Consider the following 125,131-nt stretch of genomic DNA (forward strand, 5'->3'; position numbering starts at 1 on the left):
GTATAGATAAAGATTGTAACTACTAACATACGAGATTGTTAACTGCTTCCAGGTATGCTGACAACAGTGTTAGAATGACAGTAAGACCCTACAATTGCATGAGTGTTTGCATGAAATGATGTACCTATTAAATAGCTATTCGTAGCACCTGTTCGTTTTTTATATAAATTAACAGTTTTATAAATAAATATTTCTTACACCTTGTTATTACAACAAAAAAGCAACTAGAATAAATTAAACTGATTTTCATTTTAAAAAGGCATCAAAGTAACACATTTGCTAGAAGTCAGTAGCAAAGAAACTCAGGTCGTTTGAGTGACTTGAAAACATTCCATTTTCAACCTTTTTTTTTTTTTTTTTGTGCAACAAAAAGGACCACACTGCAGCCTGTTTCCACTACAACAACCAGTACTCAGCGCTGTAGTCTTTCTTTACTAAATAAAAAAGACAAATGGAACACAAAATATACTTAAACGGAATATATGATCATATTAATAATAATTAAACAAAAAAAAATTAACAAAAATATATATATATTTCAATTCCTTTACATATCTTACCCCAACACGAACATACATTATGTGCAGGGCTTCGGTTTTTCAGGTTTTATTAATTGTAATTTTCGGTGCTTATTTTTAGCTATTTTTGTGTTTTATGTAAATCATTTTTTTCGGGGCTTTCGTTTTTGATATACTGTATGAAATTAGTGTTTTTGGTTACTTTCCAAAATGCTTGAGCATTTTTTTTTCTATCAAAATATGTACAGTAGTAGCTCAACAGTACTTGCACACGTAAGTTGTACCTTTTTTTCTTTTGCTGTCTTCCACAACGAAATCCCTATGGTCACGGGAACATTCTTCTGGGGTTTTTGTGTGGAGGCATTTTTGTACATTTTGCCACCATTCTGTTTTAAATCATCTGTATTTGAACTGTAATAGAGCTTTAAATCCTGCTGACAAGCCTCCATTCCTAATTGTAATCTCGTTTTAAATCTTGCAAGTGGAGTCTCCAATAGAAATGCAGGAATGTGCTTTCGACTCAATGACAGGTGCAAGTCAGGAAGACGGGACATAGTTTATTGAATATCCACTGATTTCATTTTTTTTATACCAGGGGTGTTTTATTGGGTTTTATCGGTTAAAACCCGAAAATCAAAAGCCCTAATTATGTGGTATTTTGGTTTGCATTAAATGATACTCAAATCCCACACAGAAATAAAGCAGAGATCTTTGTTTGTTATTCTGTTTTGTAGAGAAGTAACTGACTTTAAATAAAAAAAAAAAAAATACATGTTTGTGGAAGATATTCAATCTATAGATTAACCTGTTGTACATAAACCATGTAGGAGAGGCAGAATTACAAACAAAGTAACCCTGTCTAACTCCTGCTGCACTTTTCAATTTCCCTGCTGAGTTACACCTGATCCATAAATATAAAATACTCAACAAAATAGGTCAATTTAGAAATGCTAAAAGAAACCTAAAAAATTCAATGACAAACTTTTCTTTATTAAACAAGTCTACCAGACTGAATTCGCAAAGTGTCCATAGTTCTCACATTGTTCTGCTATGAAACTGGGACGTTTACAATTCAAACTGCAACCAGAGTTTAAATGAAGGTCAAAGATTGCTTGTATGTCAAAAAACCTTTTAGTTAATCATAACAGCTAATGCACAGCAGGGTCGGGTTGGAAGTGGCTATCGAGTAATTACAAACGTCGCCCCGTTTATTTGAGAGATCGAAAATCTAATTCAGGTGGAGATTGTTTTGTTCCCTTTGAACAACTAAATGAACAATCGAGGGAGAGACAAGCATGTGGATTGCGGGTTTTAAACCTTATCCTATCTGATAATATAAGATCCTATCCAGGTTTGTTGTTGAATTGATATCTAATTCATGGACTAACAACTCATTGAACTTGTTTTAAGTACAAATCGTTATTTCACCGTAGGTTTTCATTTTTGGTTCCTGTGACAGTTTATTTACACGGAACCCTGCTGTGTGCAAGGTTTTAAAGGCAGTAACAACATGGGTCTACATCAAATCAAAGTTTATGGCGCTGCCATAGCAATACTTTATAATGGCAATGGCGCTGCCTTAATTTTGATTTAATCTGAGCCTTATTTCTGGTGACAGATGGAAACACCCTTGTTGCGTAGTTGGACCCATAAGCTTCATAATCACCTCTTTCACCTGGCAAGTAAGGAAGGTCTGGTCTGAGTTTCTCTATGCATTTCTATTGAAGGTCAGAAATAATTAGATAAATAATAAATAGATAAATAAAAGTTCTTTAAAATAAAGTCTTCCTGGATAAGCCCTGTGCCGCCCCTGTGCATGTGTCCTTTCAGCTTCTCATATGGCTTCAGTCTTTAGGTTGGCAGGTAGTCTGAGCCTGGCGTCATTATGCAATAGAGCATGGAAGCCCTTCTGGCTGGTCAGTGGCACAGCCCTCCTCACTGGGCTCCTGGGCGCTGTTCTCTGGCTGAGCTGTGCACAGGGCTTAGGGGTGGGGAGGAGGCTTAGACAGGCAGTTGAGGGGTACACACGGGGAGCTGGGATGCATCTGTTCTTCCTGAAGAGCTACTGGTACACTAGGACTGCAAGTTTCAAGAAGAAAAACAAAACAAATAAGAAATATAGGCTCTGCGCACGGCATGATGTCAGGAAATTAGAACGTGTTAAACAGTAAAACTTTGTTATTGCATATATTGTGGGATAGTCACAATGCCATAACATGTTTAATTACTTATTAACTACTTGTAAAAACATATGTGGTTGTGTATTTACAATGTAGTTACTATGTAACTACACATGTAATTACAGTGTAATTACCATGTAGTGAGAGACACTTATTGTAAAGGACTGTCTGTTAGACTAAAAGATATCAAGGATTTGTCAGCAATAGCTTTTTAATTAAGATTAGAACAGGACAAGTGTTTCTGTAACAATATGATTAATTCGTCTGTGAAGGTAATGTCTCTTTTTTAAAAAGCTTGTTTCATGGTTTACACTAGCCTGTTCGCTTACTATACTTTTACAAATCCTTTATAATAATATAAGGAAAGAGACTTATTTTGATAATAAGCAGGATTTTTTAGGCAAGCATACAATATAGACAAGTGTGAGAGGTATAGGAGTTTTCAATTATTCTCCTAAATGAAAGATGTGACATGGGAATGATTCAATGACCAATCATACAGTGATTGTGAATTATGTACAACCCTATTCTAAGGGCTAAATGGCACAATTAAATAAAACCGTACAGCCCCTGAGCTCACTACAACAAATATTTACAGGAGACCAGAGACACAGCAAGCTAAAAGCATTCCTGAGTGCGTGAGATCGAACTGGGAGACCAGCATGTCGTTACCAGTGAGGTGGCCATTGAGCTTGCTCAGTTTTTTCTATATGATCAGAGACATCCATCTCCTTATGATATTATCGTACTTTTTATGCAAATTGTTTTGAGATGTTGACTGGTAACACTTTTAATAGGATACAACTGCATCTTTAAATAGGTATTATAAAGTCCATGCAAATGTTTCTGGTCATTCAGCAAATAATAAATATGGAAAGTGTTCAGCATTTTTCAACTGCGTAACTTATGTGAATAATAACATCAACTGCGATAATGTTGAAAAATAAATACGGCACAAAAGGGCAAAAAATTAGGTTGTTGTAAACATTGTATTTATTTCAGTGTACATTATAATAGTGGAAATGGGTATTAGGGCTAGAGAGAATACAGGAGGTGAATATTAGTGGAATAGATGTGTGCTATGGATCTTTGGAGTTCTGTATGTTGTTTTTCCATGCAACACTGAACCGGCGTGCTAGGAGTGAATGCAGGCTGGTTGATACTTGTTCTAAGAACACCACATGCGGCTGAGTGGGTAGTTATGACTAGTCGGCTAAAAGATTACCTGGCGGTTTGAGATTTCGGCCCTCGCCTTAGCTGTGGGGAGAGTAGCGATACTGAGGTAGCAGGCTGCTGACAATCTACAAGAAACTGATACATTAGACAGATATACAGAGAGGTGACAATATAGGGTTAGTAGAGAAATGTTCTGAACATCATGAGATTAAATGAGGAATGGCCTGGGAGTGTGTCTCTGCTGGATTTCTTCACAAGAGGTTTCCACTTGGAAAAAAAACAAAAACAAAACAAAAAAACCTTTATTGTAAAAATGAGAGACCGTGCTGCCTTATAACCAGATCTGTGTGTGACATTGTAAAATGGCTTGGGTGAACAGAGCACTCTGATTAGTTGAGCAAGATTCCAAACAGAGAAAGAGGTTAGACTGGTGCTTAGCAACGCACTTAGTAGTGCGGTAACTTCACAGCAATGCAAACATTGCCGTATATAATTGCTTAAGTGTACTGTTATACAAAAACAATGCATTAAGTTTAGGACTCAGGAGTCTGCCTTAGTAAGTGAAGAGTCAAAAACAAAGTACATTTGTGTCTTTACTTATGATGATAGAAGAGGCATCAATGACGTTAAAAGCGACATAATTGCAAAGGTATGGGTGAGTGCCACTTTGTTTTGTAAAATACACTCCTTGATGTCCTTTTTAAGACCACAGACCTACAGGGAAAAAAAGGAAGTGTCATAAAGCAATACAACTGGACAGGTAGCAATGTAGGGAAGAGAGTGGTACTGCTGTCACTTTAAGGTCTTTAACATGTAAGAAATTAAATGGTAGATGCTACTGTATAAGGTTAAGAGCAGAACGGCTTTCTTTGGAATTTACGTTTTACGTTTCTGGTCTGGCAATTAGAAATATTGTGAGTGAGTTATGTTGGTGTAACAATCGACCAACTTGCATAGGGCACAGCTGACGGGATGAAGAATAATTTGCAAACAATTGTCTGCAGCACCCAGCTCTCAATCTGTAGAGGAATTCTCTGGAATTGTCGCTCAGTTTCCAATAAAGCTGACTTTATCTTTGCTGTTGCCTCTCACTTCTCTCTTTACTTCCTAGCTCTAACTGAAACCTGGATCTCTCCTGATAATGCTGATGATGGCCAGATCTTCCTCTCATTTTCCCCCTCTGAACCTGACGTTTCCTCCCGTATTTTCAACCTGCCTCTCATCCATCTCCTCTCCAAGTCAGACCTCCTTTTCTTCCCGGCCCTCTTCCTCTCCCACCGCTGCTCTCTCTACCTCTATTCCTCTTGAATCTACAACCCTCTCCCTCCTTATCCACTAAGAACCTTGGTGTCACCCTCTACCCCTCCCTTTCTTACTCTCATCTCTACTCTCACACTCCTGTCGCTTCTTCCTCAGCAACATACGCAGAATTTGTCCATTCCTCACCGACTACTCCACGCAGCTCCTAGTTCAGGCCCTGGTACTGTCCTGCCTTGACTACTGCAACTCCCTCCTGGCCGGCTTCCTTGCCTCTGCCATCTGTCCGCTCCAGCTCCTCCAAAACTCTGCTGCTCGCCTTGTCTTTCCCCTTCCTCGTTTCTCCCACGCTACACCACTGCTCCGCTCTTTGCATTGGCTCCCTATTGCTACTCTCATCCAATTCAAAACTCTTATACTCACCTATCACTGTCTTGACCTTTCTGCTCCCTGCTATCTCCAGACATCATTTCTCCCTCCTCCCCCTCTAGCCCGCTCCACTCCACCACCAGCAGATTAGCTGTACTCCCCTCTGCTCCCCCACCTCCAGAGCCCACTTCTTCTCCACCCTTGCTGCTCAGTGGTAGAACAACCTACCCATGGATATCAGGACTGCTCAGTCCCTGACCACCTTTCAGCGCATGCTCAAGACACACCTGTTCAGACGGTATCTGTAAACCTCACAACTATTAACTATACTGGACTATATGGCACCCAAATGTACTAATACATGCATCAGCTTGTACTTGCACTGAACTGCTCCGTACCTTGCCGTATTCTCTTACTGCTCTTAATTATAACTACTTCATGTAGCTTGTATTTGACTTTTCTCTTATAGTTATCTGTATTTGCATTTTTTGTAATTTTGCAATGTATATAAACCCACTTAAAATGAAACTAAAGTGTTTCTGATTTGCCAGGGTCTTTACAACAAAGTGACATTTGGAAATTAAATAAAACAAGTGTTTGAGGTTTTAAATTTCTGAATTGTTACTGGTTTTGTAAAATGAACAGGTATCACTTCAAATGTGTTTTACAGCACTCAAGGATAAAAAATTCAAAACGTAATTCCTATTTGGTTAAAGTAATTCCAGGTTTTTCATATAATTAGTAATGCTTTTGTAGCATTTCTATTTTGACATTGTTGCACAGTCTCGTGGATTAGCTGCACGTCCGGTATATGGAGTCTATTGCAAATCTGAGTCTCTAATGTCTGCTGAAGCTCCTTGTACAGCCATGTACCAGGATTCAGGAATCTTCTGCATGTTTTCACTTGTTTTGATGGAAAATACCCATCCTCAGCTGCTATATATTATCCATATATCTACATCATAGTTCTCATCCTTCGCATGTCTTGTCTCAGTCCAAGGATAGCATTCTGTGATAAGTCTTCCCCTCGTTATTCGGGATTCAAATGAAAGTCCTCCTAGTTACCAACACTGACTTCCCTTTCTAAAAAAATATTTGTCCTATAAATGGCCATACTGTAAAGGGTGCTCCTGCATTGTGTCTGGGTGCTCTGGTGTCAGCACATCAGTGTTTGAAATCATTACCTAGAGTATGTATAGAACTGGTTGGAGTGTGCAGGACTCCGATCCCCTTGTAACCCAGACTAACCTATTCATCTAGATACAGGTTTGAAATATGACAGTTCTCTAATGAATTCTGTATCATTTTGAATAAGTATTGCATAGTATGTGTACAATTTACAGTCAACATGGTCTAACCATGAATTACTAGAATATCAGAATTATTGTAGTTATAATAGTAACTCAGAGCCAGCAATTTTTATTATAAAATAGATAGCTAGAATAGTACTGTCATTAATATATTATGAGCCTAACTATCTATAATCAAAGGAAAAGCTGTACATTACACATAATTAATGCTAGAGGTGTGTAAGCTATCAGGTCAAAATGATTGTTGATCAATGGGGTTAAATGGACTTAGTGAATGTTAAACAGCTACAGATTATTTAAATTGTTTTTAATAAAGGGCAATGGGCTTTTTCACAAAACTTTATGGACTGTTTTAAGAGTGTTTATAAACATTCTCTGAGATTAACGGGCATAACAATGGGAATTAAGTTCTAACCCTCTCTCTCTAACAGTTAATACAAGTGTCGTGAATTGAAAGCTTGGTTTCATTATGTTGCATTGCTAAGGCCCTTTATCTATGTTTTGTCATGTTTTCTGTGTGTTTCACTACACTTGTGATTTTACCTGGGTACTACTGTGTATAGTGCTGAGGAATGAAGCTGAGATTTCATTCTCTACTATTCTGACGCACTATTTTGCCATCAGTTTGAATCCCCTACTTATAAGAATGTATTGCCTTATAGCAAGATCTGATAAAGGCAAGAACAAGTAAAGCCTGCACTCAAATTCCAAGTTCAGTTCTCCAAAAAAATATTATTTTTATTTATTTACAAGTCAGTGGGGAGGTGGGTACAAACGCATTCATGTTACAGAACAAAAGTGAAACAAAATGTAAAATCTAGAAACCGTGTCCCGAAGTTAAAGGGGTAACAACAAAGGGTGTAAAAAAAACATTTTCTCACATCTCATAATATTAATGAGCAGCCGGACTAGGTAATATTTCAAGAACATAGGACCTAAGAAAAGTCTTTAAAACATCAGCAAAAATCATAACCAGGTAACACAACTTAAAGATAATGCATGCTTATATAACAGAACATCATGCAAATGCAAAGGCACTTTTCTTAAAACTTTAACCAAGAAACCGTATAGATTTTATGATGGGAGCAAAGAGATCAATGCTTTGCTGGAATTTTTATCTGACAGTATTGAACTCCTTCTCCAAACCCTTGATGCGCAGTGGTTAAAAATGATCATTCACAGTGATTTGAAATAAATAAAATCAAATAAAATGAAGGTGGTTAAGAAATAAAGAAATAAGAGCACACTGGCAAGCTAGTCCCCATTCAATCCCATGATAATGCTGACAACATGATGTTAGTACATTTAACAAAGGAGGTAATGAACAAACACACTTGTGTACTGGAAGTCTCAAAATGTACTATTTCCTTTACATATTACACAGAGACAACACAGATACAGCCACTATGCACACATGTATATACAAACACAATGTACATTTAATACAGCTACATAACAGTAGATTGCTACTACAGTATTGGATCTCCTAGTTGATTCTGTTTTTACAAAATCATTGTTTTCCATTTTCCTACTGTACATTTGCTTCTCTCTCTAGCCCTTCATAGGAAAAAAAAATACATATGCTGTACCACAAGCATCATTATATCACAGGATTCATGTTTTAAGAAACGTGGCAGCTGTTTAGCTGCAAGGAAAGTGCAGTAACAATCTGGGATAAAATATAGTTAACCAGCATCATATATGAACAGTAATGTAAAACGTGAAAGATTTAGAGGGTCGATTTGGTCAACCTCTCCCCGATATATCATAGCTGGATTAGAGCATTTTTCCAGCACTGGGGAAATGCCCCTGGATTGCATCAACCACCTATCCATGCTGAACCCGGGACAGTGCTTAAACAGGGGGCTGAAGTCCAGGGAGATTCATCAGTGCTGTAAAGTGCTCTAACATCCAGTTGCGTTTATCCCAGGTGATCAAATCAAAGCAGAGAAACGATCATGGAAAACACACTGATGAAGTCATTGGCTGCTTGACTTAGTTTCTTTAATGTTTGAAGTTATCTGGGATGTCACAGAATTAACCTACAGTCTAATAGTATACACTACAGTTTTCTTCTAACATAATGCACTTGCATTGCATCCAGTACAGCTGCTTTATACGGAAAGTAACAGGCACTGCTAAATCTGAGCCAGCAATGTCATTATAGCAGAATTTCATTCACAAACAGTGCCCTCTGCTGGTCTACAGCTACACTGCTACTCAAATGCTGGATTTCATAGTCAAAGGTTAAAAATGGTTTAAACATCCATTAAGTTCAAACCAATGCACCAATTCATATCTGGTTGATGAAACTAAGCGATTGTAAGTGTGTGCCGGTAGTGGATGTTTATGTTGGGGTGGAGGAACAGTTTAACACAGTCATGAAGCAGAGGCTGTGGTTATAGGTTGGGAGGGCAGTTGAGCCACAGCCAGCAAAACAAGGAAACATGCCTGGTTTATTAAAGCCATCATTACTGTAGATACCATGATCAGCAGTTAAAGCTATCATTACTGTAGATACCATGATCAGCAGTTGCAATGTACCCATATGGATTCTAAATTGCAGCTACAATTAATTACAGTGATATTAAATCGAATGTAATTTGAAATTGTATCAACCCCCCCCACTGCATATCTGGCTGGTGCAATGCTGTATGCATATGGCAGTCTGTTGTTTTGTCGTTCTAAATTTACTGTCATTGAACCAGCAATCACTGGCAGCCTCAGGGTTTTACACGTTGTAGTAATATTAAAATACACTTAAACTCAATGACAAACGTTTTGACTTGAAGTCCTTTTTAATGTCTCAGGAATTTAAGTTTCCTTGAGTAGTCGGTCCAAATCCATCCATAGACCTGAATAGGAAACTCTGTTTATAAACTATGATTTCAGGCCTCGGGTAACATTTCAGATTTTCTTTTTTTGGAGGGCATTACCTTTACGTTCTGCTTAACATATGGGAAGACTCGAATCGGATGTGAAGAAATGCACATTTTGTTTTGAGTATAATTAGTGTATTTTACTGTTTAGGTTTATTTAAAAAAAAAAAATATATATATATATATATATATATATATATATATATATATATATATATATATATATATATATATATATATATATATATATATATATTTTTTTTTTTTTGAATAAAATAATAATAAAAATGAAACGCATGTACACAAGTGTTTAAGAAAAGTGTTTAATCAAATTGGCCCTGTTTTTCATTGTTTCTTATAAATATAAGCATATTTACACTGCCGTCCTAACGCACTGGATAACGGTCCAGTATAATGACTCACAAAACATTCCAGCTACATTTCTCTCCTTGGATTTTTTGAACCACGAACACTGACCCTTTTATTATTGTTCGTGAAGGAACTTACTAAATGTAACTACAAACTTTAAAATTCAGGGTCCCGACAGTATGTGTTCTTATCCTGCCTTTGTATGGTCACATCATTTAGCTTAATAAAGTGAAAGAGCGGCCTCAAAGGAATGAAATGGAAAAATAAGTGTTACATTTTGAGGAATGAAATCTAACATTTATTGAAGACAGCATTTTATGAATGAATCAAACTGATGCTTTACTATCCCTTTTTCTTAACTCTTACTTGGTTTATTAACGTTATTACTGACCCCTCTTTTTATTTTGCTAAGAATCATTTGTTTCTTCAGCGTTCATTTGGGATATGCAAGCATTTAAAACTGCAACACTATAGATTAACTACTGCACACTATCGTTTTGCTGTACCTCACACGGTCTGATTGCAGCTCCACTTTTGGAGTTAGTTTTAACTACAGAACAGGTACTAAGAAGCAGCAGCAATATTCATTTATAGTGCTGCATTTAAAAACTCTTCATTGCACACATTTTAAAGTATAAAATAAAAGCAAAGGATTACAAGATCTTAAACACAAAAAGGGGGCTTTGTTGAAGGAACCAGGGATTAGCAAAAGAGAAGTGCTCCTGCAGCACAATGCTTGTCTTCTTGTTTGTAAATATATATGTGTATAGTGGGTTATATCTTATTGTTTAATTGTACAAATATGGACTGTATTTGATTTATAGTGGGAAATCTTTGGGCTGGAAAATATAATCTACAACACATTGCACAGATACTTAATATGTATATAGCCTGTGTTCACAGCACCTTGTTTTCTTATATTATTATGATCTTAATGTAACACAAACCTGTTCCTAAGAAGCATACCATGCTATCATAATGACATGTCAATATCAGAAAGGTATCTAAATAGTGGCAGATCTTAAGAACGCTGCCCTAATATGTATAACCCTGCTTTTCTGCAGTCTTCATTTCACTGTATTTGTTTAATGTAGTAATGTTAATGAATTCACCTCTGGAGCAAACCCAACCAGGATTAATATAAAGATAAAGAGTGACATTATTAAAGATCGGACACTGTTTATGTAACTGTATGTATTATTCAAATTTTAAATTTGTATAAAAAAAACAAACTCTGTTACGATATTAAAATGTGACCTTCAGTATAAAATATTTTATCCTGTAAGTAATGCCTTTCAATACAGTGCCCATCTTCCTTGTTCTATTACAATATTCCCATGTAATTACACCAGTAGCGGCCATGTAAGAGAAGTTAACATTGGTAGCTAAAGTTATCACCTTGTTCTTACATGGTTTTGTATGCCCTGCAGAATACGTACATGCTTTAAACTAGGCAGTCATTCATGTTAACAAAAGATCGTGACCTATTTGTTTGGTGCATGTATTTATGCCTAGAAGACTGATTGAACTGGATCTGGGAATTACACAGTCCATCATAAAGGTGCGTTGTATTATTTTTTAAATACGCATTAATCTGTGCTTCACAGTTTTTCCACTATAAACCAAAGCACAGCAGTCCATGTCTGTTTATATATATTATATCCTTCCAAATAGAGAAAACAAGTTTGGAAGTAAAACTTGTATGGTAAAACTCACACAGCAGTTTGTTAAGATTCTTCGCAGAGTATTTTTCGAAGTCTTCTAATCTCAGCGCTCTTGCCTGTAGGAATTCCAGAAACACTGTTAATGACTTTTCTCTTAACACATCCCTTCACACAACCCTGGTTTGAAGGAGATGGTAAACCTCTTTCCTAAAGAGACGTGGAGGCTTTCAATTATATAAAAAGGAGGTTGACCTGAAGCACATTCCAACAAATCAGGGTTTTACAACGCTATACCCCAACAGTTGTTCTTGTATTGAATCTGTAATATAATAGTTTTTGTGAAGTGTCATGTTTTGTGCTCAATTTTGTTTTATTAGTTTAAATGGCATGAGTGACTTCGAGCTAGCTGGTATGGGTATAATTCATTTTGTGTATCATTTTCTGTTTTGCTTATCACATCCTGGCTGCTTCTAATACCCAGTTTAAAGCACCCCTGTGGTCTGAATAGAGCTCTCAGAATAATGTCTAAACTGCAGAGCACACTACAGTGTACCCATTAGAACTGTGCTAGAGGGTGTAAGTAATACTTTAGTTGAAGCAAGCATTGTATTCAGTAGGGGCAGTGTTGCGGCAGGACAGGGTAATGGTTACACTGTAGTGTTTCTGATGAACTTAAGAGTCCAGACATGATTGACAGCAGGTCACATGAGTGCTTTAAACTTTCAGGTTTTATAAGTCCCTAGGATGTGATGACTGAAACTCAAAAGGATACAAAGTGAATCTAAACAAGAAGAATTCATTAGTTAATTGTCACATTTCAACCCCCTACCAAGTTGCTCTTTAAGGTTTGTGTCTTGTGTCTGTTTTATGTGTTTTCCACATTCTGCTTTTAACATTGTCAGCAGGCTGAGGTATTGAGTTCTATAAAGTTCTGCTCTGATGGTGTAATCTTTTCTGGCAATGAGCACATTATACTTGCCTCGCTTATATGCAACTTTGTAACTAATCTACAGCGAGTACTGCCGATCTTGTGATTTACAGGGCTACAGAAATAATAATGTTCAGTATATTAAAGACGAAGCGTTCCGCGGCATAAAATACATTCACAGAAAAAACGTCACATGTATGCACGGCATAATCCAGGAAATTCTCCTGCATAAAATGAAAGGCAACATGTTGTAAGACTTGTCAGAAAACCAACACAATCCTAGTAAAACTGTAAACTACATCTTTTTAACCTTACCTAAAAGTGTCTTCTAAGTACTGACTGTTGGGGAAGTTGTAGTTTAATTGATAGTATAATTTTTTGTAATTTTATTTTTGTCATCTCTGCCATTTATTGCAAGCCTGTCCCAGAATGTGTAGCTACTGTAAGTGTGAAATGTCCAGATGTGCTTACAATTATTTAAAACGGAAAGCATGGGAAATTCCATTAAGGTATTATTATTATTATTATTATTATTATTATTATTATTATTATTATTATTATTATTATTATTATTATTATTATTATTATTTAGTCATTTAGCTTTTATCCAAAGTGACTTACAGAGACTAGGGGGTGAACTATGGATCACAACTGCAGCTGCAGAGTCACTTACAAATAGGACCTGACTTTTCCGTCTCTTCCGAAGGACGGAGCACAAGGAGGTTAATTGACTTGCTCAGGGTCACACACAGTGAGTCAGTGGCTGAGCTGGACTGAACTGGAACCTCCTGGTAACACGCCTCTTTCTCTAACGTAAAATTGCAAACATGAATTTACAAAGTAATTCATATAAATGTCAAAACAGTATTAATAAAACTATTCTTCACTAAACTTGCTTTTGTGTATTAATGTATTGATGATTTGTATATCTCGTGGTTTGTTAGCATCTGCTAATTTAACACAGTTTAAGCGACTGTAGTTCTGGAATGCCCTGCATAGTGTTACATGTTGTAACACTGTACCCGCACAATCACAGTTTACAATATGTCTTATCTATCCCGGTACATTTTAGTGAGGGCAGTCAGTGAGGGTAATTCATCTGTAAAATACAGAACATAACTGTTGTACTGTAGCGCCTATGACGCTGTAATGATATTGAGGTGTGGACCCTGTGAGGTTAATTTTTGAATTTGTTGGGTAACGGTAATCATTAAAGTTTGAGGCCAAAATAATTGATTTAAACCTTTATCTCAATATAATCTGCTAAATACTTCCTGTATTTGATCTAGATTTGGCTGCATTGTCTCTCAAACTAAAGAAGTTTACGTATCTATACCCGTCACTGTCCATCACAAGAGATTTCTTACAGATTATTTTAGAAGTGAAAAGAAAAGGCTCTTGTGTTACGCTTAGATAAGTCACGGATAATTGACTTTCTTTAAGTGTCAAGAACCTAACACTTTGTTGTTGAGGTCAACTGACTAGCAGGTAATAGCGGCTTCGTTGGACAGTGATGCCAGCTCATTTATTATCTCTTGCTTTGCTAAAAGTGAGATAAATTAGTCAGTTATTTTTTACACATCAAAAACATTTACCTGGACTGATATTAAAAATGCAGAGTCTCCATTCATTTTATTGCAGTAAATATAGTAAAATCTGTCTAATCCAGCCCATCTATAAACCAGCATTCTAATTCAGCACCAGTTTCAGGTCCTCACGGAATCCCTATTGAAATTAATGGTATGATCCCCTCTGCCAGCTCTCCAGGTAAGCTGCATACTGGATGTTTTACACACTGGAAAAATATGAATTACATACGATATTTAAATGTAACACTTAAAGAATATGCATAGCAACTTTGCTGCGCAGCTCGAGTTCTCATGTTATCAAGCTTCTTGTACTTGGTTGGTTCCCGGCGTCTCAGTGGTCAACTGTGAATACACTGCATGCGGTAGCTAGAGAACGGATCATAGAAATGTCGGGACAGCTAACTGTAGCCTGCCTTAGTGCAGTATTTGAAGTTTTTTTTTTTTTTAAGTATTAGAAATAGATGTGCATGTAGGTCTTTTGTTCGTATATTCCATGTGCAACATTGGAATACAATCCAAAATCTGTTTCTATGTTTATTTGCTTCATGGCCATTTTGTTTATGGTGAAGAAAGCAAATAAGAATAATTGTTGTTTTTGTAAGACCGGGTTTTTGAACAGCAGTTCAAAGTAACACTACATTTCAAATGTAAGGCTGTAGTTAATGCATACCCCATAATTTAGCATGAAAGTATGTACAGCATTTATTGAAAGTGCTCATGACTTCAAGGTAATGTTGCATTTTACTCACCCAAAATACATTTTACTCACATACTGTAGTGTCTAAACTGCTGAGTAAATTATTCAGTGACCCAAAATCTTATCTGGAGCGTCGACCTCTATGGCATGATCTTGTCTGACTAAAAATCTATGCAAATCTGATTGTTTAGTCCGGCAGAATCATGTGAGTTATCTATCAAAATGTATAATTAAAGTATGCTGCATGGAAAAATAAAAATAAAAATGTATACTATCTGACTAAGCTGTACAGTAGTTCCACTTTATGTGGTGTACTGTAACAGAGTTCTTCGGGGTTCAAATAGTTTTGTCATCAATACCTATTATTTGGGATACATTATTAGGTTTTTATAGGACTTTCTGGTATCCAGCACAATGTACATATAATCTGGCACACTTTTCTGGTCCCCATCAATGGTGGATTAGACAGGTTTTACTGTTTACTTCACCAACACATGTTGCTTTTTTCAGAAAGCAGCTGAATGATTTTGGCATTGGTTCTGGTGCATTGTTTTGGAATGTTGAAGTGGGTTTGGAATTCTCTGAACTCTGCTGGGTTCTATTCACAAAGGGTCAACTCCTGAGTTATTTATAGGGTGTTGAAGTGGGTGTTGGTTTGGAATGATCTGAACTCTGCTGGGTCCTATTCACAAAGGCTCAAGTTATTTAAAGAATGCTGAAGCTCTAAATTTGCATGGCTTACTTTCAGGTAGTCTTGCTACATTTTCACCAAGGTCAAAGCATATCGCTGGTTGCTAAGCATGTGAGTCATTAGGCGAAGCAGCTGGTTGGTTAATGACAGGAAAGAAGGTATTGAAATCTTTGGAGACAATTACACTGTCCAGGAAAGACAAGTATGACATAGTACCTGAAATTGAGGCATGCAAACTGGTATATATTAATATTGGTATATATTTTTAAAAATTCTGTTAAAGCTTTGTGAACAGGAATCTGGTATTGCTTATAGGAATGCTTGATGCATTTGAGGGTTATTTGATTGATTATTTATTCAATTGCTAAAAGCTGTTCTCTCAATAATGACACTCTTGACTCTGTGTTGAAGATGTAAGATATGCTGTTCTGGAGTTCTCATTGTCGTTTATATTGAGCTCCACAAATTTAGCGCATAACTAACACTTCATCAGCGTGTATGGAGGGAGAGGTTCCCATTCTGTCCTTGTCATTTAAAGTGAACCCGTGGGCGAAAGGACCTCAATGATCTAGCTGCTCAAACTGTGTGAAATAATTTTTGTTAGGACAAAAAAGACCCCCACAAATAACATATTGCTTTATTAGAAATATCAGAAACGAGGACTGCACTCAGGAACGACTGTTAAACATTACAAAAGTGTTCTTTTTTAGAACTGTGCTGTGTTCTATGTACTGGATGACATCTGCACACCTTTAGAACTGTGCTGTGTGTTCCGTGTACCGGGTGACATCTGCACACAGGATGAGATGCACTGGCATTTTGACAGATTGACTGATTTATCATACGTGATTTATAATTGTAAATCAAACCTATATCTATTTCTGGTTTAGTAACTTTATTTTGTGTGCTTTTCATTTCTGAAATAAAAGAAAAGTGCTAATAAAGACTGGGATATAAAGATTTTGTTTGAAAATAAAATACAATAACAGTTACTCTTATGTAACAAAAATCAAATGAATCTAGTTTGTTTGATGACAACATGATTGTTAAAGTTTCCTTTTGAAAATCAAAAACATACAATGGTTTAATTGTTTTTCAGCATTGAATATTTGTACTTATGAATCAGAGGGTTTTAATTTTTTTTACTTTTACTGAAAATTTTCATTTAGCACTTCATACAGTAGAACAGTACCGTTTAACAGTCTAGGCAAACAAAAAGCTCCAAGCATTGCACTGCACGTACAGATGTTTCAGCTCATAATTTAAGGACTCTGAACCTTTTTTTTTTAATGTTTTTGATGCTGTTCTCCCTCTCTGAGGTTGCTTTCATCAATTTCCATTTAAGTTGCAAAAAACGAATACAGTAATTTAGTACACTTACTGGCAATGCTATTTGCTATGTTTGTCTCAAACAATTGGTTTTGAAGAAACACTTTTCATGAAAGCTACATTTATTCTTCATACCGGGAACTGTTTTGTTATTGCCCCTTGCTCTGCCCTCATGCTTTCTTGTTGGAATCATAGGGGAATCACATATGACGTGATTCGTTCCCGGGCTGTGCAGACACTCTGGTTTTCCAAGTAACTTCCTTTAACATGTTTTCAGTAATCAGGTAATAATTATAACTAAGGCTGTAATTTTTTCATGGTTTCCGTGATATTTACCCATTGCCATGTAATATGTAGTTCCCTTGAAATTCCCATTTCTGCAAGAATAGTGTAAATATCCATTTTTTGTAGCACTTAAAAATAAAGACAGCAAACATTTGCTTTACTGACGCACTTTCACATTTAGGAACCTGGCAGCCAGCTTACTTTGCTTCCAGTAAATGATTGAACACATTGCATAGAGCTGCACGATTTCACTAAAATGTCTTCAACAAAAAAGACACCAGCTACATCAAAGGCAGCAAATATTTCTGCTAAAGATCGCGCTATCCAGTACAAGAAGGGGACATTTCATGAGTCTTGTTATTTTTATTTGATAATTCACTGATGGTGAAAACAGAATGTCTTTCAAAGGTGGACATAAAAAACTAAATAAATGTTGTTCAGCGGAATATTTAAATATCCTGGAACATTTGTTGTATAGTAACAGTAGTGAAAAATTATCAATTGCAAATGTGAAACGTTATTTTCTTCTGCTTTATTAACTGTTATGGTCAAATCCCAGCTCTCTCACTGACTCAATGTGTGACCTTGAGCAAGTCACATAACCTCCTTGTACTCCATTTTTTGGGTGAGACGTTGTTGTAAGTGACTCTGCAGCTGATGCATAGTTCACACACCCTAGTTTCTGTAAGTCTCCTTGATAAAGGCGTCTGCTAAATAAACAAATAATAATAATAATAATAATAATAATAATAATAATAATAATAATAATAATAATAATAATAATGAGACAAGATGAAACATCTTTTTAGAATGTGATGTGCCATGAAATAAGCAATTTTTACATTGAAAAAATACAGCCCAGATTATAACACAAAGAAACCTGTGTAACACGTTTTAACTGTGACACTTAAAATTATGCTTTAACTACCTACATGTTATTAAGTACCAATCAAATAGAATAAAACAACAATTTCTAGCAGTGTGGATTGATATAAAATGATCTAATAGCTTTTCAGAAACTAATCTGTTAAAACCATATATTTTTTCTGCATTTATTTGCCATGATATAAAATCAGTTTAGACTTTCTAATAACACTTCACTAAGACTCGACTCCTCTAAGGACAATCCAATAATTCAGAAGTTTAGTGACTCATATTTAAAGCTTGCCACTCAAAACAGGACAAAAATGGATTTGATATCAAAATAGACATAAAAAAGTAAGACAAATAATTACAGATAAAATATATGTGATCAGCTTCTGACAAACATTCATCAGTTTTATTTACATTCACAATGTGTGGCAGTGTGGCAGGATGAAAGCCCTACCGGTGCACGTGTGTACGTGTTGGTGTAAGGAATATTGGGTTGGTAGGGAGGGGGTTAAATTTCTCCCTGTCAAAACACGTGGGAATGTGGTTGGAGCCGATAATTGAATAAATGATTAAGTGATTAATTAGGCTCCAGCCACAGGTGTATAACACAGGTCTTCACAGGAAGGATAGAATTCATGATGGTGATAGAGGTGAAGGTATGTGTTTGTTGTTCCGTGCTGTCTTGTCCTGTATTGTTGTGAGTTTTGTAGACCTTTTGTTTTGGCCCTTGTGACTTTTAGTTTGTTAATGTGTTGTTGTTTGTGTTCTTCCTGTGTTTGTAAATGAAGTGCGCATTTGCGCTTGAAACTGCAGCTTCTATGTTCTCTTCTATGAGTCTCTTCCTACCGGTAACAGCTTGGCCGTGATGCTAACCTGTCCCATAATGCCAGAAGACATTTTGATTATTTTTATTGATAGGCACTTAATGTGTAGATTGCAAATCATGGGGAAAACATTTTGTGTTTTCACAATTAGCACATTTTTAACAAGATTTTTTCTTTTTAAATTAATACCTGCCGACATAAAACATGTTAAAGGGAATTACTTGGTATATTAGAAGTATTTGCACATCCTAATACTTTCATAACCCACAAACTGTGATGAACATAGGATAGCACAGGATTCAAGTGAAAATGTACTACAATAAAGTATTAGCTTTTACTACGCACTGAAAATAAGGCGACTAGCAGGACCTGCATTCTCTTATTCCTTTCTCTAAAAGCAGTAGTTATTTAAGCAATAATACACAACAGGGTGTGTGTTATCATGAGATGTGTGTTGTGAGGCACGAGATTCAACCACATGTGGTGATACGTGGTGATAACTCATGATAACACACTGACCCTGGCGTGTATTATGCTATTATTAAATGGGTCTATGAGTGTGTTGTTGGTGGTGTTTTCCTCAGTTCTTGTCAATTCTAGGTTGTCTAAATCTGCTTCGTTTACCTCAGTATGGCGAGATGTTGACATTTTCTTTTTTTTCAATGTTTTCAGCTGCTGAACTTTCGTAGTTAATCTCAGGCATTGCTGTCATACTGAATGACTTGAGTGGTTTTCTTTACCCAGGCATACAGCTGCAGTTGGCGTACTGATTTTGTTTACTGTGATGAGGCTGCTTCAGAGAAAGAAGTTCCGCACTGTTGTGTTATCACCAGATATCTAACGGCCAGGGAGAAGGTCTCAGCCAATCAGAATCTAGAATGTTCACCAATATTTTCTACTCATTTAATAATATTAGATGTTACATATCTATCTTCATGCCTACCTACTTGCTTAAAAACTATTAAAGCTATGGGCTGATATCTAACTTTCTTTCACAAGTGCTAGCATAAATGAAGATAACCAATTTTTTTTTAATAAGAAAACAAAACAGTACTGTATGAGGCTGAAGCGCATTATGTTTGTGAAAAAAACGAAGCATTCTCCACATTAACGCTTGAAAAAAAATCTAATCAAAGTTGAAACTGTCCAGATTCCTGCTTGTTTTGATTTATTTTTCTAACCCTGAGGAAGTTGGATTGATTAACAATCTAAAGTCATAAAGGCAAATCCAGGTTTGGTCAAGCTGGGAATACAAATGCATTCCACTGTCCTCTCAGCACCACTGTCTCTCCCCCAGATTGTGTCACTGCTGTGAGCCCTGAGTATGTATGGTGGCGGCACCTGGGGTGGGTGGAGGAGTAACTAAGGAAGATGGTGGTGGATCTACAAAAGACCGGCCTAGGGTAGATGGTCTGAGGCCTAGGATAGGCGACCTAGGGAGTGGAGAAGATGGGCGAGTGGATGGGCGAGTGGATGGGCGGGTGTCTGCAAGAGATAGTCTTGTGTTTGGAGTGAACACTGCGGTCTCTGTGGTCAATGCTCGAGTATCTACAGTAAACGGCTGAGTGCCTAAGCTCCATAGCGGACTGCCTGCATTGATCGGTTCAGTACCTGTAGTCCACTGTGGAATGCCTACGGGGGAAGGTGGGGTGCCTGTGATAGCTGGAGGGCTGCCTACTGTGTCAGGAGCAGGAACGCTGCCGGCTGCCTTGCGACTTACTTTGGGGGTGCTGCTCTTGATCTTGGTGGCCTTGCCCTTGGTGCGGCACGTCTGCTCGTGGTCGAACTCCAGGTCCTCCAGCCGCTGGGTCAGGGCCAGTTTCTGCTGAATAGCCATGCGGAGCAGAGAGTTCAGGGTCTTCTTCTCATCCTCCGCTGCGGCCAGCTGCCTCTGCATCTCATCCAGCTGGGTGACGTACTCATCACACCTGTGAGAGAGAGAGAGACAAACAGGAGAATCCGTTACACCATCTACAAATGCGCCGTTTGTTAATCGTTCTTTAGCCATGCATCATGAGTGTGAGGACACAGAGGGTGGAAGCAAGGTGTTCAATGAAATGTCAAGGCATAGGTGGACCATTCTGAGATGGACCAAAATAGGAACACCTGATCCATGGCTATCAAACAGAATGGGATTTGACTGAGACTTTCGTCGGCTCTTAAAACTAAGCAAAGTGGGGCCTGGTCAGTACTTGAATGGGTGGCTGCAGTGTATACCCATTGCCCAAGCAATGTCCGATAGAAGGTACTGCCCTGTAGATCAGCAAGGACCTGTCTATTGTGTGGACATTAGAGATCCCATGACACACACAGGTCAATGAAAACTAGGCTTATACAAGTCAATCAAGCTAAAATGTGCAGGTCAGCAAATATAAGCTAATTTGAACAAGCCCTTAGAAAACCTGAGAAGGCGGGTCTGGACACCCCTCAAAACGAGAAAGTGCATGAACATGTTGTAATAAATTGGTTTATGCAAGTGTATGCTCTGCGACTGATTTGTGATTACATATGCAGTGAGAGACTGACCTCTATTGCAATCATGTTTGAGATTAAGTAGAATATTTGGGTTCACCTACGTGAAGTTGCCTTCATTTTGTGTAAAGCAGAACAATGTCGTAAAGCTGAAAGGACTAGTATTTTACTGCTTACTGTATCTCTAAACCCAAGTTGTTTCTAAATAGTGTTGTATCATTTGTTGTTTCTCCTTGTTAGAAACATTCAGGCAAACTATGCACTGGTGCAAACAGAATAAAAAGCTGATTAAAATAGTTTGTATTTCACCTGTTTCCATTGATAAACTGAATATAAAATGCACAGTGAGTTAGCTAGTAGCATAAATATAACCAACATGTAAGTTTAAACAGTTTTCCAGTAGGATTAAAAGAAAAGATGACGTTTTTTGTGTGCATTCAGTTGAAAGCAGAATTAGTTCATTGTGACAAAGTCTTGTAACGGCCAGAAAAGTGTGACCCATTTATTTATTTATTTTTTAACAAATGGCATTTTCAATTTAAATAAAGATTTGAATACAATAGCATCAATCAAACTAACATAGCCAGTTAACCCATACATGGAGTAATAGTGGCACCAAGTTGGTGGCTCACCTCATGTGTAATCTTTAGTTTTTTCAGTGCCCAGACACTTCATGCATACATGTGCACTCTCTTTTCCTAGTTGGCAGTCAAACTCCATTCCATTTGATCACCCTGACCCCATATAAACAATAACCACATACCAGAGTTTAAATGAATGTGCAGCACATGCTTTGCTGCCGTTGCCCCAGTCTTCCTTCCAATAATATAAATGCTATTACTGCACATCACCACCACTGCTCCGTCACCGAGCTTTAAACACATGATCTACAGAGACCCTACTGATATGTACCATGCTTTTTGGTTCGTCATGATCAGCAAAATTTCAAAACCGATGCCAATTTTCGATCGCCCCTCCAACCCGGAAAATTCGCTGTTTTGAAAAAACACAAACCAAACAAACAAAAAGACTGGTCACTGGGCATATTCGAATCACTATACATTGACAAATCGGAGGACTTTTTACCGAATGTGTGGCAGTGGCTTGTTTCCCCTCTACAACACATTATGTAAAAAGTACAACACAGTTAACAAGTGACTGTTACATTAATGTACCCCTTCAATTACAGTTGTTTTTAAGAGGTAGGAAGTTAACATTTTAATTGCCCTCTTATTAGCCCTGGCAGCATTATCACTGTTCCCATTTCTCTTGTGTAAATACAGCATGATAGATTAAAATAATACATCATTCCTGGTACCTAATCTTGTCCTGTACGGTAATCTGAATCCAATGTTGAGGCTGCAATGTGACCTACAGCACAGGAAGTGATTGGGTACCAATACCAGGAAGTAGCAAAAAACGAAAATGGAATAGTGATGTTGCTAAAAGGTTAAAAAAAAACAAAAAAAAAACAAACAAAAAAAAAAAACATTTCAACCCTTGAACCCAGCTGATCAAAGAAGTTTTGTTTTCTAAATTACTATTTCCCCCATTTATTGTATATTACGTTTCTTCTCATTATTTTGTAACATTTTATTTATTGCATAGTGTGCAGCGGAGTAAAACACTTAAACATGCTCACATGGGCCAGATTTATCAAGGTTTACACAAAAATGTGAAAATGACAATGAAACTGTGTGCCAATGATGTTACTGGAACTGCATCCATAACTATAAAGCAGTCGATAGTAGCACATTCAGAAATGCGAAACATTTGCCATCAAATTTTTCATTTTGCACCTGTTTTAGTATTTCTATGTTGCTGGTGCTAGTTTTGTACAACATCTGTAATACAATTACCATTAAAGTGGTTTATTCCTCTGAGAAACAAATGTTCAAATGGCAAAATCTTAAAAAGCAAGCTAGTGGCTTCAAATTTCTTTTTTTTTTTTTTTTTTTTTTTTTTTAAACTGTAGCTTTGTATGATGTTTACAATAATTTTGAATGCTATTCTTACTACAATTACTCAAAGCCTGTGTTCAGGAGCTGCTCTTCAGATCTATGTCTAGACTCATCAAAAAATAAATGATTAATGCAACAGAAGCACTCAGAATGGCTGTCATTTGAAGTTACTTATTTGATCAATCTCTCCCCATGTAATAAGGCCTTTTGAGTTAATAATAAACCAAGGCCAACATACACTGGATTCTTGGACAAGAAATTGATCTGCATTTCACATTGGGGTCTTAAACACCATAGCACTGGGCAGGCTGTGTTTCTTACTGGTGAGCTGAGAATTGAGATTAGGTGACATTCAACACACGAACACATGAAGAGCAGTGAAAAAACATGTAAAGCTGTGGTGACATGCAATTCATCCACTTCCTGGTGAAATACGATCCTGCTGACCCTTATTGATTTGGCATGATTAATTATGTATAAAACTGAAGGTCACAGATATAGTGTAAAGGTGTTATATGATATCACTTACACGAACGTTTTCTCGTAATAGTAGCCCTCACCCCCTCTAATATGAAATGTAAACTAAATTAATCCCCCGGTTACTTAATCAAAATGTGATCCATGGAAGCCCCAATACATTGTGCACCCCCCCACCCCAGTGAGTCATCCCAGCCGTGTTTATGGATTCTCAAGAAGACGCATATTCTTATACTGTATGTCTGTGTTCTGCTTTAAACTCTCTTTACTAATTCCTGTGTACTAGTCTGTATTATTTAGGGTTGTAATCAAATACTGTGACATTATTGGTAACAGTCTCAATTAAATAAAAATATTACAGATGATTGTATTGTCAGTGATAATCTGACAGTCACTAGCGCTAAATATGATCAGTGCCACTGCTACCGAGATGTTCCTTTCTCTTCCTGTAAACAACACAGGGTGTTAAGTGTTATTTAATTAAATTGGCCATTGAAAAAAAAATGCTTTAGTTCAATTCCCCTCTATTGTGTAAGATAACCGTGGTGTGGCTTTATTTTAAAAAGCCAACAAGTGAAAAGCAGACCGAGAAAAAGAGTGTAAGAGAGAGGAAGAACTACTAACTAGGGAGAAGGTCTCAATTAAAACATGGTTTAAGACAATTGTTACATTCCAAGCATCTCACTCTTTAACTCATCAGTCTGATCTGCCAGGGTTTCACTTTTTGCTCCCTGCTGTGTTTATTAAATCGCTTGGATTTTATCAAAAACTAGTCCCTAATGAAATGGCTCTTGGAAACTCTTTAGCGCTCTCACCTGGTGGCAAACATGGCTCTCAGGGAGGAGAAGGTGGCTGCGTCTTCCTTCAAGGCTTTCAGCTCATTTCGGAGTTTCATCATGGTTTCCGTCACCATTGACTTCTCGTTTTCATATTTGCTTTTCAGGTTGGCGAGAGCAACTTCGGCTGTCTGAAAGAATTAACGCACAGGATTGTTGGCAGCATATTATATCTTATTTAGTACAATCTGGTGAGCCTGTACAGTATCATTAAGTAACACTTGATAAATTGGTTCAGTTACGTACAGTGCTTCCTTGTTATACTGCAGAACCAGTTATAAGGCTGTACTGTCTTGGCTCCCTGTTGTCCCATAATAGCATTCTACAAGCACGTGTAAATACTGTACCATAGTCTCTTCATTGTGGTTCCCCCACTAGCACTGTTATTGCTTAATAATTTCTATTATATTCATCTTCCAAAACCATATTTGTATGCTACCCAACACATCTGAGTGTTAAGTCATGATCATACCCTTACCTGTTTGTTGGCTTTCAGGACTAACCGCAGCGTAGCTATCTGCTCCCGCTTGGTGCTGAGCAACGATTTTAACTTGAGGATCTCCTCCATCACTGCTTCCTTGTCTTTATCGATCATGGGGGCCAGCTCCCTCGCCGCTGCGCGCTGTCTGGAGAGCAGGAGGGACCGGTCCACAGCTTTCTGCAGGTGCTTGATCTGGTCTCGGATGATGGCATTGAGATTGTAAATGTTCATGGGCTCCTTGCGGAGGTCGCTGGACTCTGTGACGGGAGATGATGGAGGGGCAGTTATCACGGGGGAAACTATGGGGGTCCGGGTGGGACTCTTTGGGCTTTGCTCCTTGTTGGTTTCGCCAGCGTCCTTTGGAGCTTGTTCTGCTGGGCTCTTGTGATCTGAGGGTGTCGCCATGGCCCGACGTGCCAGCCGCGGAGATAAGAGTACCCTGGGATCATCGGACCCCTTTAGGCTCCCGCTGCGGGTCACTCGGCTCTTCCTGTAATAGTCCAGCATCACCCGGTTGGGCGTCTCATTGTTGCAGAGACAGACGTGGTGATAGAGCTGGGCCAGCTCCTCACTGAAGGTCACCAGCTCATCTTGTGCTGTGTTGAGGGTGTTGTGGTTCTCATTGGCCATTCCCGTTACTGTCTGCAGTTCTCTCTCCAGGCAGGAGATGCGCTCCCCGCACTCCTTGTGGGTCTTCTCCAGCCTGGCTACCTGCTCATCCAGCACCTGGATCTTGCTCTCCCCCTTGGTCTTCTCATCCGTGTAGCTCTCCAAGCACTTGTTGTACTTTTCCTTCAGGGCTTTGATCTCAGCCTTGAGGTCGATGACCTCGGTGACGGCCACCTTGTACTTACACTCCAGGATCTCCAGCCCGTTCATGTCCACTTCGTAGTCGTGGCCCTGCTGGGAGGCTTCGCAGGCCGATTTCTCCGTCTCCAGGTCCATCGGGAGCTCCTTGTTGTTATGTAGCCTCTTCATGGAGTTGACATGCTCGGTCAAGCGGTGTATGCGCTCATGCTGCTCCATCAGAGCTCCTTTGGTGTGCTCCAGCTGCGTTTGAGACTCCTGGAGGTTGGTCAGGAGGTTGGCTTTCTCTCGCTCCACCTAATAGAAGGAAATGAACCACCGCCATTATTTCTGATGTTGACTTGAGTTTTCTGTCTATTACTTTGTACTATACAGTACTATGCAAGCATTGCACCAATTACAATATTGTTAATTAATATAATTAAATAAATTCTCATGTACCATACATTACATGTGCAAACTGCAGGATTCTGCTTTCTCTTTTGTGCTACTTTGTCAGAACATTTAAGTGTTAGGTGTCAGGTGGGAGTCAGTTGTAAAATGTGATTGATATTAAGTGTGATAAAAACCATAGCTAGCAGGAGCCTCTGCCAATCTACTCCCATTCTACACTGGCTGGAGTATTTCAATGAGATGATAAACAGCCCAGGGTGACGGGTGAAGGCATGATCCCTTTGGCAAACTTAGTGGCATTTAAAAGACTGTTTAGAACACTAACCAAAGGTCTGTAAAAATATAAAAGGATTCAGCTTTATAACAGGTGGGCTAATTATTTTCTGCATTTTTAACATTTGGCGCTAAATGCAAAGTAGTTTTGTCTTACAAGTATTAAAGATATATTTCCAATCTAACAGCTTCTGACAAATTATTTTTTCTTTGCATCTTTTTGGATATACTTTTTCCTGGCCTGAGGAAACTGTCTATGAAATACAATGCCTTTTCAGGCAGCTTTTGAAATAGCAATGAAGAGGAGATATTTTCCAGCAATTCTCATCAAGTGGTTCAAATAAAGCCTGTTTTTTTAATTAGGTTTTTTTATTAGGCGAGTTGATCGTACATTATTTAGGTTTCTCTTATAATCCTCTCCATCATGAACCACAAAACTGTTTATAATGGACGCTGTAAAAGGAACTGGATTTATTGGTTTGAAGATTTGAATAATATTAATAACAAAACAGATATGCACAGCCATTGGGATTTTCTGTGAAAAATACAGCCTGAGCCCTTCAAAAAAAAGCCCGGCAGATTTTTGATACAGAAGCAGTAATAAAAATGAGTTACATCGTGCATTTATGAATTCATAAATATTGTAAAATGTGTAAGTGAGTGCCTCTACAAAATTTACTTGTAAAAATCTGCTACAGTGTGACAATACAGTGAAATTAGCTCATTGAAACTGCTAAGCAGTCGTCATAATAATCTTTAGACGGTAATCGCTAATATACTCCAGTGGTCTTTTATTAATAATTTAGAAAGACTGGCTATCTGTGGCAATATCCCACAACAACACACACTCTGGAGTGCCATACTGTGATTATATAATGAGATTTTAAACAAATAACAACAATAGGTTTAAATGGTGATATCTCAGGAGACCGACACGGCTATGACATCACATAGGTCATTGAAATGAATAGGAGGATGATCCTTGCCATTCTATTATACAGAATTGACTGTTACTTCTTCCAATAAAAATGACTAGTGGTACCTAGCTTTATTCTGAATGTTAGCTTCATTTCATCTATACGATGATCAGGTACAGTAAATATGGAATAATCAAGTAGTTTGAGAATACAACCCTGCAGCGCAACACCACCTATAGGCGTATTTCTTTACTTTACACTTACACTTCCCTACAGTGTACTGTACCACTGCGGTCTGTCCTGCTCAATCCCATACTTAATAAGAATCCTGGGGATCTGTGTGGTGTTGCAAAGTCAGTTCCTGGGTCTCTCCCATTCTGTCAGTGGATACCTACAACTCCCCTTTCACAGTAATATAGACTAGACCTGCCACTTTGCAAACAATTTCCTTTTAAGTTGCTGTGGGAACACAAGCTTCCTCCGATAGTAATTTACCATGACACCACCCCGGCAATGCACACAGGACTACATATAGATTACAAATGACATCTTCAAGCTGTTTTTTTACAGTGTAATACAGGGCATGTGTAAGTATGTGTGTGTGTGTGTCTGACAGAACAATTAAGAGGGATCAGGCTTTGCACCAAAACTACAAAACTCTACTCCTTGGTTCACCTGGGATGCTGATGTATACACCTGCATTATGCAGTACAAATCCTGTGTGAAAAAATTTTCGATAAAGGTTTCGATAGAAATATTTTTTTTTATTTCGACCTTAAACAAGAGCCTTAAAAAGCAGAGGTCTCTGTCTCTCTCTGTGTCTATTTTTGTCTGTCTTGATTCATACTACTTGCTATTATTTGTTTATGATTTTCTATGAATTTGTTATGATTTGTGCTTTTAAAAATAAACCAGTTTATACTGTATGTGTGGGGGTTCCAAAGCGTATTCATATTTCAACGGCCAGCTTGTAGCAGTGTGACGTTACAATAACGGCTTTGCCAAGCTTTCAGAGCTCCACACAGCAATGGCAATGGTTAATAAAACTACTTAGTCAAATCTATCATCATAAGTAAATGATTATTGATGCGTGGTATAAACAGAAAACACAATGGTCCCTTGTGGATAACTAAAAAATAGTCAATTTGTGAGTAACGACATAAACAACTTCTCCCTCTGTGTTTGCACCTTCCTTTATGTGTGGCCACCTACCTGTAGCAGCTGCTGTTTGAGCTTCTGCATCTCGGAGAGGTTGAGTTCGCTGAAGAGGTCGGAGACTGGGTGCAGGGCCTCTCCTTTCCGGGAGGTGGAGCCCCGGTAGTCTCCGTTGAGCTTGACCAGCGGGGCGTGGACGTGCCCGTTGCACTTGTCCTCGTTGTTGGGCGTGCCGTTGTTGGACTCCTCATTGAACTTGAGCCCGTCGACGGAGATGCTGAGGTGGGTGCTGTACATGCTGTCGTTCATGCTGATGTACTGCGATAGCTCCTTGCGCAGGTTGTTCTTCTGCTCGCGCTCGTTCTTCAGTGTGTCCAGGGCCTCCTCCAGCTGGCTTTCCGAGATCTCCTTCAGGCGCAGCGCATCTTCCAGCTGGCTATTGAGAAGGACCGTCTCCTCCTCCAGGCATTTGATCTCGTGCTTCAGCCCTTCGTACTCCACCTGCAGAGGGCGCACAAGAGCAAAGGAAGAGTTTGTGTAAAAGCTTTTACAATATGTTACCATGAACATGCACTACACCTACATTGTATTTCTACTTTTCTACCAATTATGTTTATCCAAATTGCATATTATAAACTGTTTACTACTGTCAGGAGCATGTCTCTATCAGGTATATTCTTTCAAAATTTTTAATAAACTGGGAATAAAATGTGTAACATACCAACCATGTAGTAGCCCACATAATTACTTTATAAAACAATACATAGAAAATATTGTCTTTCAATTAGAGTGATTTTTTTTAAAGTTTATTTCTGACATTAGATTGTGCAATTTTTGGTTTGAAACATTATTCAAGGATGGTCATTTGTGTGTAAAGCAAACCACGTAATCTTATGGTAATATTAATGCAATGCTCTGGGATATAATGACACCCTTCACTGATTGATTACCAGGGCTGTGCAGATACCCAAAGCCAGGGCTTGATTAACACAGGGGCTTTAGGGGCTGCAGCCCAGCGCCTCAGATTTTGAGGGGCCCCTAAATAGAACCTGTAAATGACAAAGCAGCACCTAAGAAGATGAGAGGGACGCTGAAAAGAAGAAACACAACAAATACAGTGTCATCACGAGTAAGACATGTGAAACAAAACACCAACGATGACACTCTATTTTAATACAATACCAACAAATATATGTGATGGTACCAGTATTTCAGAAAATACATTGGAAAGAAATCAACAGGAGGAAACAACCTAGGTTTATATGGATTATAGTGGGGCAATCTCCATGGAAAAAGTAAAAATAACCCTCCTCACTCTATTTTGGTAGCAGTTTCGGGTTGTGTGTGTTTCCATGTAGTTTTCTTTTAGACTGAGAAATTCTCGTTCCAAATGCAAATAAACTAATTCATATTAAAATAATGGAATATGTTTGTGCCTGAGTTCCAATTTGGCCTTGCAGACAAGCTGTAGTGTTACACACATAATAAAAAAAAAAAACAACATTACATAGCGCTGTGTACTATCCTTGTATTATTTGCTAAACATATTTTGACTGCATATATATTTACTACAAACCTAATATACACATACATATTCGTAAGAGATAACGACAACACATTTCCATATAATTTGCTTTTACAACAGAGTCTGCAGTTTGCACTTCCCATTTTGTATTTGAAACTGCCAGTAACTAACAATGTGGCCTATGCTCATTTTCAAAACTGGCGCTAATTCAAACATTGAATCGGGTAAAATATGGATCAGCTCAGACTGAATAACTTGACATGAATGTTAAATCGAGTGTGGTGGTAGTAAAACAGTAAAGGAAAGCAAATGAAAATGCAAAGAGGGGTCCTGTGGCAAAGTGCCCCGCCCCTGGGCTGTTTGTGTTGTATGTTATGTGTAGTGTGTTAATGTAAGTGTATAGTCATTGGTACACGGGATATAAATGGGTCTGTGTAACACGAGTAGTTTAAAATATATATTTGTATTTAGGCACAAGGATTGCACAGCACCTCACGTGCAGGTAAAATGTAGTAATATGTGAGCACCGGGAATTGCACTTATTAATTCATGTGCAGTTGTACCGAGACTCCAATTGAATGATTGATTAGCAATCGAGTCTCGGTACAGCTGCATAAAGCAGCATGTTTTCACTCACTTGGGGTTGTGTGTTCGGTAAGTGGTGAACGGGTGTGGAGAGGTGAAAGTAAAAACGTAAAGTAAATCTTAATTTAACTCCCCGTGTTTGTCTGTTTGTCCAATCGTTTGTTTGTCTGTTTAGTGTTAGTACGTTTTGCTTGTATATTTATTTTGGCTAAAGTGCCGTGTCCTGTGTTTGTTTGTCTTGCAACCTTTTATTTTCTGCTCTGGTTAATTATTAAATGATGAGCGCAAGCAAGCGCTCAGCTTCCCCAAATCTCCACCTCTCTGTTTATTTTGTGTTGGTTCCTGTTTCTGGTCTGACGTCACCCACTACAGCCATCTTTGTGGCAGGCCCCCAAAATGATAACAGCCCCGGGCCCCCTTTAAAATTAATCCGGCCCTGCTCAAAGCAATTCCCTATTAAATGGAATAAAATGTGTTGACTATTCAACACAAAACTAACCCTAACCCTTGGTTGCCCTTGTTTAACAATTACTGAGTACCAATCAATGATTTAATATAGAACCTGTCATGATCAAACTAAATAAAATCTTCCCTTTCTTTAAAGATTTTCATTTAAAATACTTTTGATTTCCCTTTTTGGCTGTTTACTCAGAAATGAACCACCTCTGCAGAAAAATTTTACCTTGAGAAATAAATTACTATCCCAGGATGCCTGTATCTCTTAAGTTAGGTTACATGTAGGTGACGAATCAGTTGCTTTTTGCTAGTTTCAGCTTTCATTGTCATTTTGCAGCCTTGGTACAGCAGTTATAATGTCAGCACCCCTGGTGAAATACAACTGCACGTAGCAACTTAGCTTTTGTAAATTTCTACAAGACTGCACCTCCCATTTGGCCTTTAGTACCTTTTTAGGTGATGTCTGTTAGCTCTGCCTATTTAAAACACTTGTAATGCAACTGCAGTGAAGTTCTGAGAAGTGCAATGTGAATGCAGCGTGTAGTGTGGGTCTGACCTGGTTCTGCTTGAGGGTGGAGACCAGTTTCTGCAGCATGATGTTCTCCTCCTCCAGCTCTGTGTAGTCCTGCAGGAGCCTCGTCTCCCGGAACTTGTACTCTCGAATCTCATCCTTCATGCGAGTCCTCTGCAGCTCGAGCACCTCGTTATTCTGAAACACAGAACACAGCGGCTCGGTATCTCTGCTGCTTCATAGACAATGTTATTCTGAAACACAGAGAACACACTGCTCAGTCTCATTCACAGTGCATATAAAGCAGGGCTGATCTCTGTTCTCCAGGATAACAACTTGCAATGCTGTTATATCATAAAACTATACTGTATGTAAAACTGTAATATTCTAGAATAATGGGTTGTGAAGGCATTACTTTGCCTGTCACTCAGTAAAGTTATGCATTTTTTCTTTTGTGTATTTTAGGCAGGGTTCATTTTGTAAATCTTTGCCTTATAGTTTCTTTGCAATAACACATGCATCTGTATCCCCTGATTGTGACGTACTTGTCAAATCTGAAGCAGCACTTTGTTGATCCTGTTTTTTTTATGTTAATCCCGACTGTCCCACACATCACATGCCATTTTAGAAACTGTCGCACAAATTCTGGCAAGGTGGTAAAAACACGTTGTGATACGTATTTCTAACATCTATCAACTATGTCATTTATGGCAGACACAGGATTTTTGCGTTTGAATTCATGTGCAGTTACTCAGCACTAAAGAAAACAATATTACTGTACTCCATACCACTGTTTTCACATTGCACTGCTAAAGTCTTCTCTCGTTGATCAACCAATGAGCACTGACATAATTGAGGAGTTGCTGGGGGCTACTGGGGGACTGCTGTGGCCGCCCTAATTACTCCTGGACTGATGACAGTGGATATTTAACAGTAATGCCCAGCTTTAACATTAATTCTTTCTTAGGGATGTTTACAATAAAGAAAAACACAAAGGGGTTTATGTTATTGATTGAACAGAGTAAACAAACTGTGGTTGTTCCTGTGCGATGCTTTAGCATACTACAGACAATAAAAATACAGTGAAATGAGGTACGTGTTTACACAAGTTTTTTAGGCAGATGTTATTAAGACCTGCCAATGTCAGATCATTAAAATAGGAAATGGGACATTTCTTTTTATAAAAGGAGGATTATATTTTAATTTTTTCTATAAGGATATTATATATATTATATATATATATATATATATATTATATATATACGTAGATATTTATTAATATATATATACGAGACTATGTATATCTATGCGTGATGCTGCATGCTGCATCCATAAGCATGTCTACAGGTTTCTAAAACAAATGGAAAACATTTGTTAAAATAAGTAAGAAACACGAATTGATCACAAACTACTGTACAACTCGGAAAGAAAGAGCCATTAATTTCATAGACAGCTAAGGGACCTTCTTGGCTTCTGTTTTCGCTTGCGTAAGTGCTAGCTATTGCGATTTAAAAAAAAAAAAAACATTAAAAAAACAGGTTAGTATTGCTTTAATTGGGCTGCAGGGCAGATTTATGTGTGGTTACGGAGAGGCAACATTAGCCTCTTCTGGGAAATGTCTAATTTGTTCCTCCGAGCCTCTAACTACTGGAGTCAAAGATAAAGCATCCTTGTACTCCGCCTTGTGCATTAGTGCAATGAGCTGCCATTCCTTAAAGATGTGGCACACAGTCGTTTTTGATTTCTCATCTGGGATAAAAATACACTGACCGCATTTTGAAGACAGCATTTTCCAAGCAGAATAAAACAATTGTAAAAGTATAAAACCTTACAAATAAATGCCTGATACATATTTAACAACCAACTAACTAACTGCTCGAGGCTTTACACATGGCACCGTAGATCATGTGGATCATGTGCATGTTGTATTTTATAATACTGTAGTTCCTAATAAAATGGCCACAGACTGTAACTGCATTTATATGGCAGTTGTGCTGTTATTAAACCAAGACTTAGTTATTCAGGGTTGTTCAATGAGAATGATGTTTGTTACACTTGACAGCCTTGGATATGAAACTAAAGGCAAGCACACTTGTGGTAGTGGCAGGGTCTACCTGTGGTAAAGTGGCGAGTGGTCAAGGCTGGTCAATGGTAGGAACAGAAAACCCAGTGGCAGTAAATGTAGGAAAAACTCACAAACTGCGTCCCTTCCTGCAGTTTCATTGGGCAGTGTGTGATGCCTGCTCGCAAAGATTTTTTTTGCGACACGACTTCCTCCATTTGAGGTGCTTTTTTAAAAACGACTAAAGCTAAGGTTTACAATTTTAAAAAGGCAAACTATGAAGGAATGAAACAAAGACTAACAGAAGTAGATTGGAGTAAAATAGAGAAAATATTCACAGAGAGAGGACGGCTATTTTTAAAAAATGTAGTACCAGAGGCGCAAAACAAATACATTCCAAAAATAGACAAATCTAAATCTAAAACAAAACTGCCAAAATGGTTTAATAGATCAATTAAAAAAAACACAGAGAAAAAAGGCACTTTACAGAGTATTTAAAAGGGACCAAAAACAAAGTACACAGAAAGAGTACTTGAAACTGCAAACAAGTCAAAAAGGAAGTTAGAAAGGCCAATAGAGAGACAGAAATGAGCATTGCCAAGGGTGCTAAAACCAATTCCAAAAAGTGTTTCCAATATATACAACAAAAGAACATTAAAGGAGGAGGTAAAATGTCTAAGAGATGGCAGATGAGGAGAAAAGAAATAGCAAATATATTAAATGATTACTTTTCACAAGTTTTTACAAAGGAGGATACGGACAACATGCCCCACATGTCGACCTGTTCCTATCCAGTTTTAAAGAACTTTAGCATAACAGAGGCAGAAATGTTAAAGGGACTAGGAGCTCTTAAAATAAACAAATTCCCTGGGCCAGATAATATATAGTACTCAATAGTACTATAGTACTGTGTGCCTGCGGGCCTGCCTATAAGCTACCCGGAGCTGCGTGGTCCTCCGACGCTGTAGCTCTGAGGTGGTTGCATGGTAAGTCTGCAGTGTGTAAAGAAGCGCACGGCTGAGAACACATGTTTCGGAGGTCGCGTGTGTCCGTCTTCATCCCTCCCGAGTCAAGGCGGGGGTGGCAGCGGTGAGCCGGGTTGGAATAAAAAAAAAATAATAATTAGACATTTAAAATTGGGGAGACCATAAGAATTGTAAATTGTCAATTAAAAAAAAAATTGTAAGGTACTGCATTCAGGTAATAAAAATTTCCATTATCAATGCCATATGGGAGATACTGAAATTGTAGAAGGAATCTATGAAAAAGACCTAGGAGTTTATGTTGACTCAGAAATGTCTTCATCTAGACAATGTGGGGAAGCTATAAGAAAAAGGCCAACAAAATGCTTGGATATATAATGTAAAATACTGAATTTAAATCAAGGGAAGTACTGTTAAAACTTTACAATGCATTAGTAAGACCTCATCTAGAACAGGGGTGGCAACCCTGGTCCTGGAGTGCCACAGACACTTCTGGTTTTTGTTTTACCCAAGCCACTTAATAAATTAATTGATTTAATGATTGGCTTAATTGGTTAGAATTAAGATGTGTTCCAGGTATTTAGCAATTGACGATTAAGAGATATGTACAAAACCTGCAGGATTGTGGCACTCCAGGACCAGGGTTGCCTACCCCTGATCTCGAATATTGTGTTCAGTTCTGGTCACCTCGCTAGAAAAAGGATATTGCTGTTCTAGAAAGAGTGCAAAGAAGAAAGACCAGAATTATTCCTGGTTTAAAAGGCATGTCATATGCAGACAAGCTAAGATAATTTCATCTATTCAGTCTGCAGCAAAGAAAACTACGCGATGATCTGATTTAAGCATTCAAAATTCTAAAAGGTATTGACAATGTCAACCCAAGGGACTTTTTTGACCTGAAAAAAGAAACAAGGACCAGGGGTCACAAATGGAGATTAGGGTCATTCAGAACAGAAAATAGGAGGCACTTTTTTGCACAGAAAATTCTGGGAGTCTAGAACCAACTCCCCAGTAATGTTTTTGAAGCTGACACCTGGGATCCTTCAAGAAGCTGCTTGTTGAGATTATGGGTTCAATAAGCTACTAACAACCAAACAAGCAAAATGGGCCAAATGGCCTCCTCTTGTTTGTGACCTTTCTTATGTTCTTATGTTCATTGAGATGCAACAACTGCATCGGGTAGTGTGTTCCAGGCTTTACTGTTAAGGCTGGGTAACACATTCACTGAGCTCTCTCTACGGCACACTCTCCAAACAAACAAGCAAACATTTATAGCATGTGACCAGGGTTAATTGACAATCAACAGATCAATCAACACCTGGTCACTTTCCACACTTTTCCAATTAACAATGAAGATATTCCACACTTTTAATTAACTAATTAAACATGAATTAACACTTCACCATTAAGCATTACCAAACCAGTTAAGTAATTATTAGGTGGCTATGTAAAGACGGCCGTCTTGACTCCAGGATGTTTGTCTCCCACCCAAGCCAAGATGGCTGCCAGCCACAAAACACATGCAGCCTCTGCTCTGCCACACTACCTTAACACAGAAGATTGATCATCACAAACTCTTGAGCTTGCCAGTAGCCTGATATGGATGACATATGCAATATAACACACATTACATTTTCATTGAACAGCCAGGCAGTTTAAGCTCTGCTTGTCAGTGATAGAATTATAAAGAATTGCATGGTGTACTCCTCAGCAGTAATGAAAGGTATGTAAAATCACATTGATCTTCAGTCAATGGAAATAAATCCATATTCTCAAGCAAAGAGAACCATCATTCTCTGAAAATCAAAGAGCACTGTCACAGTGCAGCCTGCCCATCATCAGTGTTGCTGTGTAACAGGGTTAGGGTTTGGGGTTAAAACAACGAGAACCCCATCATAAATCACTGACTAGCTCACCATGAGAATTTCTATTTCCCATTTACACTGAAAATGAAAATAGCAATTCATGAAAACTGATTTGCATGACTGTGATGTTGCTCCACCTGTTTCTTTCGAACATGAAACTTTGTACCCCAAATACCACCCATAGGAGAACCCTAGGTGGTTGCTAAGTTACAGCAAATCATAATGGCCCTCTACAAAATTAACCAAACTCAATGCATTTAGGCTACATAAAATACTTCATCAGAGGACAGCTGATTTGATATTTATCTAATTTGTTCCATCAAAGCTGGCATACTCCTTGCACTAACGTCACTTATTAGATAAATATTGTACCTGATAGTCTGGAATCAGCTATCTGATCCTTATCACACAGTTTGGGAATGTCTTGGGAGATGCATGACAAGTGCTATGTAAGCAATAAGATCCGACAGGGTGGGCAGCATTGGACAATACCAGACCGGCCAAGGACATAATGAGGCCCAACAGCGCAGCCAGAGTGCCTTATAGCCCCAGGAAGGTCTGGTATTTCCCAATACTGCCCATTCTGGAAGATCTTAACGTGCTTAAAAATGGGCAACTGCCAGAAACAAGTTTTGTGGTTTAAAACTTGAACATTAGGTGGCTCAAGGATATCTGTCCAGGCAAAAAGGCACTAATGTTGGTATCTTTTATTTCCTGGTCATCTATTGAAAGTTAATATACCCCACTGCCAAGGGTATTAGCCAATGCGATAGCAGGAAATAAAAAGCCAATTTTCTAAAACGCCATAACTACAGTAGGATAAGATTAAGTCTCCATCGCAGCTAAATTAAAGTGTGAACCAATGCTAGACGTTATATAGATTGATATTTACTTGTCCTGCACAGTGAATTACTTGCAAATGATGCATTCAAAGACTATCATTCAACTAATGTAATCCACAACTGTTAATCTCCAAATACTGTCCTGCTCTTCAATTGCTTTATCTGGTATGAGTGTTTCGACCAATTTACCCTGTACTACCCTCAACGTCTGCTCTTTAATTTGCTGTGGAATGCTCTCGTCATAATAAGTAACAACAACTGATAGAATATTCAACACATTTCCTAATTGATTAGTGCAGCACTATTTACCATAATATTTGAAATAAGATCCAGACTCTTAAAGAGTTACACAACACCTTCATACCTTTGTTGTATCCCATATTTTTGCTTATCGCAAAGTTATATTTTTAACCATATTGTTAATGACATATCAAGGATCAAAAATCAACATTTCTCATCAGTTATTCTTGGGCGTTCGCCAGGAGAAAGATAATTTCACTTTTAAGGTCTGCAGTGCATCCAGATCACACACTCTCCTGCAACAATGGTGGTTTTCTGCTCCCACAAGATGCCACTCATTTCAATCAGAGCACCAGCATTGTTGCAGGAGGAAGAATGATCTAGATGCACTGCAATGTTTGGAAGAAAAAAAATCTTTCTCCTGGCAAATTTTCCTGAGTATAAGTTGATAAAAAGTAATTCAGTTGATTTGTCTGCTTGAACTCAAGAAGCACTAAAAAGATGTCGATGAAGAAGCCTACAATATTCTAGAACAGGGACACACAACCCACGGCCCGTTTATCGTCTGACTGAGGCCCAGTGTATTAATTCCATTTCACTTATGAATATATTGTAAAAATTTTTTTTAACTTTGTTGACTTACTTTTCTTAATTTTTCGCATAAAAAGCAGCACACCATTTTAATTCGTACTGCGGGGGGTAATTGTTTCTCATCAGCTTGTCTCCAACTAATTTTAAGAGTCTTCCTCTCCTTTATTAAATGCACAAACTCGCTGGAATGCTTCCATTCCATTCTTCGAATAATAATTTAGTTAGCTAAAAAATGTCAAATCTACAGACTGACTAGATAAAGAGAAAGACTCAACAGGGATACTGTATTCTTGACACATATGATCTAATAATAAACTGGTATTTAAAAAGTGAGATTAGCATATATATATATAATATATATATATATATAATATATATATATAATATATCATTTATTATATATATATTAATATATATATATATATATATATATATAGTGCCTATAGAAAGCCTACACCCCCTTTCAAATTTTTCACCTTTTGTTGCTTTATAGCCTGGAATTAAAATGCATTAAAATTGTTTGTTTTTTTTCATTTATCTACACATCCTACCCAAAACTAGCAAGTGAAAAAATGTAAAACATTTGTAGAAAATTAATTAAAAATAAAACTGAAATAGCTTGGTTGGATAAGTGTCCACCCCCCTACAGGTGTACCAAAATCCCCTTCAAAATCACACACCAAGTTAAGTGGCCTCCACCTGTGTTAAATTGTAGTGATTCACATGATTTCAGGATAAATTCAGCAGTTCCTGTAGGATACCTCTGCTGGGTAGTGCATTTCAAAGCAAAGACTCAACCATGAGCACCAAGGACAATGTTGTTGAAAGGCACAAATCAGGGGATGGGTATAAAAAAATATCAAAGGCCTTGAATATCCCTAGAAGCACGGTCAAGACAATTATTAAGAAGTGGAAGGTGTATGGCACCACCAAGACCCTGCCTAGATCAGGCAGTCCCTCCAAACCGGATGACCGAGCAAGAAGGAGACTGACCAGAGAGGCTACCAAGAAGCCAACGGCAACTTTGCAAGAGCTACAGGTTTTTATGGCCAAGACTGGTCAAAGTGTGCATGTGACAAACAATATTTCAAGCACTCCACAAATTTGGCCTGTATGTTAGGGCGGCAAGAAGGTAGCCATTATTCAAGAAAGCTCACCTTGAATCCCATTTGAAATATGCAAAAAAAAAAACATTCAGGAGATTCTGTAACCATGTGGCAAAAAGTTTTGTGGTCTGATGATACAAAAATTAAACTTTTTGGCCTAAATGCAAAACGTTATGCTTGGCGCAAACCCAAAACTGTGTACCACCCAAAGAACACCATCCTTACTGTGAAGCATGGTGGTGGCAGCATCATGTTTCTAATCGGCAGGGACTGGGGCACTTGTCAGGATAGAAGGGGAAATGAATGGAGCAAAGTACAGAGAAATCCTTGAGGAATACCTGCTGCCCTCTGCAAGAAAGCCGAAACTGGGATGGAAGTTCACCTTTCAGCATGACAACGACCCAAAGCACACAGCCAAAGCTACACTGGAGTGGCTAAGGAACAAAAAGGTAAACGTCCTTGAGTGGCCCAGTCAGAGCCCCAACCTAAATCCAATCAAAAATTTGTGGCATGACTTGAAGATTGCTGTCTATCAACACTCCCTAAGGTAACTTGACAGCTTGAACAGTTTTGTAAAGAATAATGGTCAAATATTGCCAAATCTAGGTGTGCAAAGTTGGTAGAGACCTATCCCAACAGACTCACAGCTGTAATTGCTGCCAAAAGTGCTTCCACCAAGTATTAACTCAGGGGGGTGGAGACTTATCCAATTATGATCTTTCAGTTTTATATTTTTAATATATAATTTTTTATCGATAAAAACTTTTTTCCCCTTAACAGTGTGGAGTATGGTGTGTAGATAAGTGGAAAAAAATGCTCATTTAAATGTATGAAACTCTGACGCATCATTAAGTTATACAAAGCTAAAAACGCTTTTTACTGTCATGCTGGTCGTGTGTGTTGAGTTGGGGGGATACTATCATATGATAATGAGTGTTTTTTGCATACGCACTCTCCCATGTGTATGATGCATATGAATACTGAATGTTCTTGTTCAGTATTGCTGTGAAGACTGCAGACAGATAATTATGGAGCACCAGGCTTCAAGACAATGAAACCTTGCCAGTGCCCATGATATTTTCCAAACTCTGGAAACTATCATATCAGACATGGATTTAGAGTGGTCACAGGTCATCAGTGTTTTGATGGACAACTGCAAAGAAGGTGGAGTGAAAACACTAATAAGGAAGTCGACTGGAGGTCAGCTGCTGGACATCAGTGAGGACACTGTAATGTGCTGCTGCAAAACACAGCAAAGGCATTTTGTGTACCTTGTAAGCAGTATGTAGAAAACTTCTGCAGTGACCTATTTTGTGATATAGAGCAGTTTCCCAAAGCCAAGGAGCCTTTTAGTGAAGTTCAGAGTCTACTAAACATGTCTGCACATGCTAAAAATGCCAGGGGTTCACTAAGATTACCAAGACCCATCACCAGCAGATTTCTACAGATGTTGAATGTGACAGAAAGGGTTCGCCCACTTTGGGATGCCTTGCTGGTGTACTACTACAGTTTCCTCACTGATGAGGAAAGAAAGAAAAGCAGGCATGGAAAAAAAAAAAATTTCCCTGTATTGCCTAGAAATTAAGTTCCCTTATTTTTGATGCAGCAGTTTAGACTCTTCTATGCTTTTTATAGTATGAAAATGGTACTGTTATGAGTACAGTACTGGTAATACAATGGGCTTTTAAGTAAGTATTGTACAGGCAAAAATGAAATACACACTCAGTTTTTAATTAGTATGAGAATGTGGTTAAAGGGCTAACATTTGCAACAAATATGTAGATTGCAGATATGCAATGTGGTTTTGCAGAAAAAAAAACATTTTTTGCTCACAATATTAGAATTAGAATGTGGTTATACCTTTGTCTTGCAACTATCGACTCGCCCATATTCTTGATAGCAATAGTGTCTCTCAAGAGGCTAGAGCAAGGATCACAATGATCCAGAACTTGCAGCGGAAACAAAGAAAGTCCAGCTGCAACCATGTAAGATAGGATAGGATCCTGATTGAGCTATTTAACCATTCAGCTCAGTCGAGGTACAACTGTACAGAGGCGTTCTTAATACATTCCTGGGCTTTGTGAAGCTCTTTCATTCAGAGAGACTGCTAATGCACCTCCTGCACATGGAGTTGTTTACAGTGGTTACAGGTCAGCAAAGTTTCATCTGGAACTTTAAATAAAAACTTTTTAGATTGATATTAAGTGAACACATAGTATAATCAGTCAGTTACTGTTATTTACAAATTGGTAAGGATTATACAATTTAGAAGATAACCATATATCACTTCAAGTTATGTAAATAGCTAATTGTAAATAATGTACAGAAACAATTTTCTTTTTATCCATTTATTGGTGGTTCAGGTAGGACAGAGCTGGTTACTATTATATTTTTTGCTTATTTTTGTAGTATTCTCCTCTCCATCATTTCAACCTTGTTATATCCTTATTCTTCAATGTCAAACAACACACAAATATTTGGTCAAAATATTGGGTACTCAAATTACAACTAACTGAAATATATTGATGGTTTTGTTTCAGGTTTCCTGGTTCTCTTTATCAAAGCAGAGCATGTGCCTGAACACGGTGTAGATCAATGCCTGAAGTTGAAAGTTGATGATCATACCCTGCAGTTGATAGACAAGAACCTGGCTATGGGCAAGTATGGTTACCCACTTCTCATCAAGATTAGACTTGACAAGAAGAATCAAAACTGGCTTGGTGACTTCTACATATCTCTGTGAGCTGGTTGCGTGAGAGCGGCCCAGATGCTTCTCACAAAGCTGCCTCTAAGGAATGCAACACTGGTGCAGCTCACTGCTCTGGATCCCAGCCTTTGCAAAAAATCTACCACAGCTACAGCCCTGTAACAGCTGGGGAAGAAACTACCCTCTGTTCTGAAAGAGGATCAGCTTGGTGAGCTTACTATGGAGGCAAGGCACTGTGCTGTGGACCATGACTTGGGGGACATGTACCTGGTGTACAAAGAAAAGAAGGAATGTGAGAATTGATGTTGACTGGTGGACCAAGGTCTTTGAATTAGTCAGAGGACCTGGTGTCAGGTACCCTGTATTCACTAAATTGGTAAAAGCCCTAACGTGTATATTCAGTGGCCCACTTGTGGAAAGCTCTTTTAATACCATGGATGACATCATCAGGAGTGACAGAACAGCCATGACCGTGGAAAACGAGGTTATTGCAGTTGTGCACTCTGAATTAAAGACCACAGGAGTGAAAGCCACCCCCTTCAAAGTAGACAAACATATTAAGGCAGCCTACAATTTTGCCTACAAAAAATACCTGGACCATCTTATAGATAGAAAACAAAGACAAGAGCAAAGGAAACATCAGGGCCAAGTCAAAGCCATTTCCCATTTAAGTGCAGAGTGTGCCAGGCGTAAGGCCAAACTGGCAAGATTAGCTCAGAGCAGATTACGACAAATCAAAACCTGTCCAACACCAACTAGAAGGGGGCTTGACAGTATGCAGTCACAGAAAGCTAACCAGCACCCCAAAAAGGATAGTGACAGCATGCTGACAAAGAAAGGAGGTAACCAACACCCCCAAAAGCTGAGTGACAGCATGCTGACAAAGGAGGTAACAAGCACCCCCAAAAACAGAGTGCATGCTGACAAAGAAAGGGGGTAACAAGCACCCCCAAAAGCAGAGTGACAGCATGCTGACAAAGAAAGGAGGTAACCAGCACTCCCAAAAGGAGAGCAACTCTGTGCAGGAGGAGAAAAACAGCCACCCCTTCCAAAACCCAGGCATCAATTGGTTTTGCCCTGGAGTTTCAGTCAAAATGATCATTGGCCATTTTCACCATGTGGTTCTCTATAATAAATCTCTAATAATAAATCTCTAAAAATGGCTCAATTGATTATGTATTCTGGTTCTAAACAGATGACAGTAATTACAGTTTAATTTACTGCAAAGACAAATGAGATGGGGTAAGGCAGCTTTGTGTCCCGTGGCTTCTCAGTACATACAGCAGTCAGATGGAACCATTTGATAATTAGCATCAAAAAGCTTCTGCCAAACCAAGGAGGGTAATCAAACACAATAAGAATTTGTATTAGGTTGGAACACAGACGGAAAATGCCAACAGTGTGCATTTATGCAATGGGCCCTATTGGTTGTCAATAGAACTAATATACAGTTAGAATTAACAGCAAACATTTTTAACTGTATAATCTACAAGCGTTTACAGCCTTATTATCAGTGCTATAATTGTTAATGAGAGCGGAAACTGAAACGGATTAAAAAAAACAGGAAATAATTCTGTTGACAATGATAGAAATTGAAACCGAATTTAGAAAAAACGAAACTTAAATATAAATTTACAACAAAAACGAAAGATAATAATAATAATAATAATAATAATAATAATAATAATAATAATAATAATAATAATAATGAATGTGATTTCCATTGCTGGCAAGCAGGGTGATTCATATGTCAATGAACATAGTAATATATGTTGTGTCCGTACTACGACAGGTCATGTGGCGCAGTCACCTGGGAGTAGTTCAATGCATTTTATGTATCAGAACATGTCGAGTTACACATGTACAAGAATAGTCGCCTGTTCTACAGTGAATTTGCTTTCCACATCAACAAGCGCAGAACAAAAGTGCTGAATTGTGGTTTTCAGAAATCATAAAAAAGAGCTACAGAAACACAGATGATTGACAAAGTGAAATCTCCGAAACTCAAACTGATATTACTGAAACTAAAACAGAAATTATCATTAAAATGAAAACTGTAATAGATAATAACATTCATAGCCAAACTGTAACTGAAACTCAAATTGAATTTTTTTTCTATAAAATGGAATAGCAATAGAAACCAAAATAAAAAATCACAACTGAAATAACACTGCTTCTTCTTTACCATTGTCGCACAAATTGTACCAAATAAAATACACTCTACATTTAAGGCTGCATTCCTGCAATCTTGTGATCAGTCACAAATAGCCATAAGAACCAACATCTATAATAAAGACTAATCAAAAAGGCCCAATTGGTTTACACCTGTGCATCATTAGGCAGTACTGTGTCCTTGAAGTCAGCATTGTGCTCTGCTACCAAGCACTGCATTTACTGCAGAACACATTTTTTCTTAAAGTATGCATATGCTTGTATGAAAGATACAAGGCTGTCTGTTCCTGACTTTTCCTAAATACATATATTAAATACCGTGATGGCGTTGGAAAGGCATGATCACAAAAATATAAAAAGTTATAATCCCCTCTACCTTTGACTGCCTTTTACAATACACGTTTTTATTTTGAATATAACCTACAATATTCGGTTATAATATTGTTATTTTTATGTACAAGCCTGTTGTTATCTCTACTGGACTTGGCGGCCACAAATTCTTTCATTTTGTACAAGGAATACAACAGGGAAAATATCAGTAGGAGCCACATTGCTTCTATCAGAAAACTGCAAAGCAGCAGGCTACAGCAGCTCAACCTGGATTCTGTGCTGCACCGAGTGACACACACACACACACAAGAGAAGACATACTTTTGTTTTAAATTAAAAACGACATTTGTATGTAGATATACCTGTTTACAAACTATTCTCTTTTAAAAGTTTATTTATTATAGTTTTTCATTTTATGAAGTAGTGCTTTGTAGCGGTAAGTTAGAAAATAACCCATTTTATGTTTAACTGTTCATTTAAATACAGTGTTTCGGCTATACAGATGTTTGATATGACGTGCTTGAATAAAACTTTTGAGTCGTATCTGATAGTTTGTCTTTCATTTTAATATTGATGTTGTTTAAAATTTAACTGTCATAATGACTGACGGCGTCGGTTTTAGGTATGATTTCCATTAGAAAATGTTAAAACTTCATGCTGATTTGAACTTGGCTCTCGCCAAGATAAGCACCAACTAAGACGTAACTTTACCATAAACTAATGTGATCCATCTGCATCTCTATTCATTTGCGTTTCTTTCCATCTGATGGTGTAGATATCCTTCTGCCTGGTGTTGATGGCTGAAGTGTAATGCTGGCTCCAGGGTTCAGCTTATTCTGCCTCCCCAGTGCATCAGCACACACAATGGCTGCGATGCTGGCTCTGGGGATCAACCACAGTGCGGTCTCCCCAGCGCATCAGCATGACAACCATCTGGATTGAGCTAAGTAGGGTACTTCTCTGGGGTCTTGAAGTGGGAACCTTCAATACAACCGCAGTGGTTCTGTGTTAAATGGTTAATTACAAAGTAAAGACTTTGTTTGCCTGAAAAAAGGGTGCTGCGTAAGTTCACTGTAATCTAATAAAACACAAACTAACTAACAATCATACATTAATATAATAATCTTCATAAAACACACATTAACCTTTAAAGTCTATCGTTAAAAAAAGAAAAAAGGATTTTGGCTTAACAGGAAAGCGTAGTCAATCGGACTCAGAGTCTGTATTGTCGGATCCAAAACAAAAAGTGCTTACAACTTATTCAATCAATGCACAGAGCAACTACTGTACTGCACAGCCTGTTCTACTCACTTGAAGTGTGAGATTCAAAATCTCAGGAATTATTTGCACATGGTTATTTATTTATTTTTTTTTTTTTAAATGTAGTCGTCTCCAATTTTTTTACCCCGGTTTTCTCCCCAATTTAGTGTGCCCAATTATTATCTGTATTCTCGGCTCACCACTCACAACCCCCCAGTGACTCAGGGAATGGAGGCTGCAGCACGCGTCCTCCGAAACGTGCTCCTGTGAATCCGTCATTTCTCGCGCTGCGGCTCCACAGTGAGGCCACCAGACCTATAGTGCCAGAGGACAACACAGATCTGGCGGCTCCACTGCAGAACTACAGGCGTTCTATTGGCCACAGGGGTCGCTGTTGTGTGGTGAGCCGTTGATTCCCCTGCCGACCTAAGCTCTCCCTATCTGGGCAGTGCTCGGCCAGGAACTCCCGGTCACGGTTGGCTGTGACATTGAACTTGCGATCTCCAGGCTATAGGGCACACCCTGAACTCCACGCGGAGCGCTTTTACTGGATGCACCATGGTTATTAGAAATGGTGAAAAATTCACATTCACCTAAAAGTGGGGGTGTGGCAATAGTTCAAACATGGGCGTTGACTCGGCAGAATCCGGTATATATACACATATAGCATTATAACAGCCAGCTGCAGTTTACATACCCCAATGGAAGTTTATAATTTCTAGACACTGCTCAAAAAGTGATTTTTGACCATTCTTCAACACAAAATCATTCCAGTTCATTCAGCCTTCTTCAATTTATACCAAAGAGTCTCAATCAGATTTAGATTGGGACTTTGACTAGACCATTCCAGAACCCTGATTTAATTCTTTAACCATTCTGAAGTAGGTTTTGATGTGTGCTTTCGATTGTTGTCATGTTGGAACGGTCAGTTGCGTTTAAAGTTTTTGGTATGCTATGGAATCCATTTTACCAGATATTGTAACTAAATTTCCTGTACCATTAGAAAAACAGCCCCATAGAAGAATATTACTACCTCTGTGCTTGACAGTAAGTATGGTGTTATTTTCTTTGTACTGTATGCCTCGCCAGACTCTCCAAACGTAACAACTATCATCGTAACCAAATAGCTTGATTTTTGTTCCATCACTCCACAAAACCTTTGAACAGAACTCATATCCATCATTCAAATGCTGTTTTGCCAACTTTAAGCGATTGTCCTTATGACGTTTTCCTAAGGGTGGCTTTTTCCTTGGCCTGCGACCATTGAGACCTTCACCATGCAATACTTGACCTGTGGTTGAAATGGAAACCCCAGTCCCACTTGCAGCCAGTTCACTTTGAATATATTTCACAGTTAATCTTAGATTGTTGTTAACCTTCCTCAAAATTCTTCTACTTGTTCTTGGTGAAAGAACCTTCTTTCTTCCAGACCGAGGGAGCGTTGTGACAGTTCCATGAGTCTTGTACTTCTTGATAATAGAAACAATAGTTGAAATTGGGGGTGTCAGTGACATGTCTGTTTAATTTAACAAGTGCAACAACAACAAAAAAAATGCACATTGTATTAAAAAGGGCACTACAGCTTTTGAACCAATAGAAACAATTGAAGCCACAAATACACCTACCATATTTTTTTTAGGGCATAAACACTATAGAAAGAAATGTACAGGAATGATCTAGTGTAGTATAGTGATTGATTGTAAGAGTATCAGTTCATTAGCCCCACCCGGCTGCAGAAATGTGAATTCAGTTAATAGCTTTCATTGCCTTTCTTAAGCTGGTCTAATACGAGGAAGAGACAGGTAATGGGGCTGCCCCTTATTGACTGTGACAGTGATATGGTGTAAATGCAGGGCTATTGATAAGACACTGAACACATAACAGCAAGGAAAAGGAAGGTCATTCTTCAGCAGCGTGTGAACAAACCTGTGCTTTACTAATGTGCTGGCTAATGTCCTGCATGCGATTCTGATGCAGGACATTAGCCAAGGGAAAAAAATACTCTTTAGGACTCCTTTTTTTTATGTTATCGAGCATTTGGTCATTCCTCCAATTAAAAGGATCCAACAAAATTACTTCCCAGTGCAATTTTCAAAATGATAATATTTGGAATGATATTAACAATATTATATTATTCTTTAAATGTGTATTAGCACGTTCTTATTGTTCAGGAAATGTGATCTCAGTCATCCACAGTCATACAGAGGGTCCTTACAATTTCAGATAAAAAAAATTGCATACAGCTAGGGGAGCGCAGGTCTGTGTCCTGGCTGTGCGAAGTCGCTGGAGTTCACTGGGGATTCCAGAGAGAGCATTGCACTTCCGAGGGTTAGAGAGGCAAACCTGACAGTGTCTGTTTCTACTCATCGTGCTACAGCGGACCCTACCAGCCAGGCACCCATTTCACAAATGCTTGGATGTATGGACAGGCACTTCCTTGTATCTCCTGATTCTGACACTGTCAATATTTCAAGCTAAAGAATGTTCTCTCAATTTTCATCACAAATGGATATGCAGTACTCTAGGTGTATGTGAAACTCTGACATGTGTTTGTACACACGGTGCCTCTGCTATATCCCAGGCGCTGGGTATAGCTATCCCTGACTGGGGACAATAAAGTAAAAACTCACTTAATCACCACATGCAGAGGTGAAAGCTAAAAGTCATAAAAGCTCAGCAAGGAACTGGAGTGGGGGGTTCGATTCCCAGCTCCCATTACAATGCCATAAAGTTTTTCAAGGTCACCGGTCAAGGAAGCTAGTGGGCCAGGGTTCATTGCTATAAAGCTGCATTGCTATGGGGATTGTAGGCCATACCAGCAATAAATAGGGGTTACTGCCTAAATAAACACCTTGAAAAACAAACAGTTGGCTTTTATCAGTATTGTTTTATTTTTAAAAACATTTGATGGTGAAATTGTTTGGATTAAAAAAAAACAGTCCAAAACACTGTAAGGTTATAAGCAAAAGTTGGCACGTAGTTCCTCTCTGTATGTGCAGACATCAGGGCATTTCTGTCATTCAGAAGCTTTACACTGGATTTGGTCACCACAATGGGACTCTGTTTGCATCGTCTGACTCACACTCAGCATTGTGAATGAACTCTCCTGCCTACCAGCTCCAAATGTCACCTAGCTATCGGCTAACTGCAAGCAGTTGCTGGTTAATTTTCCAGATCATAAACACTTCTCTGCTGTAATGACAGATTTAGTCAACGGACTCCTACAGTACTTTTGAAATGAATGTCTTTGTAAACTGTATTCTCCCCAACAGCGATGTAGGATCAAGTAAATGAGGGCACCCACATAGACACTAACTGTAAAACTAGACTGAGAGAGCCTGTTAATGCGACCACATATAAGAAACAATATAAAGTATGCCCTCCCATACCTGATTATAGTTTAAATCACTTAAATAACAAAACAATGTATATTAATTACACAAATCCAAAGACAAATCCAACCACAGTTCAGCTGCTGAAGTTGCTCCCACAGAAGCCGTTCCAGATATTTCTTTTTCTGGAAATATCAGTCATTCGAATGACAATGACATTGGTGGAATTTCTAAGACATTTGCTCTAGAAAAATGTTTTATTGGTTTGTTCCCAAAATTGCCACTGTCTGCTGTATCCTGTACAAACTCTTGTCAACAACAAAATTAGGTGTTCAGGAATCAGTGCCTGCCTATGAGACAGACAGGGTGAAGGTTACCTTAGCTGCCAGTTTCAATTGGAAGCAGCGATCTGAGGAGGCTCGTGCTGTCAGATTCTCTCCTTTCTTTTAAGTTGTATTGGATTTACCGTTGTGTTAAATATTAATGATGCAAACAAATAAAACACAATCAATAAGTTCATTTGCAATTTTATTTGGTCAGTTCTGAGAGGGTATCAACATCTTGTTTTTATATGTTTGTTGCACTGTTTTGGGTGATCGAGCTAGCTCATGACATCCAGTTCACTAACTATATTTATTAATGTGGAGGTTGGACACGAGTTGAACAAGGTCATTTACATTTTCAAGGGAAATGCGGGTTTCCATGTGAAAATGGGGGCATGATTTTCCAGTGTTTCTCATTATTTACACAAGTAAATGAGATTACCCTATCACTCTCTTTGGCCTTTTTTTTTGGCCACAAACCTGATTCACACGAGCAATTCTCCCAAACCTTTACGCGCATCGCCACTTCACATGTAAATAGCCCCGCATGGAAACTGGTTCATTGACTCTTGTAACACAAGGATTTTTGAGGTGATTCAATGCTTATTTCCATATTTAAAATCATTATTAATGCAGCTAACTGAAAACTGAATTTGGATATTAATTACCTTACAAATACCCTTATGGAATACAGAGTAAGGGACAATTATAAGCTGTTTGAGAAATCTTTCCACTTTGTAGGTTATGAAAAGGAGGACAAAAAAACTGTATTTCGCAATTTGGAGAGATTTTATCTTTTTTTTGTTTGTCTTTTATCAATATTTAATAATAAAACAAATGGTAAAAATAATTAAGTTACCTCTGTTGGTGAAAAAGCAGCTCAACAGTTGTATGGCTGATAAATGTGAATTATTGAGAGACAAAGAGCAAAATTGTATTATCAGGAGCTTGTCCTTATTGACTCCCAGTGTGTTGATAACACTGTGTAACAATTTATTTATTTTTTGTTCCTGGGTAGTAAGTGTTATTTCCTAATTGCTTATGCTTCAAAAGTATAGCAAATGGCTATTATTTTCCCCACAAACTTTGCTTTTGTGACCAGGACAGTGATACTTCAAAATATCACTATTTATCAATACAGTATAATCGTAAATCTCGAAAAACTACTCACTTCTAAATCTTTTGTAGTCATGTTTGTATTACTTTAGTATAAATACATGTTAATTTGGATTCATATGTTGTTTTTTATCTGACTTTATGTGAACGAAAAGACACACATTTGCCCGTTTTCCCATTGGAAATAGTGATATTTTGAAATATCACTGTCCTGGTCACAAAAACAAAGTTTGTGGGGAATAATAGCCATTTTCTATACTTTTGAGGCATAAGCAATTAGGAAATAACACTTACTACCCAGGAACAAAAATTGTGTAACATAGTGTAATAATTCAGTTTTCATTCCGGCAAGTTCAGAAATGCTAAAGAAACTTGGTAAATAAAATGACAATGGGACCAACAGGTGATCCTTTAACACTTTAGCACCAGAGATATCAGCTGAAAATGACTTATTGCTGAAATTTTTCTCAGTTGGGTTCCCGAGTGCAGATCCAGTAAAGGCGCTCCACGTGGAGTGCAGGATGTGTCCTATAACCTGGGGATCGCAGGTTGGCGTCCAGATTATGTCACAGCCGACCGTGACTGGGAGTTCCTAAGGGGTGGCGCACAATTGGCCGATCGCTGCCCGGGTAGGAAGGGGGAATCCACGGCTCACCGCGCATCAGCAACCCCTGTGGCCGATAGGGCGCCTGTGGTTCTGCAGTGGAGCTTCCAGCTCTGTGTTGTCCTCCGGCACTACAGGTCTGGTAGCCTCGCTGTGGATCCGCAGTGTGTAAAGTGACGGATTGGCAGAAGCACGTTTCGGAGGACGCGCGCTCCAGCCTCCGTTCCCAGAGTCGGTGGGGGGGGGGTGTTGTGAGCGGTGAGCCGAGGATACAGATAATAAATGGGCATACCAAACTGGGGAGAAAAATGGGGGCAAAAAATTGGATGCGACTAAATATGTATAAAAAAAAAGAAATGTTTCTCAGTTAGTTAATTAATTAAGATTATTGTAGATTTCTAAATGTTGCACTATCAAGTGATTTTTATAGTCCCATATGAATTCTGGAAAGTTACTTCATTACTTTTCTGAGGTTCTGCACAGTTAATGATATCAAGTGGGGTGAAAATCAGTTGTAAGGAAGATTCATGTGATTGATTGTAAATGGAATGAGACAATAATGTCAGGGCTTTTTTTTTTTTTATTATTATTCTGGCGAGTTGTTTAGTTACCTCCCGGAGGTCCTGCAGCACTGCATTGAGCCGCTCATTCTCAGCCTGCACGTTGGACATGATGCTCTTGTTCTGTTTCATTTCGGTTTGCAGCTCCAGGATCTTGCCCATGTAGTAGGCCTCTTTAGAGGCAGACTCCTGCAGCAGATTCTCCTCGAGTGTCTCCCCATCCTCTGCCACCTTCCTCTGGATCGAATAGGCCTGGCCAAATGCCTGTGGAGGTCAGAGAAAATAAAAGACAACTAGATTATGCTTTTTCATAATAAAACCTGCTTCCCACCCTGCATCAGGTTTTAAAAAGTTCCCCTGAAAATAGATGACATTAAGGGCTAGATTCTCAATTAGTGCAATTAGAATTCTAAAACCAGTACAAAACAATTTCAGGCTACTTACAACCCTTCTACACGTTTACTGCTGTGCATTTGCAGGGTCATTTTGCTGTCTTTCCCATGCTTTTCCTGGGATTGCACTGTGCATTTATCATAATTTAACATGGTTTGCCATGTTTTTACAATATGCTTTACCATACCTCTCTGGGATTTACAATGCTTACCTATGCTTCATCATGCTTTCACTGTGCTTTATTGCACTTTGCTATGTTTTATGGGTGTTCTTTTCTTTCTGATAAAACTGTGAGAACAATGTTTTGGAGTAAATAATGTAGCTTTGAGAATATAGATTTATTGACGGTCCATTTGCATAACAGTATTGTGACAGGACGGTCAAGTGAATGACGTCCCCAGACCAGAAAGATAGCTCTCACACAAGTCCTGCGGGTTGAAGCACTGCTGCAAATATTTATTATACACAAAAACAAAATCAAAAGGACAAACAAAAATACTGCTCACATAGCAAAATAAGAGTGCAGACAAAAACAAACACAAAATCCCTTCACCAGGACAAGTAGTGTGCTGGTCCTTCCTGCACGAGTAGCAACTGTTTTCTATCTTTGCATTTCTTTCTCCCGGCTCTCTCTCACGTACCTCCTTTCTGTACACCCACACTGAACGCCGAAAAATACCCGCTTAGATACACCTGGCCATCTCCCAATTAGCAATCACTGAATCAACTCGATAATGGCCACGTTCTGAACGAGAGTTAAATCATTAGCTGCCGACCACGCATTCTTACGGGGTGTAGTTTGGCACAGACGAGCTCCAAACATCGCCCCTGCCAAGCCACATCAAACTATAACAAACTGATTAGTGTGTTTATAAACCCCAAACAATGCATTACATCCAAATCATAATACAACAATAATCATTCTTTTTCAAATCATAATTATACATACTAAAGTGCAGGGCTGTGCCCTACAACAAGTAGCCCTATACATTACATATTGCAGGTCTTTCTAATTTATTCACCAGCCCCTGCACAGAATATTGAGGGTTGAAATTCCAATATCTGTGAAAGTGCTTACAAAAAGACACAAAACTTAAGAAGCTGAAGTAATATACAGCATACACTGATATTACCAGCACTTACTGTTGAATTCAGCAGTGCAATTTGATTGTCCAAGGGACTTTTGCTTGAAAATAAAACACCACACATATACAGATGTAAGCTAGCTAGATAAAACAATAGCTAGCTGGGTTTTACCTTTAACTAGACTTATACACAACAAATATCAACTGTGTAAATGACATTTTCCAGCAGAAAGACTTTGTTAGTATAAAGTCTATTTTCTTTGCCGTGGATGAAAATTCAAAGAGTAGACAGAGCCTGTGGAACAAAAAACAGAGCCAGGGACATGTCCCCATCAAATTGTACTCTGCTAACACACTTTGCAGAAAGTACTTTCTAAATAAAGTTGGCAGGAGAAAGACAGACAAAAAACAAGCACATATTGACTTATAATATAATGTGACTGACATTTTGTGTTCAGCATGTGTTTAGAATTGTTACTATGTGTAATGAGTGTGTTTCCGTGCATGTGTACTAGACATGTGTTTGCATGCACGTGTAGTAGACATGTGGTTGCATGTACGTGTTCTAGACATGCGTTTGCATAAGAACATAAGAAAGGTTACAAACGAGAGGAGGCCATTCGGCCCATCTTGCTCGTTTGGTTGTTAGTAGCTTATTGATCCCAGAATCTCATCAAGCAGCTTCTTGAAGGATCCCAGGGTGTCAGCTTCAACAACATTACTGGGGAGTTGATTCCAGACCCTCACGATTCTCTGTGTAAAAAAGTGCCTCCTATTTTCTGTTCTGAATGCCCCTCTGTCTAATCTCCATTTGTGACCCCTGGTCCTTGTTTATTTTTTCAGGTCGAAAAAGTCCCTTGGGTCGACACTGTCAATACCTTTTAGTATTTTGAATGCTTGAATTAGGTCACAGCGTAGTCTTTTTTTCAAGACTGAACAGATTCAATTATTTTACCCTGTCTGCATATGACATGCCTTTTAAACCCGGAATAATTCTGGTCGCTCTTCTTTGAACTCTTTCTAGAGCAGCAATATCTTTAAATGATGACCGGAACGGAACACAATATTCAAGATGAGGTCTTACTAATGCATTGTACAGTTTTAACATTACTTCCCTTGATTTCAATTCAACACTTTTCACAATGTATCCGAGCATCTTGTTGGCCTTTTTTATAGCTTCCCTACATTGTCTAGATGAAGACATTTCTGAGTCAACAAAAACTCCTACGTCTTTTTCATAGAATCCTTCTCCAATTTCAGTATCTCCCATATGATATTTATAATGCACATTTTTATTTCCTGCACGTAGTACCTTACACTTTTCTCTATTAAATGCCATTTGCCATGTGTCTGCCCAGTTCTGAATCTTGTCTAGATCATTTTGAATGACCTTTGCTACTGCAACAGTGTTTGCCACTCCTCCTACTTTTGTGTCATCTGCAAATTTAACAAGTTTGCTTACTATACCAGAATCTAAATCATGAATGCAGATTAGGAATAGCAGAGGACCTAATACTGATCCCTGTGGTACACCACTGGTTACCACTCTCCATTCTGAGGTTTTTCCTCTAATAAGTACTTTCTGTTTTCTACATGTTAACCTCTCCCTAATCCATGTACATGTGTTTCCTTTAATCCTAACTGCGTTCAGTTTGAGAATTAATCTTTTGTGCGGGACTTTGTCAAAAGCTTCCTGGAAATCTAAATAAACCATGTCATATGCTTTGCAATTATCCATTATCAATGTTGCATCCTCAAAAAAATCAAGCAAGTTAGTTAGACACGATCTCCCTTTCCTAAAACCATATTGACTGTCTCCCAGGACCCTGTTACCATATATAGTATGCACATGTACTAGACATGTGTTTGCGTGCCTGTGTACTAGACATGTGTTTGCATGCCCGTGTACTAGACGTGCGGCTCTGAGGTTATAATTCTTCTTGTTGTGAGCCCACAAGGAAGAACTCTGTGCTGAAAGGATTTAGAAATATGAATATGTATTATGCTGTAATACAATACGGAGATACTGCATTGAAGAAACATTGTGTGAGTTTCTCTGACTACACAACAATATTCAAATACCTTGCATATAGTATAGCAATTCTGTGTAAGTACACACAGCACACAGTCACTCCATTTTTAGAATGTAGCAGGACTACATCCCCCAGAATAACTCAGGGCTTGGAATTGGAGCCAGGGTGATTAATACAATGAGGGACATGGCTATTGGGGTACGTAGGTCTGTGAGAAGGCTAAGGCCTGCGGAAAGACTCAGCAACTACTGCAATAAGGTAATATGCAGTGTGTGTGCTATTACTTGTGTTTAAAACAAGATGTTTTGTTGAGCTGGCAAACGGTTTAGCCGTCCAGTTGTGAGTCAAGGATCATTCAAATTTGAGCTAGTGCTCCAATTCGGAGTTAAGCTTTTGTTTGTTTTGTTTTGTTTTGTTTTATGAATAAACTTACAGCTACTGCCCTGTTTGTATACAAAGTCAGTCTTGTTCATTTCTATCAAGATCAGCCCCAGTTAGGATTGCGGGCTGGGCAGTAAAACTAGATCTCTCCAACTTACACTGATGATGGAAATTCCACAACAGGCAGTTTTAAAATCTCTGACTGCAGAAAATAATGATGTAGGCTGAAGACGAAGGCTATGAATATATTATAATGTAAGGGAAATGTTGGAGGTTAGAGAATAAATTGCAGATGGAACTGGCGACGTTCCCAGTTTGATATTGGAACAAGACTGAATTTTACAGACTGGTTTTACAGTGCAGTTGGAGCTACAGTCAACGGAAATACAGCATTATTACAAACCAGTCTTAGAAGTAGAATAAAGTTTTAAGGGAAGGCTGGGTAATATCAGCCACAGTCAGAACAAAGCAAGGTCAGGTGGGTATTATTGCTTCTCACTGGTCCACTGTCAATGTACTGAAGCTGCCTGACAGAGGTGACCTCACTGCCCAGGGAAAGCTGTTCTCAGGTTCAGCCCAGGGTTACTGTTGACAGTTTCTATTGCTGCTGTCTAAAGAACAGGGTCAAAAGGAAACATGCAATGTTTGGCAAAATACTACTACACAATCCTGTAATGAAACATGGGTGATAACTACTGGGTTCACCCTCTGTACCAGACCACAGTGCAATAAACTCTCTTTAATCAAAACCTGGTAGCCTGAATTGACCTATAATCTAGATCACTTTACCAGAATGAAATGCATGCTGATAGCAGCTGTATAAACTCTATTTCTACACAGGTGAATTGCAATTGTACTGCAAACAGTCACTTATAAGTACTGTTCAGTACTCTGCAGGTCATTAGTTATACAAGAAACGGGTAACAGCATATTAATTACAAAAATATACACAGCTTTTTTCTTTTCTTTTCCATTTTGAGTGCCCTATTATTCCCCCCAGTTTTTCTTCAGATTCTAGAATCTCTAATTCTATTCCCTCACACAGACACACTCAGGAGCTCAACAAGGGATGCCGGCGAGTCACTGCCTCCTGGAGGACAAAGGCCAACCGTGCTGGTGTCACAGGCAACTGGCCAGTAGGGGTCTGCTGTTGAGGTGACTCAGTGCTAATACAACACTCCCTCTGAAATCCCCAGCCAGGATGCAAACTTGCATGACATCACACTTTTTTTTTTATGCTTTTATGTTAACCAGCGCAAGCGAACCTTAATAATACAGGGACTATTAATACAAAAGCAGCCTTTTTACAGATGCTGTCACTTATTTACCTCTTTCTCCACTTATAAAAGTTTATCACAGTAAAGTTGCATGGTAATTCCCACGCTGTTCCCATACTATTCATATAGCACAGTTAACCTCTCGGGCTTCACTATGGGGGGTCGGGTGGGGGGTGGATGACTGGCCTTGTCTTTACCTGCTTTTCTAAAAGTTTTTCAGACTGACAGGAATACATTATTGCTAGTTTTAAACTCGCTGTCAGCAGAGATGTTAAAATATGTATTTAGTCCAACTCAGTGTTATAAAACTGGAGACTGAATACTGGTCCCCAGTTGAACTTCTTCCACTGGCATAAAATTCTCTTAATGTTGTTGAGATTTTTTGGGACTTATTTGAATAAAATAAATTTCCATATTTTTTTTTTCTTTAAGTACATTAACCAGCCCATGCTGTAGTATTTTTTGTGTTTTTATTTCAATCATTGTTTTCTTCTATTTCATTTAGCTGTTATGTGTCTACTCTTGCTGGTGCACTTATTTTATTTATTTATTTTCATGTGGACTGCTGTCTTCACTCAGAAAGTTGGTGGTGTACCAGTTATGTGGAGTTTCATCCCCAAATATATTAAAGGAAATAGATCAAATGCCACTCATTATGATCATGATCATAACCTCATTATGCAGTGGATGCGTTATAGTCCAACAATTACTGTATTATTCTATGTGCCGTTGTGGTGTTTGAATAAAGAAATCATTTAAACAATTAAAGAACTCACAAGAAAAGGACTTTGCAAAGTGCACATGCTAAGTGAGGCCTTGTATGCACCACAAGCAAATACATTCTTCCTCTGTATGACAATGGAACAATGAATTATGACAAATGCCAGCCATCCACAGTACAATGGACCTATTTAATCAAACCAGATTAGATTTTTTTACACAGCTTTGAAATGCCATACTTTATAAACAAGCTCGTTGAATAAATATTGGGTCATTCCATATGAAATTAATCACTAAAAACCTCACCCTCCTTTGATTTGGATAAAAATGCATGTTTGCCTTTAGGGAAAGTGGTTACAGTGTACATTTTAGGCCTGAGTGACATCCTGTTCATGAGATAGAGCATATTTTGGACACCCCCCATCCTTTCCATGGCCATAACTTCCTCCATAATTGACACAGAAAAGTAGTTTTGGTGTTGTTTTAAAGCTCCTGAATACCACTATCTTCTCATTCTATGGAAGGTTCTGTGAAGTGCCCCTTATTGAATCAAGCACTTTAAGGATGCCGTCAGGTCTTGCACTGGTGAAAAAGCAGCCTGTTTTAATTATCATGTTTTTAGTGGGTAGTGGAAAGTCATGTTAATGGAGTGAGTTTGAGATTTTATTGGATTTTCTCCAATGTTTGTCATCTGTGTCCCATAAAGTACGGCCTTTCCAGGAAACTGACTAAGATGAGGCCAATAACCGGGATTGTTCAGCAAAACACATAAAGAACACATACATAAAAAGACATATTAGATAAACAGTAGACCATGATATTGATGCGATACAACCATCTGAAATGTCTTTGTATCAGGTAGTTTGTATCGGATGGCTTGTATCAGACTTGATTCCTATGTAACTATATATTCTATAGAATGTAGTATAGGCGGTAAGTAAGATATAAGCAGATGCTCACCCACTCAAGGTCAGAGTGGCCAGTAAGCACATTCATGTGTAGCTGCTCTGCCCTCTTGGGTGGGTATCAGTAAAATCACAAATAACAATGCTACTGTAAGAAAGGATACTAGGGTACCAGTAATAGGTACTGAATGGAGAGACTCCCTGTCAAATGCCAGGAAAAGGTTAATAAACCCTTCTTCCTAATGATTCTTTAATGATTCAAAAAGCAGGAGCTATTAGACCTGCCGTTTGATCAGGAAGACATTAACGCTGCTGTGGCATCTATTATAGATGATTCAGGAGGCTGTTGAAACAGTGTTCCCAGAAGGCATCCCAGATATTGCAGACCAAAGGGAAAATAAAAACCTAATTAGTTAGAAGAGGTCTTTTACATTAACAGGGATCACTGTACTTGTACATGGGACACTTATGTACTTCTGGAGGGAAGCCTTTTTTATTATCCTGCAGTTTAAATTGTGTTTTACCACTTTAAATGGTAAACTGTGATATTTCTTGCATCCACAAGGGGCAGAGTGTTGCAGGTTAGAGGTTGATGATACTGGTGTACCAGTTTTGACATGTTTAGGAGAGCTCTACTGAAGTCACATGGGTGATGGTTTTTTAAATTACCCGGGATGTGATGAGTGTGGTCCACTGGTTAAAGTCCAGGGCTTGTAACCAAAAGATCACTGGTTCAAATCCCATCTCTGCCACTGACTCACTGAGCAAGTCATTTAACCTTCTTGTGCTACGTCCTGCGGATGAGATATTAATTCAATGTCCTATTTACTTTTACAAAATCTACCTGGATAAAACAATCTCAGTAGTGACTGACACTGAACTTTCTCCAGTGTGAATGTGTTATTATCTCAGTGAAAACAAAGACATTAGTTAATAATTAGTTAAATTAATTCGAAGAAAAGGCTGATTCATAGATAACCTAGTGAAAGAGCTATTGTATACTGTATAAAGATGTTCAATTCAATTTGGGCGTTTCCTCATTACAGTGAACAATCTGATATAAGAAACATTTCTCCAGGTCCCAGGGGGGTTCTTTATAATGGAGTTAGACTATGTGTGTGTGTGTGTGTGTAACCTATATATATATATATATATATATATATATATATACGCACACACACACACACACAAACATGTAACATATATGCTTATTTTAGTCACAGAACAATAAACACTTGAAAAACCACGGTCATTTGAAATACCCACAGTTGCCTTCATTTGAGATCTTGGGCCACCACGTGCAGCCAGTACAGCCTGTATGTGCCGTGGCACAGAGTCTACCAGCCTCTGGAATGCTGCAGGAGGGATGCGGCACCATTCTTCTACGAGAAAGTCAATCAAGTCATGCCTGGTTGATGGAGGTAGAAAACGCTGTCTCAGGCGTTGTTCCAGAATATCCCATAAATGCTCGATTGGGTTCAGATCTGGTGACTGAGAAGGCCATGACATAAGGATAACATCAGTGTCATGTTCATCAAACCATTGGGATACCACATGTGCTCCCCCCCCCCATCCTTCCTGTACGACGTTGTACCCCACTTCTGAAGATAGTGAGTCAGTACCAAGTGAAATTTGCAGTCAATTGATCTGCAGTTGCTCGCCTGTTTTGCCTTGCACTTCGAATTAATGCACAGATATCACGATCCTGGAGTATCGCTGTTGCCCTTTGCTGATGATGTCTTTCCCCCGGAGTTCCATGCTGACATCACCTTAGACACCGTTTCTCATGAAACATCAGAAAGTTGAGCTGTCTTGACACTGAAGCTCCTGCCAAACGCGCCCCAACAATCACCCCTCTTTCAAAGTCACTGAGGTCTTCTCTTGCAGCCTGACCCTAAGCATGCTGGGATGTTATGCTTAATTAACGCATGAGCCACACCTCTGTGGAAGCCCTTGCTTTCAATATACTTGGTGTCCCTCATTTACCCAGGTGTTTCCATTTTTTTGTCAACTATATATATATATATATATATATATATATATATATATATAGTACCAGTCAAAAGTTTTATTACACTTGCTGAAAACTATGTTTTTTCATAATTGACAATGTTTTACGTCGCATACGTTTCTGTGAATACTTGAAAATGAAAACAAATGTTACAATATACAAAACAAAACATAAGGAGTATCAAAGCAATGTTCAAGAAAATTGAAAATTGTCTCTAAATTATCATTAAAATATCATTATCTTGCCTCCTCCATGCTTGACAGTGGGAACCACACATGCAGAACATGCGCTCACCTTTTCTGCGTCTTACAAATACTCAGCAGTTGGACCCAAACATTTCAAATTCTGACTGTCTTTATGTGTTTCTCTTACTATGCCTGTCTGTTTTTCAGGACAGTGGACACAGGCTGCACCATTATTTCACAAGGAGATTAGTTTATTCTTTGTTAAAACTGGACTATAAGACATCTTCACCAGGGAACAAAGGTAAAATTTGGAACAGTCTTCCACTGATGAATAAAAAGTCTAAAACATAACAAAAAGAATAAATATTATTTTGTGCCTTCATTAGCACAGATCATCCACATCGGGAATTAAGATAATTACAGATCTGTCTGGCATAATAAGTCTTTGCCTTAGGTGTTAATTCTATCTGTGTCTGCACTCTATTCAGGGTACTTAAGTGATTTCAAACAAGAGACAGCAGCGCCAGGGAGATTAGTTAGAGGAAGAGGAGGTAGGTGCAGGTAGAAAGTAAGAGCGAAGATGATTGACCACTAGCAGCAATATGTAAAGAATATGTTAAGATCTTACAATACAATACAAAAAGAAAATATAAATCTTCATTAATGTTTCATAAACATATAAACATACAAATTGGAATTGGACCCTTGCTTCACAGTTGATTTCTGATATGTGATTCATAATCCAGTGTTCAAGCACTGCTTGATTAAAGAAGGAGGGTAAACCGTCATACTAATAAGTGGATCTTCAAGACTTACTAAACTTATGTGTATCAGACTCTCTAATCCCTTACCAATCAAACCCAACTTTATCCTCAATTAGTCCTTTACTAAGACTTGCAGCTACTACAGTAATCTGGGAGGCTGATTTTTCATTTTATACAGTCACTGTACACATGCCTTCAACTCTGTTGTTTAGCGTAATGTGCCCCAGACGGCTCATCGCACGACTCCTAAAGTCTGGCTGGGGGCTTGCCTGTAAGCTGCCCAGAGCTGCGTTGTCCTCTGAGATATTTTTAGGCTCAGCTCACTGCTACCACCCCTGCGCTGACTTGAGAGCGGCGAAGACGAGCACATGCTGTCCTCTGAAGCGTGTGCCGTCAGCAGACAGCTTTTTTTTCACACTGCAGACTCAGCGAGATGGGAGAAAGAAAGAAAAACGAATACAACAATTGCTACTCATACTGAAACCTCTCAGCACGATGCTTGTTGTGAGTTAGTGTGTTGGTTTTGGCCATTGTGCCATTTTGTTTGTTCTGTGTTTTGTTTAAATCTCTTATTTGTAATAAATCTGTGCAGCAGCGCCTTCACTCACCAGACTGTGTCTCTGCAACTTTACCACCCAAGCAAGTGACATCTTCTCTTAATAAGCAGCACACTGTGGCCCATTTTGTGGTGTTTTTTTGATGTTCAACTAGGTTGAGACCAATAAACTAATTTCCCTTGTGACTTGAGTCAGATTCAAACACAGGTGTCCAGGGCTGAAGGGCATGAGAAGCAAATGAGATACTGCACCAACTGGCCTGAAACCCAATTGAACATTTTGTTTTGAGTTGTCTATGAACATGAGAATTCCAATGAAAAATTAACTCTGACTCCAAACGCCTAATAGTGTATAATGATGACTTCAGAGACTTCTTATAGAGTCATACCAAAGAAGAAACAAGGTTTAGTTTAGTAAAAAGCTGACTACAATAGCAACTACAGCTATGGTCAAAAGTTTTGCATCACTCTATGGAGTTTGCACATTTTCTAATGAAACCTGATGAATAATGTTACGTTAAAATATTGAATTGTGTAAACTGTAAACATTTTTAAAAAGTGACATTTCGAAATCTAATATGAAATACTGTAATACTATTATGGCTTCCGTTAGACTTTGCAATATAATTCTGTAGTTTTGATTACATGATGTTAAATAAAATATCTAAATTATGTTCGTATAGTTATTTTTTTAGTTTTTTTTTAATTATGTCTCATTCCTAAAATTCTAGGTGATGCTAAACTTTTTGCCATAGCTGTACACTCAAAGACATTCCTTCAGTAGTTTTCTGTTCAATAAACATGATGAAGCACAACACCAGTATGCTGTATTCTCACTGCACTTGCTTCCCACTTTAGACTATATTTTGTCCTTGCTGTCTTTTCTAACCCACTTTTAAATAGGACACTTTAAAAGAGATATTGTGGAGCTCTGTGGAGGCTGTATGTGGCACATGTGTGTAGAATGTGTTTTGTTGTAATATGTAACAGACTTTGTGCCATCTCTTGCTTCAAGCTCTGCAGCAAGTACTCCAGGACCATGGACAGAGGCTCTATTCACAGCTTTAACTTGTGTTATTTAAATCACTTTTTATTTTTAAATTCTGATTTTTCCTAAACGGTTCTGGGCTATTGGTGGTTTCACTAACAACAATAAATAACAGTTTAGTGAATACCAGACTTTATTTTATTCATAAAAAACATTTTTGAAACAACCACTATACACAGTAAAACACAACGTTCAAGAATTAAACACAAATCTTACAGACCGATTATTAACACATTTTACAGTTTAGTTGACTGTAATGTATATTTTGGTAAAAAAAAAAAAAAGTGTTACCAAAAATGAAAATTACACTAGTATATAAATACTAAAATATATAAATACTAAAATGTTTTTAAAATCTGTTGAATTCTTAAACCTTTGATTTACATTGTACGGTTTACTACTGGTTTGGTAACCTACATTTCTGTTGACTTTATCACAGTGACCGGCACACCCACATAAGACTTGTAACTTCAGTATAAATATTGTGGTTTCATTACGTCATTGGAAGCAATAGTGGAATCAGTGTTAAATTGCTTTGGGAAGTACAGGTAAAAAAAGGTTCTGCCGTGCTTTATTTTAGTTTATTTTCAATTGTCTATACATTAGCTGCCGCCTACTGTTTTCAATGGAGATGCCAACCACTTAGTATTCATCAAACAGTATTGATTCAAACAACTAAACTCAACGCCTGCCAAAGACAGCATCAGCCAATGCTTGTTTTAGCGGTAAAGGAGCCAAAACATCACACTTTGCACCTACATTTTATATGAAATGTTGCAAGTACCAATACCAGCCCTACATAATTGACTGCCATCTAGATAATTATTTGCTGAATTAAAGTGATAGCCATGCCCTACCTTGGCTGGGAGATTTTTCTTGCAGAAATAACTTTCTTCTAAGGATAGCCTGGATATCAGCATACTGCTATACTGGCTTCGGTAAGATTAGAATAGTCAGCTGAGCAAAATTAGTTCTGTGAAGACTATCCCCAGATTTACATTTTAATTATAGAGCCACTATCCTTACAGCAGCTTTGAAAAAAACACCAAATAACAAAAATTATGATAACTGTGTGTGATTATGTTAACATTGCATAACATGCCCAAACCATCACTTACCACAGTCAATATGGTATTTTTAATAAGGAAAGCAGCACTAACTTTTACTCTGTCACCTTGTGAACTCAAAGTACCCTATAGTTACTGTTGAGGTATAAACAGACATAATTGTACTTTTCTAAGTCATCTACAAGTGCACTATTCAACCTCTTTATTTTCTTTAATTATGGAGTGTATTCATAACAAGGGGATTTGGGCTTGAATTCAGCACAATGTATTACCTGGCCTTTGTTATACCGGTGGCCCTTCTATCTCCCACAATTTAACTTCTTAATAAAAACATAAAAAAGAACACAAAATAACATCACGATTGAAATATTATGTTTTGTTTTGCATCAGTGATTTTTGTATCGACATGTGTGACAAAAAACGTTTATTACCAAAACCATGGTTCCCTGAAAGAGAATGACAACCATTACCGAATGGGAACAGCCTCTCTGACCGTCAATCACTGAGCAAATATACAAAAGCTGCCCTATCAGGGCCCTGATGTGAGGGGGAAGTCCCTTCCAGCTACAGCTGAAGAGGGATGTCCTCAAAGTAGCACATCGCCATTTTCTTTCGAAAACAGAGGTCAGCAGGGGAAACGACCTCAAAGGGTAATGGTTGTCATTCTCTTTCAGGGAACCAGGGTTATGGTAATAACCTAACGTTCCCTTTCAATTCGAATGACAACCATTACCGAATGGGAAAGCTGTACCAAAGCTGGCGTGACTCCAGATTACCGACAGTACAGCCCCACGGCGATAGCCTCAGAGCCCACATGACGCCTAAGGGCATGCAGCCTGCAACACTCTAGAGCCCAGAGAGGGTCTCGTTCGGTTTGTAACATCAAGGTGGTAAAAATGTACCAATGTCTGACTTCCCCCGGTAACATGGAGTCCGTCTGTTCATACGACAAGCGTATTGCATCTGTCACCCAGTGCGCTAGACGTTGCTTTGACAGGGCCTGACCTCTAGAGCAGGACTCATAGCAGACAAACAGCTGGTTGGACTGTCTCCAGGAAGCCGTCCTATCCAGTCAACAGCGTAGAGTCCAAACTGGGCATACAGAAGTGCTCAAATTTGTTAGTACCCTTACAGCTCATTGAAATAATGCTTCATTCCTCCTGAAAAGTGATGAAATTAAAAGCTTTTTTATCATGTATACTTGCATGCCTTTGGTATGTCATACAATAAAGCAAAGAAGCTGTGAAAAGAGATGAATTATTGCTTATTCTACAAAGATATTCTAAAATGGCCTGGACACATTTGTTGGTACCCCTTAGAAAAGATAATAAATAATTGGATTATAGTGATATTTCAAAATAATTAGTTTCTTTAATTAGTATCACACATGGCTCCAATTTTGTAATCAGTCATTCAGCCTATTTAAATGGAGAAAAGTAGTCACTGTGCTGTTTGGTATCATTGTGTGCACCACACTGAACATGGACCAGAGAAAGCAAAGGAGAGAGTTGTCTGAGGAGATCAGAAAGAAAATAATAGACAATCATGGTAAAGGTAAAGGCTACAAGACCATCTCCAAGCAGCTTGATGTTCCTGTGACAACAGTTGCAAATATTATTAAGAAGTTTATGGTCCATGGAACTGTAGGCAACCTCCCTGGGCGCGGCCGCAAGAGGAAAATCGACCCCAGATTGAACAGAAGGATAGTGCGAATGGTAGAAAAAGTACCAAGGATAATTGCCAAAGAGATACAAGCTGAACTCCAAGGTGAAGGTACGTCAGTTTCTGATCGCACCATCCGTCGCTTTTTGAGCTAAAGTGGGCTCCATGGAAGAAGACCCAGGAGGACTCCACTTTTGAAAGAAAAACATAAAAAAGGCAGACTAGAATTTGCTAAAATGCATATTGACACGCCACAATCCTTCTGGGAGCATGTCCTTTGGACAGATGCGTCAAAACTGGAGCTTTTTGGCAAGTCACATCAGCTCTATGTTCATAGACGAAAAAATGAAGCTTTGAAAGAAAAGAACACCATACCTACAGTGAAACATGGAGGAGACTTGGTTATGTTTTGGGGCTGCTTTGCTGCTCCTCGCACAGGGTGCCTTGAATCTGTGCAGGGCACAATGAAATCTCAGGACTATCAAGGCATTCTGGAGCGAAATGTACTGCCCAGTGTCAGAAAGCTGTCTCAGGCGCACGTCATGGGTCCTCCAATAGGATAATGACCCAAAACACACAGCTAAAAGCACCCAAGAATGGATAAGAACAAAACATTGGACTATTCTGAAGTGGCCTTCTATGAGTCCTGATCTGAATCCTATCGAAAATCTATGGAAAGAGCTGAAACGTGCAGTCTGGAGAAGGCACCCATCAAACCTGAGACAGCTAGAGCAGTTTGCTCAGGAAGAATGGGCCAAACTACCTCTTAACAGGTGCAGAAGTCTCAATGAGAGCTACAGAAAACATATGATTGCAGTGATTGCCTCTAAAGGTTGTGCAACAAAATATTAGGTTAGCAGTCCCATCGTTTTTTTGTCCATGCCATTTTCATTTGTTTTAATATTTACAATATTATGTTGAATAAAAAATCAAAAGCAAAGTCTGATTTCTATTAAATATGGAATAAACAATGGTGGATGCTAATTACTTTTGTCAGTTTCAAGTTATTTCAGAGAAAATTGTGCATTCTTCGTTTTTTGTGGAGGGGTACCAACAAATTTGAGCACGTCTGTATCGTGTGTTGTCTACAGTCCTCCTCTGACTCGTGCGGGGGAGGTCTGAAAGTTTTCAAAACCACTGATTGGTTACTATGGAATGAGGATACCACCTTTGGTAAAAAGGATGGATTTTTTTTTAATGTTACACACGAGTCAATTCCATTGAAAGCCATACATGTGTCATCGATGGACAGTGCGTGAAGCTCACTTACTCATCTGGCAGATGTAATGGCTATTAAAAATGCCACCTTCAATGAAAGAGGGAGCAGTTCTGCTGACGCCACAGGCTTGAATGGGGGACCCATAAGGGCCCACAGTACCAGTTCTAGATCCCACTAGGGGACCATACTTTTCATGGGAGGACGAAGCCTCCGAGCCCCTTTAAGAAATTGCACTGCCAGGAAATGTGCCCCAGGGAACACTGAATCAATTTTGTCATGGCACACTGATATTGCTGCCAGGTATACCTTCAAAGTCGAAGCTGATTTTCCTGCGAAAAGCAAGTGTTGTAAAAAATCGGGCAAGTCACAGGATCGTGACCTTCGGCAAGGCACCAGTCTTGGAAAACTTTCCATTTACATAAGTACTGGGCTTTAGTGCTCGGCGCCCTAGCAGACTGTAGTGTCTCTACTACTGCACCTGGCAAACCTTGTCTGAATAGACGGCTCCATTCAACAGCTTCTGTGAGGGGATCCAAGGGATGATCCGAGGTGCAGATGGTAGGCATGATCGGTGCCGGGCTGTAGGTGGCGCCGAAGATGTTTACACCGGTGCCAAGTCAATCGGGGCCGGGTAGACGCTGTTTTTGTCAACCTCGCAGTTGGTGGGACAAACCGTGGTTGATGCAGGGTATGCAGCCGATTCAGTCGCCGTGGTCGCCGAGGGCAAGCGCAGCCGCGCTAGGAAACCCAGAGGCTTGAGAGGGGAGCTAGGCCCAAGCTGTTTTTTTTTTTTTTTCTGGTCGCTGTGATCGATTAAATCGGCACAGAGGACGCCACTGCAAGCCCTCAGTCTCCTTACAGCACCACAACAGCTCCTCACACGGTATAGCAACTAAATGAGGCCTCGTGCAGTGAAAAAAGCAATCTGAGAAGAGGGGTCGAAACCAGCTATAAATTTGTGGGTAAAAGCCAACAAACCAGCCAATTTCAGTTCAAGAAAGCAAACGCAATCTGACCTGTCTCAGTGAAGTGAGAGAGAAAATGGCAATATGCTACTGTGAGGACGTCCCTCTTCAACAGGAGGTGGGAGGGACTTCCCCCTCAAAGCAGGGCCCTAATAGGGCAGCTTTTTTACATATGCTCCTTGATTGACGGTCAGAGGCTCTTCCCATTAGGTAATGGTTATCATTCGAATTGAAAGGGAACTGGGGACTTATTTGCCTACTTCTTGATTGCCTGCCCCATCCTTTTCAATAGGCAGTTATTGTCCAGACTTACTTAGAAGTGAACAATGGCCTGACACTGCAGGATTAGATACATTTTTTAGATCAATCCAAGAGTATGGTTACAGTAAATAAGAACCCGACCTTTCAGGGCCCTGGCAAGACAAGCTAGAGATTTTTCTATGCCGTCTGGCACATCTTTTAATGATTCTAATGTGCTGAAAACACACACACACAGGCAACAACTGACACAACAGCAGCTTTAAAAAACACATTTGTGGTCTAGTTTATATCATTAGCACACTGCGTCAAGGGTAATTTGAAATCTGAAAACAGCAGACCAATCGCATAAAAGCAATGGCAAGAGCGCATTTGTCAGAACTGCTCTGCACAGAGCAACATAGCAAGATTCTGTAAAATGATAAATTAACGTGCTGCCAGGAAAACTGAGCCCTTATTCACTGTTTGTATCAACGTAATTAGTCCTAAATTCAAAGAAATGTAAGGACTTGAAGGAATGTTTTTAGAGGACTGTTAAATAACTGTTTAACAGCTTTGCAAAACGAGTACAAAAAAACTAATAAACCATCTTCAAAACAGCTGTTTCATAAACTGTATACTTTATTTAATTAAATAAATGCATTCACATATAGAGAGTCCTCATAATTACATAATAAATCAAACAGTATATTTTGTATAAAATCAAGTGTTAGTCAGATTTGAGTCTAATGCAAACTGAAACACCCATATCCTAGGTGACTATGATAAAAGTTTGATGAAGTTTGCTAGAGAATCAAGGCACATGGCAGGGCAAAAGTCCTGCATGTGTAAATAATGCATTGTTTATATGTATAGTTTAAATAAAATATTGAATTCCAGTGTGTTCTAGATATAGCAGGTTTTTGCAGTTGTAAATAAAGTTGAAAAGTTTTTAATTTAAGTTTGACAGGGATGGGGTTAACTCTAACTCTGCCAAACCCATGTGCAGAATGTGGCTGGGGCTTACTTGACTAACTGATGATCAGTTAAGCCCAGACACATGGTATAAAAAAGGAGCTGGAAAGCCAGTTTGTTTGCTCTAGTTTTAGCAAGTGTGCAGCCTCACTACTGTGTGGAGAGCTGGGGTGAGTGAATTGTGTAGGGATTAATTTAGGGGATTTTGATCCCACAACAGTTTATTTTAGCGTGAAACAGAGTAGGTTCCGGAGCGGGACCTCCCTTTTAGTGGGAGCAACGCTAGGCCAGTGTTTGGCAAACTTTTGTTTTTAGCTGTTTTCTCACTGTGTTTTATTTTGGAGTTATTATTTTGATTACACTCTGTCTGTGTATGTCCTCCTACAGTAGGGCTATCATTGCTGGTATCATAAAACCTGGATGACTGAGTGGCGTTTTCAACTGCATCCCTGTCTCTCTCTCATCATTCAGCGGACAACCACAACAAAAGTAGCAGGTGCTAAGACCCCCTGTTACAAGGCAGTTATCAGGTTCAGGTTGTGGAGTATAACAGACAGACACATTTCGTGCATAATTGTCCCTTATTGAACCGGTCCATAACAAAACTGTCATTAAAACAGTTGTGTAACAAGCACCAATAAGCAATTGTAACAATATCAAGATAGCAAGAAACAGCTCTTTACTCACATATCTATAGCAGAACAATTTTTCTTTAAGGAAAAACTCAATAGCTACCAAAACCAGGAGATAAATGTTTCACTTAGGGGCTTGCAAGTACTTTAGAGTTGTAATTTGTGTTAATAATGATATTTAGAGTAAAATCCTTTCAAAATCTGGTCCTTAGTTGAAGGAAGAAGCAGTTAAATCATAGTGTCTTGCTACTTTTATACTTTTAAATATGGGCCATTAACTTTCACAAATGCCACAGCCTTCAGAATTTTTTTAACTAACTGGAAGAAAGCGTTTGTTTATTACAAGCATAATAACACAAGGATGTAATAAGTGTCCTTGGATTCTGTGCTAGAGCTGGAAAAACAGCACTGTCACTTATCTGTGACAGACAATGACAGACTCTGTAGGTTATTTTTAACTTGTGCTATTAAATTAACTGTTATGGCAGCCCGCAAACTGACAGCCTCAGTATCATCAATCTGGGAAAGGTTTCAATAAGATAATAAAACACTCTTCCCTGACCATCTCTGGAAATTTGAATTTGTTTGTAGGCAGTATTAGCAGCACTGAAGCAAACGCTGGTGCAGCGGATGAAATGATCATACCGGGGCATAGACTGTTGTAATGTGAAATGGGATGGGTATTTCCAACTGAACAGCACAAGCTGTACTGCAAAGTAAACATGAGGGGTAGAAAAAGTATATTAAAGCGATCAGCGTTTCTCAGATATGGCACAAGGGAAAAACAAATGTGGCCAAAGATGACTGGGGAAATCATAGAAAAACCGCTGTGTATCAAAATGTGAAGCCAATATCTCAAAGTACTTGGTCATTATCATCCATGAACCAAAAGGTCACATGACCACAATATGTCAGGTAAACATGAAGGGTACTTTTAGGTTTTGTCCAAGTAGATTAGTTGTTTAGATATCACTGAAAATTTGAAATCAGCATCTGAAACTGTCTATGATATATGAAGAGTTCTGCAAATGTATTCACAATACTAATGTTATGCGAAGTAATCATAGTGATATGTGAACGTTCACTCAAAATGGTCAGAAGACTTATAGATGTAAAACTGTAAATTGGATTTTAAAGCATTACAGGCACTTAAAACCCCATCTAAGTAATTCAAATCCTAATGCACTATGAATTGGAAATGGATTTAACATGTGCAGTATATCTCCAACAAGCCATGATATAAATCCTGTTAGGAGGCTGTGCATGGTGATAGCCTGAATGATGAATAAATATGACTGTATTGATGGGATATAAATAAAGTTGGCCATCACATATACAGTATCATGCTACATTATACAACACTCAAGGCTTTTTCAGTCAAGCAGGGCACAGCTAGCCATTCGTTTACTGAGCAGCAACAGCCAAGTACATACCTCACCCATGCAGTTATGCTGCCAGAAGTGTAGCCATAGCTATGCAGATGTACAATAGATAAAACAATTGGATTTGATGCTATTTGTGTGCAATGGTTCCGTGTAAACAGCACATATCGGTTTCATAACTACAAGCACCTTCTTCAAACTGAGTTGGCTCCTGTACCTGTGATGGGCTTATAACAGCATCTGTCCAACACTGATAGAAGAACGGTAAACTGTAATATCAAAATGTGTTGCCTTGGTAGAGCAGCTACTTGTTTATTCCTTATATTGTTTTGTGTCTATAGTGTGTCATTACATTTCCGCAATGTGTGACCACGTCGATTGTATCTACTATAAAGACTGATAGTGGGTTCATAACCAGTGGGAGCATCTGCACTACAGACAGCAACTGGTCAGGCAAGGATAATTGTGTCACAAAGAAAGATACATAAGACTGATCGGCCTACATACTATTAATAGTGGCTGAACTGAGGTGCAGTAAATTCAAAAGCATTAAAACATGGGTAGGAAAAAGAGAAAATACATTGTGACCAGCACTTATACAGTAGTGTGATTTGTGGCTGTGTGAGCAGTCCTTGCTGTGACAGAAAATGAATTAAAAAAATTAAAAAAAACAAGTATGTAATAGGTCTGCAAATGTGTACATTGTTCAAATGTAGTTTGCAGTGAAAAAAGGTCCCTGACAATAATCATGTTTTAAGTCAGTGGTATTAAGAAACAGGAAAGGTCTGATAGTGAAGCATTCCTATCTGCTTGGAGGAAGACCTTGTAGAATCATTCCTGTCACATTCACTCCTTTATGAACAGTGTGCCCCTGGATCCCTTCCCAGTCTGTCAATCCAGACCCAGCCGGTAGGCCTTTCCTCAGTGAAAGCGGCATGAAGTCTGTGTCTCTCAGTACTTACAAGTTTCAATATTGCACTTGGCATGATCTGGCAGAGAGTGGAGGGGAGAGCCAAGCTGTTGAGCCCTGCTGCGGACATATAATCTTATCAAAGCTATGTCTGGAATACTTACAGCAGCGTAGTGCATTGCACAGTAGCAGCCACCATCAATGTGGCTACCAGCACTTTTTTAACAAACAAAAAAGGGGTTATTCCTATTGTGACCATACCCTCAGTATATACACAGTGTGATTAGAAAGTAAGTTTACCACAACACATCATATCACTGATATTATCGATGTGGTAAACTTACTTTCTAATCACCCTGTATATCTATGTATATATACACTGAGTGTACAAAACATTAGGAACACCTGCTCTTTCCATGAAATAGACTGATGAGGTGAATCCAGGTGAAAGCTATGATCCCTTATTGATGTAACCTGTTAAATCCACTTCAATCAGTGTAGATGAAGGGGAGACAGGTTAAAGAAGGATTTTTAAGCCTTGACACAATTGAGACATGGATTGTGTATTTGTGCCATTCAGAGGGTAAATGGGAAAGACAAAAGATTTATGTGCTGTTGAACGGGGTATGGTAGTAGGTGCCAGGCGCGCCGATTTGAGTGTGTCAAGAACTGCAACGCTGCTGGGTTTTTCAGACTCAACAGTTTCCTTTGTGCATCAAGGACGGTCCACCACCCAAAGGACATCCAGCCAATGGCAGGCCAGTGGCCTAAAATGGCTCATTGATGAAAGAGGCCAAAGGAGGTTGACACGAATTGTGCAGAGCAACAGACAGGCTACAGTTAGTCAACTGACAGTCCAGTACAACATTGGTGCCGAAAGACCCATAAAAGAATGCATTCCAGTGTCGCTTTGGCTGTGTGCTTGGGGTCATTGTCCTGTTGAAAGGTGAATCTCTGTCCCAGTCTTGGGTCTTTTGCAGACTGAAGCAGGTTTTCTTCAAGGATTTGCCTGTATTTAGCTCTATCCATTTTGCCCTCTACCCTGACAAGATTCCCAGTCCCTGCTGAAAAAGCAAGCATATATATATATATATATATATATATATATATATATATATATATATATATATATATATATATATATATATATATATATATATATATATATTATAAATACAACAAAGCTGTGTTCCATCAAGGGATTCTGATGAGATCAAAGACCATGAGAGTAAATCTATTATTTTATATAATCAAGAAAAATTGGTCACATAAAGAGAAACCACTACTTGTGCTCTGAATTGTGTTATATGTTGCCAGAAGTGAGTAGGGCTAAAAACAGAAGTGTTGTTAGAATGCATCTCTGGTCCTGGTTTTCACTCTGGAAGTGACCGTGCTGTGTTTTAATGTTTCTTTAACAATACTTTGTCCTAATGTGTCCTATGTTTACAGCATTGACAGTTTCTTTTTTTCTTTTTATTGGCCCAAGAGGAAAAGTGGCAATGTAGATTGCCCACATGGATCTACACTGAGGGGTTGATTCAATCAAGAACTACAACAGTGCTTTATGTGCCTCTTTTATCCTGATATTCAATCCAATTTCAAGTCAAAGCAGGATACCTCCATTCAAAACTCAATGTAAAACCCACAAGTACTCTAGATAATTTGACTGAGTGTTGACATAAGAACAGACAACTAATGTGGCTGCTGTACTTATTGATTCAGTCTGCTCCTCCGTGTTGAAGACCCAGTCTATCAGCAGTTACTGATTCACTTCTTTCAGATATCAAAATCCTCTGCAGTCTCCCCATATGAGTTTCCTTGCAAACACAGGCTCCACTGATCTGGTACGCATACCTTTAAATTGCATCCTAAAAATTAAGGGGAAAAAATTAGCTGAAGGGATCAAAATAAAATGATGAATGAGATTTCATTATTTTAGCAACGTAGCAGAAATCCAGCTATAGCAATGAGGATAAAACTATACTCTTAGCCACAAACAGAAACATATGCACACAATATTATTTGTGAATCATCTACTGATTCCTTTTTATACAGTAGATCCTGTTGAATTCTAGGTTTGGACAGTAACGGATTTTTAATAATCATGATTATCTTAATATATGTTTTAACTTTATTTTTTTTTCAGTCTGCTTTTCACCTCTTGGCTTTTTTAAATCAAGACATACCACTCCAGTACTGCTTCAATCCCTTAGTTGAGGACACGCTGAAGACTCACTGTTCAGCGGGTTCATGAATCCTAGTCCCCTGCTAGCTGCAGTAGGGATTCATAGATTGATGGGAGAACCTTAATGAACTCAGTGGGTCACCACGCTTCACTTGTTGTTAGAATTTCAACTTGTAGGGATTAAGCGGGTGGTATTTGTTAACTGAAGGACTCTCACAGCTGGGGTAAGAATCCTTTCACCTCACCTGTCTAGTACAGGTCTAGTAGACCCTGCATCTCCTGACAAACCGCTTCCCCTTGGCATATCCTACGCTACCCTTGACTTCAATGACATTTAAAAGCAGTCAATACATCAGATGTGTGACCTTGGTCTCCCAACAAGGGTAAGGTTTTAAGAAGGATGATGGACTGTTTTCTAAAAGCATCGTTATAAAATAGTTCATGGAAGTGTTGGTGATAAAGCATTTAGAGACAAAGCATATCTGCTTGCTGTATAGGAGCTTTGCATGTTAGATGCAGTCTGATTACCTTTATTCTTACAAGGTTAAGCGTGTACAACAACTGAGCTCTATGGCATACTGCTATTGATATAGGACAAAGTATGTTGCTATAAAAAGTTTCATGTTAAACCTATTTACTGTAAACACTGAGATTTCAACCCTGAATTCAATAAAAAAAAAAAAGAAAACATGTTACCTGTATTTTGACACACAAAAACACAGCCTATTCATACAAACACAATTATCATCAGAAATAGAATTTATGCTTATAAAAGATACATGAATGATGTTCCTGTGGGGAGCCATCTCAGGCCTCAAGACACTTATTCTCAGGTTCATCTAGGCTTGACCGGTTCCTAGTAGCTGATTGATCTCAGGACTTTAAGTCAAGTTGGGTCGTAACAGATCCAAGTGATTCTGCCTCAACAACATGATGAAGTAGCCCATTCCATACCCTCACTACTCCACTTATTTTCCAACCGTATCTTCTGGTGCTGGTTTCTGTACTCCACTTAAAGTACTGGTTTGGAGTTAACTTTGTCAACTCCTTTTAAGATTTTAAAGACTTCAATCATGTCTCCCCTAATTCTTTTTTGTTCCAACCTGAATATATAAATTTCTTTCAGCCTATCTTTGAAGCTCAGTGATTAAACTCTGGGATTAATCACGCTCCTCTTCTTTGGACTTTCCAGGGCCACAATGTCCCTTTGGTGCTGAGGTGACCAGAATTGAAAACAGTGTGGTCTCGCCAGTGTATTATACAGCCTAATCATCAGTGAAAGTTTAAAAAATACTTTTGACTGAAACAAACATTAATAGATTTATGCTTCAGTAGCTTTACAACAACAAAAGCCTTTAATTTCTGTTTTGCTTCCTGATTTATAACAGATACTGTAGTTGGATAGCCCCCTGTGACAGAAATACAATGAAGCTTAGCTGTAAACCTCCCTCCTGATCTGTGAGGGTACTAAGTGAGGACATAGTTCTTTGGACGGGCTGGCTTGACAGTTCTTTCCCTGGGTCAGGAAATCAGTCAGTCTGGAAAAAGAACGTATTGACCTGGAAGGGAAACTATGTAGCAGCCACAGATTGTAAAGGCAGCTGTATTAGTTTACCAAGGGGTCATGCGGGTCATGTAATCTGTTCCTTCGCATTTTGGTTTGTAGTGAGTAAAAGCCAGAAGGACAGTAAAAGTGTATTGTTGCCAGAAATCGTGAGTTTTTGTTTGTTTGTAATTGTCTCATACGTTGTACGTTACCAGACAGTTAACACAGTTCTGGAGCTGTCGCAAGGGGCCGGCACGAAACCGGACAACACTGCACCTTTGTCACAAATATAAATTGTATAACCCATCATGAGCACTACTGCACGCACCCAGGACTGGTGACCATGTTTGTATATTGTGGATGTACTAACTGTGTTTATTATTTGGGACTGCAACCCATTGTTATTCAACAGTGCAATACACATTGCTGTGTATTGCCTGGAATTATTGTTTGGTCAACAGAACTGGAAATATAATAAAACATTTCTAAACTGGATTATAATTCACTGTCTGCTTCTTTCACGCATTGCATGCACCTGTCTACAATAAACCACTTTGACACACCCCCTACTGCTGTAAGTGAAATAAGGTGCATGCTATTTGGCAGTGGTGAGACGATTGTACTATACAATTTAGGCTTCTGTAATTGGGTTTTAATTCGATTAATTTTTCTGTACATTTTTTGCTATTTGAGTTTTCTGTAAATTGTTTTTTTCGGGGCTTTCACTTTATATACCGTATGAAATTATTGTTTTCGGTAACTTTCCAAAATGCTTGGCTGTTTTTTTTTTTGTCACAATACTAGTAACTGGACAGTACTTGCACACTTAGTTGTACCTTCTTTCCTTTACTGTCTTCAACAACAAAATCCTTTATGATCACAGGCACATTCTTCTGGGTTTTTTGCGTGTCTAGGGACTTTTTTTTCCCCATTTCACCACAATTTGCAATTCTGTTTAAATTCTCACTAAATGTCACACAGCTTTAAATCCAGTAGGTTTTTTTTATGGGAAAGGGGTGAAGTCAAAGTGAATTGAGTATTCATTTCCAGTGTTTTTCTGGTGTTTTCCGGTGTTTATTGCTACACACCGATTTTTGGGTTTTTTTGTTTTTGTATCGAGGGTCAGAATCCCTACATAATATTGAACATTTTGGGATACAGCAGCTTAAAGAAGAAAAACACCATTCCCTAAACTCTTTAGTCTCAAAAAAGTGATCATAAAACTTCCAATTAATAGTCATTTAAACATAATGTAATCCTTCAAGGAGGTACACCTACACCACAGCTACAACATGTGTTTTAGACTCAGTGCAGGTTATTGTCAATTGCTTCCCACTGACAGTGTAAGAAAAAATGCACTTTCAGTTTGGAGAATAAAACGATAAATCACACTGTCACATTTCAAAATGGGTCTTCAAAATGACAGGGTGGAACGAAACAAAGGTGTGATGTGATTTCAAAGACAATCGTCAATCGTCAAGTATGATGCCAAGAACAGACTTGAGTCTTCTTGGTTTAAAGCGGACAGAGGGAGGGCAGTTTTAGGCACCTGAAGTGAACCGAGCTATTTGTTCAAACCTCACGCTGTGCCTGTTCACTGCCTCCAGTATTGATATGATGCTGGTTTGTCAGCAACAAGCCCCAAGGAGGTACAATCTGTGAGCAGTGTGAAAGGTTTAACAGGCCCTGAATGAGACGTCAAACTGTCTGGCAAGGGGCCTAACAGCAACCGTATCTTGCGGTCTTCACAGCTAACCTACAACACTCTCTGCCTTGTTCAAACCTCTTTGAACATTGTTCAAGAATTGGTGGTATCGGTGTCGAGGGAGCAGCTGCAATAAAATACATGGTGGTTTTGAAAGCACTCAGCAAGAAAAGCCTTTTTTATTCAAATGTTAAGGCCACAGTCCAGAGTTCTCAAAATGAAACACTGAAAATGAAGAACCCTTTGTATACTTTCCATAAATCTGTTGTGTGCTTCCATTGGTTATATAGGTCTAAAAAGTAGTTTAAAAAACAAAATAATAATAAAAAAAAACACTTTATATATTAAAAAAGAAAAAAGATTCTTGGTACTAAACCTATAAATAAATTTATGTTTGCAAGCCAAGCTTTTAGTTTGTGTCTGAAATTGTTCCCACCCCTTCAATGTCTTCCTTCCTGACATTGACCAATCAGCTGCTTCCTCTACTGACTCACATGCTTTAAGCCAGTAACATGCTTTGACGCAGAAGTGAAATGACCCAGGAAAGACCTTTCTACAGAAGCTAACAAAACCGTAAAACAGATAGGATTTATTGAATTATTTTGTTAGGCACAATTACTTTAAAAGCTGTATTCAAATAGGCAAATTGTTTTGATATGTTACTAATTCACAGAGGAACAACAATAAGTCATTGTACCTTTTGAATGACATCTTTCCCCTTATAAAAGTTTACAGAGTACTTTTGCAGTTTTCCCATGGTTATACTATACATTTACCATAGTTTACCCTGGTTAGCCATGTTTATTAATATGCTTTACCTCATAATTCTTTACAGTGCTTACCTATGTTTCACCATGGTTTCACAATGCTTTATTACTTTGTTGTGCTTTTACTGTGGGAGACTTTTACAAGAGTTTAAGCAAACGTTATACAATGTGGTTCAATGTCAAGACAAATGTGCTGTATGAAAACAATGTCAAGGATGCTCCTCTCCCTTTGAACAGTGGGAAAGCAGAGTCAGTAACATGTCTAAGAACTGTACCCGGGAAGGATCTGCTGGTATGATTCAACAGCAGGGTAAAGTTTGTACTGGTGTTGATTACATCAGCAGCACAGTGATCTGAGGCTTGAGTCATGTTTCATTTCTGTGAGCTTGCTTACATGCGGAATCATCATCTGCAGATGCTTTTGTTTTCGAAGATTTCAAATTGCTAGTGTTTCAAACGTCACTTACTGGAAAGACAAACCAAGCAACACAACTGGAACGGTGCACAACGTCAGGGATCCTGGAAAGCCAAAAGAGCAGCTAGATAGTATACTTTGAAGTTGACTTACAGTTCACTTATTTCGCTAGATGGAAATAATTTAAGAAGAAAAACAAACAAGCAACAAAAGAGAACACAGCCAATGGCAGTTAGTACTTTTGGATGATTAAAATAGGAGCACAATGCTCTCTCTCTCTCTCTCCCCTCTCTCTCTCTCTCTCTCTCTCTCTCTCTCTCTCTCTCTCTCTCTCTCTCTCTCTCTCTCTCTCTCTCTCTCTCTCTCTCTCTCTCTCTCTCTCTCTCTCTCTCTCTCTCTCTCTCTCTCTCTCTCTCTCTCTCTCTCTCTCTCTCTCTCTCTCTCTCTCCTCTCTCTATGTCTCTCTCTCTCTCCTCTCTCTCTCATCTCTCTCTCTCCAAAATGCAATATATTCTACCCAACTTTTCCCATTTACCAGTTCTTCATTTTTACCCAATGCTCACTAACTGAACAATACATGATCATCATGTGTAGAAAACATGATTGTGAATTAAGTGAATGGCAATCATATGATTTCACTGGGTGTTGATCTCACAATATTTAAATAACGTTGACAGACACCGATTGCCACCAATCTTAAGAAAGGTAGTCCAAGATTAGTGCTAATTAGGGTCTCTATGCAAACAAATATGAGTGTCTACTGAACTACTCAATATTCTGGAATTACTGCAATCAAAACTGTAGAAAATAAACAGTAACTTGTATAGCAAGATGATTCTGTGGTAACAAATTATTTTATTATGTTTTTTATATATATATATATATATATATATATATATATATATATATATATATATATATATATATATATATATATATATATATATATATACACACACACAGTAGCAACAGAAGCTTTATTGTAATATTATTGTCCTGTTTAAAATGTTTGCATTGATTCAAAAAAATTCCAAATGTGGATGACATGACAGGAAGTTGACCAGGAACCAAGATTAGCCAAAGTGCAAAACAAAATATATCCCTCTTCAAACAAGAGCAAGACACTTGGTCTCGACTCAACTAAGACGTACTGGATTGCTATGAATACAGCATTAATAACACAGGTCTGACGTGTGTGTCCTACTCTTAATAAGAAGACTTGAACAGAGCACTAGACTGTAACCATTATCAGCCTCTAGTGTACGTGACCCACATGTTATCTGGACTGTTTAAGCTTCCTCTGCTGCTTTCTATAAACTTTTCCATGTTACAGGACATATGTTACATCTCCAAAGAAATGTACGATTAAACAATAAGCACCCTAGACTGAACCAAATGTGTCAACATAAAGATCACAATGACCTACAGTAGTGTTCAAAAGTTTGAAAGCAACAAATGATTTGCAGCAAGACTAGGGTTGAGGAGTAAGTGTTTACTTACTAAACACCCCGGTACCTATAAAGAGATAATCATCTTCTCTTTAAAAATATGATCAATATTTTGATGAACAAGATGTAGAATGGTACCTCAGAAGTAGAATGGTACCAGCAGGAACTAACAAGTGCAAGAAGCTTTATATTATTCAAACTCAGACAAATTGCTATGCGTATGCTTTACGCATTCAATTTTAATATCATTCATAATTCATATTTTTTCAATGTGTAAAACACCCAGTATGCAGCTTATCTGGAGCACTGGATACAATATTTAATATAGTGTCTTTAGTCTGAAACCTAATTTTGAAGGTAAAATGAAGAGAAAATGTCATACCCAGTTATTCCACATTGGTAGTAAGTGATTCATAATTGGGGACCACAGCACTTGTGGGATAGACTGCTTATTAAAATATCAATTTTCTATTCAAGGATACCAAGATATTTACTGAAAAAGTAGTCTGAGTAAAGTCGTCTGGCAATAAAATCACCGTTCCCTGTTTATTTATTTATTCAGAGCTACCAGGGTATTTAGTAAGGGGTCTGAGTGAGAAGAAATGCGCAACACAATCTACACCCCTAGTACTGCTGCAAATTGTTTGTTGTCTACAAACTTTTGAACTCACTGTATAGCCACCATACACATGTAAAATATGTACATTTGACAGATGGACAGAAGCCTCAGTATACTCCAGATACTGACACTCCCATTCCAAGTTTCATCACTTTTGGATTACCGGTTCTCTGGATATTACATATTGTACAGACACAGAGGGGTCTATTCATAAAGGGTTAACGGATGTCGTAAGGGGAAAACAGGAGTATGCAATTGGATTTCGACCATTGCTATTCATAAGTGACAACTTGCATGTGTCGTTGAGCTCCACGGACAATCGGACATGAAGGAATGTTTTAAACTAATTGAGATAAAGGTTAATGAATACCTCATTAGCATTTATCGGTTTCTGAACATCAACGTTTCTAATCAAATCTGTACCACAGCAAAATGCTGTCGACGACTAGGTGTTATTTAACAGTGAATGCGGTCAAGTCTAAACTAACGACTGCCTCATTTTAAAATGTAATGTGATCACCATTATCAATACAAGCAATCTGAACACTTAAAACGGTCCTCCCCCCAAAAAATGTACTAATATTGTATTATTAGACTGCTGTGCACTGTTTTACAATTTGCTTTTCTGAGATTAACACTGCCTAATATTTTGAAAAATAAACAGTCATACAGTATAAATTGTCATACTTGCATCTGTGTTATGCTAACTTGAACTAACTCAATAACTAAAGTAATTTTTATCAGACAAGCTGTTCTCGAGACGTATGAAAATTAAATATGACATGCAGACAGACAGACGATACCCCAAGATTGCAGTACTATCAATATACTGTGCTAATGAATGAATGCCCTTAGCAAGCTGCATCACAATTAGAGGAGCACTTCCCCCGTATGCAAGACTCTAATAAGGACTGTACATCTCAGGTTGCTTGTATGGCTTGGCCTAATGTCAAAGTACCTCTCAGCTTTACAATGCTTACCTATGTTTTACCATGTTTTATTACATTTTGCTATGTTTTACTGTGGGAAACTTTACCATACTTTAACTATGCTTTATTACACTTTGCTAGGTTTTACTGTGGGAAACTTTTATAAGGGATACTCTGTCAAAAACAACATAATGTGCTATATGCATAAACCATGCAATCTGTATATAACACACAGAAATTATTCTAAAATTGTGCTTTATAGTTATAGTCCAAATATTAAGGAATTAAATTCTCTGTAACTTCAGACAATGTATGACTCATAAAACAGCTGATCACAGAACTAGTCTACGAATACCATTTGCCGTTAATGAGAAAAGCATGCAAGTTCTATTACAGTGTTTCTTCCTTTCTGGTTTTTGCTTTGCAACAATAATTATGTTGAGATACAGACACATAAAATGACAATGGAAGTCTTGCAGTTGCTAACAAGGTGCTCTTTGATTTTTTTTTTCATATACTGTGCATTTTCCAGTTTACCATGTTTTTTTTTTTTTTTTTTTATTAGCTATAACATGACTTTAATATGATTTTACTTTGCTTTATTAAACTTTCTCTATGCTTTTACTATTGGAAACTTTTATAGGGCATTTTATTAAAATAAAAAAAACAACCCCCCTCTTTGGAAGCTTAATGGTGTACAGAACTCTGTTCCTCTTACCTGTAATTCACTTCCATTTACTTTGTAGTTCTCAAATGTGTAGTTTTGAAAGAAACACGTGTTTTAACGAACACTATATCTGCAACTGTCCTAAATTAAAGACATTTTTGTTTTCCAAACTTACTTTCTGGTAGACCTGCGCTCCTTGTTCATGTCAGTTAAGTAGAAAGCTGAAAACTGTTATGTGTGTTCATTTCTGGTAATGCTACAACACTTCCATATGTTTTGTGCCTAATAAAGATATAAAAAGTACTGATATTAATTTAAAAAAAAACGTTTATATACAATTAGTTCAAAGTGCTTTTGTTCCATTGTTTTGCTGAAAGTAACATTTTCAACATTAATTTCCGTTTTTTTTATAACCGTGAGCAAATAATGCCTGAAGTGAAATATCACAGCTCATGTAAATAGAAAAACTGCCCTAAAGCAGTTGCTCTGTGCATTAATGATTCAGGTGATAGCTTGCATCGTCAGTGATGAAGGTTCAGATGATGAAGAGTTTGGCGGTTTTGGATCAGATGATACAGACTCCACAGTCTGATTGATTACACTTTCCCGTTGTTCTGTTACAATCCATATTTTTTTTTTATTTTATTTTTAGACACTACAACAGCTTGTAAGAGTTTGTATTGAACATTGTAATACTATACTGCCACGTTAATTTATTATTGTTTATATAAAGTCATTTATTTTAGTGACCTGAAAATTTTACGTGTTTAGATATTTTTTAAATGTAGCGACTCTTATTTTAGAGTTTTTCACCTACAGTTGTGTATTTTCACAATGTGCTTTTGCACTGCACACTGTAGCTTTAAAGTTTAATGTTTATTTTGTGAAAATATTTGAAATGACAAAGCAGTGGACATACTGCAGCAACTTTGAACTGTATTTCACCAGTCAATAAATATGAACTGCAATTCTTGAGGTTTTTTTTTTTTACATTTACATGCATAATTGTAAAAGTAATCTATCTGCGTATTGTTAATAATTCCTGTAATTTCACCCTTGCCTGAGTCAATGCCCCCTGCCCCCACACACATGCATGCTTTTGCTTTAATGACTTTACGCTGAATCCGGTACATAAAAAATAATTCTGTTACTTTTAATTGTGATCTTCTTGTGATCTGTATCAAAAGGCACTGGTATACCAAAATACACCTATTTAAAATAGCAAAACAAAGCATTCACTATTCTTCCCCATTCAACAGTGATTTGTCACAGGAACTGAATGTTATATAAAAAGGAATGTCTTCCTGCATTAATCCACTTCTCAAAACTAGAAATTAAGCATTACCGGACTAATCAACTTCCTCTGCCAGCAGTGTTTTGTCAGGAGCTCAATCCTACGCAGAAAAATTCTAGAGAAGCCCAAATTACCATCAGAGTTATTAGCAAGACAAGAGCCCTGTGGTACTCCTTCACTCCCTATGATTGTTATCCATCAAGGCACTTGTTTTGGCAAAGAAAAAGACCAGGAATGAACTTAATGTGATAATAGCGAAGGCCTAAGCTGAGCTGGTGGTGGGCCAGTGAGTGATTAACACGCTATTGCAATGCTGCTTTCTGTCGAGAAAGAAAAGACACTTCTTGGTTTTTATAAGGAAAGCCCACTAATGAATTACAGCAGAACTTCAGAGTTACAGACACCTTGGAAATGGAGCCTGCTCGTAAGTCTGAAATTAGTTTTCAATGGTTTTAATAAATGTGTACACTTGCTAACTACACCCTCAATCTGGTGAATAATACAAGAACACAGCACAGTAATGTAATACTCATATTGTTATGGTTCTAAAGTATTTGAAAAAGTAGTATAAATTGAAAAAGGCTACATTTAATGAGCAAGTGGTGGTGTTCTTAAATACAGCGTTACACATCCCCACGTGTTGATACAACTCTTTAAATAAAGTAAATAATAATCCTTACACTATCAGTGCACTAGAGCAGACACTTTGAAAAAAGCTTTGAAACAGACTTCCTATTTGTTGAAAGGAGAACACATCATTTTAATGTGGCAAAATGAAAAGGCAAACACATTGAGAGTGCTTAAGAGGACTTTCAATGTATAACTTAGTTGTTTTCCTTTACTTTTCTAAAATGAGTGTGTTCTGGTGTTTTATCTCTTTCAAAAATATAGGAGTTCATTAAAGACTGGTGTAAACACTTTGAAAATATGGACCCAAATGTGTTGCTCTTTTGACTCATTGGGGTCGTGTATGAAATTCCATTTCTGCCTTGTTTTCCATGATACAGTCGATATTTTGGATAAATAGCTGTGAGAAATAATATAGTCTGTATAGAATATAGTATGTAGATTACAGATATAGATATACTATATATAATATATATATAATATATATTATATATATATTATCTACATATCAATAGTCTTAGATTATATTTACTCCCATTAATAGATGGTGGATTTCAACTGAATTGAATTTTTAGAAATATCCAATTTGTAGAAAATTAATTAAAAATAACTTGGTTATAACTTGGTTGGATAAGTGTCCACCCCCTTTGTAATAGCAATCCCAAAATTAGCTCAGGTGTAACCAATCACCTTCAAAATCACACACCAAGTTAAGTGGCCTCCACCTGTGTTAAATTGTGGTGATTCACATGATTTCAGGATAACTTCAGCAGTTCCTGTAGTTTCCTTCTGCTGGGTAGTACATTTCAAAGCAAAGACTCAACCATGAGCACCAAGGTGCTTACAAAAGAACTTCGGGACAAAGTTGTTGAAAGGCACAGATCAGGGGATGGGTATAAAAAAATCTCAAAGGCCTTGAATATTCCTTAGAGCACAGTCAAGACGATTATTAAGATGTGGAAGGTGTAGGGCACCACCATGACCCTGCCTAGATCAGGCAGTTCCTCCAAACTGGATGACCGAGCAAGGAGGAGACTCATCAGAGAGGCTAATGGCAACTTTGCAAGAACTACAGGCTTTTATGGCCAAGACTGGTCAAAGTTTGCATGTGACAACATTATCCCAAGCACTCCACAAATCTGTCCTGTATGGTAGGGTGGCAAGAAGGAAGCCATTACTCAAGAAAGCCCACCATGAATCCTGTTTGAAGGATGCAAAAAAATATTCAGGAGATTCTGTAGCCATGTGGCAAAAAGTTTTGTGGTCTGAAGAAACTAAAATGGCCTAAATGCAAAGCGTTATGTTTGGCGCAAACCCAACACAGCACATCACCCAAAGAACAATATCCCTACTGTGAAGCATGGTAGTGGCAGCATCATGTTATGGGGATGTTTCTCATCGGCAGGGACTGACTGGGATAGAAGGGAAAATGAATGGAGCAAAGTACAGAGAAGTCCTTGATGAAAACCTGCTGCCCTCTGCCAGAAAGCTGAAACTGGGACGGATGTTCACCTTGCATGACAACGACCCAAAGCACACAGCCAAAGCTACGCTGGAGTGGCTAAGTAACAAAAAGGTAAATGTCCCTGAGTGGCCCAGTCAGAACCCCGACCTAACTCCAATTGAAAATTTGTGTCATGACTTGAAGATTGCTGTCCATCAACACTCCCCAAAGAACTTGACAGAGCTTGAACAGTTTTGTAAAGAAGAATGGTCAAATACTGCCAAATCTAGGTGTGCAAAGTTGGTAGAGACCTATCCCAACAGACTCACAGCTGTAATTGCTGCCAAAGGTGCTTCCACCAAGTATTAACACAGAGGGGTGGAGACTTATCCCATTACGATCTTTCAGTTTTATATTTTTAATATATAATTTTTTTTCTCAAAAACTTTTTTTCCCCATAACAGTGTAAAGTACGGTGTGTAGATAAGTGGAAAAAAATCCTCATTTAAATGCAAGAAACTGAGGCACTGACACAACAACATGTGAAAAAAGCTCAAGGGGGTGTAGACTTTCTATAGGCACTGTACATATTTAAGCAATTTTGACTCTGGTCACATAGCAGTCCTGATTGTGAAAAGGAACAGGCAGAAACAGAAGCCTCTCTAGAGGCAGTGCTGCTTTAAAACTTTTAAGGATGCAATGACCAAAACAGAACATGATATTCAAAGTACATCTAAAACAGCAAGTGAAATATATTCCTTCAGAGAACTGTGGTATTTCATATCAAGCTGCGCTTTAAGCAGGGCTGTACCATTATACAAAAGGAGGAGTTGCCATGGCTCAATTAAATGCCAGCAAGCTTCTACTTAAAGTGGCTGTAGCCAGCGTTCATAAATCTTACTTGGCTTGCACTTCTATTCACTATATAGTCTTAAATCAGCAGTTTCAAAGGAAACATACACATGTAGTTTTGCTTGCCTTGCTATGCAGGAAATCTCTTTCGCTCATTTTAGCTCAGCAGTGTCCTTGTGGTCAAGCATCTCATTGGCTGCATAAAATGTCAGTAATTAGGGGAAGCAGCTGGTTGGTTACTAATATGAAAGGCCCCAAAGGGATGGGTATAATTTCACTCTTCAGCTGAAATGACCATGAATGTGCAAGACAATCAGAAAGCAAGCCCTGCAACCAGGGAATTCTAATCCCTAGTGTAGTACCAGATATATTTCAAAATGTAAAAAAGAATGTTTGCTAAAACATAGATTTCTTTCAAAACTATACACTTGAGAAATAAATAGCGAATGGGTGTGCATGGGGTACAAAATGCATGGCGTTATTTAATAAAAAAGGATATTTGTACTGTGTCTGCATTTCTTCCCAAGAGACATGAGTTCCATTAATAGAAGTTAGTTCTCAGGGCTCTCTCTAAATTATGTATAAAAGAACTTGATCTTGACTGGCCTGGCATTTTTCATGTGCTAAAAGACCTCATTTGAATATTTCATTTTCTTCCCAATTCATTTCTGTGATTTACTTTCCTTACGTTAGCAAAAATTAAACACTAATTCCATGGGCAAACCACTACACTGAAATACATTTGTAAAAGTAATTATACTTCAAATAAAGTACTGATTTATTGCATTGCTAACCAAATACATTGCTATATGTATTTTTTTTTTGTTTTGTTGCTTTGTAAATGAAATACAATTATGGGAACTGTGCTAACACTATTATAGATGCACTAGCATTTCAACTAACCTTTAGTTAGCCTAAACAGTAAATAAAATATTTAACAAACTGTGTAAACAATGGAATGGGAAGAACTGCCACTTATTCTAAAGTTCACCGTTTGATTGAAGTCTTTAAAATCTTTGAAGGAGCTGACATAGTTACAAGCCTCAGCCAACATCAGTTATGCTACTGAAGAGGCCATATGGTCCTCTATAGTGGAGAAAGTCAATGCTCTCGTTCTTACCAATAAATCCTTTCCACTGCATCCTCCGGCATCCCAAACAAAGTGACCCTGGGTTTGACTATGCGGGTCTTCTCCATCTTGCCCTTCTCCTGTCCTCAACAAGAGCCAATTGTCACCACATCAGGAAGTGTACCACAGCAGCCACCCTGAGGCCAATGACAGGTCTCTGAAGGTGTGTGGTTTTATACAGCTCTTACTCGTTTCTACAATGGCTTGTACCTTGTAAGAGGCGGTGCAAAGTTTTTGAAAGGGTCAGCAATTACCCAAGTGCATGGCAAAATCCTTATATCGCATTATTATGTTTGTATCCGCTTAGTATTCCTGATCATTCCTAAGAAGAATTCACCAGATAAGGTAAAGGCAGAAAGAGAAGTATTGGATCAACAAAACTCAAAACCACTGTACATATTTGCAAACACCATTAAAAGGAAAGGGAAAGGTTAAATATTTTTAAACTACTTGTTCTTTAAATTCAATAACAAGTTATAGTAGATGTTATAATACAGGGCATATCCAGTGTCTCAGATTTTACCCACTCAAAAGCCTCATCTCTCCTAGCATACTCAATGCGCCCTGTAGTACTATTGTATATGTGTATATATATCACAATGCCAACATTATCATTGCATCATCAGTAGCTGACACTGGAAATTGTTTGTGAACCCGTAGACCTGCGATCGTGTTGGAATCATATGGGTTGTCAGCCACATTGGCATGCAAATACAAGAATCCCTCCTTTCAACACAGTTGTTTAGTGCTATCTCAGCACAGCGTAAGCAGCTAGCTGTAAAATCACCATGCCGCACCAGCTGTCACACAGCACATCATGTGTGCTCAACTAAAGCAGCAGCCTGTCAGACTTCATTCCTTGGCTTAATCCAGCCTTTGAGGAATTGTATGAATATTATCCCATCTGACTGTGCAGGTCTCCAGAGGGAGAGGATTTGGGCAGCTTCAGTCAGTCTCCTATTGTGCTGTCAGCACGCAGGCACAAACCTGCCTTCCAGATGCCTCGGCACACTTGGCAGCCCCTGTACAAAGTATGTTGCAGCCTGGAAAAACCAGGCTATAAAACATATTTCCCTGTGATCTAAGTGCCCTTCATTTAAAAGTTATCAAAATGAAGGGGGTGCAGTACTAAAATTAGGTACGATACAGTATACAAATAATTTTTAGCTCTTTTATTTAAATACTATTAATCATATAATACAGAGTGTATTTCTCATGAGGTCGAGGGCTTGATCGTTTTGCTCTCTTGACATTTAACCAACTGTTTATTCCAAAATATACAACAAAATGACAAAACAAAACAGACTTGTCACCAACACAGACTGACAGAACACAGTAACAGATTTGAATGACGTTAGTTCCTCCAGAACTGCATCAGTATTGAGGCACAATATTTACAATGGGCACAGCTTTTAGGATGACTGATGCAGTGTAATCCAAGAAAGTTTAAACCATGTTGATTTGGTAGGTATGAGGTGTAATGTTAGTTAGGTTTATTGACAATCCCTTGTAAGAATTTATACATGTTCCCTTATTGGCACTTCATAACCAAGATTCATTCTTTCTCTGTCACAGTGATGCTTAGAGATCTTTGACCTTTGTGTAACTCATAATAAAGTTTTCCCATAATAAAAGCATAGCAAGGTGTAATAAACCAGAGTGAAAGCATGGTAAAAGTATAATATAACCATGGGAAAACTACAACATTAATGGGAAAATGTACTTTGGTAAACTTTTATAAGGGAATGTCCAGTTGCATATTGGACATTGGAATGAAAATGAGTTTTATACATAAGTTTCATTGTGCAGGTCCAGTTGTTGCAGGAGCTGGTCAACGCATTCAGCTGATGCACTAACCTTTCACTATTGCACTAACTTGTTGTAATCCTAACTTGTTGCATCCTATTTCATATTGTATTTTAGTAGAATCATTTGCAGTTAGTTACTGCAAACTATACTGTATTTAAATATTAATCTTCCATTCTAACCCTTTACTGTCCAGTAACCACTGTAAATCGTCTTGGATTACGGCGTCTGCCAAATAAATATTAATAACAATAATAATAATAGAAACCTGCTATTTCACAGACCTCCCTGTTTCTTAATGATGTTATTAAGAACACCAGCAAAATTAACACAGTTAAAGAGTGTCTGTATTTATTTCCTCTGTTACTTAAATCATTAATATTAATATAGATCCCAGTATCTGACTTCTTCATTACCTTTTCAACTCTTTAATAAGAGTGTCAGTATCTCCATCTGCAAGGTATCTTCATCAGATATTACTTCATTTGTATGCATCATCCTTAGGACAGAACCTAAGTGAATTATGAACATTAAGTCTCTGCTTTAAAAACCTTCCACAGGAAAAAAACGTACTCTGATCAACAGAACAGAAAGCTGTGATGAAATATCCAATTATACGCTCAAGGGTTTTTAAATGCTTTATCCATTATTTATGGCTGAATCGTTTTGTTAATTTCCTGTCTGATACCATCAAAACCACCCAACCCCTGCACAGGCACGCCATACAATGGCCATACAACACGTCTCCTATAAGGTCAATATGATCAGAATAATTTTCCTTTTGCGATTTCAAAATCGGGGCGCTAAGCAGCGAGAACAGAGTTCCTTGGATGGGCTGGCCTGACAGTTCTTTCCCAGTGTTCAAGGGAATCGGCCAGCCAGGAAGGGGACGAGACTCTGTTGCAATAACGCATTGACCCGGAAGGGAAACACTGCAGCCATAGATTGGAGAGGCGGTTGCACTCGTTTAACAAGGGGTCATGTGTGACAGCATAAAAGGGGACAAAGAATAGTAATCTGTTCCTTCGCACTGTTTTTTTTAAATAAAATGAGAAGGACTGTGAGAGACCCCATTCCATATGGAAAAAAATACAGTGAATGTTTTGTCTTGTAATTGTCTTGTCTTGTCTTGCACATTACCAGACAGCTCACACAGTTCCGGAGCTGTCACCAAGGGCCAGCACTAAGCCGAAACGGCACTTCACCACTATTCAGTAAATAAACTGTATCACCCACCATGAGCACTACTGCACACACCAAGGGCTGGAGACTGTGCATGTATTATTGTGGGTCAGACATTGTGTTTATTAGTTGGGTCTGCAGTCCGTTATTGTTTACCCCATGCAGTACACATTGTTGTGTACGGTCGGGGGATTGCTGTTTAGGTCACCAGACCTGGAATATAAAATAAAGTTCACTGTTCCAAACTAGGCTATTCCATTACAAGGCTCTGTCTGTTTAATTACCACACTGCATCACTCCTGCACCTGTTCCCATTCAGCCACTTTGTCACAGGCGTACACAAATTAATCCTGATAGAAAAATTAAAAGATTAAAGCAAATCAGCACTTGATCTAAACTGACAATATGCATATCAGTCATTAAACTGGACACAAAAACTTAACCATTACCAGACATAAATATTTTAAATTTTGGTGCATGTTTATGAAGTTTTAATGAGTATAATGCTACATACAGTACATGAGAAATCTGCTTGGTTGGCGATTTCAAAATTATATGAAATAAAGAAAAAAGCTATATCTATACTTTTTTACTGTATCAGTGAATGTAATTCCTGGAAAAACAGAACTGTGGAGGCGCTACACGGAAATGGGTATCTAAAGAGATACTAGAGATATTATTTTCCCATAACCACTCTAGCTTAGGGAAAAAAACATGTAATGCATCTCTAGTGACTATGCCAATTTATACTCTTAGCTGTCATCCAGCCTTCAAAAGGCTATTCCACGATAACATGGTTTCTTCATTCTTCAGAAAAAAGAACAGAAGTCAGTGATGGATTATTAACTCTATAGTTCATATTTTAATATATGAATTATATTTTCATGACTACGCGTACCATTTTTAATGCCTACACTTATCCTAAAATAAACCAGAGAAACAATGAATACTCCATTGAGTACTGTAGGTAGCCCATGAATGCGGAAGTATGTTCAAACCTAAATTAAACAGCTCAATTCAGAGAATTACTTTCCTTAGATAAAGATCCAGTCCTGCTTGCAACAGTTATTTGGAACCGCCCAATTCCTAATTCTGTTTTCTGAATAAAAGCATTCCAAAATGAGACCTGCTTAAATGTTCAGCAGTGTCAAACACTAAGCAGTTGTTGTATAAAATAAAAAAATACATACACTTCGATTCGCAAAAAAATGCTATACTTTACACACAGCCCAGCTTACCCTATACCTTGTCCTCTCCTTTATTCACATAACTGCTCAATAAAACTGTTGGATTCTTGTGCGTTTTAACCATCACCTTTCATTTTGATCTGATTGTATGATGTTCCAGTCTGCTGGAAGGCTTGAGAGAGTCATTTAAGAGAATAGGGTTGTTTCTGAGTATTCAGATCACAATGGAGTATCCATTACAATGTTCTCCTTTAGTGTACATAACTGGATAAGGGCCCTTCACCACTTCAGTATTTCAATGAAAGTCTGCTAGTGAAATAATCATGGTAAACATCAATTCATTTTTATAGTCTTTGAGGGTTTCTCTCTATCTTCATTTGGTCTTATAGCCAGTCTATTAAGGCACACAAGAATGTTTTATCCTGCCTTGGAGCCTGAACTGTGTCAATCCCTTAGCCTGCTTTAGTTACGTCTACTGTACTATACTGATGTCTTCTATATTAAACTGGACAGTTTTATACTCACAAGTGAAAAGAGGGCTCTTCATGTCACAATGTATATGATGTCTTTGCCTGATTGATGGTCCTACATTGGTTGTGTCTTGTTTGTTACTGAATGATTAGCAATAAATCATTTTCCAATTTCAATCTCACTCAACTGTAGACATACAGGTAAGAGATATTCAGACAGCTTCTCTATATAAAAGTGATAACAGCATTGATAGGGCATGCCCCTCAATGTCATTATCCCTTACTTAATATTCACAAAAACAAAAAATATTTTTGAAAACAGTCTGGGGCATGGCTACCTGTGTGTGCTGAGTCACTAAACACTGCTAATGAAGCTTGATGTTTATAGAGAGCTTTTTTTTTTTTTTTTTTTAAAGACTGCTGAGATCTAGGCTTTGATCATGCACTTCACTTCACCAGCTACACTAATAGGAGGCAGCAAATGATCACAGTGCTTGATATCTGGCAGCATGCTCACAGCTATGGAACAAATGAGCGAATTATGTGCATATCCATCGACTAGGCTGCAGTGAAATCAAAAACACAGTCAGTAGTGGACATGAATTTTGATCATGGCACCTCACTCAGAAACTTAACAATTATGCACATGTCTTTGGTACCTGCACACATTTACTAAATCTCAAATTATGACAGCTATTCCCCAAGTAATTTCCTATGGAGGACATTTATGGTATTACCATGTATGTGTTGGTAACACAGGCAGAGATTAGAATAGGATAAAACTAGGAAAAAAAGATCTTAACATCATGTGCATGATGCATATAAAGGTGCGGCAGGCTGGCAAGTGGATAGAGGCCCAGAGACAGACTGCAGTTCAAAAAAATACTAGTGTTATTATAAATAAACACAAAAATAAAGTGCACAAGGGCAAAAATATCAGTATTTAAACACAAATAACAAAAGGCCAAGCAGCAAAACTTGCAAAAAAATAAGGTTTCCAGGCTGGGCGATGACTTCACTGGATTCAAAATTTCAAAAATACAAACAATCAAAAATACAAACAATCAAAAAAACCCACCAACCTGCTTCCTCAGCTCCCTCCTCTCAAATGACAATCAGAGGCCTCCTTTTATGTCAGGTGGCTGGGCGCTGATTGATCGTTAATTAAGTTAATCATTTAATCAATTAATCAACCCCAGCCACCTGAACATAATAAACCCAGACAGGTAGGGGAAATTAACCCCATCCCTGCCAATTTCTAAACAAAAGGGTTAACCGTGATTTGTGATTCAGGGTGCATCATGGATGGGTTGCATGTTTTTTCCTGTTTACAAGATGGAACACACACTGGGTTTGTACCTAAAATCAACGAAAAGAAAAGCTTGCAGCAGCGTATTGGGTTATTAAAACCCTCCAGCCCACGTGTGCAGGCTACACTGACTCAAACATGATCTCACTTATTAGATAAATAGCTGTAATGTCTGCAGTCAAAACTGGCTGTTTATTGGGGCACAGTATTGTTCTGCTAGGAACACATAATATAAAATTTATTTGCGTTCTAATATTTCTTCAAGAACAAAAACAAATGTAATCTCAGTATTATATCATAAAGTATGTTTCAGTTGCCCATCCTTGGAGCTAAGCCAAGCAACTACTTGTACAAGGTTGGAAATGTCTCATGCACGCATCTCCGCTTGGTTCATTATTGCCTTCGCTTGAGACTGACATTACCGAAGCCACAACTCAGTGTGAAACAGCTACATCACCCTTAATATCTGATACTATACCGGAATCCAAGCACTGGACATGAGAACAGGATTCTAAATGGATATTGATTAAATAGAGGGTTATTTAGCTGTGTGGAAATAGAAGATAGCACAACATTATGGAAAAGTAGCAAACAGCTATATAACCAACACGAAATTAAGGTTGGAACTAAGAAGATGCTGGCTTGGTCATCAAGGTTAGTCCCAGTGCAGATCTAATTGTTTCTTCAATGATCCCTGTGTTTGAGCTCTTTAAAACTATTCATCTACATAAAAAAGCAGTAGAATTGGTGGGTGAAATCAGCACTGATAACCATTCACATGTTTTTAAGTACATGTTCTTTTACTGCGAATACTGCAGCCTAAATGTGTTCTGCATGGCTCGTTCGTTATCCGCAGGCAGTTTCCTGAACAGGCACAAATGTAAAATTCACGTTAAACTACGTTAATAACAATCAAGTCCCTTCTGTGATAACTATCTTAAATTGTAAGTGATTTATTTCAACTTTATGTAAAATAGCACAGAAAGAAATGGATTTCTAGTTTATCATTATCAGTAATTGTTTATGTAACCAATTATTCCAATAACCAGTACCACACTGATAAAGACACATCTTCCTATGTGAATTTTGACATTACTTCCACAATAAACTTCCCCTTTTTGCATTTAGGATCTTATGAACTGCAAATCTTCATTATATTCCTATATTTCTGCCACAGTAGCCTGAAGAAATGTAATTGAATCGTTCAAATCATTCAGTCCTGGGATTAAATTACTGAGATGACTTGACATAAATCTGGGTTGAAGATCTGCTGCTGTTTCATTAAGGATAAATGTATTTTATTTGAACCTTTATGAACAATAATTCAATGTCCTGCCTCTGTGACAGGGTAGGACACTGACCAGAACACTGGCAACCTTCCCTGATTTTCAATGAGAACTGTGACAAGACTTGGCCAGCCTCAGGAAAAGAGTGTACTGTAGCAGAATATGTGATTTCTGTTAAACTTAAATACACTGCAAATTCTTCAGCAGGCTCCTATCATACACTCATTTGACTGCATTTAGACATTTTAGATTTTTCTTTTATTACTATAATTACTGTATTATTAGAATGCTCACCGTGCCCCCCAGTGGAGAACCGCTGTTGTACGGCGCGAGGGTAAGGAATTCGTCCAGCTCTTATTACTCCCCTGAGCCTCTCACATGCTGACTTATTTGTCCTCATGTGTTAGGACTGCGGCCCCAGCAGCGAGGGCAAAGGTAGTGGGGGTCGGTCAATCGGAGGGCCTCGGGCACTCCTCTCACCAGAGGTTCTGGAAAAGACTGGGGATGCACCAGGCTAAACTGGTTAAAATAAACAATGAGAAATGCTTAAAAAAAAAAATCCATCCAGATAAACACAGTATTTTTTTTCAATCGACAAGGATTTTTCCAAGTTTAAAAGTTGGATGGAAACCCACTTTCTGTCCTGAGGCCCTGATATTCTCTCAAGCAGAGAGTCCGTCAATTGTTCTGAACTGTGCCAAATTGTCCCTTATAGAAGTTTATCACTGTAAAAGCATAGTGAAGTGGTCTAAAGCATAAAGCCTGTTGGTATGGTATATTAAAACACATGACAAACCATGGTAAACTGAGGTAAATGCATAGCAAGATCACGTGAAAAGCATGGTAAAACTTACAAAACAACCTTTAATAAGCGGTGTGCTCCATTATGTGTACTAATGTTGAGACCATTAAACTCATTACAATTGTGAAAATGATACACAGAAACTATAATACATATACATCCTAAACACTTTATTGGTAGATTTTAAAGCAGTTGCAATGGCTGAAAACAACTTATGCTGGCCATGGCTACTCTGGACCTTTTACAAATAAGTTCTCCATAATGCAACACACAAAAACAAAGGAATGTTGTTATCAACAATAAAACCAATATCCACAATCCTAAATTCTGCTTTATTAATAGAAACAACTGCTAAACTGATTAGCCCGTTGTTCTCATAGACAATGACTGCTTTGATATTCCTCTGTTATGAGCATGATCTCATTAAACTGTGCCAGGTTTCCACCACCATTCCCTTTAAAATGCCAAGGGGCAACCGCTAAATTTAGTTGATTGCTCAAAAGCCCTCAGCTGCTTAGTAAACAAGTCAAGAAGATTTTCATATAGTTATAACTCAAAATGACCTACAGACTAGAAGACTAGTACCTACCCTCCATAGACTATACAGCTTACCAACATAGTTTAATAAACTAAGCAGAGTTATAATGGGGGTGCAGTCTTCATGTGCTTTGGGGGCCTCAAAATACACCCACCCCTTGTTATATCACCCCTTGCTATACTGCGGATTCGGATATATCACGGTCCTGGAGCCCATTTTTACTGTTTAACTGTCATGCCTTAGCTGCAATGTACATAGGCACTTAGAATTATTGTTCATTTTATTTTGTATTACACATCACAAACAACAGTAGACAAAACAATTAAAAACAAAGCATTAATATTGTACTGTTATCAAATACACACGTATTGCACAATAACACAAAGCAAATTAAATATCTACTTGCTAAAGAGGGGTGTTTACGTGTGGCAGCAGTGCACTAGCAAAAGTCAAAAGGCAGTGACGTCAGCTCCCTAGCAACAAACCTCCTATGTTGAGAATAGATTCTTGCAATACAGCAGGTTTGTGCATTTGAGAAAGGAGAGGAAGGCTCATGAAATGAATTGGAGACTGAAGTTGATGAGAAGCAATTCCCCTCCACTGTACGAATTAAAATGGTGTGCTGCCTTTTATACAAAATATGAGAAAAAGCAGGTTGTTTAGAGGATTTATACTGGACCCTGATGTCCCCGATAAAATGAGGGGGTGGTTGTACAGTATTTGTTAGTCTATTTGTTTTTCTATGGGTCTCTCGATATAGAGCGTATTTATATTGGACCCCGACACCCACGATATAACGAGTGGGTGGCGTATCAGAACGAGGGGGAAACTTTAGGCTCTTCCTGTAACCCGTTGGCAGCAATGTAGTTATGTCTCATCCATCGATTAAACTTTCCAGCCATTCAAGTTCAGGTTATTGATTTCAAAAGCAGGCCCATTGAGTTTCATCTACTCTTTGCAGACTGTCTACCAGTGTTGTTTTTATGCACGACTGAGTTCACATGGCAAATGCCTAACAATGTATTGTATTGTATTCTGAGTGGTCGCCAGCATACTATAGGTAGCAAACCTCTGATTAGCTGAACACTGTTAAGAGAGTGTGTAGGCTTGCTTGAGTAAACTGGAGTAAATACTTTAAAAATATACTATATACAGTATAAGTATCTTATATTTCATTTATTTTACAGTCCACAAGCCAGTCTAGGAGGGGGAGAGGGGGAAAGTGCAAACCACATTGACTTACATTGTAAACCCAAGCAGGCGTTCTTATCTAGTTTACATGTTTAATATTAGATTCCACATTGTCGCACACAAATCATCTGCCATTTCAGGGCACTGCATGACTGTATCACTTTGCTATAATAACTGTGCACAACTTCAGACAGCTTCAACTTAATTGCCCTGCAGTCACTACAGCTGGACTAACCGTGCTTTCAATGTAAACATGGAAAGAAGTCAATGAATAATTAGCTTTAATCTAGACATATCTAAAAACACACAGACTCCATTCACCCTCAGATTCTGACACACTCAGTGGTGTTGATTTAATTTAAATGCGTGACTAAATACTGTCGTCATTTAAATTTTAAAATGTTTGGATATTGACACAACTAAAAGAGTCTAATTCTGCTCTTCAGGGTGAAAAAAAGCCCTTTATCAACTTTCTGGAAAATTCAGCAATGCATACAGCATTTAAGACTTGACAACCAGACACACAATGCCCGGCAGCTCCTCTAATCCAGTAGAAATGATGACCAAAGCTTCTAAATTGGCACCTTTTTTAGCACCCTTAATAGTCATGCACATTCCTAAACATAAAAATGCACTTGCCCGTAATCATTTCCAATTTTACATTGATGTATAGCATATTGGTTTCTGTTTTCTTCATCTTTCCACAGCTTAGCCTTTTGTGTACACAACTAATCAGAAAGCATACTGCAAGTTCTTCCCCTACCCTGCTTGCCATTTTGTGGTAAAAAAGTTATTGCAGGAATATCAGTAGCTCATTTTAAATGACATTGAAATTAGTTACAGAAACAAACCAAAAACCCGGCACCTTTTGTAAAATGTATCATCATATTAACTTCACTATTTAAATTTGAATGAACCTGACACTAGCTTCTCAGAAGAAAATATTACGGAAATTTCAAAGAAAAAAAGCCCTTTTGTTTTTAATAATGAATTCCTGCATGTATTATTCAGGGTCTGTGGCAGTAGACCAGCCTGGGTTTTTGACGACCGGCGTACTATTGCAATGCACCTAGTGTAGATTCCGATATATATATATATATATATATATATATATTATATATATATATATATATATATCTCGATGTATATATATATAATATATCTGGTTTAGCCTCCTCGGTCCTTTCCTTCAGTATACCGAACATTTTTCATTTGAAATTACCCGAGCTACCGTCAGCCAGACAGCCCTTAGGTACGGACATTCAGAATAATGAATGTTCAATATTTAGGGATCCCAAATATTGGTCTCAAATTTGGTATATTTTGTGGTCTCGTGCAAAGCAAATGCTGCGTTCTATAGTCAAATTTAGTTTTCTCTTAAACCTGGAGAGTATGTTTCTTGCGTATTGCCATTTAAAGCTGTAAGAGATTTTGCAGTCACAAAGAGAGCATCTCTTTCGAATGCATTCACTTTTATTATAAATACAAGAATACCCATATAATTTCTCTTGGTATTTGAGCAAGGTTACAGCAGTCATTTGTATTTATTTTTATGACGGAATGTTAATTGTTTTAATGTGTAAAATTCATCACAATTGTACATAGACCATTATGTTACAGGACATTAATAGTGTAGCAGAGAGTATTTTGGAATGCAGAGTATTTATGCTTAACGAGAGGTCTACACCTAATGTAACTACACCAATTTTCCTTTGTTTTAAAAATCTCCACAGGGCATAAAGGTGCTCACTGTAGACACACTTTCCATAGCCTCCATATTTACGGAGGTTGTTTCCTACCCTGCATTTATAACATGTTGATATAGCAAGCGGTAGCTTCGTCTAAACCAGAATTTACTGCCACAGATTGGATATTGGAGGAACAAGTACTATTGATAGTAGATTCTGAACTATTTCACAACTGGAGGAGGACGGTTAAGTTACCCAAATGCTCTGTCTCTTGTTGGTGCTATCATCCCAGAGGGTGAATACTGTATGTCACGTAGATCCAAGGTATCGTGTGGTCTGGTTGGTGGTAGTGTCTAGTATCTTGTCTACAGTGACATATTCTACATTAATCTCCCTCCCCTCTCTCACCATATAGGTCAATGCATAGATCTGAATGCTCATGAGATAATCAAACAATTCACCCTGAGGCACGATAGTTTGATCGGCAGCGACCACGTTGGGAGCTGTAACGCGTATGTCATGTCTGAGCAGAAATTAATTTGAAAAGCAGGGTGCATTTATAAAATGCCGAGATACCAAGCGATATCTTCATCTAAACCAGAATTTACTGCCACAGCTGAACGCAAGCTTCATTTGTGTGATTTATAGAAGTTAATACGTCATGTGAAGGGTGTCTCTTATTAAAGAAGAGGCGTTTTCACAGTTTGAGCAGCCAGAACCGCTAGGCTTCACTTCACAGTGCTCTCGCCCAAACTGCACGAGAACCGCTCAGCTTCATTTCACAATGCCCTCGCCCAAACTGTAAGGGAACTGCTCAGCTTCACTTCACAATGCCCTCGCCCAAACTGTACGGGAACCGCTCAGCTTCACTTCACAGCACTCTCACCCAAACTGTACAAAAACCGCTCAGCTTCACTTCACAGTGGCCTTTCCCAAACAGTACAAAAACCGCTCAGCTTCACTTCACAGAGCCCTCGCCCAAACTGCAAGAGAACCACTCAGCTTCACTTCACAGTGCCCTCGCCCAAACTGTACGGGAACTGCTCAGCTTCACTTCACAGTGCTCTCACCCAAACTGCACGAGAACCGCTCAGCTTCACCTCACAATGCCCTCGCCCAAACTGTACAGGAACCGCTCAGCTTCACTTCACAGTGTTCTCGCCCAAACTGCACAAGAACCGCTCAGCTTCACTTCACAGTGCTCTCGCCCAAACTGTACGAGAACCGCTCAGCTTCACTTCACAGTGCTCTCGCCCAAACTGCACGAGAACCGCTCAGCTTCATTTCACAATGCCCTCGCCCAAACTGTAAGGGAACTGCTCAGCTTCACTTCACAATGCCCTCGCCCAAACTGTACGGGAACCGCTCAGCTTCACTTCACAGCACTCTCACCCAAACTGTACAAAAAACGATCAGTTTCACTTCACTGTGCCCTTGCCCAAACTGCACGAGAACCACTCGGCTTCACTTCACAGTGCTCTCGCCCAAACTGTATGAGAACTACTCAGCTTCATTTCACAATGCCCTCGCCCAAACTGTACGGGAACTGCTCAGCTTCACTTCACAGTGCCCTCGCCCAAACTGTACGGGAACCGCTCAGCTTCACTTCACAGCGCTCTCGCCCAAACTGTACAAAAACCGCTCAGCTTCACTTCACTGTGCCCTTGCCCAAACTGCACGAGAACCACTCGGCTTCACTTCACAGTGCTGTCGCCCAAACCGTATGAGAACCACTCAGCTTCATTTCACAGAGCCCTCGCCCAAACTGCACGAGAACCGCTCAGCTTCATTTCACAGAGCCCTCGCCCAAACTGTAAGGGAACCGCTCAGCTTCACTTCACAGTGTCCTCGCCCAAACTGCACAAGAACCGCTCAGCTTCACTTCACAGTGCTCTCGCCCAAACTGTACGGAAACCACTCAGCTTCATTTCATAGTGCTCTCGCCCAATATGCACGAGAACCACGAGATTATGCACGATCTCGCCATTAAGCTCACCTCTCCCATGCCCCTCACCTTTGCTGTTAACTACCATGCACCTAATTGCAACTCTGCTTTTATTGCACAGTTTTCAGAATTCCTCTCCCTCGTCTGCGCTCCTACCGACAAAATCTTACTCCTAGGACTGTCTTGAACTTTCTCAATCTGTCTAGTCCCCACTCACACCTGAGGACACACCCTGGATCTGCTCATCACCAGGGACCTTTATGTCTCCAGTCTCTGTCTCAGATGTCTCTCTCTCTCACCATTTCTTAAACCCTGCTAATATTAATCTCGCTGCTCCTTCCTCCACTACTGATACTATTGTCTCCTTATGTCCCAAGAATCTGCTGAATCCTCTGAAACCCTCAGAATGTGTCTCTGCATCCCCTCTAACTGGTACTTTCCCATGCTCAGTTGATGATGCCTTGACCCTCTACAATGCCACCCTTACTCATATCATTAACGCTGTTGCCCTACTTACAATCAAAACCGTCAAGAAAGATCAATACTGCCCATGGCACAGCCTCGAACTTCGACTGCTTAAATCTGCTTCCCACAAGCTTGAGTGCAAGTGGAGGTTGTGTGGACTAACGGTTCACATAGAGATCTGGACCAACCATCTCGCGAGCTACAGGCATGCGTTACAGGATGTAATATTTCTCTGAAATCATAAATACGGGACACAGTAAACCCAATGATCTCTTTAAGACCATTGACTAAATCCTACATCCAGCCATCGACCAATCCAACTCCTGTCCATCCTCCTCTCTTACCTGTCATGATTTCTCCTCTTTCGGAACAAAATCAACAACATCAATTCTACACTCGCCCACCACAAACCCAATCTGCTACTTGACCACCTTGATGCTCCTTCAGTTGCTCCTCCTGCCCTCTCCCCATTGCACATGTTTCCAGCTTAATGTTGAAATCAATTACTGCCACGTGCCCCCTGAACCCCTGGCCAACTAACCTTGTCCGTCTCTGTGCTTCTGATCTTGCTACCTCCATTATGCACACTCTCAACCTGTCCCTGGACTCTGGCTCGGTTCCTGCTGCCCTCAAGCTTGCCATAGTTACACCGGTACTCAAAAAACCATCCCTACACCCGGCTGACTTATCTAATTTTCGTCCCATCTCCAATCTCCCTTTTCTCTCAAAAACTCTTGTAGCCAGTCAGCTGATGAAACATCTCACGGACAACAATCTGCCTGAATCTCTACAGTCTGGTTTCCGGCCGCATCACAGTACTGAAACTGCTCTGCTCCGGATTGTGAATGATCTCCTGCTCAATGCTGACATCACTGAAAAAAATAACCATTTTGCGAATTTTGAGCATTTACAAGTTAACAAAGAACAAAAATGAAAGGTTATTTCGGTCTTTGAACAAATTATTTTAACCAAAGTGCGAATGGAAAATATCAAACAAGGAAAGAACGAAACGCAAAAGAGGAGATGGCTTCTTTGGTCTTTGAGTAAAGTGATATACTCAAATTGCAAAATATGCTTTGAGCAAATGCCACAGCAGCAAGCCTTGCAAAAACAAAATCTAAAATTTGTGATTTTTTTGTTTTGTTTTTAAATAAATGTTTTGCAGTGTACATGAATCAATCAGGCTAGTCTAGTTTAGGATTATACTCCTGTGTTTACTTGTTTTACTTTCTAAAATATTTGAACAGTATAAATTCAAGGAGGTGTTATGTTGTATGTGACTTTAAGAACATTAGAAATGCTACAAACAAGAGGAGGTCATTTGGTTGTTTACTGATCCAAGTAAGAACCTCATCAAGTCATTTCTTAAAGGAACGTTGTGAATCCGCTTCCGAGAGTTTCATTTTTTCATTCCTTGCTCACATTTTTGGAACACTTCTAAGTTACCCCTGTATGTAAAACATCTGGCCTAGTTCTAAAAAGTCTGCTTCAGGGGAAGTATTTGTGTTATTTTGTTGTATATAAGAATTAAGAGATTCCTAGTAATTGGAATGCTTTGAAGCTGGCAAACGCCAGAGTTCTCTTTTTATATGTAAGAAATAAAGAAAATGGTGTCTTTTACACTAAGTGTTACACTTTCTTACCAGTTTTATTTTAATTTTATAGTCGGTGTGTAGGGGGGGAGATCTGTGCTGACTCTGCTGGCATGTTCACAGTGCTGCACGAAGAGGGCAGCAGTCGTCCAACAACCGCCTGTGAGTCATGGCAGTGACACAGGGAGGTGGGAAAGTGGGTGTGTGGACTTTCCCCCTCTCTGAATGGCTAGGAGGTGAGTCTTGGGGAGATTGTTAGCCCTATAAGTTAATTCTATGCTGTTTCCTCAGGTCTGCCCTTTTAGACGCACGAGACTGTGGAAGCGCCGGCCCAGAACCGAGAACCAGTCGGGAGAGAGTGAAACGGTGTTTCAGAGCGAGACAGTGAGGGCGGGGAACCCTTGGGCAGACCCCGGAATATTGTAGCCGAGCAGGCTAGTTAGCCGGCAGCGTAGGTCGGTGATCCGGGTCGCACGGGTAGCGGCGACCGGGATATCGCTTCCAAGTGCAGCACCTTTTCTTTGTAGTTTTGTTACTGTTTTATTTTCCCTGTTTCTTTGTGCAATATTTTTTGCAATATTGTTTTGAAGCACCTGCAAGCGCGCCTGGACTGTTTACCATTGCTTGGTATTCCTGTGGTTCTGTTTACCATAGTTGGTAAGCAGACCACGGACCAACAGCGCCCTCTGCGGGCTAAAGAAACCCAACACACTCCTAAAATAAAACTGGGCACCTGTGCGGTGTTGTCAAGTTCACCTGTCTGTCTCCTGAGTCAGTGAATTACCCACCGCCCATCCACACGGTGGCAATTACCATTTTTAATGCACTGGAACTTGTTTTCAGCAGAAATATAAATTAATTTGGCAGCAATTTAACATGTAAGGAACATAAGATCCAAAAGTATTGTGATGGTATCAAATACCCCTGCATACCCCCTATGACCCTTAGAGGTACCCCCAGTTGAAAACGACCATTCTACACATTGATCTCAAAACACCGTCTTACTCAAAATGTCGGTGATGATAGCGTGAAATGGGTGTCTGCAGCGGGAACGTGGCACAGGTGTTTTTAGTGCTACCCTTTTTCAAACTTCATTTTCTTGTCTTTGTCTGCCCGATGTAAGATTTACAGTATTTAATACATAGTCATTAAAGGACGGCAGAGCGAGCTTCACCCAGGTCTGCCTCTAGGATACAGGGGCTCTTAACCTCTGTGATAGATTGGCAATTATTGCAGCACAGGGATAATAATATTTTCTTTTATAGACTAATGCATCGCATTTTTAAACACATCTTTAAAAATTGTTTCAATATAGTAAACAAAGCCCCATGCATTTAAGTGACACATGCATTTATCTGCAATTAGTGCACTGGAAGAACAGCTGTGCCAATGCCATGTCAACCTACCAGTTTGCTCACAGTGAGAGGTGTGCTCTAAGAGGCTTGCTTGTATGTGTAAAACCGCAATCTAGCTTGGAAGAATGTCTTCCTTTTATAGATGATGTTCTGGATCAGAGACTCAACGAGAATGTTATGCTTTCAAATTCAAGTCGTCAAGTTCCTGTCATGTTATATCCTGTACAGGTGAACAGCTGTCTTCCTAATACCTGGCACACACAGGTTAAGACAAAACATACTATAAAGACCAATTGTTGTGCCTAAATCACATCATTTCTCAGGATAACAGAACCAGCATTAGTTTATTGAAGACAGATATCCTGAATAAGCGAGGAATTTAAAAGGACCTTAAATCACACTACATTAATAATATACAACATGCAGGAGAGAAGTATTTTGTACTGTTTGTTTCTAAATGAAATTTGAACACATTACAACATGACTGCAGTACAGTAAATGTTAAATGCGTCACTTGAAATATGAGTGAATTGTGAGCGGTTTCTTTACCTTTCACAAGACGAGACACCTGCGATGTTGGCACACCAAATTTCTTTGCCACAGCAGCATGAAAAACCACAGGAAACTCCAGCTCCTTCCACGGTTCAAACTTCTCAGCCAGATGACAGGGGAGGCAAAAACCACTAGTTTACGCAATTACGCAAGTCACAGCGTAATCACTTAAGTCACTGTACTGCTCTGAAAAACGATCTCCGTTCATCATTTGAAAATGCTGTAAAGCAGCTAAACAAAGTGACGTCCCAATTAAGCAACACAAACAGCAATGGGAAAAAGCCGTCTCCCTGGGTTATATAACATTTTAAGCAGCAATCCTGATTTTTATCAGGATCTCGATTAGGCAGCACAGACTGTACCACCAATCGCAGAACAATTCTGGGTGGGCCAATGACAGAAACAAAGATGATGATAATCATGTTATCAGCCCTGGTAAAGACCCAGTCTCTTAGCCCTTCTATTTGAATGCAATCTGATAAATTCTCTCTATTACAGCCAGCTCTCTTGTACAAAAGCTTGTACAGAATTTTAAATTCAGCAAATGAGGGGGGGATGATTAAGGGTAACCTTGTTAAGGGTGCTTCGGGCCTCTCTTATGCTCCAGTTTAATTGACATCAGAAAACGTCAACACTGCTTCTGTGAAAATCTTTTGTCCAAACGCCCACATTAAGTCTAGCGAAGGGCTGTTATTTTATTGAAGAACAACGCAAGGTCACTGCATGGTGAAATTAAGCAATGATGTCAGTCTATGGCAGACTTCACACTGAACTGAAGTGTATCACGGAATCTCCCTCAAGCGCTTATAACTGGGGGAACGCAGCTGGACAAGATAGGGAGCCGTTTAACTATCTGGGGAAGCAGAACACTGAAGGAGGAGGATAAGGGACTTCCAAACTGATTGGGTGTGATGGCTCAATCCTTCAGACCACTTTTCTTAAAGCAATTGCAGCTAACAAAAAAACTAAATACATCTTCATGTTCTGGACTTCCATTGGCTGCACATGTTAAAGCAAACTTGCATTTTCATTTTAACACCTGATATCTTCAAATACTGCTGCATTGTGGTACATGTTTAAGTTGACAATAAAAGAATATTCTGAAAAATAAGCAACACATTAAACTAAAACAGTAAAGTGAACTGAGAGACAAGCAATCCATTTATGCAGCTTTTACCCACGCTTTAATAAAAAGAAAGTGCATAATGAATGTGTTAATGAGTTTGTCAGAGACCTGTGCTTTGCTGGACAGCCACCGTTTATTGCAGACAGGTATGTATTGGTGACTTCATGCAACAGTACTCTGTCCATCAGCTGTTTTAAGGTTGCATTTATTATTATCTATAGCAATAGTTAGTACATTTACTCACAGATTTTGTTTTTGAGGGAATGTCACCACCACCATCCTTTTTTTCCCACATTTCCATCTGCACCATGCAACCAGTCTGCAAAACTCAACCTCAACCTCCTCAATTTCCAATATGAAACTGGGGCTGCCCCCAGTTCTATCTGCAGTCTGCAATATGGTTTATTTCTTTTTTTGTGAGAAGGTTTCAACTTTAAAAAAAAAAAAAAAAAAGTTTTTCCAGAGTTCTGCTATGGGTAATGTGTGCATTTTGTTTGCCTGGAAGACTCTTTAGTCTGCTATTTACAAAACAAAAATCATTCTTAAAACTGCTGTCACTGTCCCTGTGGAACGGAGTGTCAGAAATGCATTTTAATGGCTTCCATTTTTTCCCCTGATGTCCTCCAAACCCAATTTAAAAATAAATAAAATAAACAATGGTCAACATAAAAACAAATTCCTACCATGCCGCTGCCTTGCCTCGAGCACCCAAACGGGCGTATACCCACTTTTTTGTTTACCACTACACCACTGCTACTAGCATTATGCAGTCTTCAATGTTTACATCACTCTGACTGCCTCGTTGCCATGGTATTTCACGAAAACACAGACCACCCCCGAACAAATAAGGAAATTGCGTTACACAGTATTCTGGGGGTCGCTTCAGTAAAAACCATTGCCCATGTTAAAACAGTGTGTCGCCGCCAGGTAAAACACAGGTACCCCAAAAGGCAGCAGCAACTGAACCCCATAAAACAAACTGCGGATCTACCCGACACATTGTTTGTAGCATGTTTTTCACTTTGTAAACCGCTTTGTGATGGTGGTCCACTATGAAAGGCGCTATATAAAAATACAATATTATTTATGGTAGCGTTCATGCACACCGATTTGAAAGACAGCCCGCATTCTTTGTTCAAGGACACCGCAGGCTGTCGTGCTGCTACTGGTACCCTACCACCCCGCAGCTGCACAGGTTACCTTTGTAGTTACCTCTTTGAGCTGCTCCAGCTCATGTTTGAGGGTGTCATAATCCGCTTCTAGGTCCGTATATTGCTGTTTTAGGGTCTGATTTTCCTCCAGCACCACCAAGCCGCATTCGGCAGCCCTGATTTTCTCCTGGGTGGTTTCGGACAGCTCCCGCGACAACCGTTCTATCTCTGCTTTGTGACCAGCACTTTCCAGCAGCCCTTCTGCAGCCATAGCCTTCTTCCAACAAGAGATGGATGGAGTAATAGTCGGGTGGGTGGAGGAAAAAAAATCTGATGTAAATGCCCACCACTTTTTATTATTATTTTTTTTTTTAAAGCAACCCCGCGTCAGAAGATTAAGATAAATAAAAATCCAGAACATACGTTTCTTTATTAAGGAGCACTGCTTTTGCTCCAGTTAGTCGTGTTGTACTCTTAGCAGCTCAGCATCCTTATTTTTGCTTATTCATAGGCAACGGTCCGCCATTTCTCCCCTCAACTGTAGCAAATTGCGTAGACGCTTTGCCATCTTCCTGCCGGTGACGTCAGCGTTGCCCCCCTGTGAGTGTATCTCTCGTCTCCTCGCTCTCTCAGCAGATGCCAGACCCAGCAGTTCTTTCTTTGAATGAGAACGCCGAGGGTATGCGTTAGACATTTTTAGCTGTAGCTATTTGTTATGAAATCTATAGAAAAACAAAAATTGCGTGACTTGGCATCGCCACACCTGACAGTCAATTACAATAAAATAAAATAATTTAAAAAAATCAAAATTCTGGGGGAATTTATTATACAAATTTGTACAGCTTTTTAGTATGTCTCACCCAATGATGTCCCTGATATTGCGCATTTGTTTGAGTGGAGACCAGTGCAATGATTGAATTAGACTAATGTAATAACACAATTTATTATACACCGTATTATTTGTTTAAGTTAATGTAGTTTGTTTAATTCAATGGGTTATCTACTGTGTGCTGGTCAGAGCTGCTGGTAGCTTGCTGGTCTTGCTAGTTCAAAACACACGGTTAAGCTTTGTCCAGGAAAAACGTCTGGGATAGTATCTGGGTGCCCAGTAAGAGCCCGATTTAAAATCCTAATAATAATTATTGTTTCTCAACTCTCCAGTATCTTAATACATCAGATCTATTAATGCAAAAATGTGTTGTTCACACAATAATTTACTTTACATATATTTACGTTCTCCAGTGCATTGTACACAAATTAATCATTTGTTACATTAATCAAACATATTCTTGCCTCTCACTCACTTGCAGAAAAGAAAAAAAAAAAAAGAAATCACACTCGGTTATTGGCAACAAAATGTAATGAAAATCAAACCACATCTGCAGAAATAAACTAACAGATAAAAGCCTTGGAATGTTGAAATGGGTGTAGCACGAGAAACTGCATCCCATGAGATTTTGCGGGTCTGCACAGTCACGTGACCAAACGCGTCATTGAGCAACAGAGCCTGGTGTATTGTGTCCCCTTCCTTTATCAACGGAAAGGTGGAAACGAAACTAAAGGCGTTTAAAATCAAAATATCTCAATGACGTATTATGTACTATTACCGTATTAAATAGTAATTTATCCCCCTTTCTTTTGCTGCAATTCATGTCCCAATCTGACATAAAAGGAAAATAGAATGGTATACAAGTAGGGCGAGTCCACATCTTTCTGTTGTAGATGTTAAAGATTATATTTGTGTTAATTATTATTATTTTATTTATTTTGTATTTTTTTAATTTTATTATTATTTTTGTTGACTTATCTAGGCAATGTGGGGAAGCTATAAAAAAGGCAACAAGATGCATACAAAAATAATTTAAATGTGAATCTTATGGGTACATGTAGTACTTAATAAGGTGTAGTTGAATTCAATTTAAAGTATTAGTGAGTGTTCAAGGCCGAAGCCAGCTATAAGGCACCCAAAGCATGGGCCTCGTAAAATTTTGGGATCAATAAGCTACTAACAACCAAACGAGCAAGATGGGCCGAATGGCCTCCTCTCGTTTGTAAACTTTCTTATGTTCTTATGTTCTATGTAGTACTTAATAAGGTGTAGTTGAATTCAATTTAAAGTATTAGTGAGTGTTCAAGGCCGAAGCCAGCTATAAGGCACCCAAAGCATGGGCCTCGTAAAATAAATCATATTATTTATCTAGGCTCTTTTACACGTTGCTTTGCCGCAAAATAAAATGCATTTAATCCACTGTTGTATGCATACATGAATCCCAGAGTCCCGCTGATATGTATATAGCCATTGTGCTTTTCAACATCTTTACTGTTGTTGCAAAACCTGTCCTGGCTAGGCTGTGTTCTAACGGGAGTAGTGTGTAGCTGCCAACACCTTCGGTTAACCGGGGCGGTCCGGATAAATAACCCCAGAAGCAGAATGTTATATAATTGCGGTAGCTAGGGAACAGAGTGAAGCACCAGGAAACAGCTAGAACAAAAAAAGGATCGCTTTACTTTAAAAGGAGTATAAAAAATGATCTGGGTGTACAGTTTAGTACAGGCAAAGTGGACAATGGTAGAAAAAGTTACAATAACCAACAACAATGTTTGATCAGTCAGTTCTCATAGAACAAGTCAAATTACTATATATTACAGTTAGGCCTTACAGCAATAAACCAAACTTCAATATAAAGCAATCAAATATTACATTTAAAACCAATATGTGCAACTAAACAAATCAAACTATTAAGTGTTTGGTACACAAACCAATATTCAAATCATAAGAGAAAAAGCACACACAAGACAACAACTTGAGTGCAAAACGATCACACACATTTCAATTATAACACAAACACAAATAAGTTAGATTAATTGCTGTTGCAAGACAATGATAACTCAATCACTAGGCAGAATTGCTGAGTATCATCTAGCAGAGACTAACGTTTTAAAGAAGTACCCAGTTTTAATAGTCAGTTTACAAATACAATGAATGTTATCAGTAATTGCACTATAATTAGGGACTAGTATAGATCCCCTAATAGAACAATTACAATACAAACACTAAAAGACAAGGCAAGCAGTTCAATAAATAAAACCAATTACAAGAAATAAAGGTAACGAATAAAACAAACATAAAACACAAAGACTGCTATCTACGTTCTTAGTTTCCGACCCGCCTGTCCACCCTCCTGAAGGAGTTCAGTCCAATCATCTGTTTCTTCTCGTTTCCCTTAGTTGTACCACTTGGTCTTTCCAATACTGGCATGAGTCAGAGCGAGATCAGCAAGACCCTACACGCTTTTGAAGGCTTGTAGTACAGAAGCAGTAACAGTCACCAACACACACAGGCACGATGTCAGCACAGGAACCAGAACCTTAAACAGAACACGCAGTCTCAGACATGCAGCTTGAAACTAACTAGAGACACCTGCCTTTTAAATCTACTGGGTGTGTCTGGAGGGGGAAGCGGCTACTTTTCCACCAATCATGGAAATCAAGGGGCTGTAGTAGGACAGGTTTGAATCTATTGCGACAGGGAAAATAATAAATAAAATCAATTAGAAAATCTAATTATATTTAAACATAGTAATTACAACCCACATTCAGACAAAAATGAATATGTTGTCCTACTTCAGGCTTGCTTTAATATATTATGGGATGATTATTAATTCAATTTAAAACAACATATTTTCACATTTTTTAGTTATGTAATAATTATTACATTAAAAACATCCGAGAACAAATGACAAATAAAACATACACAACAAAAAAAAAAACTAAAACATACATGTCACTTTTGCCCCACAATGGACGATGCTCTACTCTGTCGTTACCCATCTTATCCTGACTCAGCTGTTTCTTCACCTGAACTCTTTGCCTCTTCTTACGCCTCGGCATCATCCTCATCAGACAGATCTACATCTGAATTGCCATCTATTATTCTGTTTAAAATCTCCTCTGCTGTCAGCGCCCTGCCTCTTACAAAACAATCCTTCCATAAAACGTGTTTGTTGACCCTGTTGTACCCCCTCAGAAAAGGTGTTTCAATAGCTATGAGATACTGCACCCCCTCAGAAAATGTGTTTAATAGCTATGAGATCCGGCACCCACTTAGAAAGGGTGTTTTAAACCCATTTTATTGCTGAATGTGATTTTACAGTTTAACATCAGGCATAACTTTATGTATGCAAGCACTCCTGCCTTCTCAGTGTTTGGATAATGATATCACTGTTCAAATTCAAGTTTGATAGATTACAACTTAAAATTAAGCATAGTGTGTATATTTTGGCATTGTTGCATTTCACATTGTGTTTTATATTGAATTGGGATTTTGCTATGCACAAAACCACACAGGTCCTGCAAATATAGAAACTCAGGTAATCACAATTCTACAGTAGTATCTTATTCAGAAAAAAAAAAAAAAAAAACCTGTTCACTAAACTTTTCTATTTAAATAAACTGTGGCAGGGCAGGGCCCTGTCTGTAAATAATAATATTGTTGTGTGGTGATTTGGTGGTGGTTGGCAGGGATAGGGTTAATTTCCTATCCCTGCCAAAATACATGTGAGAATGTGGCTGGAGCTAATTGAATAATTGATAATTAGGCTCCAGCCACATGCTATAAAAAAGGGGAAATGGCTTTGTTTGATGGAGGTGTTTTTGGGGTGAGTGAACAGTGTGTTATGATATTTGTTTGGTGTTATAAAGTTCAGTGATGGCTCTGACCAGTTTTGTTTTGGCCCTTGTGCCAGGTATTTTGTAAGTGTTTATTGTGTGTGAGATTTGTTTTTGTTTGACCTTTCATTTTTGGCTGTGAGCAGTGTTTTGTTTGACTTTTTGATTGCTTTTTGTTTGTTAAACAGCACAGCAGCACTTCCATTGCAGCTTGCTTGTCTCTGAATCTCCTTGCCTGCTGATACCACCTGGGCCCGCAATGCTATCCTGTCACAAACATATAATAATGTCTTCATATATTGTTTCTTCCATTATAAAAACTTTAGTGAGGTGGGTGAGGGTGTGGGGCAGGCATGTTCAAGTGCATCTGTGATTTTTTCATGGCCGACTATGGCCCTGGTGTTTACTTTCAATGGCATGACAACCATTACTGAATGCGAAGTGTTCTGAAAGTGGAAAATAGTCTCACTTGCAAGTAAAGTTGCGCCTGATCAGTAAAAAAAAATTACCTGGTGAGTGCAGTGAGGTGCTATTTTTCTATTTATTCTTTTTTTCTTTTTTTTTTCCATGATCAGGTGCTGCTAGCACCTTTTAAAATTAACATGAAATCACCTAAGGAAGAATCAAATCTGGACTGGAATATTCAACCTCCAGACTTTATCAAAAATAACATCTCAAGAAAGATTTAACAATTTGTATTTATTTTGAATTATTTGCATTTCACTTGATATTTGTATTCTGAACTACAAGTACTTTACATTTCAATTTAATGAATGTCTGTTGTATGGAAAAGTGTTTGAAATGCAACTGAGTACACCAAATGCATTTCAAATACTGTTCCATACAACAGACATTTTTTTTGCATTGCTCTACACAAAAATTGGTACAATTTGCATCATTACTAACTTTTACAATTTCCAACTTAAGTCTTTTATAAAAGAAAAAGCTAATAACCTCCTGCTCTGTATGTTGGTATCCACTGTATTAATGTAGTGCTGGTATTAAATTCCACTTATTTTTTTTATTGGTAGCATGTTTGCATTTTTTAAGCAGATCACAGCCAAACACCATCTTGTAGCACACACTGTCACGTGCAAGGATTTAGAGCTTCTCGACAAGCAGCGCCTCCAGGGTCCTACCGGATAAATTTGGCCGAAACTCCGTACGATTCTTGTGAACGATACTAAACACCCTCTCACTATCTGCATTACTTTGAGGAATGGTTAGGATCACCAACATGAATTTCACCAGCACACTGAAACTGGATTTCTGTCTTGTACAATTTTTCAATTGCCCAATCATATTCCATGCTACATCAGCCCTGTCTGCTGACAAAATGCCCTCTGAAAAACTGAAAATTTGGTATCTTACAAACTGGGACTCCAGTTCATCCATTTCATCTCCTTTGACCAACCCAAATCTGTCCACAAAATAACAGGCACAGTCAAATGACACCTTCTCCCGCTGACTGATGTCTGCCACTTTGGCATTCCTAAGCATCCCTGCCTCTCGATGGTTGTTGTCTGGAGAAGTAAGCTGCAAGACACAATACAAAAAGGAAATGTAAGTCGTGTTTTTCAAAAATCCATAACTAGTACAGTTTAAACAGCTCTCATCTAGAATAATCATATTTATTAAACATGTACTTACCAAGAACATAATTGATCCTCGTCTTCCTCTGCATCCCTTTCAACTTGAAGTAACACTGTCTGTCATGCACTCCGTTGATCACTTTTCTAATTTTGCCCTTTGGAATTTCTCCCTCTAATGACACAGGGTGTTGTGTGCAGAGTTTCAATGTGTGCAGTTCGCTCATCCTTTTGGCAAGTGCCTGATGTTGCTGCAATGCTGGAGGAGGTTGCAGCAGTACTGGTGCGGATGGAAGATGCTCCGCTTGCTGCTTCACAGCTAAAAGAATAAAGAAAACACGAATGTCAGTAAAGTGATATTGCATCATAAAACTGTTAGCTCTACTACAATATTTGCAACCTGAATGTTTTGATGGAAATTGCTAATACTCACTCAGATGAGTCACTGATGCTGGTAAGCTTGCTCAGCAAATCTGTTGCGATGCAGATGTTCTCGGGCTGTCCAATTCGCTTGTCTGACGTTGCCATTGTGTGGGCTAAGTAATCTGCGATGGTAGATTTTTCTCCATCGGTGAAGTTATATGCATCAACAGAGACTGTGTGTAGTACAAGATGAGCAGCAACTGATTGGTATCCAGCTCCTCGTGACACTGGCAATGGCATTCAAAAAATCTGTCCTTGCCACATTAAGAACGCAAAGACAGTCTTGTCAGTGGTGTTTGGCTTGATTTGGCCATCTGTGGAAACAGAAAAAAAAAACATGACAGGAAGGTTAACAATAAATAGCAATTATGTTCTCTGAATCTTTTTTTTAAACAAACAGCACATTACATTGATGGCTTTAGCCTGCAAAGCATTGATATAATTTGTATTTTAATCAATCCCCAACATACATACAAATTGAACTATCATTGTGGTGCCTGAACATTGGACTTGGCTGACTCACTACGGCCCTCCTCTGAGACTGATATCCCAAGTTTCAATTCAGGAAAAAATCAAAACCTTTACCATTCTCCAGCAATTTCCTTGGACACTTGTTTGCTGATTGATTTCTGGAGATAACCCAAGTCACTCCAGAAGGTCCTGCAATCGCGATAGAGAAGCGTGTCTTTAGAGCACAGGGTGGTGTCATAAATTATGTATCGCAGTGATCTTTTCATGTTTTTCAAGTAGTTGGCCATGGGTTGCTTCTTTAGTCCAACATGGGAAAGTTTGATGAAGAAAGACCTTGTTTTCTCAATGTCTCTGACAAACTTCAACCCAGGTCCTTGGGGGTCCATATAATTGAAAAACCTTGCCTAATTGTCAACCTGGAATTCAAATGGGAAACAGACATGAATTTAAAGGAATGTTCAAAGGTTGAAATTATTTTAACAAATAATGCAGCATTGCAATTGTCAAACCTCCTGTTTGCAGTTTGGAATGCCATGATTGTCTCTCAGGTATTTCTTAAATCTGGGTACCAAGTCTGAGTCTGTGTCATGCATCTCATACAGACCGTGCTCCATCATAGCCTTTCCCCTCCCAGTGTATTTCTGTTTCCCTATTGAAAAGACAAATGAACAGAGTGTTAGAAAAGGTAATTGAATCTGCATTACTTTTATCACAAAGACAAACACGAGAGTTATTTAAAAATATAATTTTGGTTGGTAGAGGGGGTCCTGGGGCTCGACAGTACCCATGTCCTCTTCCATTTCCTCTTTTGTGGTCTGTGTGGAAGCTGCTGGAAGTACTACAGCCTGATGAGGCGCTGTTTGTCTGAAACATAAGATATTAAAGAAAATTGAAATGGTGTCACAGACCAATAAAGCATGGCCACTAATAGAATGTCTATACTAGAATGTTTATTGCTAATATAACCAATAGGAGAGCACAAAAATCAACTTACCCAACAATTGTTACTGGTGGCTTGTTTCTCACAAAACAGCCACGCCTTTCCAGCAGCTGAATGAGGTTTGCAAGCTCTTCATCTTTGGTAGTGATGGCTGTCAGCTCACTAAACTCATTCACCCTACCATACCAAATATGTTTTGTTATGCTTTTTTCTGGCTTTATTCTCAATTTGCTCTTTGGTACTTCTTTTCATGCACACTCTCTGCGGATGAGATAAATGTCTATTCCTGGTTTTGAAGCAAAATCTGCGTACACTGTAAAAAATGTAACCCCAAAAAGTCTATGATTTTGACAAAGAAAATTTAAGTTTCTATATTTACATGAATATTTCTAGTTCTTTCAACAGGTAAGGACCAAACTATGAGAGTCAACCAAGTCTAAGCTAACTTGGCTAATTTGATACTTCTAGTCGGATAGACACATTTCATTTTGTGTTGTGAAACAATTTAATCTGAATCTGTCACAAATTAGATGGGTGTGCAGCCGTATTATCAACGTGGTTGTGCGAATGAATTAGCAAACCTTAGCTAGCACATTACTGGATGGTAGCCTAAAGTACTTTTTTTTTTTAATACAGTACATACACAAAATAGATAATTAAGCTTGTACGGTTCTGGTATTAGGCACCATCGCAGTTGAAGCACTACAGGCTAAGGCATGGACACAGCCAATCACTGCCCTGTTTGTATACAAATTACCTTTGTTCCTTCAAAGCATGGTGCACCCTAAAGTCACATCTGTCCAGACAACATGTAACTGACCAGTCAGTAAGGCCAGGAGAAGTCTTCTCCTTTAAATGTGAAATTTGCAACTCTTGTAGATTCTCAACTGAAAAGAATTATTTTGAACATCTTGGAATCCATCTTAAAAAACACAAAACTCTGGTCTGTGTATTTGAAAAGTGTAACTTTAGCACAAATGTTTATGGAACCTTTCAATCTCATAGAAGCTGAAAACACAACCCTCATTCTCCAGAGGACTTTAGAACTGGAATCTTGCAAAAGTATGTTGATTAGGCAAACACCCAAGATGATGTTGTAGTCCATGAAGAGGAGAATAGTTGTGAATGAATCAGAAGAATTGAAAAATGTAATTGTGCAGAAAATAGGCCACCTTTTATTGAAATTGGAGAGTATTTTTAATGTGTCAATTAAGTGTATCAACGAGGTTGTAGAGGAGCTCCAGTTCATATCGTGCTCAGTGTCAGGTCCGGTCATAAGAGACATTGTAAATTCTTGTTTAAAGAAGTATGACTGCGTTGTTGATGATTGAGTAATCTTGGATTTGGTTAAAGAAGTCTGTGAGTGAAACCTCATTAGCTCATCTTTAAAATGCGCGTGGACCACAACAGGACAAGAAGACAAGTTCCTGAGAGTCAACAGCATGCGTGATAGGCGGCTCACAGGACAACAGCTTTAAGCACAGCTTAACACTGGTTGAAGTAAGCAAGTCTCAGTTTCAACTGTGAAGAGAAGACTTCGAGCTGCAGGTTTGACAGGTCGAGTGGCAGTAAGAAAGCCATTGCTAAGATGGCAAAATAAGAAAAAGAGGCTTGCCTGCGCCATGAGGCACCGCCAGTGAACGAATGAAGACTAGAAGAAGGTCTTATGGACCGATGAATCAAAATTTGAAATCTTCAGTTCATCGCGCAGGGTTTTTGTACGCCGTCGAGTAGGGGAAAGGATGGTTCCTCGGTGTGTGACACCAACTGTCAAACATGGAGGAGGAAACGTGATGGTCTGGGGCTCTTTTGCTGGATCCAGATTCGGTGACTTGCACAGAGTGAGTGGCACCCTGAACCAAAATGGCTACCACAGCATTTTGCAGCATCATGCAATACCCTCTGGTATACGTTTAGTTGGTCAGGGGTTCATCCTACAGCAAGATAATGACCCAAAACATATCTCCAGGTAGCGGAGGCTATTCTGGAACGTTCATCCTGCATACCCTGACACGAGGCCGGCATCACGCACTTGTGTTCAGCCAGGGGTTGTCATCCAGGCTTTGGACCCCCTGAACACCAGCCACAGCAGGAAGAGGTCATGGACTAGCATACTCCTTCTACCCTTTGTCATCCCCATGTCTTAAATGTGTTTGTGCCTTGATATGTTTCTCCAATGTCTGTTCAGCCTCCACCCCCATTATTTTTCATTCATAACTGTATACACATGAAATGATTATTGCGGGTCATTTGAGTGGGGTGTATCACATACTGGAAAAAACTGGAAAGGGAAAATTGTAATGTAGGACCTACTCGGACATAGGACTTAAAACGGGCTAGCCATATATATATTTTCATTCATGGAAAATGAGTAGCCTACCTTTTGACAGCGCACAATTTCAATATTTTCCATACAGTATTCTATGCTACCAAAAAAATAGCTTACTACTGAAACATGAAAAATATTACAGGCTGTTAAGAGAGTAGTTAATCACAATTCCATTCATTATATCGTTGTTTCATTAGCTGATTGCAGTGAAATACAACAGGTTTATTTCCACTTTTTAGAAAACTGGCATGTTTTTTATTATTATTATTATTATTATTATTATTATTATTATTATTATTATTATTATTATAATTTACAAAAATAAAATGCATTAATATTATATCTTTTAATCTAACTGTCATAGATCTCTACCTGTTCAGGCACGTGTTTCAGTTTTCCACTTTAATCTGAAATTTCTTTGTCCAAATAGCATCATGTTCAAAACCTGAGAGTCCATTAAAGACATCTGGATGTGCCAGAATACAAACTAGAGCTGGCCCACAGAACACTTGTTCCTGCGTTTCAAAAAAAACATGGAGATAAATTTGCATGACTTTTGGGAATCCGCACCCAACAGGATTCCAAAGTTGGCACTGAAATACATCAACTCTGACAAACTCAGCAAATGCTGAAAGACATTTCAGTCTCTACAACCTCATAGTGACTGATCAATGCCAGGGACTTTCTAAAGTAACTGTCAGAGCCTTGTTTCCTCTACTTCAATGAGAGAACAAGACTTTAAACACCTGACACACAGTCCTGAGAATTAGGACTATTTTTTTTTAACTTATTTCTTTCAGTCAACTTTATTCAGAATCAACACTATTTGAAGGAATATGACATTTGAGGGAATTGAGCACAATACTTACAGTATGGTTTCTAGTTGCATTTACTGACTTTCAAAGTATTTTGTCCTCTTTGCAATTTAAAACGACAGTATTTATTATTTATATCTAGTGGGTGGTGTATTATTTGTCTTTAAAAGAAACAAACTTAAGATTTATCAACATCAATCTTTTTTAAAATTGTTTGACACCCCTAATAAGTGAAAGGCACGATTTGAACCCTAACTGGTCATACTTTCATTCCAACTACATAAACTGCTATTGTATTCATATAGGTTGAACAGTTTTGCTGCTCCTGCAATGTGTGTTATCAATAAGGTGTTAGAACAGCCAATTGTTTCTGCATTTCATACTGTTTATCAAGTTACTTCTCTAGCTGTGCTTGAGAAAATACCAATTTTTCCACACATCAAAGTTCTTTGTTGTTATTTTTATTGAATTTTATGTAAACACCAACTGTTTTAAGAAAATACTTGATTCATTCAGTTGATCACCAATCTGTCCATTGGATTACATTTGATCACGGATTCTTCGATGGATTACCACACGCTTCGCAACCCTCTGAATCAATTGGGGCAGTCACACAGCAAGTACAAATAATTACTAATTTTTTATTTGCTGCAATCCAATCTGATATTGCAATGTCATATTACACAACTTTAAATAAATAAACAAACACAACCCATACTGTAACACTGAGACAGTATTTAAAGAAAGGGACTTTATACAAGAATGGAGATAGATTATACACACATGCAATGTTCCTTCACTTAAACAATAAATAAACAACGAACTTAATTAAAATACTTTAGATTTAAGAAACTTTATTTACTGCTTTTAAAAAAACCCATAAATCACAACAGCTAATTCAGCCATCCTACACCCCTCTAAATTTAAACACACATTGAAGCAAAAGCACTTCGGACGCTCCCTGTTTATGCTCTCCCTGCAACGCATCATGGGAGGCCTATTCTTAAAAACGCTGCATTCCAATCTGTTAAAAATCTTTTCAATCCCTTAACAATGTTAAAAAATAATGTTTTATCTAGGTCCCTGAACATATAATCTTTCTAACGGTGTAAGAAGTTTGTGACTCTGTGTAAAAAAAGCTATTTTAAAAAATCAAACATCATAAAATCCAAACAAGTCTTATTTTAAAAATATAACTTATGTTTCGGTACAAACTGATATTGTGATCCGAATTGTCATTAGTGCCCAAGTGCGTTTTGTTAAAGTTAATGATTTCAGTCTGTTTACAGTTTGTATTGTGAAGAATGATTTTATAAATTACCCATAACAATAAATAATACATTTTATTATATACAGCATTTATTCTAAAAGCAGCGCAAAGCATTTAAAATATTTAAAATATACAGAAAATAAACATGTGTACTAATAGAGAATATTAAAAATAAGAATTAGTACAAAAAAGTAATACAATCTATCTCGTAATAACACTATATATAAAATCTGGTGATTCGTAGTACTAAACAGGATGTATATGTTCTTAATTTAAATAAAAATGTAACAAAATTAGAACTATATAATTTTTTGTATAGAGTGTGACGTTTCTTATATTACAAAAATATCAACATATTTTGTACTTTGTAAAATAGTGTACAAATTTATTAATTTTATAAATTGAAGTAAAATGTTTGAAACAAAATTTTAAAGATATATATATATATTTGTTCATGTTTGGGTGAAATAATAATTGCAAAAATAAAAAATCATGAACTGGAGAAAGATTATATTAGTCTATTCTTACCCAAAGGCCAAATATTGCAGTTCACAAAATGTTGTTTTTTCTTATTTTCCAATTTCAGAATTGTTTCCCTTAAATTATTATATTATTATTATTATTAATTTAAAAATAATTAACAGGAAATCTAACTGTAAGTAAATACATTTGTTTGATTTGTAAATAAGTGGTATAGGAGATTTATGCAAACGATATGTGATTTAAAGTAGCTTTCACCTTTACAACAGAAGCTATGTTTCCATTTATTTATTTATTTATTTTTGCTAAAACTCGTGCGTATAAAATAAAAGGAGTTTCAGGCTACAATTAGTCAGTCTGAGAGTGACACTGACAACCAGAAAACTCTTATCCAGCAGCAAGTGCAGAAATAAAAAACAACACTGGATAAGAAGTTGCTTAGAGTGGACAACTTGGTCCAAGCTGAGATTGAGCTATTTCGCTTCAGCCAGGGACAGAAGTATCCAGAAGAAATCAAAGCCTTGCAGAAAGAGAACACACATGGCAAGAGAAGTAGCCACATCTACAAGTTGGATCCTATTCTGCAAGATGGAATACTGAGAGTAGGTGGACGGCTGAATAAGTCTGCTATGCCAGAAGAGGCTAACCACCCAGCTACCCTGTCTAAAGATCTTCGAGTTGCCACTCTCATTCTTCAATACATCCACAGAGAAGTTGGACATTGTGGATGGAACCACATGCTCGCAAAGCTACGGCACAAGTATTGGATTCCTTAAGCTAATTCGGCAGTGAGAAGAATGCACATTCTGCACAAGACTACACGTATGGCAGACCTGCCAGCGGACCATTTGTTACCAGACAAGCCCCCTTTATGAATGTTGGAGTGGATTACTTCAGACGCTTCTAAGTCAAGAGAGGACGTAGGCTAGTGAAGAGATACGGTGTTATCTTCACCTATCTGACTATCAGAACAGTTCACCTTGAAGTTACCGACTCGTTAGACACCGATTCTTGTATTAAAGCTCTGCATCGCTTCATCAGCAGAAGAGGGACAGGTGTCCTTCATGCGTTCTGACAACGGCACTAATTTTGTTGGAGCAGAGAGGGAAGCTGTGTGAAGCTGTTGAAGATCTGAACCAGACCAAAATACAAGAAGTTATGACACAAAAAGGAATAAAGTGGATTTTCAATCCACCCGTTTCTTCCCACCATGGGAAAGACAGATTTGCACTGTGAGGAAGGCAGTAGATTCAGTGCTCAAGCAACAAACACTGGATGACAAAAATCTCCAGACAATCCTGTGTGAAGTCGAATCCATCATCAATGATTGACCGATTACAGACATTGGATGATCCCAACGACCTTGAAGCCTTGACCAGTTATCCCTCCAGGTGTGTTTAAGAAAGAAGATCAGTATGCGCAACGTAGATGAAGACAAGTTCAATACATCGCTGACTTATTCTGGACAGGATGGACACGTGAATACTTACCTATCCTACAAGAACATCAGAAATGGTCTAGACCAAAGAGGAACTTAGAGCCAGGAGACATAATTCTGTTTGTGGACCACTCTGCTCCCCGGAGTTCCTGGATGATGGGAAAAATCATCAAAACCATGCCAGACTCCAGCGGTACAGTCCACCGCGTGAGTGTGAAAACTAAGTCCAGCACCCTTGAGAGACCAATCACCAAGCTATGTCTGCTACAAGAGGCAGCATGAGAGCTTAAAGCTGGAAAAAGAAGACAATGAAGAAATCTCGTCAACAAGAGACAAGAAAAACAAGTACTATTATTCATTTAAGTCTTTATTGAGATTTTTAGGGCTCTAGTTTGAGTTTTGGGTGTAATTGTTATGCTTCCCACCTAGGGGCCAGAAATGTAAGAGCCATAGTTAAAAAAGGGGACATTTTCTAAATTAATATTATTGTTTATGTACATATTTGTATTCATGTTAAAACTTAAGAGAATATTTGTGTATATTTGGACATTTGTTTAGAAACCCGTATTAGATGCTCCATTAGTTTAGTCTGCGTGATGTATAGCAATGACATCAGTGCTTAATGCAGTAGGTAAGAAGGAGTCTATGGAGCAACGCAGTTTTTGACAGTTTTCTATTTCTTTGTATTGCTATTAAGTAAACAGTCAAATGAAGAACCTTGTGGATATGTTTTTATTATGTCAGACTCATTGCTTCACATAGACAACTGTGGATGCATTTTTTAAGAAAGCTGCGCCACTACATTACATGATGAACAAAATACTGACCTCATTACGACATGATCATATATTTTGTCTGTTGTTATTACTTACATTTAATTATAATATAAAATCAATACATTTTGATAGCATTACTGACGCACCGTCTAATTTAAACCACACAATTTTCTGTAGTGGATCATCATTTTGTTAATTTTCCAAACAACTGAATATAGCTGCACTTATATTTTTTGCATTATATCCTCCAGATATTTCTGTTAGGTTAAAAAATGAGGGTAAATAATAAGTTGACTCGGTCAGTGCTGTCAGCACACATTCTGCACACAAAGGGTAGATTTACCTCTGATTTCTTTGTTTAGCTGAAAAGCCAGTCGCCAAATTTCTCATTATTTCTGGCAATAGTTTATGCATTTGTGTAGCAATTTCTTTAAAGACGTTACCTGTTGTAAATTGTAATATATTTTGCCAAACTGTAGGCAAGACAGAGGTGGAGGTGCCACTAGCAGGTATTCTCCCTCTTCTGGTGGATTTGGGAGTGGCACGTAGTGCTCCCACGGGGTTGGAACCAGCAGGTATTCTCCCTCTACTGGTGGTGGTGGGAGTGACAAGCAGTCTTCCCTAAGGTGGAGGTGGAACCAGAAGGTATTCTCCCTCTGCTGGTGGAGGTGGGAGTGACAAGCAGTCCTCTCGCGCTCTCTCTCGCTCTCTCGCTCTCCTCCATACAGCCACCCGGAGCGCAGAGAGCTGCAGGTATTTATACAGGTGACCATCTCCCGATTAGCAACAAATTAATTAATTCGGGAGATGACCACCTTCTACACGAGTTTTTAATGTGGATGCGGCTTCCCATCAACGCTGCAAAACAATACAAAACAAAACATACGGCAGTTCACTGTCATCTATATACAAAACACAGAAATATAAAACAATAAACAAAACACACGGTTGTTCGTCATCATCTATAAATATACACACAATAAACAAATACAAAATAACACAGGGGCAGAGGGGGAAACCCTGTTCTAAAAATAAACAAACAATACGATCAAACATCAGGGCTGTCCTACGGCCCTGCTGCAGGCTCCAAAGGTGATTCATTACCTGATACAATAGGACGACCTGGGGGGTTTATTAAACATGTACGCATTTTTGGTAAACTGTACAAGACTGGACTGACCGGATTTGTTTCTAACAGGAATGTTCTCGATCAGAAATGTAATTATTACTTATACCATTTTGATCAATTTCTGATTTTTGATGGGACTAGCCAATAGCTTTTTGTAAAACCTTGTGTCATCCAATTGTCTAATAATTTCATTCTGCTAGTCTGTGTAGTTTTGAATAACAATTGCACATCCTTTGTCTGCGGATTTAATAATTATCGAGTTATCTGATGTTAAATCAATTATAGCCCTCATCTCAGCAGCAGAAATATTAGAACCTTTTGTTTTTCAAGTAATTCCACATCTCTTAAGAAAAGATTGTGAAAAGTTTCAATTGTAGGATCAGCAAAAGGAACAAAGGTAGAAGGAGAATGAAAAGATTTATATCCCTGTTGTAACAAACACATTTTTATGTGAATAGAATGACACTTTCATTGAACACACATTCTATATAGGAAACACTTCATAGATGTTGCCACCGCCAAAGAAAAAAGACAGCAACTCCCTCTAATAAAAGTCTAAATCCCAAACGTGTCTCTGTGGCAATGTGCCCCGCCCCTATGTATTTTGTGTTATATGTTGCGTGTGGTGTGTTAATGTTGGTGTATAGGTATTGGTGCACAGGATATAAATGGGTCTGTGTAGCATGAGTGATTTAAAATAGATAGTTGTATTTAGGCATGGGGATTGCACTTCACTTCACATGCATTTATAGTATTTAATACTATGTGAGCACAGGGTTGCACAAATTAGTTCACGTGCTGGGATTCAAGTGAATAATTAATTAGTAGTTGAATTGGACTGGAAAGGAAAAGTGTAATATCGAACCTGGTCTGACATAGGACCGCAAAGGGTTAATGAAGATTTTAACTATGGGTCTTTTTTGTAGAATGTGTTTGTACGTATATCTATATATATATATATATATATATATATATATATATATATATATATATATATATATATATATATATATATATATATATATATGTAGATGTACAGATTGAGTGTTTAAAATAATATGAAAAAGTATGGTCTTTTGCCTTTTGTTTTTGTTTCTGTACCTAATTATTATTACACATCGACATCAGACTGGAAAGGGAAAATTGTAATGTCGGACCTGGTCTGACATAGGACCGCAAAGGATTAAAAGCAAATAATAAAGGTTTGTTTCTCACCATTGAACTGATGTTGGATTGTTGTTACT

General features: G+C 38.5%; 1 protein-coding gene across 7 annotated transcripts; it reads right to left on the reverse strand.

The window, feature by feature from the left end:
* Window positions 1–961: 961 nt before the first annotated feature.
* On the reverse strand, window positions 962–108,117 carry LOC121319546 (protein bicaudal D homolog 1-like). 7 transcript variants are annotated; one of them, XM_041257103.1, is made up of 11 exons: window positions 107,621–108,117; window positions 51,932–52,144; window positions 31,833–31,985; window positions 28,768–29,211; window positions 25,163–26,269; window positions 24,664–24,815; window positions 22,323–22,403; window positions 20,659–20,866; window positions 11,775–11,838; window positions 3,924–3,999; window positions 962–2,597 (listed from the first exon to the last, which is right to left on the reverse strand). In XM_041257103.1, the coding sequence occupies exons 1-11, from the start codon at window positions 107,978–107,980 to the stop codon at window positions 2,501–2,503; spliced, it is 2,955 nt and encodes a 984-aa protein (XP_041113037.1). In that variant the 5' UTR covers window positions 107,981–108,117; the 3' UTR covers window positions 962–2,500. The 7 variants fall into 7 exon arrangements, with proteins under 7 accessions (XP_041113037.1, XP_041113039.1, XP_041113038.1 ...); XM_041257105.1 differs by lacking the exon at window positions 22,323–22,403; XM_041257104.1 differs by lacking the exon at window positions 11,775–11,838 and having other exon boundaries at window positions 3,924–4,009.
* Between the last annotated feature and the right edge of the window lie 17,014 nt (window positions 108,118–125,131).

The sequence above is a fragment of the Polyodon spathula genome, chromosome 8 (genome assembly GCF_017654505.1).
Source record: "Polyodon spathula isolate WHYD16114869_AA chromosome 8, ASM1765450v1, whole genome shotgun sequence".
Taxonomy (NCBI): Eukaryota; Metazoa; Chordata; class Actinopteri; order Acipenseriformes; family Polyodontidae; genus Polyodon; species Polyodon spathula.

What these genes read in the sequence shown, in the direction of transcription:
- LOC121319546 (XM_041257103.1), bottom strand. Translation starts at nt 107,980, where the DNA reads ATGTTCTGGATTTTTATTTATCTTAATCTTCTGACGCGGGGTTGCTTT. An exon ending in AGCTGGAGCAGCTCAAAGAG is followed by an intron (nt 52,145 to 107,620) that starts GTAACTACAAAG and finishes TGACCTCCACAG; the next exon opens with GCATTTGGCCAGGCCTATTC. An exon ending in TCAAGAGCAGCACCCCCAAA is followed by an intron (nt 11,839 to 20,658) that starts GTAAGTCGCAAG and finishes GAATTCCTACAG; the next exon opens with GCAAGAGCGCTGAGATTAGA.